Raw genomic sequence first — 118,005 nt, forward strand, 5'->3', positions numbered from 1 at the left:
TCTTAAGATGTGTTAGCAATTAGGCCCTGCTGAGAAAATATATACTTGTCCTCCATGAATTTATCTGTCGTCTCCTGTTGTAAGAGCAATGGTTTATAAGGCTGAGGTCAGGCAAGGGTCCTGAAATAGCTATTTTGTCAGACCTTGTGGCACCACTGAGGCAAAGCCATTGATGAACTGATTTGCTCTGTACTAAGTATTTTCTTTTTTTAGTCTTAGATGAACACAATACCTTTTATTATTTTTTTTAATTTGTTGTTTTTATGTGGTACTGAGGATAGAACCCAGTGCCTTACATGTGCTAGGCAAGTGCTCTATCACTGAACCATAATCCTAGCCCTAAGTATTTCCTGACTGCTCATGTCTAACTGGTACTTAACAAGTATCCCTGAAGACAAATCTTAGGTCACTAGACCTCTCTGTGCTTCCCACTGTGGCCACACTGAATAAATCTCTTTTCCTGTCTTCACCCCTGAATATTTCTTTGTTTGGCTTTTCAGAATAGGTGGCCCAAGCTGGTACTTGGGTCTTTAGAGGCTGGGCCCTAACTCCTCCTGTATCATTAATGCTCAGTATATAATCACATGAGAGGAAGGAAACTCAAAGCTTAGAGTCTGCCTTAAACAGTATTTTAACAAAGAACAAGAACATTTTAGAATCCCCAAACTTGCTTTCTGAGGTAGCACGCTGATCAGTGTAGACTTTGTGAGATTCTACTATGATGTAGCCAGAAAGTGTGCAAGGTAATGGAACAGCCCATCAGCTCATCTTCTTGCAAAATAGATCCTGATTCAGGTGTGGCTGCATGAGCAGGTGAATATGCACATAGAGGGTTGTCTTTTGGGTTTTGATGAGTATATGAACCTCTAGTAGAAGATGCAGAAAAGATTCATGCTAAACAAAGTCAAGAAAACAGTGGGGTTGGATCATGCCAAAAGGAGATAATATTACTCTGCTACAAAGTGCTTCCTCCCAGAAATGATCAATGAAGTGAGAAATTGTTGAGCAGCCAACACATTTTTTAGGTGTCTTTTTCTGGGAGTATAGTTCTAAAACATTTGTTCATATTGTTTTGATTACCCTTATGTTTTTACCAGCTGACAATAAGTGCTTGTGGGATTGTTTTTGTGGAAAAAAATCTTTTTAAAAAGAACAATTACAAAGTGGGTATGATAGAGCAGGCCTGTAATCTCAGCAGCCAGGAGGCTGAGGCAGAAGGATCACAAATTCAAGGCCAGCCTCAGCAATTTAGCAAGACCCTGTCTCAAAACAAAAACTAGTAAGAGGTAGAGATGTGGCTCAGTGATGGAGTGCCCCTGGGTTCAGTCCCCAGTGTAGAAGGGCAACGGGAAGAACAATACATTTTATTTTATTTTTTAATATTTATTTTTTTTAGCTTTCGGCGGACACAACGTCTTTGTTTGTATGTGGTGCTGAGGATGGAACCCGGGCCGCATGCATGCCAGGCGAGCGCGCTACCGCTTGAGCCACATCCCCAGCCCAGAACAATACATTTTAGAAAAGTGACAAAGCAAAGGAAAAACTGTCCAAGGTTCAGGGTGGGGAAAGTGTGAGAAGATAAATTTACAGGAAGAAAGTCTGCTTGCAGATTCCTCTGGTGTTGCCATCCCTGAGCTGATAAGCAAGTCTTGTGAAGAATTCATTGCTAATCTTCCTGCTGGAAGAAGGAGGTGGGGAAGAATGTAGAGCAACCTTTAGTTTTTGTGAATCTCTGTCCTGCTTTTAGGCAGAGGGCAGGGAGTCCCCCTGCCTTTAGATTTTCTTTTGTTCAGTCATCCTTCATATTTGGGGGAGAAGTATTTCGGTTCTTTGAGTGTCCACAGAAAAAGTTGCTTGGTGCAAGGAAAGAAACCATGCATCTGGTATCAGAAGTGAAGTGTTTTGCAAGTACTTAGTGGTATAGTGAGGGTAAAGAAGAAAACAGTTTGTTTCTCCTAGCTGGAAGCCTTTGGGAGGAGCTGGAACAATACTCTGAAGTGCTAAGGAAGGCTAGGTCTCCTTGCATATATGCTTACTATTTATTTATTTTTGAAACAGGGTCTTGTTGAGGCTGACCTTGAACTCCTGGGCTCCAGCGATCTTCCTGCCTCAGCCTCCTGTGTAGGGGGTAGTATAGGCACATATGTGCATATCTCTGCTCCTGGCTTATGTCTTTTTTTTTTGGCACTGCAGATTGAACCCAGGGGCATTCTACCAATGAGCTACATCCCCAGCCTTTAAAAAAATTTTTTTGGGGGAGCCAGGCATTGGTAGTGCACACCTATAATCCCAGCCACTCAGGAGGCTGAGACAGGAGGGTTGCAAGTTCAAGACCAGCCTCAGCAACTTAATGAGACCCTGGGCTAAGAGGGCTAAGGCTGGTTTGGGTCCCTTATCCTCCCTTTTCTACCTTCAGTGATGTAAACAGAATTTCATTGTTTGCCATCCTCATCTGATCATCGGCCGCAACAAGGGGTGCCAGATCTGTAGGCCGCTGAGGACAGAAGTCTTCACATGCGCTGGTGAGCAAAGGGGAGGGTAGGAGCAGCCCATCCTACTGCAACTCCTTCCACATAAAATGAGGAGTTCGAGGCAAAAGACAGGTTTAAATGGCCCTTGTTTCTCTCTTGGCCTCTAAGCTACCAGCTAGAAATTTTAAACCTCTAAAGGGGGTAGATTCCCCTCCTCTGAGGTAGCCATCTGCTCAGATGAGGCCAGTGGCCTGCACTGGTGGCCTCCACCTGGTCTGTCTGCCTGTGGTGGAACAGCTGGGGACCTCAGCACCCACAGCTCTTCCTTTAACTCTTTTTGGTTGCCTTGCCCCTTTGCTTCTGGGGTTTGTCCTTGTTCCCTCCCACTCACTCTCCTTCTCGTGTTAGCAGCACACTCAGTCTGATAGCCCTTGGCAGTGGCCATTCCTGGTGCCACCCCTACTCTACTGTTAAGGTGCCACACAGCACTGTCCGCTTGTTTTTCTTGATTATTTTGTTCTTTTTTTTATTTATATATAATAGCAAAATGCATTACAATTCTTATTACACACATAGAGCACCGTTTTTCATCTCTCTGGTTGTATACACAGTATATTCACACCAATTCTGTCTTCATACCTGTACTTTGGATAATAATGATCATCACATTCCACCATCATTAATTACCCCATGCCCCCTCCCTTTCCCTCTCACCCCTCTGCCCTATCTAGAGTTCATTTATTCCTCCCAAGCACCCCCTCCCTACCCCATTATGAATCAGCCTCCTTATATCAAATAAAACATTCGGCATTTGGTTTTCCTTTTCAAGTTGGTCTTGGCTGTGACTGGGGATCAGGTCCTGTGGCGTTTTATCTGCCAGATGGCAAGAGCAGAACTGAAATGGTGCTGAAGCAGGGCCTGGCTGCCCACACCAGGGGCTGTGGAAAAGCACAGGAGACCTCCAGACACCCAATCTGTTAACCTTTTGTGGACAAACACTAATCACTGCCTAGGAAAGCTTGTGGTGAGATAAGGACTCTATAAAGAGTGTGATAATGAAGGAAATGGTTGGGGCGGGGGAGCTGGCCATATCCCTCACCTCCAATCTTTAGGTGGGAATCAAAGCAGAGTAAAAATAAAAAGAAAGTACATACAGAACATCTGAAGAAATCCATCGGCCCAATGTAGGAACCGCAAGCTCTCCATTGTGTCCCAGCCTGTGGCTGCTGAGGACTTGTAAATAATAAAATGTCCAGAACTCTCCATGAGTCCTCCAGGTTTCTTTGGAGTTGGCAAACAGTCCACCAGCGCATTTGCAGACATGGGACTGAACACTCCCGAATCTCAAGAAACCAAAGAGGTCTGAGAAGAAAGGGATTCCTCATTCCTCAAGCACAGTGAGTGCAGGAGGATCCACTAGGAAGGCACCCTCACTGCTCTGAGAAAGTCCACACTGGAGAGAGGGGTTCCTGCTCACTCTCCCCTGCAGCCTGGGGAACTTGCACTGGGGAGGAGTCTTGCGGGTATCAGGGTGTGAGAAAGCGCTGAGAAAGACAGTTCCTGCACATGGGGGTGTCACGCCAGGAAGAAGCCCCACCCCTGTAGTGAGCATGGGAGGGGCCATCACAGCAGAGAAGGCCCCAGAGCGTGAGCAAGGTGGCACAGCCTCCAGCTCTGCCTCCCGGCTGGCAGCACTAGGAATTAGCACCCCTCTGCATTCAGGAGCACCGCTGGTGTGGAAGAACCTTCAGAACTGAGAGCACACAGGAGTGCAGGGAGGTCTTCTCTCTGAAGGCTACTTCCATTGGTGATCAGTGGTCCATGCTGAAGAAGAGTCACGTAGGATGTAAAGAATGCATGAACAGGGCTGGGGATACGGCTCAGTTGGTAGAATACTTGCCTCTCACGCACAAGGCCCTGGGTTCAATCTCCAGCACCACAAGAAAAAGAACAGTTGGGCACAGTGGCACATACTCATAATCTCAGTGGTTCGGGAGGCTAAAGCAGAAGGACAGCAAGTTCAAGGCCAGCCTCAGCAACTTAGTGAGACTCTGTCTTAAATAAAATGGGCTGGGAATGTGGCTCAGTCTTTAAGTGCCCCCTGGGTTCAATCCCTGGTACCTTCCTCCTTAAACAAAACAAAACAAAAAAAAAAACAAAAAAAAAACACATGAACAAGGGACTGGGACTGGAAGGTAGCTCAGTGATAGAGCACTTGCCAAGCATGCAAAGCCCTGGGTTCAATCCCAGCACACACAGAAAAAGAATGCAGAAAGGGTTTCAGACAAATCATACCCCATGACACAAGGTGCACAGCTCTCATTCCACAACATCCAGACCTCAATAAGCTGCATATGCCTGGCAAGTGTTGAAGAGGGTTTTTTTTGTTTTGTTTTGTTTTTTTACTATACTACCTCGTTCTCATCCACTGCAGACACACTGGAGAGAAGCCACGAGAGTACTGAACGTGGCAGTCTTTGGGGCAAGCTCCCAACTCTTGCTTTACCACCACACTCGACTGGGGGAAAGCCTTCTTAGGTGGTAAGTGTGGGAAGCCAGGGGTCAGTGTCTTTTCATGCCCATCAATATTCATCCTGGGAAGAGGTCTTCAGGAGACCAGAGGAGTGGAAACCTTCAGCCACATCTGGAATCTCAGGACCCATCAAAGAATTGGCTCAGCAGAGAAACCCCAGAGCATCACCCAGATAGGAAAGTTGCTAGGAAAAATAGCACCCTTAGTAATCATCAATGCTGCGCTCTGGGGAGAAGCCCTGGGAGGAGGGAAGACAGGTTAAGGACATAAAGATCTTCCTTAACATGGTAGAATTCACACAATTTCAAACCCCATGAGGGTAATGAATGGGAAAGCAGAAAAAGTTCAGCCTTCCTCAGAACTCATGTAGAAAAGAGATTGTACAAGCACATCAAGGAGCCAGGCAGATGGCACATGCCTGTAATTCCAGTAACTCTGGAGGCCAAGGCAGGAGGATCCCAAATTCAAGGCCAGCCTGGGAAACTGAGGGAGACCCTGTCTCGAGATTCTTAGTGACAAATAAAAAATGAAAAAGGCCGGGAATAGTGGCACAGACCTATAATCCCAGCGACTCGGAAGGCTGAGGTAGGATGATACCAAATTCAAGATCAGCCTTGGCAATTTAGTGAGGCCTCAAGCAATTTAGTGAGACCCTGCCTCAAAAATAAAGAATAAAAATAAAAAGGGCTGGGATTTAGCTCAGAGTGCCTGAGTTCAACCCAATACCCCCCAAAAAGTAAATAATAAATCCAACCAAGGTGAGAAAAGCATCCCTTGTATTCCGTTTACTCCAAGCAGTGACTGCAAACTCTTTAGGCACAAGGCCAGGGAAGAAATACGTTAGGCTGTGTAGGCCATACAGCTGGTTGCAGCTGCTCAACTCTGCCTATGAGATACAAAAGCAGCCACAGGCAACGTGGACAGGAAGGAGCATGCCTGGGTTCCAGTAGTGCCTTCCTTACTAAAGCAGGTGGCTGGCCAGATTTGGCCCATGGGTCCTCCTTTGCCAACCCCTGTGCTAGTGGTTTGAGGTGGGGAGTCAGACTAGGTTGGACTTGCATGCAGAAGTCAGGGTCAGCATAGCAGCACCTTCCAGGCACCCCAGCCTCAAGAGGGGGTCTAGTAGAAGATGTGGGGAAGGTCCAGAGGCCTAAGTTCTGCCTTCGAGTAGCCTGAGGACTAATTCAGTTACTCAAAGGCCATAAGCTTCTATGAAAAGAGCAAGCAAATGCACTGGCTTGCGCTTGGTAAGCATATTTCAAATGGTGATTTATGTGAAAAGATTCACTTTCTTCCAATAGCTGCTGCTGAGCTCTGGGCCCGCCTCCTGCCAGAGGTGAGCTCATGAATGTCAGCCTGTGACTTCTGGGTAGAGTCATGAGACTACATGGTTTCACAAAAGGGATTCATGAAAGTTGAATGAGGTCTCCCTTTATTTATTTATTTCAAATCCTTGAAATATTTAATTTTATTAACAAAATATTTACATTTGTGAAGACATTATTTAACCATAGTGAATATTCCAAGTTTAAAAAGCATTAGGCAAGGCCAGGTGTGGTGGTGTGCACCTGTAATCCCAGCAGCTGGGGCTGAAGCAGGAGGATCATAAATTCAAAGCCAGCCTCAGCAGTTTAGCAAGGCCCTAAGCAAATTATCAAGACCCTGTCTCAAAAATAAAAAATAAAATGGGCTGGGGATGTGGCTCACTGGTTAAGTACCCCTGGGTTCAATCTTTGGTACCAAAAAAAAAAAAAAATGAGCTTTTAAAGCTGGACACGGTGTCACAGACCTGTAATCCCAGTAGCTCTGGAGGCTGAGACAGGAGGATGGAGAGTTCAAAGCCAGCTTCAGTAATGGCAAGGTGCTTAGCAACTCAGTAAGACCCTGCCTCTGAATAAAATACAAAATAGGGCTGGGGATGGTGGCTCAGTGGTTGAATGTCCCTGCGTTCAATCCCCAGGTACAAAAAAAAAAAAAAAAAAGAATTAGCTTTTAAAATTTGCTAATATTTTAGAAGTAGGGAGAAGTGAGGATTCTAGCATGCAAGATTGTGAAGATGCCTGTGAGACAGGAAAACAATAGCTCTGGAGTCCAGAAGTTCAAAATCAGGGTGCCGGCAGGCCACGCTGTAAGGGCTCAAGGAGAGCCCTTAGAGCTTTTTCCAGCTTCAGCAGCTCCGGTGTTCCTGGTCTGTGGCTGTGGAAGTCTGTGCTCTGCTTCCATCTTCACGTGGCCTTCTGGGTTTTTCTTCCGTGTGTCTGACACTGTTGGATTTGGGGCTCATTCAGATAATCCAGAATGATCTCATCTTGAGATTCTTAGTGACATCTGCAAACACCCTTTCTCCAGGTCAGTTCATGTTCATAGGTTGCAGAGGTTAGGATGTGGACACGCCTTGGCAGGGCACTAGTCATCCCACTCCAGTTGGTCACTCATGGAGGCAGCATGTGGAGGGGGTTCTGGAGAGAATGGGGAAGAGGACGTGCAGACAGCACACATGTCTAGAGCTAGAGGGAAAGACTGAGCATGTGAGGAAAGCCAGGATCCTGTCTGCCCACCTCAGCACCCCTCACACCTGCATACTCAGGGGCAGAGGTGGAGGAAGTGGGGACTTGTATTACAAGACTCCTCTTATATAGCTTTTGTAACGATCTTTCTGGAATCCACAATTGCCGTTGCTCCAGGGTCTTTAGGTATTTAAAGGCTACAGGAACTTGGTTGTCAGTAGCATGGGGATGGCATGGCCAAGGCCAGTGGGCGGGAGGTAGAAGGGAACAAACTTGCCATGCCAAGCTGCTCTCTGTTTGGCCCCCTCCCATGCCTAGGAGGCCTCTGGCTGCTCTGCACTGCCGGCTTCCTGTTCCTGAGGCCTTAACAGAAGCAGGGCTACTTCCCCTGCTGAGGCAGCCCTCCATAAAACATTAGTTACAGCCCTCCCTCTAGCACCTGTTTTCCACATGAAGCTTGTCCAAAGGCAGCTGAACCCATACCATCCCCAGGCTTCCAGGAGAAAGCAGAGGCTCTTCCTTTTGAATGCAGGGCAACCACATTAGGCTTGGCACAAGCCCAGATCCCTGATGGCAAAAGCCCACTCCAGCTCTTGTCTGCATAGAATTTCTTAAACAGAGACACAAATAGGTGGTGCTTTGGGGAACAGTGTTGAGTTCATCTCATCCCTTGAACAAAAAGTAATGGAAAGAAGATCTTAGGAAGGAGGCCTTGGCCAGAGTAGGCCGGGTTTCTGTATGCCGTTTCTGTATGTAGCCCAAGCCTGGATGCCAGAAGAGGGGCAGCACCCGAGGGGAGATGTTCGAGGGAATGTCTTTTAAGGCTTAATTTAGGCCTGGTGCCGTGGCGCATGCTTGGAATCCCAGCAACTCAGGAGGCTGAAGCAGGAGGATCGCAAGTGCAAAGCCAGCCTCAGCCAATTAGTGAGGCGCTAAGCAACTCAGTGAGACCTTGTCTTTAAAAAGGCTGGGGATGTAGCTCAGTGGTTAAGTGTTCCTGGCTTCAATCCCCCGCACCAAAAAAAAAAAAAAAAATTAATTTACACCTGGCTTTTTCAAAAAGGCTCTCCTTGATATACACACCCCCAAATGACTTGGGCCCCCTACTTTTCCATCACATTGTGACTATCACCACCCTCAGAGGGCAGCTCCATGACAGGGTCACAGGAAGCAGACAGCTGAAACTCCAGACCTTATTTCTTGTGTTCTGACCAAAGATTCAAAGTCAGACACCAAAAGTCATGCAGAGGACTTTATTATAAGTGAAAGTGAGGTGACACTAAAATAAAAGTGAGGCTTAAACAAATAGCACTCTCAAGGGAGAAAGTGGGCCATCTCCAGGCAGAGAATGACAAAAGGAGACAGTGCTGTCCCCAGTTGATGTTTACCAGGAGAATTGGGGACCACCTTCAGTACTCTTTGCCAGTCAGGCGTTCAACCCCTCCTTCACGTCGGACTGTTGAGGTTTTGACCTTAGTTGGTCTTCTCTGGAACTGTCATGGTAGCCGTCCTGTTTAGGGGGGCTTCATCTACAAGTCAATCCCATGTTTGTGTGGGCCCTGGAGTCAGTAGCTGGTCAGAAGTTACCTTAGTGTGCCTGTGCCACTAAAGGAACCTTCCTCCCATAGTTCCTAGCTTCACACCAACGTCAAAGGACCCTATCAAAAGTTAGTGCCCACCTCAAGTCCCCAGAGGAGGCAGTGAGTGCCACATTTCCTCCCTATTAATATTTCTCCATTGGTTTGTCTCCTGGGCCTCTTTTGTCACACAGCAGTCACTGGCCACTTCCCAGTTCCTCCCCTTCCCTTTTCCTTCCCTCTTTTGGCTAAACCCTAGCTGAAAAGCTACCGGGGCTGGCAGGGTGCCCAACACCAGCAGAAGCCCTTCCCTCCCACTCTGTCCTCCCACCAGTAGGAGAACTTGAAACCATCTGATGGAAGCAGACATTTCCACTCACCCTGTAACCAGCTGTTCCTTGGGAAGTGCTTGTGCAATGCATTGTTCTGTGGATAAGATGGACCAGGCTGTTTCTCAGGTTTTGTTGGAGATAGGATTACTATCCATCTCCAAATAGGAGATGGGCCCCTTTCTATGTTATTACCTCTCCAGTTTGACATTTCTTTTTCTTTCTTTCTTTTTTTATTTTTTTGGTGGGTGTACCAGGGATTGAACTCAGGGGCACTTGACCACAGAGCCACATCCCCAGCCCTATTTTGTATTTTATTAGAGACAGGGTCTCACTGAGTTGCTTAGCACCTCGCGGTTGCTGAGGTTGGCTTTGAACTCGCGATCCTCCTGCCTCAGTTTCTTATGCCTCTGGGATTACAGGTGTGCGCCTCAGTGCCCAGTGACCCTTCTAAATAAACATTTTGTAATTGGAAAAAATATTGAAAACATGAGGTGCTGGGGTTGTGGCTCAGTGGTAGAGTGCTTGCCTAGCATGTGTGAGCACTGGGTTCAATTCTCAGTACTGCATATAAATAAATAAAATAAAGGTCGGCTGACAACTAAAAAAAAAAAAAATCATGAGTGTTGCTTGCTAATCATTAGTTAGCAGTGTTTTTTTGTAAATAGAGTTTTCAGGATTAGGGCTTTGCTCAGCTGATCTTTCCATGGTCTATTTCCTTTGAAATTTGAGTTTGACACATTAAAAACAAAAGTCCACATGGGCCAGACATGGTAGCACATGTCTGTAATCCTAGCCACTCTGGAGGTTGAGGTAGGAGGATCACAAATTCAAGGCTAGCTTGGGCAATTCAGTGAAACCCTGTCTCAAAAAGGACTGGGGATGTTACTGAAGACTTGGTCCTTACCCCTGATGCTAATCCAATTACAAGGACACAGTTTTGAGAAAAAGGAAAAACAAGTTTTATTGCTTTGCTAGCAAAGGAGAAATACAGGGGATTTCTGTCCCAGAGGCTGTGATTCTGCCCATCAAGGGGAGCAGGGCTTTTTATTTTATTTATTTATTTATGGTTCCAGGGATTGAACCCAGGGGTGCTTAACCACGGAGCCACATCCCCAGCCCTATTTTATATTTTATTTAGAGACAAGGTCTCACTGAATTGCTTAGGGCCTTGCTAAATTGCGGAGGATGATTTTCAACTGGTGATCTGCCTGTCTCAGCCAGTTTAGCAGTGTTTTTTTAAAAGAGGTGATTCAAATGCTGAATTCCACATGTTGTTTGGAGTTGCAATTCACTCGTTAATTTGGGAGGTAGTCATTTCTGAGATTTTCTGGTGCCACCTCCAAAGTCTGAATTACTTTGTTCCAGTGGTAGGTGTGTGCTCAAGGACAGATAATTCTGCTCAGGATGAGGAAGAAAGTTAATCCTGCTTCCCCAGAGATTAGGGAACAGAAGAGATTAGGGAGAAGGAGGGAGAGAGGAAGAGAAAGAAACATGTCTTTTTAAAAATAAGTTGTAGTGGCAGAGCAGCAAGGGCTATATTCAAGGCCTAATGTGGACCACTGTTATAGGGATGCAGTTCAATGGTAAACACTTCTGGGTTCAATCCCCAGTACAGGGGTGGGGGTGGGAGTGGAGGGTAGAGGGATGTCCATATTGTTTTGTAAAGCACAGATTTAAAACATTTCTTTCTTCCTTCCTTCCTTCCTTCCTTCCTTCCTTCCTTCCTTTCTTTCTTTCTTTCTTTCTTTCTTTTCCTTGCCAGGCACAAAGTGCACATCTCTAATCCTGGGGACTGGGGAGGCTGAGGCAGGAGGATGGCAAATTTGAAGCCAGCCTCAGCAATTTTTTTTTAAATATTTATTTTTTAGTTGTAGTTGCACACAATACCTTTATTTTATTTATTTATTTTTATGTGGTGCTGAGGATCGAAACCAGGGCCTCGCACATGCTAGGTGAGTGCTCTAGCTGGACCACAACCCCAGCCTCAGCCTCAGCAATTTAGCAAGGCCTAAATAACTTAATGAGATCCTGTCTCAAAATAAAAAATAAGAAGTGCTGGGAATGTGTCTCAGTGGTTAAGCTCCCTGGGTTCAATTCCTAGTACCAAGAAAAAAGAAAAGTAATTTCTTTCTAATCAGCTTTTTTTTTTTTTCCTTTTATATTATACTAGGGATTGAACCCAGGGCCTCACTCATGCTAAACAATCACTGAGCTACATACACACCAGCTCTCAGGTAGGCTTTTAAAAATTAAAGCCTAGTTGGGATGGAAATGCTGAAAGGGTATGTATCCTTAGAGTATTTGAGAAGTATCCACCTTCTTTTCTTTTCTTCTTCTTTTTTTAAAAAAAATATTTTGTTTTAGTTGGACACAATACCTTTGTTTTATTTTTATGCGGTGCTGAGGATCGATCCCAGTGCCCCGTGCATGCTAGGCAAGCACTCTACCGCTGAGCCCCAGCCCCAGCCCCTCTGCCTTATTTTCAAGGGTGTAGCAATTGCAAATGTTGCTGAAAACTTGGTCCTTGTGTCTGATGCCAATCCATAAGCAAGGACAAGGTTTTGAGGAAAAAGACAGTTTATTGCTTTGTTAGCAAAGGAGAAACACGGGGGACTCCCGTCCTAAAAGCTGTGATTCTGTTCATCCGCAGGAAGGGGCGGGGGAGGGGGGCTTTTAAAGAGGTGATTCAGAGAAAATGAGATTAGGGAACAGAGTTGCAGAAGAAGCTTAGGGAAAAGAAGATCAGGGGGAAGTTTAGAAAGAAAAAGATCAGGAAGGAGAAGTTTAGGGAAAAGAAGATTTGGGGAAAAGAAAAAGTGTAAGTTTCAGCGCCACCAGGGACGTACTCAAAGCCATCAAGTGACCCCTGTTACACAAAGGTTTTTCCCCTCAGGGATGTGTATTTGCTATTTCCGAAGGGAGGGTGTGTCCCACAGCCAGTCACTTGGGGACTTGTTTCCAGAAGTGGAGTTTGGAGATGACCGGGTCTGTGAAGAGACCAACCTCTTCGATGTGATGCGACCTTTTGGGGACCTGGCAGTTTAATGCTTCAGTACCCTGTCACCCTCCACACAGGACACTAAGTAAGTACCAGAAAATAAAAAGGAACGGTACCCTATAGGCATTTTAAAAGAAGGGAAATTCTTGAAATGAGAACAGACTTTCTGTAAGAAAACTTTGTTTCAGCTTTTTTTTTTTTTTTTTTTTGGTGGAGCTGGAGGTTGAACCCAGGGCCTTGTGCGGGCAAAGCAAGCACTCTACCAACTGAGCTCTATCCCCACCCCTCCTTCAAATTCTTTGATCCTGTTTTTATCCCCCACTTTTTAAACTCTTTTACATATTTGAATTTCAATTGTATTGTTAAGGTAGGTAACTTCCACTGTTTGTTGCCTGCGGCTTGATAGGGACATTTTGGGATTCAGGACTTCAATGGACATGGAGTAGTTTGGTGGAGACTGCACTGGCTGTGAATGAATGATTGGCTGAGGACGGACTGACCGACGTCTGCTGTCTGCACGTGGCCATAATGCAGCCCCTTCGGGTCGGCCCTGGTACAGGGAGTGATCCCGAGGGCGCACTCAGCCCGGGGACCCCAAACACCGGAGAACTCACGGTCTGAGCGCCCCCTGCTGGACATCGTGGGGGCGACAAGCCCCCGGGGGTGCGGGCACCCCAGTACCCCTCCGCCGATGAGCTACCGTCAAGGAGCAGGGAGGAAGGGAAGGAGAGGCCGGGCTGGGGCGAGGGAAAGCAAGTAAGAAGTTTGTCACGTTGGAGAACAGGCGGGAAGGTCTTAAGAAATAGGAGGGAAGCCTCCGATTTGTACTGGAAATCGAACCCAGGGGCGCTTTACCACCGAGCCACATCCCCAGTCCTTTTTATGTTCTGAGACAGGGTCTCACTAAATTGCTCAGGGCTTCGCTAATTTTGCTGAGGCTGGCTTTGAACTTTCAACCCTCCTGTCAGCCTCCCGAATCGCTGGGATTACAGGTGCGTGTTACCGCGCCTGGCTGGGAAGCCTGATTTAAAAAACAAAACTCTCCCGGCATCCTCCAATAACCAGAGGACCCGGGGACTAGGAGTTGGGGTTCGGGGAGCGATCCCTGACGGCGGAGGGCGGGCTGGGCGGCGCAGAGCGGTTCCTCCGCCCGCAAACTGCAGGCAACAGAGGCTTCAAGACTCCGGAGAAGCAGGTTGATGTGCTTTGAAACCCGCTGGGGTGTGAGAGATAATATCCATAAAATCCAGAATTGCTAGAAAGCCATAGACGTGCTTCTCCAAATTGCTGAAAATAGAAAATAGGGAGTGAAATTAATAGTGCTGGGAATGAGAGAAATAGGGCCCTGTGAGCATGTCTTCAAAACTAGAAAATAAGAACCACATCTGAACACCTCACACTGCAGGTGCTGAACTAAGCGATTTGTACTTATTATTTCATTTCATGCTCATAAAAACCTACAGAGGTGGGCATTATAGTATTACACAGTATTTCAATCTTGCCTTATTAGTGAGGAATCGTTTTTTCTCGTGCTGGAAATTGAACAGAGGGGCTGGCATGTGCTCTGTCTACCACTGAGACACATCCTCAGCCCTTTTTCTTTAATTTTGAGACAGGGGCTCACTAAATTGCTGAGACTGGCCTGGAACTTGTGATCCTCATGCTTCAGAGCTGGTGGGATTCGGGATAGGCACCACTGCCCGCTGTTAGCTGAGGAAATCCCCTTAATGGCTTTGTAACAGTGTCCACTTTATGCTTTGAATATAACCCTTGCTGCTCTGCCACTCCAATTTATTTTTTTTAATCTTTTTTTTTTTTTTTGGTGGGGTTCTTTTTTTTTTTTTTTTGTCTTTTTTGGAATTGGGGGTCGAACCCAGGGCTTTGCGAATGCAAGGCAGACACTTTGCCACTGAGCTACATCCCAGCCCATCCAATTTATTTTTAAAAGGATGTGTTTCTTTCTCTTCCTCTCTCCTTCCTTCTCCCTAATCTCTCCCCCTCCCTAATCTCAGGGGAAACAGAATTACCTTTCTTTCTCATCCAGGGCAGAGTTATCTGTCCTTGAACACACACCCACCACAAAAAAAGAAGCAATTCAGACTTTGGTGCTGGTACTAAATATCTAAGATCTAAGAAGGATATAAGAAATGACTATTTCCCAAATTAAATGAATTACAATTCTGACAGAGAACATGTAGAATGTAGCCTTTGAATCACCTCTTTTAAAGCTCCCTGTTCAGCTGGGTGAAGGGAAAGCGAGGAACACGGAGATACACTTGAGAGTTGATTCCTCAGAGCTGACAAACAAAGACCATGTCTCTATAGGAGAGAGGCAAAACAGGCTTGGGTTCCAGGCCTTTTATGGAGCAGGCTCAGGAATCAGAGGGGTCTGGTCCTAAAGCAGGCATTGGGGGTCGGGTTGCCGTGAGGGAGTGGTGAGTCTTTCTCAGAAACAGACTTTTCCTTAAAATGGTGGTTATCACTTAAGATGGCCGTCCAGATGCTAAGCAAAGACCTTATACTGGGCACGGTGGCACACGCCTACAATCACTTGGGTGGCTGAGGCAGGAGGATGGGGGGTTCAAAGCCAGCCTCAGCAAAAAGCGGGACCCTAAACAAAATAGGGCTGGGGATGTGGCTCAGAGGTTGAGTGCCCCTGAGTAACCAAAAAAAAAAAATCCCTCTCTCCCTGATGGGCAGTATCACAACCTCTGGAACAGGCGTCCCCTGTGCTTCTCCTTTGCTAGCGAAGCAATAAACCTTCTTCCTTTTTCTCAAAACCTAGTCCTCTTTATTGGATTGGCACTGGGGACAAGGACTGAGTTTTCGGTAACAGCTTGTCCAGTCACCTGGCTGAACCCAGCTCAGCTGTTAAGGAATGAACCACTAGGCCAGTGCCCATCAAACTTGGGGGGTGGGGAGACTGGGAATTTAACACAGAGACATTCTACCATTGAGCTACATCCCCAGCCCTTTTTATTTTTTATTTTGAGACAAGGTCTCCCTAAGTTGCTTAGGACCTTGTTGAGTTGCTGAGACTGGCCTGAAACTTGTGATCCTCTAGCCTTTGCATCCCAAGTCACTGGGATTATACCACACTTGACAACATCAAACTTTTTTGACTAAGATCCACAGTAAGATATACATTTAGATAATCCATTTCGTGTGTGTGTATGCGCGCGCGTGTGCGCGTGTGTATAAAATTTGCAACTGAAAGGAAAATTTCATGAGACAACATTTACCCTTACTACCTCACTGATGTGCCCTGGGGATTAAGCCCAGGGCCTGGCATAACTAGGCATGAGGTTTATCACTTCACTCAGCCATACCCAGCCTTCTTTTATTTAAAAAGAAGTGCTGGTCACGACCCACTGAGTTCTTTTCAGAGTGCAGTTCTGGGACAGGACCTCACAGGTACAGAAACACACTATACTCTGCTTACCACCTCTGGCTGTGGAGACCAAGGGTGTGGACTCATGGAGCTTTACCCAACTCCTCTGAATTGCTGAGCTTGAAGGGCAAACAGTCACTTCCTATAATAGTAAGGGCTCTCAGAGCACTCTGAATCTCCTGGTCCTGATGAACAGTATTCAGCATGATGAGAATTTGTCTTGGAGATCTTCGGGGAAGTGCCACAAGTGAAACTAGCAATGACTTGTGAACAAACTGTTAATAAGCACCCATAAAAGGGAACTGCATGCATTCACAAGGAACAATTAGCACCAGACTGACTTCTTTCCTGTTTGAAATACTTCTACTAGCACATGACATGCACCTCTGAAATTCAACAAAGTGCTGAACTAATTTCCTGATTACAAGCCCTAAGGACAACTTGGGAATGTGGGAGGCTTGTGGTTAAGGGCTCTCATCCCTGGTTGGCTGCCTATCCCAAACAGGTCTCAAGAGAGCAATCCATGAGGGTGTGCTTTGTAAACAAATGCCCTCACAAGTGGGATTTATAATTTATATCGTGCAGTTCCTATATCTGTCTCCTCCGTTAGACTGTGACTCCTCTGAGGATAGAGAACTTATTTTGTTTGCCACCTTTGTATTCCCAGCACTTATCCCAGAGTTGGTCATTTAGATGCTCCAAAAGAAATGTTGGAGGAATGTTATCATTAATTGATGAACATTTGCCTGGTAGAGGACTTCCAGAACAATCTACAGCTCTGCCTTCATGCTCTCATGTTTAGCATTCTTACCAGTTACTTGGACATGGAAATGGATGACATATTTATCAAAGTTTCAGGTGGCAGAAAACTGGGACAGCCAAAGTACTGGATGACAGAATCAGGGTCCAAAAATAACTTTGCAGCCTGGAATGGTGGGCTGAACCAAGATGAAAAATGTTAGAGATCCCTTCTGCCTTTCAATCTAAAACAAATCCCTGTGCACAGGGTGAGGGGTATGTGACTTAATGGCAATACGTGTGAGGGCCTTGTGGTTTTCATTGGAAACCAGTGACTGAGGCAGAAGTGTGGTAGGCTCAGCGGCACTGCAGACAGACTGAAAATACATACTCAGTGAACAAAAGACGGAAGTTAGAGTCCCTCTACTTTAGTGCAGGTCAAAGGATCCTGGAAGAACCAACTGGCTTTGAACCACCATGTCAACAACTTGCAAACTTTCTAGAGGACAGAGGTGTGTAGAATTTGCCTGCATCAATATTAAGGATTGCTTGAACTGGGGTTATGGCTCAGCAGTAGAGCGCTTGCCTAGCATGTGTGAGGCCCTGGATTCAATCCTCAGCATCACATAAAAATAAATTTTAAAAAATAAAGATATTGTGCCCATCTACAACTAAATTATTTTTAAATTACGGATTTCTGTTCAGTAAAGGACACTCTAAAAGTATTCTTAGACAATAAACTAGGAAGAGATATTACATAAAACCGATGCAATTTATATCTGGAGTATTTAAGGAACACTGGAAAAATGAACAAGAGAAAGGCAGGAAACCAGGAAAGGAAGGGCAAGGAGGATGAGCAGGCATTACACAGAAAATGAGCTTGAATGGCTACCAACAGAGGAGAAGATGCTGGGACTCACAACTAATCAAAGAAATGCAAATTAAAACAACAGGACTTCCTTTCTCCGGTAATAACTGTCGCAAGCAACACTCCTGCTGAATACAGCTAAATAAGCTGAATAGAATGTTAAGACATCCTCTGTACAGAATTGACAAGGTAGAAGAGCAACTGGAATCAAGGGAGGGAGGAGCCCAGCGCTGCTCACAAACAAGGCCCTTTGCCCACTAAGGGAGAACTGTACCTCCTTTTGATGGTCTCTGGAGGTGAATGGTCTGCATGGCACACAGCTGGGAAGTCTGATAGGACATCCCCTTTCCCCCTGTAAAAACAAGTGGACCACCTGCCTGATTTATGGCCAGGTTCTAGGCCTGGGTAACCCAGGGAACCCCAAGCCTTGACTTTGGATAGTGCTCCCCAGCTCCTGGTCAATGTAAATACAAATTCTCTCTGAAGGAAATTATTCATCCTGGCCCTCAAATTATTCCAACAGATATATATATATATATATATATATTTTTTTTTTTTTTTTCCCCCCCAAACATAATGACCAGCATACAATCAAAGATGACTAGAGGCACAAGGGAATTAGGCCCTGGCCACTGTCCTGTAATTCCAGTTTCTGTAACTGCTAGACTTCCAATCTGACACCTGGGGCAGGGATGGGCAGAAGACTGTGTGGCCACTAGGAGCTTTGTGCCCCAGAATCCAGGGATTGCATGAGTGGGTGAGAATGTGGGTACACCTGTGTGCTCCAAGAGTGCTTGAAAGTCCTCCCTGCCAGAGCTAATGGGAATTTGGAATAAGATTTTAAGTTTCAAAAGATATTTTTAAAGTGGGGCCAAGTTTTCTTTCTTTCTTTTCTTTTTTTTAAAGAGAAAGAATTTTTTTTAATATTTATTTTTCAGTGGACACAACATCTTTATTTTATTTTATGTGGTGCCAAGGATTGAACCCAGCGCTTGAGCCACATCCCCAGCCCCCAAGTTTTCTTTCGGCACTGGGGATTGAACTCAGGGCCTTGTGCATGCAAGGCAAGCACTCTACCAACTGAGCTATATCTCCAGACCTCTTTTCTTTTTTTAAAGTTGCCTAAACTGGCCTCAAACTTGTGACACCTTTCTTCAGTCTTCTGTGTCTCTGGGATTATAAGTGTGCACCATGCACGGCAAAAGGGCCACTTTTTCTAATTTGCACAAAGGCATCCTATGGCTTAGTGACAGTCCTATAAATATTTTATGTATTTGGAACTATCTGATATGGACTATAAAATAACTAGGTCCATTGTTTTAAAGAAATAAGTTGAGAGCTGGGCACAGTGCCACAGCACAGGGCACATGCCACATGCTTATGATCCCAGTAACTCGGGAGGCTAAGCAGCAGAATCACAAGTTCAAGGCCAGTCTCAGTAATTTAGTAAGACACTCTCTCAAAATAAAACATAAAAAGCTCAGTGTTGCAGTGCTTCTGGCTTCAATCCCACCCCCCTAAAAAAAAAAAAAGTATTTTACTTATATTTTTTAGTAGCATCAAAATAATTTAATATATTTGTTAAAGTCCATATATATTTGTTATAGAAGAAATGATTCATATTATATGACATGGCTGTTTTAGAAAAATAAAAAGCTTTTATAATTTCTTTCTTTCTTTTTTTTTTGGCAATGGTGTAGGTCTCCTCAGAGTCTGGTAAAAGTAAATGCACAGCCAAAATATAAAACTGACCAATTAGTTGGAGTGAATTCATTTCCCAGTGACTCTGATTATTTGTATCATCTATTTTTTTTTTAATATTTATTTTTTAGTTATTGGCAGACACAACATCATTGTTTGTACGTGGTGCTGAGGATCAAACCTGGGCCGCACGCATGCCAGGCGAGCGCGCTACCGCTTGAGCCACATCCCCAGCCCCTGTATCATCTATTTTTGCTAAATACATTAACAATAATTTTTCCATGTTTGGATACGTTTGCAAAGCTGATGTTTATCTTTAATTATTTAGTTACTTACTTAATGGCATTAAAATGTTTGTAAGGGCCACCCCAATGTAATCCCAGATTACTAAGTAGAGGCAGGAGGGCGGCAAGTTCCAGGCCAGCTGTAGCAATGTATTTTTTTTCCCCTGAGACACACAGTCTGGCTAAATTGCCAAGACTAGGCTTGAATTTGCCATCCTCCTGCCCCAGCCTCCTGAGTCACTGGGATTACAGGTGTGAGCCACAACAGCAAGGCCAGTCTTGGCAATTTCGTGAAACCCTGAGTCAAAATTTAAAAAACAAAAAAGGGTTAGGGATGTAATTCATTATGAACATCCCCCTGGGTTCAATCATCAGTTTAAAAAAAATTTTATGAGGCCTTACAATAAAATGAACTTATTGCCAAATCTGAGATGCAAAGATCACATGTTAAATTTATATCAAATAACAAGCACTCCCTTTTTAATTTATTTTATTTTTTTGTGGTACTGGGGATTGAATCCAGGGCCTTTTGCATGCAAGCAAAGCTATATCCCCAGCCCCAATGAGCACTCACTTTTTAATGCAAAATTGATTAAATCAATAGATCCATACCACTACTATACTTTACATTCATACCTACACTTTATGTAGTGAATTGAATCTATCTTATTAAAATCGGATCCCTTTGCTCCAAATATTAGATGCAATTTATACCGATAATATGTAAAATAGTTTGCAATTCCTGAACATCTCTGCCTTGTCTCTGGAAAATGATCATTGGAAGAAGATCTCCATAGGTGAGTAGGGCCCGCCCAGAACCTCACACCCCAAGTGGGCCCATCCGGAAGTCTGTCTGGAACTGCGAAACAAAAGAGATTGCCTGCTGAAGTGCATTGTCACAAATCAGTTGGCTTTAATGTTTTCCGATTTGTTGGTGTAAAACTGTTTATATTGAGGGCAAATTAACAAACTCCTTACTTATTAAGGGATTAAAATTACACTGGCTTGCCTTGCTGCATTTGGAATACTCAGCTCAGATACATTTTTATTAAATTCTGGAAGCTCTAGGGGTTTCTCCTAAGTATACTGCTTGCTAATTGCCTTTTTTGTACATAAACAAAATCCCAAATTGGAAAAATGAAGGAAAATAGAGAACTAAAATTTCTCTACTTAAAATGAAATTCTTCTCTAGTTTTATGTATCCTTTTTTCCCTTTCCATTAACTATTTAACACATTTTTATGATGCATGGGGGTAATTGGATGATTTAAAATTAAAACTGGGGAAAAATATGTATGTGGTCCAAACAATGGTTTCCTCCTCGCCACCCAATAGTTCTGAGGGCTAGTGGGATGCGTTTGAAAGAGTATGGACTTTACAATCATTCAGGCCTGGGTTTTAAATGGGGTATCCCAATTATAAATTAATGAACTTCTTGCAGTTTCTGCTATGGAAAAAGGGAATATCACTTCCTTGTGGTTGTCAGGATGGTTAAAGATAACATGAGCAGCTGGGTGTGGTGGCACACACCTGTGTAATCCCAGTGATTTGGGAGGCCGAGGCAGGACAATTATAAGTTCAAAGCCAGCCTCGGCAATTTGGCAAGACCTTGTCTTAAAATTAAAAAAATTTGGACTTGGGAGCTCAGTATTAGAGCACCCCTGAGAAAGGAAAGAAAATGAATTCAGCCTGGACTATTTGGTGAGACCTTCCCCCCTTCATTAAAATAAAAACATAAAAAGTGCTGGGTATGAATGTAGCTCAGTGACAGAGTGCCTCTGGGTTCAATTCCCAGTACCCAAGGGGAAAAAAGAAGATGACATGAGTAAAGAACGTGGCATTAATATTATGCTATATATATATATATATATATATATATATATATATATATATATATATATATATATATGGTTGTTTTTGTTGTTGTTGTTGTTTTGTGTGTGGTGGTACTGGGAATTGAACCCAGGGGTGCTCTACCACTGAGCCACATCCCCAGCTCTATTTTGTATTTTATTTAGAAACAGGGTCTCACTGAGTTTCTTAGCACCTGAATTCAATCGCCAGTAAGAAGAGAAGAGGGAGAAGGAGATAGGGAAGGAGAAGGAGGAGAAGGAAGGGAGGGGAGGGGAGGGGAACTTTTCCTTTGCCAATGCCAAATTAACACTAATGCCCCTGACAAAATGACCATTTTTTCTTTTTGATACCAGAGATTGAATCCAGGGGTACTTAACCACTGAACCACATCCTCAGTCCTTTTTATATTTTGTTTTGAGACAGGGTCTTGCCAAGTTGCTGAGGACTTTGCTAAATTGCTGAGGCTTTCTTTCTTTCTTTCTTTCTTTTTAAAGAGAGAGAGAATTTTTTAATATTTATTTTTCAGTGGACACAACATCTTTATTTATTTTTATATGGTGCTGAGGATCGAACCAGCGCCCCGCGCATGCCAGGTGAGCACGTTACCTCTTGAGCCACATCCCCAGCCCTGAGGCTGGCTTTGAACTTGAGATCCTCCTGCCTCAGCCTTCTGAGCCTCTGGGATTACAGGCTTGCACCACTGCACCAGGCATTTATGTTTGAGAGAATGTCCCACTAGGTCGGCCTGGAATTTGCAATCCTCCTACCTTAGACTCCGAAGTAGCTAAAATAAGAGTCGTTTGCCACCACATCCTACTTCCCTGGGTGGTTCTTGCCAGAGTTTAACAGATTAAACGTGACACTCAAAAAAAAAAAAAAAAAAGTGACACTCGTGTGGGCATTTATGTTTCTTTTTACACATGGAATAACCTGTTGGGCTGTTCTTGCCCTTCTGTAAATTCTTTTCAATGTGATTTCATTTCCCCGTCGACTCCAGATATAAATTCATAGGAATTAATTTATTGGGTCCTCACAACAATCCATGAAAGTCTATCTCAAGGTCATTTACATGAGCTCACAATCCAAAATTAGAAAGTATGCCTGGGTTCAGTGAAACACTCTGGCAATTCCATCGACTCAGGAGGCTGAGGTAGGAGGGTAATAAGTTCAAGGCCAGTCTCAGCAACTTAGTGAGACCTGTCTCAAAAAGAAAAAAAAAAAAGTCAAAGGGCTGGCAAGCCCTACAGGGTGGTGCACGCCTGTAATCCTTGTGGCTGGGGAGGCTGAGACAGTAGGATTGCGAATTCAAAGTCAGCCTCAGCCAAAAGCAAGGCGCTAAGCAACTCAGTGAGACCCTGTCTCTAAGTAAAATACAAAAAAATAGGGCTGGGGATGTGGTTCAGTGGTCGAGTGCCCCTGAGTTCAACACCCCCCGTACTGACCACCTCCCCCCCACAAAAAAAGGGGGGGGCTGGTGATTTATGTAGCTCAGTGGCAGGGGCCGGGGTTGTGGCTCAGTGGTAGAGCGCTTGTCTAGCATGTGTGAGGCAGAGTTCAATTCTCAGCATCACATACAAATAAATAAAAATAAAGGTCCATTGACAACTTAAAATATGTATATATAGAGATTTTATAAATAATCATATATGTAAATATATATAATTTTTTTTCAGAGGGAAATGATCCACCATTTTGCAACCAACAGCAAAATAAGACCCTAAAGTCCTTCAGGCAATGGAATAAGATTCAGACTATAGGTATGGCAAAAATTACTGAGGTCCTAAAACAAGGAATCTTCATGAGAAATAAGCAGATTGCTATGAGAAAATTAAACAGGTATCATTTTATAAATGATTATTGTAAACTCAGTGGATGGGTTGAAGATCAGAGAAGTGGGTGAGGGCAAAATTTGGAAGAGGAAGATAAATCTGACAAAATTATCTGAAATGTAGCACAGAAAGATACAGGGTGGAAAAATGTGTAAAAGAGATGAAGAAGGATGATGGATAGAATGAGATGTTCCAACAAATGTCTGAAAAAAACAGTCTGAGCAGGAGATTATAGAGAGAATGAGGAGTGGAAAAAATGCTCATTTACAAATTCATTCAACAACTATTTATAAGCACCTAATGTGTGCCAGGCACTATTCTAGGCTCTTAAAACAGATAATGAGATAATAAGAAGAGATTATGGCTGATCATCCTCCAGAACTGATTTGGGACAAGAATTTTCAGTCTCAGGAAATGAGTCCCAAGATAGACTAAATCCTCACCCTGACACATCAGAGAGAAACTGGAGAACTCAAAGATGGGAGAGGGGGGTTAGAAAAAACCAGAAAGAAAACACATGTTTCCTACAGAGCAACAATGCTTGGACAGATGGCAAATTTCTCAACAGTAACTATAGAAACTAGAAGACAAGGGTTTGTTTGTTTTTGCAGTGGGGATCCAGGGCTTGGAATGTGCTAGTCAAGTGCTCTACCACTGAGCTACACCCCCAGCCCTTCCCAGTTCTTAGAGGAAGTATCTGGCAACCTAGACTATTACACCCAGCTAATTCATCATTCAGGATTGGAGATGATAAACACATCATCAGAATGCAGTTAACTCCCATTTAGATTTACCTGAATCCCTATTAGTTGGGGAAATATGAATATAACCTGTGTATTACATGATATAAGGAGTTATTGTTATTTTTTAGTAACATAATATTGTGGTTAAGTAGATGTCCTTAATTTTATAAAAGGAAGACTCAAGAATAGTGGGGAAGAGCCAGGTGTGATGGCACACAACTAAAGTCCCAGTTACTTGGGAGGCAAAGGCTTGAACTGAACAGTTTGAGGACAACCTGAACAATTGAACAAGAATCCAGCTTTAAAAAGAAAAAAAAGAAAGAAAGAAGGAAGGAAGGAAGGGAGGAAGAAAGGAAGGAAGGAAGGAAAAGAAATATTGGTAAAATGCCGTAATGTTGAAATAATTGTTTTAAAAGCCACAGTAAAGGGGCTGGGGCTGTAGCTCAGTGGCAGAGCACTTGCCTAGCATGCATGAAACCCTCCTGCAATCCCGCACTGGGTTTGATCCTCAGCACCACATAAAAGATAAACAAATAAAATAAAGGCACTTAGTCCATCTACAACTACAAAAATTTTTTTTAAAAAATCCCCAGCACCCAACAAAAAACAATTACAATTAAAAAAAAGGGGGGGGGTTGGGGTTGTGGCTTAGTGGTAGAACACTTGCCTACCATGTGCAAGGTGCTGGGTTCGATCCTCGGCACCCCATAAAAATACATAAATAAAAATAAAGATATCATGTCCAACTACAACTAAAAAAAAAAGAACTGGGGGGCTGGGATTGTGGCTCAGTGATAGAGTACTTGCCTAGCACATGTGAGGCACTGGATTTCATCTTCAGCACTACATAAAAAAAAAAAAACTAACTAAATAAAGGTATCGTGCCCATCTATAACTAAAAATCAATCAATCAATCAATAAAATAAAGATCTGGGGGCTAAGAATATGCCTCAGTAGTAGAGTCCTTGCCTAGCATATATAAAACCCCAGGTTCAATCCCCAGTACCTCCAAAAAACAAAAAAGAAAAAATATATGTATATTTATATGTATTCAAGAATATATATATGGGCTGGAGTTGTAGCTCAGTGGTAGAGTGCTTGCCTTGCATGCGTGAGGCCCTGGGTTCGGTCCTGAGCACCAAATAAAAAAAATAAACAAATAAAAATAAAGAAGTTGTGTCCATCTACAACTAAAAAATATTTAAAAGAAAAAGAATATATATATTTGTGTGTATATATATATGCATATACATATACACAAAAATATTCTATTTATATTAGCAAAACTAGAATATACGTAAAAATTAGCTGTAATCCCAGCAGTTCAGGAGGCTGAGGCAGGAGAATCACAAGTACAAGGCCAGCCTCAGCAATTTAGTGAGACTCTGTCTCAATATAAAAAATTTAAAGGATTGGGATATACCTCAGTGGTAGAGTGCTTGTCTATCATGTGTGAGGTCCTGAGTTCAATCTCTAAATACTGAAAAAAAAATCATGATGAGATATTATTTGGCTAAAGTAAAGAAGTCTGAAAATAACAAATGCTGGGGCAAAGAAACGCCTCAATGCTGCTGGTGGAGGTGCAAATTGACTAACTGCACCTGGCAGTAAGTAGTAAAGGTGAAAATGCACTATCTTCCTACTCAGCAATTCTGCTTTTTAAATGTATAGCCAAGAAAAACTCTCCCACATGTGCAGGTTCCAATTGGTCCCAATGCCTGCTAATTAGAGGTCGGGTCTCTCTGACCCACTATCCCCAGAGGCCTTTCCCACCACTTTTTCATCTTTTGTTTATTGTACACACGGAAGCCCGACCTAGGAAAAACCTGGAATAAACCATTTACAAAAGATACCATCTTACCATAGAACTTTGTGTAAGAAAGCTTATGTAACAAGTGGATCAATAAGACATTACAGTATTGTCTTATTTATTTAATTAATTTAATTTTTTTTGTTTTAAACCAGGGATTGAACCCAGGGGCACTCAACTACTGCACCACATCCCCAGTCCTATTTTGTATTTTATTAGAGACAGGGTCTCATTGAGTTGCTTAGGGTCTCACTGAACTGCTTAGTGCCTCACTAAATTGCTGAGGCTGGCTGTGAACTTGCAATCCTCCTGTCTCAGCCTCCCAAACCACTGGGATTACAGGTGTGTGCCACCGCGCCCGGCTATTTGTTTATTTTTGCTGTTGGGAATTGGTACAGTATTGTCTTCTGATGTGAATATTGCATCGACCATGATGTGATCTAACCAATAGTGTTTGATTTGACTGCAATTAAACTTTGAATCTAATTTACATTTTATAGGAAATGCACAGGGAGCAAAGAGACCTAGATGGTGGAATTTTTTTTTTTTTTTTTTTTGTGTGTGTGTGTGGTGCTGGGGATTGAATCCAGGGCAAGGCATGCACTCTACCAACTGAGCTATATGCCCAGCCCCACGATGGTGGAATTTTTTTACAGGACATCAGGTCTTCTCTTTAGTTGTTCTTCACTGCAATGAAAAAAGGGACTGTTCCAGGTTAAAAGTGATATAAGGGCCCTGCATGGTGGTGCACAACGGTAATCCCAGCAGCTCAGGAGGCTGAGGCAGGAGAATCTCAAGTTCAAAGCCAGCCTCAGCAACTTATCAAGGTCCTGAGCAACTTGACAAGACCCTGTCTCAAAATAAAATATAAAAAGGTCTGGGGATGTACCTCAGTGGTACAGCGCTTGCCTTGCATGTGTGAGGTCCTGGGTTTGGTCCCCACCACCACATAAAGATGAACAAATAACAATAAAGATATTGTGTCCATCTACAACTTAAAAAAATATTTTAAAGGAGGGGGGGCTGGGGATGTGGTTCAGTGGTTAAGTACCCCTAGAATTCAATCCCTGGTATCAAAAATTTAAAAAAAAAATGTTCATTTTGCAGGGGTGTTAGTGTTAATTTGGCAAAGGAAAAGTTTCTCTCTACTCCCTCTAAGTATTGGGCTTGAATCCAGGGGCATTTCACCATGAGCTATATCCCCAGTCCACTTTATTTTTTATTTTGAGACAGGGTCTTGCTAATTTGCTGAGAATCTCACTAAATCGAAGAGGCTTGAACTCATGATCTTCCTGCCTCAGTCTCCTAAATTGTTGAGATTACAGGTGTTGAACAATCATGCCCTGTATAAAAAAATCTCTTTTAATGTAAATACAAAATTTATATTTAAAGTTGGAGTATCAAGACACCTAAAATTCTGAGGCTGGAATGTGGTGGCATATGACCATAATCCCAGCTACTCAGGAGACTGAGGCAGGAGTATCACAAGTACAAGGCAAATAGGGAGAATTTAGCAAGGCACTGTCTCAAAATACATCAAAATTTTTTAAAAAATGGGCTAGGAATATACTTCAGTGGTAGAGTTCTTGCCTAGCATTCATGAGGCCCTAAGTTCAATCCCCAATACCACTGGGAGAGGGGAAAAAAAAAAAAAAGGAAACAGGAGGATTGCAAGTTCAAGGCCAGCCTCAGTAATTTAGTGAGGCCCTAAGCAACTTAGTGAGATCTTGTCTCATAACAAAAAAACCACAAAGGGCTGGGGAGGGCTGGGGTTGTGCTCAATGGTAGAATGCTTGCCTAGCACGTGTGAGGCCCTGGGTTCAGTCCCCAGCACCACATACACGATGTGTCCATCTAACATCATGGGGCTGTATTGTGTCCATCTACAACTAAAAAGAAAAATTTTTTAAAAAGGGCTGGGGATGTAGCTCAGCAGCAAGTGCCCCTGGGTTAAAAAAAAGTAGACATCTAAATTCTGGATTTTTATGGGACTGAGGATGTAGTTCAATTGTAGAGCACTTGCCTAACACACATGAGACCCTGGGTTCAATCCCTAGCACTATAAAAAGAAAAAAAAAATTCTGGCTTTTTTAAAGTATAAAGTAAATCATAAAATATGTTAAATAAGGGGAAAATAAAGTCTTTTCTTCTTCTTCTTTTTTTTTAACCCAAAGAAAAACTTGGAGTTTATCACCTACCCACCCTCAGTGAAGATTCCTAAGGGCTATATTTCAGGGTGAAGGAAACTTAAAACACTGCTATTCAAGAGAGAAAAGTAATCAGATAAATTGGTAAGGACTTGAGGTCATTTAAAAACTGTTGACTATATAAAGTAATAATAACAACATCAATTTGAGGCATATAAAATAAGATAAGATGGAATGCCAGACATAGTAACACACCAGATGGGAGGGGGTGGTCAGTCTGGTAGCAATCAGAGGCTCCTTGCTCTGAAAGAAGGTAAAAAGTCAGCTAACTTTAGCTCAGCCTGGTGGCGCCCCAAGCCTATAATCACATTAGCCCAGGAGGCCGAGGCAGGAGGATCACGAGTTCAAAGCCAGCCTAAGCAACTCAGCGAGACTTGTCTCTAACTAAAATATATAAAAGGACTGGGAATTTTCTCAGGGGCTTCAATCCCTAAACAACAAGAAAAAAAGTCAACCAACTTTAGACTTAGTCAAGTGTGTGTGTTAAAATATTAAAGACACTTAAAATATTAAAGACACTTAAAAAAGAATAATAGAAATACAAATTATATTCAAACCACAAAAACTGAATAAGAGGAAAAAGAAAACAAAATCATTCCAATTAATTTGTGCGTGTGCGCACATCACTAGAAACTGAACCCAGGGGTGTTCTACCACAGAGCTACATCCTCATCTGGCTCCACTCCCACCATTTAAAAAATTCTGAGGCAGGGTTTTACTAAGTTGCCCAGGTTAGTCCTGGACTTCTGGGCTCAAGTGATCCTCCTGCCTCAGCCTCCTGAGCAGAAGAGGTTACAGACTTGGGTTGCTATGCCTGCCTGGATGATGATGATGATGATGGTGATGATGATGATTTTTAATATTTATTTAGTTGTAGATGAACACACAGTATCTTTATTTATTTTTATGTGGTGCTGAGGATCAAACCCAGTGTCTCACACATGTGAGGCAAGTGCTTTACCGCTGAGCTACTGGATTATTTTTAAATAGCAAGCTATAGGCTATTTAGTTGACTACATTGAAAACAAAGAGGTTATTTTCAGGAAAGTTGAAAATAAATGTTTGGAAAAAGATACACCAGACAAATGCTAACCAAAAGAAAGCATTAATAGAATGAAGAGGAATTTTACATAATCATAGGAGATATAATTTACAAAGAGGATTTAACTAAAACGTCTGTTTCTTTTTAAATTTTTTATTCTAATTAGTTATAGAAAGTCTAAGTTTTTATGCACAAAGTAACATACCCTATTAATATAAGAGGCAAAGCTGACCAAAGTATAAGAATTTATGTAATTCCCAATGATAGTGGGATATTTTAACATATATCTCAAAAAATTTCTTTCTTTTTTCTTTTCTTTCTTTCTTTTTTTTTTGTACTGAGGACAAACCCAGGGACACTTTACCACTGCGCCACATCCCCAGCCCTTTTCATTTTTTATTTTGAGACCAGGTCTTGCTAAATTGCTCAGGCTGGCCTCAAACTTGCTCTCCTCCTGTCTTAGCCTTCCAAGTCACTGGGATTACAGGTGTGCACCCCTGCACCCAGTCTCTGAAAAGGTATATCTTGTCCCCAGCCCCTTCCTAGCCTTCACTCTTTCTCAGCTGCCATGAGATTAGCAGCTCTGCTCTACCCCACCCTCTCTGCCTTGCTACTGGTCACTGACCTAAAAGCAATGAATTCAGTTAACTGTGGACTGAAACCTCTGAAACTGTGAGCCAGAATAAACCTTTCCTCCTTTAAATTGCTTTTCTGGGTTATTTGTCACTGTAATGGAAAGCTGACTAGCACACTTGAATCACAGTGCAATTGTTAGAAATCAATTTTAAAATAAAAAAGCTTCATATATCTGTAAACTTAAAAAACACACAGATCTGGGCATAATGCACACTACCTATAATTCCAGCTACTCAGAAAACTGAGGTAGGAGGATTGCAAGTTCAAGACCAGCCTGGGTAACTGAGCATGATCCTGTATTCCTAAAATATGAAAAGGGCTGGGGTTGTAGTTTAATGGTAGAGCACTTAGAATGTTTGAGCTCCTGGATGTTCAGATCCTAGTAATGAAGAAGCATGCACAGGGCTGAGGGTATGGCTCAGTGGTAGAACGCTGGCCTAGAATGTGCAAGACCTTGGGTTTGATCCCCAGCACTGCAATAAAACAAACAAACAAAACCACATGCAGTTTTTAGATGATTCATAAGTCTAGTAAAATACTGTAGTAAAAAGAGACTACATCTGGAACAGCAGCAGCAATCTGAGTCACCACCAGATTAAGTTTATGATAACCACAGTCATGTCCTAAAATCCACATGGCTTTCACACAAACCAAACTGGTGAATTAGATGGAAGGGAGAAACATCACCACCTTGGGTTCTTTCAAGTCTTTGATGGAAGCATTGATCCCTGTATTTTCCCCAGGATGCAGTACTGTTCTGTTTTATTATCTTGGTGGGGGTGAAGGTGACACAGGCTTCTACTTACCCTGCCCACCACCATGACCCTATAATAATGCGGTGGATCAGAGCCAATATGTGAATTCTTCCAGTTGTCAAATATATCTGTTCAGTCATACTTTCTGGAACCAGAGAAATGTGAATCTACTGGACCCTCTGTGAGTCAAGCTTTAGTTAAACTTCATCTATCACCTGACTTCCATATATGCTTACTTTGGATGGCAAAACACAGTGGCATTGGAATCCTGAGGAATTGGCATCAACCCAATGAGGGAGTTCTGTGTTTGGGATTGGGGTCTCTGACAAACTTCGTGACTGTGACATACTTGGTAACTAAGAAGTTTCTGTGCAAAGACACAGAATGTCCGGCTGTTAGGATATACCTGGCTACTGGGAAATTCCTGTGCAAAATCACGGGATGCCCAGCTGCCATAGCAATGTTCTCCACAAGTTTACCCTGTTTCCCAGGCTTGGAATGCCCAGCAATCTCCCCTCCTTGAAGCTACTAGGATAACTATGCAGGTGCACTATCTGGTTTCCTTAGCAATGTCCTTGGTGAGAAGGGGCTCGTGTTTGTACTAACCTGGACCTTATCTCCATTAGCTAGAACTTGGGGTTAAAGAAATACTAATTAGAATGTAGTCATGGTAACGGTGGTAGGTAAATTTTTTTGAGTTAATAAACTCAGCAGGAGGGAGGAGTGGACACTTCTCACTTCACTTCTCTGCCTGCTGCTGCCCAGTCTGTGTCTGTCCTTTTGTTCATCTCTTCACAGGTTTCTCCACAGGTATTCCTTACAATCCAGAGCCAGTGTCTAATAATCCCTGAAAAGACCTGGGCATTTCCTTTTCCTTTGCAAACTCTAGTAACTTGCTGCAGGTTCCTTTAGGGAACACCTGGAAGAAGATGGGTGTGTTTTCTTGCTGCGGTGGTTCAACATTCTTTCTCGGGGGATCTGACCTTCTTCTCTATCAAAGGGCTCTGGGTCTGTGAACTGACTTATACTTGGAACTGGTGGGAGGCCATCATTCTCTACTGGGGTGACTTAAGTCAAGATTTTGGTATGTTTGTTGTAGGAGTGCTGGGGATCAAACCCCAGGCAAGCACTCTACCATTAGCTACATCCCCAGCCCAACTCAAGTTTCTGACAACCAGACCTATAATGTATGTAAATTAAGCAATATTCTAGTAGGCTGATTATCTATTTAGTTCCTAGAAACACCACCATCAATTAGTTCCCACTAAAGATCTCTGCTCTAATTCTTGCAGTAAAAATAAATAAATAAATAAATAAATAAATAAATAAATAAATAAATAAATAAAATAATAAATAAATAAATAAATAAATGAAATAATGAATGGGAAAAAAAAAAGATCTCTGCAGGTCAAGGTATTCTGATTAAAGAAACATCTCTGATGCCCTTTATGGTTGCTGTGTCCCCTTATCTTCGATGATTAAGTGCTTCACTTGGCCTCTTTACAATGAAATGCCATCCTTCCCATTGAAGTCAAGGCTCCCTCTTAAAGGTTGGATTCCCTACCTGGCTTCCAAAAGAGAACAGTCCAGAACTTCTCAAGGATGCAGGCTTTCCCTCCCTTCACAAGTGCTTTTTTTCCCCCCTTTTTGGTGATGCTGGAGATTAAACTCGAGCACAACATGTGCATGCTCTTTGAGTGACACTCCTAGCCTAAATGCATTTTCCAATGCCTGAGTAAAGGGAGTATGGTCTTGGGCCTGCACATAGAATCTGATTAGGAAATAAGTTGAACATCATCAGAATCCAATCCAGCCTTGCTCTCTCTCTCTGCACTTTGAATTTCCTCCTCTACATGCCAGGGAAGCTCTGGTGTTCTAATCTTATTAAGTTAGACCTCATTAAATTCTAATTTTGAGCTCGAGTTTCATTCAACAAATCAAATTAGTAGTTAGACCCACCTTCAGGTAAAAAGCAAACACATTACATTCAGAATTTAGTGAGCACACTTGTATAAAAGAATGTCGGGCCAGATGTGATGGTGCACACTGGTATTCGCAGCTATGCAGGAGGCTGAGATAGGAGGATCATGAGTTTGAAGACAGTCTGGGCAACTGAGCAAGACCCTGTCTCAAAATTTAAAAGGAAAGAGGGCTAGTGATGTAGCTCAGTGGTGGAGTATATATACACAAGGCCCTGAGGTTCATTCCTCAAACAGCAAGAAAAAAAAAATAAGAATTTCACCTCACAAAGTATTATATTTTGACCTCCTTGATTTATCAACCTGCTTTATGGTTTAGATAGTGTCCCACAGATCCATGTGTTAAATAGAGACTTGGTCCCTAGCCCACAGCACTATCAGGAGGTGGTAAAATCTTTAAGAAGTGGGTCCTATTGGGAGGAAGTTAAGTCATTGGGCATATGACCTGGAAGGGAACTGTGGGATACCAGTGTATTGCTCTTTCTCTCTTTTCTTTCCAGCAGCCATGAGGTGAGAAGCAGGCTCCCCACTAAGATGTGCTGCCTGACCCCAGCCCCAAAAGCAACAGGGCCAGGTGTCAAGGGACTGAAACCTCCAAAATTATGAACCAAATTGAACCTTTTCTCTTCATATGTTGATTATCCTAAGCATTTGTTACAGTGACAGTCGGCTAACATAGAACTTCAGAGTCCATTCCCACATGTATTCCCCTTATTGCTACTGGTAAATATTAGCTAAATCCTGCATTTCTTTTGGTGTCCAAGCTATGTCCTCCTGAATCATGGTGTACCCCTCTTCCTGTGTAGCATTTTAGGATTTGACAGTACTATTGGGCCTAAAGGCAATGGGGTACGGCTATGGGTGGGTCTTGAAGAGAATGAACATCCCTTTTCAAATCATCTGCCTCAGGTGAGGTTGTCACAAATTCTAAAGCAGAGGAATGCTAGTATCCTTAGACACCATAGGACAAGCTACTTCTGCTGAATGACCTAGGAGTTCAAGATTGTTTCATTCAAATGTTGGGGGTTTTGTTTGTTTGTTTTTTGTTTTTGGTATCAGGGATTTTACCCAAGGGTGCTTAACCACTAAGCAACATCCCAAGCCATGTTTTATATTTTATTTAGAGACAGGGTCTCACCGAGTTGCTAAGTGCCTCACTAATCTGGTGAGGCTGGCTTTGAATTCACAATCCTCCTGCCTCAGCCTCCAGAGTTGCTGGGATTACAGGCATGTGCCACTACACACTGCTCAAATGTCTCAATTTCAAAGTTCAGCGTCCCCTTTCTTTCTTGATCAATGTCTTACCTCTCATACGAGACACTTGACAAGACTATGAATTCACTGTCACTATAATTCAGCAACCTGCATAATTAAAATTTATTTTTTATTTTCAGCAATATCATCACTGGAGCAACAAGAAACAGGAGATTATTTCAGGGTTATCATGGAAGCTCTCTGGTTCATTCCATGACTTGAACTGAGAGTTAACAGACCTGAGCTTGTTATTTTTTCTTTATAAGCCCTCAAGTGTATTCAAATGAACCTTCCCACACCCAGTCCTTAGAGTCATTATTACTTCCATAACCGTGAAGTGCAGCAGCCATAGGGGCTCCCAAGGCACATGCTTCAGTTGGCACTTCACCAAAATCAACCACAGACCTTAGCCTGATTATATAATGCCACTATGTGCTATGGGGTACTAGTAGCCCATGTCTCATTGACACAGAGGTCAACACAGTGCTTAGCTGAAGAACAACCAAACCAATGCCCCACTGTGATAAACAACTTTATCAGTTTGCTTTCTAGGACCACTCTTGGCGCCATTTTTTTTAACAGTCTGTGTACAATTAAGAAAGACAGAGAAAAAGAAAGAGAAGAGAGAGAGACTGACCCTGTAGTAATTTAATCAGGGTAATTTAAGGAATTATTAAATATTGAGAGGGTAGTAAGGATAGTTTTTTTTTAATTATTTTTTAGTTGTAGATGGACACAAAGCTTTATTTTATTTATTTTTTTATGTGGTACTGAGAATCGAACCCTGTACCTCACACGTGCTCTACAACAGAGCCACTACCCTAGCCCCATAGAGTTTTTTATTTTTATTATTTTTATTATTTTTTTTTTTGTGGTACTGAGGAATTGAACCCAGGGGTGCTAAACCACTGAACCCTATTTTCAGTTTTTTTAATTTCTTATTTTGATTCAGTGTCTAAGTTTCCATGGCTGGCCTCAAACTCCAAACCTCCTGTCTCAGCCTCTCCAGTCACTAGGACGACAGGTGTGTGCCACCATAACCAGCTGATGGGATAGTAAATGTAGAGATTTGAGGAAACTCTAGAGGGCATCCTAGAGCAGAGGGAGAATACTCCCAGGACCACGATTCAGATTTTATTGGAGAAGGTGTGATTTCAGGCCGCTGGAAAGCAGAAGTTTGCTGGGTTGTCTGTAAGCCAAGGAGAGAGACTTCAGAAGACACCAAACCTGCTGGGACTTTTGTCTTGGGCTTCCAGCCTCTTGAATTGTGAGAAAATAAATATCTGCTGTTTAAGGCATTCAGTCTGTGGTATTTTGTTATGGGTAGCCCTAGCCACTAATACTTGACAATAAGTCCTAAGGAGAATTTCAGATCATAGAGACTGAAAGATCACTGTTTGCTTGCAAGAGATCACATTCATGATGTAAGCAGAAAAGTCATGTTAAAAAATGCATTCTTAGCAGGGCTGGATGGCACACATCTGTGACCTCAGCAACTCGGGAGGCTGAGGCAGGAGGATTGCAAGTTCAAGACTAGCCTCAGCAACTTAGTGAGACCCTGTTTCAAAATAAAAAATAAAAAAAGGTCTAGAGATGTGGCTCAGTGGTAGAGTGCCCCTGGCTTCAATCCCTAGTACAAAAAAAAAAAAAAAAATTCTCCTCCTTGGTCCTGCCATCTTGTCTTCTTTCTCCCTGTTTCTGTTTCCCGTCCTCTGCCTTCCCACCTCATTCCCCAAGGTTTACCCCTCCCCCACTATATTCCAATTTATTTTAATTTTTCTCAGTACTGGGGATTGCACTCAGAGGTGCTCCTCCTCCTTTTATTTTATTTTATTTATTTATTTTTATTTTTTTTATTTTTTGGTACCGGGGGATTGAATTCAGGGGCTCTGGACCACTGAGCCACATCCCCAGCCCTATTTTGTATATATATATATATATATATATATATATATATATATATATTTTTTAGCGACAGGGTCTCACCGAGTTGCTTAGGCCCTCGCTTTTACTGAGGCTGGCTTTGAACTCACGATCCTCCTGTCTCAGCCTCCTGAGCCGCTGGGATTACAAGCGTGCGCCATCTCCCCCGGCTCCACCTTCTTTTTTTTATTTTGAGACAGGGCTCACGAAATTGCTGAGGCTGGCCTTAAACTTTTGATCCTTCTGCCTCAGCCTCCCGAGTAGCTGGGATTACAGGCGTCCACCACTGCATACAGCTATATCATTATTCTTTCCATTTAAAATAATGACACATGCTGGCGCAGTAGCCCACGCCTGTAATCCCAGCGGCTCAGGAGGCTGAGACCCGAGGATACGAGTTTGAAGCCAGCCTCAGCAACCACTAGGTGCTAAGCAACTCAGGGGGACACTGTCTCTAAATAAAATACAAAATAGGGCTGGGGATGCGGCTCAGTGGTCGAGTGCCCCTGAGTTCAATCCCCAGTACCAAATAATAATAACAACAACAACCCATAAACTCACATTATCTAAAAATTCACTGTTCAACATGTTTTTAGGAGTGGATTGAACTCTCTGAAGGATTTCTGAACTAGGGTACAAAGCACTGAGAAGGATGGAGTCATGTGGTATCCAATGGAAGGGCAATTAATGTGGCCCTCCCTTAGATCACACAGGATCAACCATTAGTGTGCTAAGATTGTCACCTAGACTTGGATGGTGATAGCCTGATTACTTCACTTCTAGTTAATGCCTTCCTTCTTGAGACTAGAAAGTACTCTATGTACTGTTGCTTTGGCCAAGTATGATCATTACAACAACCAATCAACTATTGATTTTTGCTGATTATTTGGTGCTAGGGATTGAGCCCAGGGACTTTTGAATTCTAAGCATATGCTCTACCAATGAGATATACAGTCATCTATTGGTTAGCACCAAATAATAATCCTTTCCTAAATCAATATTTTCATTGAAGTTTCTGAAATTGTTTTCCTAATTCTATTTCATTCACATTTATGAACTAGAATTCTGTGAAGGTTTTGCTCATCCACTAGGACTATTTGCTTATCCAAAAATAACATTTTTCTTTTTAAAAATATTATTATTATTGTTATTTTTAGTTGTAGGTGGACACAATGCCTTTATTTTTATTTATTTATTTTTATGTGGTGCTGAGGATCAAACCCAGTGCCTCACCCATGGGTGCAGCCTCTTCAAATATTATTATTATTATTACCAGGATTGACCCACAGGCACTTATGCACTGAGCCACATCCCCAACTCTTTTCCATTTTTTATTTTGAGGATAAGTTGCTTAGGGCCTCACTAAGTTTCTGAGGCTGGCTTTGAACTTCCGGTCCACCTGCCTCAGCCTCTCAAGCTGCTGGGATGACAGGAGTGCGCCACCACAACCAGCTAACTTTTTTCTTGAAAGGGCAAAGTAAATACTTATTAATTTCTCTTTATAATTTTCTTTTTTCTCTTCCTTCTTTTCTTCCTTTTCTTTGAACTACCTCCCTCCCTTCCTTGCTCTTTCATGCTAGAGATTGAATTCAGATCCAGGATCGAGCTAAGCACATGCTCCATCACTGAGCTACTTAATTATTAATTTTCAAAGTAAGGAGTTATTTTAGAAGTTGTCTCAAGTGGTAATAAATGAGACTTCTTGACACTCTCATTTTGAGTATCACTATGAGCTAATGAATTTCCTTCAATTCTATGTGTTAATTCAATATAATCATTATTTATTTATCTATTTATTTTGGGATTGAAGTCAGAGGCACTTAACCACTGAGCCACATCCCCAGCCCTTTTTATTTTTTAATTTGATACTAGGTTGCTTACAGCCTCACTACATTGCTGAGGCTGTGATCCTCCTGCCTCAGCCTTCCAAACCACAGGGAATACAGACGTGCACCACCATGCCCAGCTTATTCTTCTTTTAATTGCTTAGATTGTCACAACTTTTGCTAAGTATGGACATCTTTGTATGGGCTCCTGGGTCCTGCTGACATGACATTATCTTCTAAAGCTTTCAATCTTAACATGAAAGGAAGTCCTAGATTTACCTGGAAAAGGGCCTGCTCTGGATCTCGAGCTAGCACTCTCTCCAAGCAGCCACACTTCGCTGTAACGCCAATGGCAGTGGAGGTCACAACATGCACACCAGGGGTTCACATAGCTGCTGGTCCACTTCAGTGGCAGGACAGAAAATACATATGTGAAGGCAACGAGCTGATGTTTATTGTCAATTTAATTTAATTCAGTTTTACTTTCTTGCAGTGCTGGGGATGAAACCCAGGGCCTCAGGCATGATAGGCAAGGTCCCTCCACTGGGCTGCATCCCACTCTTTCAATTCCATTTCTAACATATCATGTTTTTACTTAGTGTCTTTTGAAATAATTATTGCATATTGTTTTTCTTATGCTAAACATATCAATTCTTTATAGTAATATAATTACTTTAAAAGAAATTCTTTATTTATGAGGAAGTAGTATATTTCAAAATTTGATAATATGTTTTTTGTATACCTTTATTTATTTTTTAATTTTTTTATTGTATTTTGTTTTTTTATGTGGTGGCAGGAATTGAACCCAGTGCCTCATTCATGCTAGGCAAGCGCTCCACTACTGAGCCACAACCCAGCCTCAAAATTTGATAATACTAAAAACAATATTACTTCTGAGAAAAGCTTAAGATTCAAGAGTTTAATATGAGTTTAAAGTATGATCTTTTTTTTTTTTTAATTTTTTGTGGTTCTAAGGATTGAACTCATTGGGTGCTCCTACCACTGGGCTACCTTTCCAGACCTTTTAATTTTATTTATTTTATTTAAACTTTATTTTATTTAAATTTTTATTTTATTTAAATTTTGAGACAGAGTCTCGCTAAACTGCTGACACTCGCCTCTAACTTGGGATCCTCCTGTCTCAGCCTCCTGAGCTGCTGAGATTAAAGGCATATGCTACAGAATCCAGCTAGGAATTTTAATATTTTACTTTTGGATTAGGTAATGAAATTTACATGACTCAAATTATACACGATAATTTATACACAGAGGAATTTTTTTTTTGTATTGAGGATTGAATCCAGGGGCTCTTTACCACTCTGCCACATCCCTAGTACTTTTTTTTCTTTTTAACATCAATTTTTTTTATTTGTTTTAATTAGTTACACATGACAGTACGTGATCTTGACATATCATATATTTGAATCAGATGGGGTATAATTTCTCATTTTTCTGAGTGTACAGGTTGCAGAATCACATTGAAGTACTTTGTTTTTAAATAGTTTTTTAGCTGCAGATGGACACAGTATCTTTATATTTATTTATTTATTTGGTGCTGAGGATTGATCCCAGGGCCTCCCTGTGCGAGGCAAGTGCTCTACCACTGAGCCACAACCCCAGCCCCCCAGTACTTTTTTATTTTATTTTATTTTTTGTTTAAATATCTATTTTTTTAGGTGTAGATGGACACAACACAATGCCTTTATTTTTATATGGTGCTGAGGATCCAACCCGGGTTCCGCCCATGCTAGGCGAGCGCTCTACCACTGATCCAAACTCCCAGCGCTCCCCACCCCCCAGTACTTTTTTATGTTTTATTTAGAGACAGGGCCTTGCTAAGTTGCTGAGCCCGACTTTGAACTCTGGAACTTCCTGCCTCAGCCTTCTGAGCTGCTGGGATTACGGGTGCATGTCACTGTGCCCTGCTTTATAACCAAAAATGTTAACAATAATTTCTTTTTTTTTTTTTTAATTTTTTATTGTTGGTTGTTCAAAACATTACAAATTTCTTGACATATCATATTCCACACTTTGATTCAAGTGGGTTATGAACTCCCACCTTCACCCCATACACAGATTGCAGAATCACATCAGTTACACATCCATTGATTTACATATTGCCATACTAGTGTCTGTTGTGCTCTGCTGCCTTTCCCATCCTCCACCCTCCCCCCTCCCCACCTCTCCCCTCCCCTCCCCTGGTGCTGGGAAAACTGGAAATCCATATGCAACAAAATGAAACTGAATCCCTTTCTCTCGCCATGCACAAAAGTGAATTCAAAATGGATCAAGGAGCTTGATATCAAATCAGAGACACGCCGTTTGATAGAAGAAAAAGTTGGCTATGATCTACATTCGGTGGGGTCGGGCTCCAAATTCCTCAATAGGACACCCATAGCACAAAAGTTAATAACTAGAATCAACAAATGGGACTTACTCAAACTAAAAAGTTTTTTCTCAGCAAAAGAAACAATAAGAGAGGTAAATAGGGAGCCTACACCCTGGGAACAAATCTTTACTCCTCACACTTCAGATAGAGCCCTAATATCCAGAGTATACAAAGAACTCAAAAAATTAGACAATAAGAGAACAAACAACCCAATCAACAAATGGGCCAAGGACCTGAACAGACACTTCTCAGAGGAGGACATACAGTCAATCAACAAGTACATGAAAAAATGCTCACCATCTCTAGCTGTCAGAGAAATGCAAATCAAAACCACCCTAAGATACCATCTCACTCCAGTAAGATTGGCAGCCATTATGAAGTCAAACAACAACAAGTGCTGGCGAGGATGTGGGGAAAAGGGTACACTTGTACATTGCTGGTGGGACTGCAGATTGGTGCAGCCAATTTGGAAAGCAGTATGGAGATTTCTTGGAAAGCTGGGAATGGAGCCACCATTTGACCCAGCTATTCCCCTTCTTGGTCTATTCCCTAAAGACCTAAAAAGAGCATGCTACAGGGACACTGCTACATCGATGTTCATAGCAGCACAACTCACAATAGCAAGACTGTGGAACCAACCTAGATGCCCTTCAATAGACGAATGGATAAAAAAAAATGTGGCATTTATACACAATGGAGTATTACTCTGCATTAAAAAATGACAAAATCATAGAATTTGCAGGGAAATGGATGGCATTAGAGCAGATGATGCTAAGTGAAGCTAGCCAATCCCTAAAAAACAAATGCCAAATGTCTTCTTTGATATAAGGAGAGTAACTAAGATCAGAGTAGGGACGAAGAGCAGGAGAAGAAGATTAACATTTAACAGGGATGAGAGGTGGGAGGGAAAGGGAGAGAGAAGGGAAATTGCATGGAAATGGAAGGAGACCCTCAGGGTTAAACAATAATTTCTTAATATCATCAAACGTTTAGTCAGTGGTTGAGCTTCCAGTTGACTCATAAATGCTATGCCTTTAAAAACTTTTTTAAATAAAAACTATGATCTAAATAAGTCTAGACGTTATGATTGGTTATTATATGTTTTAAATTCTTTAAATCCACTTTTCTTCCCCTTGCAATATTTTTTTTTTTTTTTTGGTGAAGATGAGTTGTTTGTCCTTTAGAGTTCCTGACATTCCCAATTTTGCTGATTGCATCACTGTGTGGTTTAATATGTTTCCCTGCCCTCTGCATTTTCTGTAAATTGGTAGTTAAATCTTGAGACTTCATCAAATTCAAGTTAGATATTTTTGGTAAGACTAATTTACGGGTGGTGGCGGTATTTTCCATAAGAGGAAAATAACCTCTGGTTATCTTTTTCTGTGATGTGAGCAGCCACTGATGTTCAAGGCCTAGACCCATTTCTTCATTAATGGTTGATTTTTTAATTGTAGTTAAATGTACTTTGCCATTTTAACTATTTTAAGTGTGCCGTTCTCTGGTGTTAAGAACATCCACATTGTTGAACAACCATCATCACATTCCTTCTCCAGAACTTTTTTCCTCTTCCCAAACTGAAGCTCCACACATTAAACAGTAACTCCCCACTCTCCCCCCTCCCAATTCCTGACACCCACCATTCTACACTGTCTTTATGAATGTGACTACGGTGACTCCCTCACACAAATGGAATCATACACACGTAATCAAACACATTTGTGATTAAACCAATCACAAGAGTGGACTCATTCATCCTTGTGTAATTATTTCACTCGCGTAACATATTCAAAGTTCATATGATTTCCATGAGATCACAGCACGTGTCAAGATCTCCTTCTCATCGAAATCTGCATAACATTCCATTGTGTTTATGTCACAGTCACTGCCACATAATGTTTCAGCCCACAACAGACTGCAGATACAAGGGCATATACCATCTAGCTGAGGTGTGTAGTGGTTTGCACTTGTGTCAATGTGGCAAAATTGCCAGAGGACCTGTTTCCCAGAACATGTCCCCAGTGCTAAGTGATGCATGATGGTACACAGAGTGTAGATAAAACACATCTTGCTACTGTGAATAATGATGCTATGAGCATAGGTATATTAATATCTGCTGGAGCCCTGGTTTCAATTCTCTGGAGTACACACCCAAACGTGGAATTCCTGGATATTGGGTAATCTGTGTTCAGCTGGGGGGACCCTCTGTAGCAGCATCATTTTACATTCCCGCCTACCAAGTGTAGGGTCCTGGGTTCAGTCCCCAGGACTGCAAAAACAAAACAAAACAAAACAAAGCACAAAAAGAAATAATCCTCTTTAGGGGTCTCTCTCTCTCTCTCTCTCTCTCTCTCTCTCTCTCTCCCCTTTTTGGTGCTAGCAATGGAATCTAGAGCCTTGAACATGGTAGGCAAGCACTCTATCCCTGAGCTATATCCCAGCCCTCAAGTAAAATATTCATACATGTATTCAACATGATTTTAATGCATGGATTAAAAATAATGCAATTAAAGCTATCATTTGAGAACTTGATATCACTCTTAAAAAAAGTACCTGTTTTTAATTTTTATTATTATTTTCTTCTTTCTCTGCAACTTTTAATTAGATAAATTTTAAATATATATATATATATATATTTAGTTGTTGTTGGACACAATACCTTTATTTTTGTTTTTATTTGTTTTTATGTGGTGCTAAGGATCGAACCCAGGGCCTTGCATGTGCTAGAAGAATGATCTACCGCTGAGCTATAACCCTAGCCCTAATTAGATAAAAATTTAACACATATATTCTTAAAGTTTTTTTGTGTTTTGGTATGAGGTCTCACTCTGTTCCCCAGGCTGGTCCCGACCTCTGAGCTCAAGCTGTCCTCCTACCTCCATTTTCCAGATAGCTGGGAAGGTTCACTGTACTGGCTCTCAATTTTTTCTTTCTTTTCTCTTCTCTTCTCTTCTCTTCTCTTCTCTTCTCTTTCTTTCTTTCTTTCTTTCTTTCCTTTTCTAAAGAAGTAGGGTTTATTTAAGTGGGAAGAAAAGAGACAGAGCTCTCACAGGGCAAGAGAAGACTCCAGAGGGGTTGACCTCTAAATGTGTATATTGACACCTAATCCCCAGTGTGGTGGTATTTGGAGGTGGGGTCTTTGGCAGATAATTAGGTCATGAGGTTGGAACTCTCAGGAATGAGATTAGTATTCTGGGTGTGGCAGGGCACACTTGTAATTTCAGCTACTCAGGAGGCTGAGTTAGGAGGATGACAAGCTCTAAACCAGCCTCAGCAATTTATCAAGACCCTGTGTCAAAATAAGAAGTAAAAAGGGCTGGGGGTGCTGGGGTTGTGGCTCAGTGGTAGAGCGCTTGCCTAGCATGTATGAGGCACTGGGTTCGATTCTCAGCACCACATATAAATAAATGAATAAAGGTCCATCAACAACTAAAAAAATATACAAAAAAGAGGGGGTGCTGGAGATGTAGCTTGAGGATAGAGTGTCACTGGGTTCAATCCCCAGTACTGGTGGGTGGGGAGAATGAGATTATTATCCTTAGAAGAGACATGAGAAATCTTGCTTCTCTCTGCTCTCCACCATGTGAAGTGAGAGAGCAAATCTGCCTGCACCTTGATCTTGGACTTCCTGGCCTCTGGAACTGTGAGAAATAAATATTTGTTGTTTAAACCACTCTGACTATGGCAACTTGTTATAGCAACCTGAAGGAAAACAATTAGTTTTTGACAGAAATAGAAGCAGAACATCCTGACTTGTCCTACCAATGTTCGATGGCTCAGTGGTAGTAAGTTTATTGAGATTTTCTTGAGCTCAGAATGGAAACTAAGATTTTTCTGAACATGCCCTCATTCCCTTGAGAACTTGTTTGGAGATTCTAGTAGGAGAGTGCAGCTACCTGTGTAACCTTGACCCAAGAATGGTCTTCCTCTATCAGGGAAGGTTGACCTCTTCAACCACGTGGACAGCTTCAGGAGGGACACACTTGGAGTGGTCAAAGAGGAAGGGGACACCCATTCAGTCAGCCAGCAGCTGAATAAACCCCGACAATCAATGGGCCCTCACCGCCTCCAATCCACTTGTAATGGTTGAACTTCTCGTGTCGACTTGAATGGGCTATCAAACCCAGTTGTTTGGTCAAACACCAGTCTAGAAATTTCTTTAAAGGAATCTCGTAGATGTGGTTAATATCTACAGTCAGTTGACTTTAAGATTACTCTCAGTGATGTGGGTTAACCTCATCCAATAAGTTAAAGTTCTTTTTTTAATATTTAATTTTTTAGTTGTAGATGGACACAATATCTTTATTTTATTTTTATGTGGTGCTGAGGATGGAACCCAGGGCCTTGCACGTGCTAGGTAAGCAATCTACTGTAAGCCACAATCCCAGCCCAAGTCAAAGTTCTTAAGAGCAGAGACTGAGATTTCCTGGAAATGAAGGAATTCTGCCTCAAAACAGAGAACTCTTGCTTGGGTTTCCAGCCTGCTGGCCCTACCCTATAAATTTTAGACTTGCCAACCTTCGAGAGTCAGTTCCTCAAAATAAATCTCTTAATATTTGTGCACATATATATAGCCTATGGGTTCTGTTTCTCTGGAGAACCTTGATACAACCGCTATTATCAAACACTAAATGACTTTAAAATTAGCTTTTGCTGCAGATGTGGTAATATTTCTTGATGAATTTAACCTAAAATTACAAGGCAAGAGAGTGCTTATATGGGAAACAAACTGTGATAAAGTTGTTTAAGTTATTTATATACTTCCTGGTCTATCAAAAGCTAAAACAAGGCTGGGCACACCAGCAAATGCTTATAATCTCAGCTACTCCGGAGGCTAAGGCAGGAGGATACCAAGTTGGAGGCCAGTCTCATCACTTAATGAGACCCTGTCCCAAAAAGGTGGGGGTGTGGCTGGAGATGTAGCTTAGTGGTAGACCACCTTTGGGTTCCATCTTCAGTAATGGAGGCGGGGAGGTAAAAGAGACAAGAACGCCATTTCCTTACAAATTTGGAGCAGATACATTTTTGAAGCTTGAAGTACAGTTTCAGCAAGCTTTTGTGACCTCCTTGCAAGTGCAAAGAAAATTTCCATATTTCTCTGGGCATGGTGGTGTTTAACTGTAATCACTGAGATTTGAGAGGCTGAGGCAGGAGGATCAGAAGTTCAAGGCCAGCCTTAGCAATTTAGTGAAAATTTAGTCTCAAAATAAAAAATAAAAAGGACTGGGGGCTGGGGCTATAGCTTGGAGGCAGAGCATTTGCCTAGCATGCGTGAGGCACTGGCTATGATCCTCATCACCACATAAAAATAAACCAGTAAAATAAAGGCACTCTGTCCATCTACAGCTACAAAAAAATTTAAAAAATAAATAAATAAAGGACTGGGAATGTGCTCAGTGGTAAAATACCCCTAAATTCAATCCCCAGAACAAGAAAAAAAGAAGAAAGAAAGAAAGAAAATTTCCATATTTCATTTAACAGTGCAATTGAGGAGCTTCCTTCTACCATCTAACCTTCAAATGGAGGTGATTAATCTACAATGTAATGACATACTAAAAGGTAAGTTTGGGGAAGAACATAATAAGATTATGTAAGTACTTTACAAGCAATAAATCTGCTCAATTAAAATGCTACATTCTTGGGTCCAGCACCACACTACAGTCATGAATGCTGGGAAGACACATTGGACAGGAAGTGTGGTATCAGTGTTTCTTCAATCACTGGTTTTCCAAGAAATTCTTCAAAGAACACAGTTCTGGGAACATAGGCACTGAGCTCTTCAAGCAATATCAGCAGTGTGTTCAGAAATCAATCAAGGAGTGTGAGGTCCTGAGTTCAACCCCCAGTACAGGGCGGGAGTGGGGGGTGAGGGAAGAAAGTGACAAAGGAAAAAGAGATTTTTTTTTTTAATAAATTTTTTTTTAGTTGTCAATGAACCTTTATTTTATTTATTTATATGTGGTGCTGAGAATTGAACCCACACATGCTAGGGAAGTGCTCTACCACTGAGCCACAACCCCAGCCCCAGAAAAGGAGATTCTTATTAGTGAGTTCATGGACTATGGTAAAGAAAACCCTGAAAGCTCTTCTAAATCTTGACTGTCATCTTGAAAATTGATTCCTCAAATCAGGAAATTGAGGACTTTTAGATTTTGTCAGCTAAGGTTATAAGTAGCCATTGGGTATGATGAGAATTTTAGGAGAGAAGAATTCTAGATATTTTCCTCTCACTTGTAAATGATGAGGCAACGCTGTTTGGAGATGATTACTCACTTGCTCTGGTATCTTGCAGGAACTAAAGGTGTTAAAAGTGAACATTTCTTGGGATATGGTTGCAATAGTTGTTCTGAGATCAGTTTTAAGTATATCTTGTATGTTAATAATGATAAACTAGTCAGGATAATCAGGGTTGTCTGACCTTTTGATTTTTCCTGCAAAGGACCTTAGGTACACTGTCAGGGGTCACTGTTCGTGAGAGCAGTTGGTTAGGACTTATTTTTTCCCTAAGGGAGCTAATGCTCTGAAAAGAGCTCTGGGCACAACAGTTTCAATCCATACTTAGAAGCACAGTTTTATTTTTATATAATAACTAACAATTAAGATTGCTGGTGGTCTGGTCTGGGTAGCTAAGAGCAAGACAGCTGTTCCTGAACTAAACAAGAAGTGTCAGATTAAGACATGAATGTTGCAGTGCACTTTTTCAGGGTTCACAGTGTTGGGGTTTTTTTTGTTGTTGTTGTTGTTGTGTGGTGCTGAGGTTTGAACCCAGGGCCTTGGGCATGCAAGGCAAGCACACTACCAACTGAGCTACATACTCAGCCCTCTTAGTGTAGTTTAGGAACTGAGAAACTTGGAGTAGCTATGGAGGAAGAACTAAATTACAAAAATTTGTTGTTGCCAGCTTTCAACTCAAGTAAATGAATTCAACCTGCATACCATAAAATGTCAAAATGGGAGGGGTGTGATATGTGCTTTACTTGCCTTGTTTATACACCATGCCTGTAATGAAGATTGAATAAGTTGTAATATTAAAAAAAAATAGCTGGGCATGGTGTCACATGCTTCTATTTCCAGTGGTGCAAGAGGATTGAAATTTTGAGGCCAGCCTCACCAATATAGCAAGGCCCTATGCAGCTTATTGAGACCATCTCAAAAAAACAAAAAACAAAAACCAAAAAACAAACAAACAAACAAACAAAACAGGCGGGGGATGCTGTGGCTAGGGATGTGGCTCAGTGGCAAAGGACTTCTGGGTTTAATCCCCAGTACCAATAAATAAATAAATAAATATACTCTTGGATTGGTATTAGCATTTGGTAGTACCTATCTGTGCAGACATTTTCAAAAATGAAAGATGTAAAATCTCATTATACATGAGCATTAACAAATGAACATTTGCGATTGATTTTGATGACACACCACACTAAGTTTGAATCCCTGATAAGGAGCAGAATTATAAAAAATTGTACTCAATGATTGTATTTTTTATTTTTATTTTTTGGAACTAGGGATTGAACTCAGGGGCATTCAGCCACTGAGCCACATCCACAGCCTTATTTTTGTATTTTATTTAGAGACAGGGTCTCACTGAGTTGCTCAGGCCCTCACTAAATTGCTGAGGCTGGCTTTAAACTCACTATCCTCCTGCCTCAGCCTCCCGAACTGCTAATATTACAAGCGTGTGCCACCATGTCTGCTTCAATTATTGAATTTTAAAATATTAATGGAAATTTTGTTATTTAAGTGCATGTATAATATCTTTGTTTTTTTTAAATTAGGGATTAACCCAGGGGCATTTTCCCACTGAGCCACATCCCCAGTTTTTCTTATTTTTTATTTTGAGACAGGGTCTCACTAAATTGCTCAGGCACTAAGTTGCTGAGGCTGACTTTGAATATGCAGTCTTCCTGTCTCAGCCTCCTGAGCTGCTGGATTATAGGTATGGGCCATCATGCCCAGCTTGGTTTTGCTTCTTGGCAGGCAAAACCCCAAGTTTGTACTTTCTAGAAAAAATTTGTCAATTCTGCTCTAAAACAACCCTGGACAACTTGGAATAGTCTAAGGTGAGTGAAACAAAGCTACTTATTTATTTATTTAACATATGAGGGATTGAACTGTGGGCATGCTAGGCGAGTGCTGTACTACTGAGCTACATCCCCAGCTCTTTGTTTTCAGTCTTGCTAAACCGTTGAGGTTGGCCTCAAACTTGGAATTCCCCTGACTTGGCCTCTGTAATCACTGGGCCTATAGGCATGTGCCACCGGACCTAGCTAAGGAAAGCTTATGATCCAAATCCAAGTCCTTGTTTTCCAATCTTCCCCTCATCAAATGACCTCTTATCCAGGGCTCAAGCCAGAACTCTAGAGATCTTCCTTGTTTTTTTGACTTTCCCACCATCTATTAATTCATTAGAAGGTCCTGTCAGAATTTCCTCCATATGTAATAACTTTAATTCATCTACTTTTCTGCATATCTGCTACCTCTACCCAACTCATCTGCACTAATGAAATAGTCTACTTGGTCTCCCTGCTTCTTTCTACTGTAGCTCCCTATTCACTCTGTAGAAGAATATTTTTAAATGGTTAAGATCATTTCCGGGGTTGGACCTGTAGCTCAGTGATGGAGCACTTACCTAGCACCTTTGAGGCACTGGGTTCGATCCTCAGCACCACATAAAAATAAATTTAAAAAAAAAGTGTTCACCTACAGCTAAAAAACATTGAGAGAGAGAGAGAGAGAGAGAGATCGTTACCCCCTAGTTAAAACTCTTTACAGCATTCCCATTATACTTCCAAATCCAAATTTTGTGGGAGGCCGTCACGTTATGTGACCACCATTTTCCCCCTCCTGATCGGTTGAGGTACTGTTGGTCATCCCCCCATGATCTGGCTTTTCTGAAGTTGCTGAAGACAATAGCCCCAATCTTGAGGGTAGAAATAATGCAACCAATGTGTCTTCATGCTGGGCGTGCCTTCCTGCAGCCCCATGGGTGGAGCTATGCTCACCTGTTCCTTTGTGATATTACCCCTTGGCCCTGTTTGGGCTAGAATGGTCCATGGAAATGCCCTTTGTGTGTCCCCTTCTCTTACTCTGCCCTTGGGTATGGCCTTCCTAGATGTCAGTCAACCTGCTGACAGCAGATATCATGAAGCTAGACTCAGCCCCCTGAAACCTGACCCCTGGCCTAATTTGAATGGCTTCTCCTCAATAAAAGAGGTCAGCACACGCAGGCGCACTCGGCGCTCTCTCTCTCTCTCTCTCTCTCTCTCTCTCTCTCTCTCTCTCTCTCTCTCTCTCTCTTTCTTTCTCTCCTTCTTTCTCTTTCTCCAACACTTAAGGTCAGAGGAGCCGTCACAGCACCCCCAACGAAAAAGGTATTTCTGTCTCTTGTGTGATTATTTCGCGCAGCCCAGTTCCCCTGGAGTGACCCTGAGTGTTTTAGTCGCATGTGCAAAAATTTCTTTTCATGATCTGAAAGGTTCTGTATGACCCAGCCCCAGCCTACCTGTCCCATCATATCTCATTCCTTTCCCCCTGTAGCTCCAGTTCCACTGGTCTCCTTGTTGAATAAGCCAACACATTCTTTCCAGGCCTTTGCATCTGCTAACATTTTGCCAGAACCATCTTCCCCCTCCTTTGTCTATTAGGTCAATGCTTATGGAATGGCCTCCTTTTCCTTAGGTTACTCTCCACCTAACCTGTTTTATTTCCTTTATTGCACTGAAAGATAAGCTTGTGAGATAAGCTGTCCACTGCACCAGACCCTGGGAAACTGGCAAATAATTATTGAATAAAGGAAATTGCAAGATATAGGTTTGTAAGAGCTACGAGAGCCACACAGCAGAGGCCCTACCCTGGTCAGGGAGATTTCCAGATGAAATAATGTTTAAACTGATATCCAATAAGTTGGGATTATTTTCGTGAGAGATGTGCACAAGAAGCAGAAGCAGAGGCCTAGGAAAGACATAATGAGCAATGAGATGGCAGTAATGGGACCAGATCCCTTGGGCTTCATGAAAGGGTTAACCTGGAGAGTGGTGCAATTCCACCTGGGTCCTGCAGGCAGTGGAATGGGGTTCCCCTTGGTGGAATGGGCTGGTGGAGAAATAAAAGCTAAGAAAAATAGAACAGTGAAAAACATCACAGGAAGCAAACAGTAGTTTCAAAAGTGGGGGAAGGACTGGCAAGCCGATCAGAGGGATTGAGCTTTAGACTCTGGCAAAATGAAGCCCGTGCCTGCTTTATTTCTATCAGGAAACATCAAAGGCCTTCCATAGAATGTTCTTCTCCAAAAAAAGGTCAAACTTGTGCTGTCCACTTTCCAAAAGGTTACGCCCATCTCTGGAGCCACTATGAGGGATCTTCCTAGCAGAGTGGAGATAAAGGTCACATGCATTGGGCAATCCATTGCTGTGGGAGAGACACGGATAGTCGGTGGCAGTGACTTAGGACAAAGCAGCCCATATGGGGGAAAGAAACATCAATCAGGCATCACAGAAATGCCTGTCAATCAGCGGGATCTCCTGACTCATGCCTGTCAATCATCAGGACCCCTTGGCCAATCCTGGAGTTCAGCCAGCTCCTCCGACGAACTCCAATGGGTCAAGGGACTCTAAAAACACCTTTTCCTGTCGCAAGCCCTTCCCTTCCTGCCTAAGCCCCATAAAAGTCCAGTCCGGTCAGTTTCCATGCGGTTTCTCCTCAGACCCTTCTCTAGTCCACTCTGTCAGTCTGATCAAGTTCCGACCGGGAGTGATATCTCAAATAAAGCCTCATTGGGTGGCCTTTTTAAATCTGCCTCCTTTGGTCGCTGCTGGCCTCACCTGATCTTACAGAGAAGACCCTCATGTAATTCACAGATGGCTTCGCACAGAGCAACAGTGTCTTTTGCTTTAGAAAGTTCACTCTGGCCTGGTGCAACAGTATCCTTTGCTTTATAAAGTTCACTCTGGGTGGGAGCAGTGGACCATGCCTGTAATCCCAACAGCTCTGGAGGCTGAGACAGGAGGATGGGGAGTTGTTCAAAGCCAGCCTTAGCAACGGCAAGGTGCTAAGCAACTCAGTGAGATCTTGTCTCTAAATAAAAAAAAATAAATAAAAATACAAAATAGGGCTGGGGATGTGGCTCAGTGTGAAAGGAAAGTGACCACAACACTTGGAGTGACCAAGAGATCTTTATTGTGGTGGTGTCTGATTAACAGGGAAGGAAGAGAAAAAGCGAGAGAGGGAGACAGCAGGGAAAGAGATCGCGCAGGAGTGGAAGAGAAGGTGGGGGAGCGAGCCTGCAGGAGACGGTTTTTATAGCCAAATCTAATGAGGGTCTCTGGGTCTGCAGGCTACCTTGATGGTGTACAGTGATTGGATCATATAGTAGTTGCTAAGGGTGTCATCTTCTGCCCTGAGGCAGATTGGGCACGGGCCAGGTGTGGGGCTGAGTGTTCAGCCTTGAGTGGGGTTGAGTGCTCAGACTTGAGGCAAACAAGTGATAAGGAAGCAGACAGAGGGGGTCGAGTATTCAGCCCACCCTACAGCTAACATTTGTTCAGCCTGCTCCACAACTAACATAGTGGCCGAGTGCCCCTGAGTACAATTCCCAGTACCAAAAAAAAAAAAAGAAAGTTAACACTCTGACCATATTGCATACAGTGAAATATGAAGGGAAGCAAGACAAAAGACAACCAGCAGAGGCTACAGTGGTAGTAGTGAAGATGAAGAAATGCATCCAGGAATTGGAATATTTAGAAGAAGGAATTAGTAGGACAAATATGGAAGTAAAAGAGAGGGGTTAAGGTAGCTTCCCAGGTGTTAATCTCGGGCATTTGTGTGGATGGTGGAACCATTGCCAAAGCTGGACACAGTGGAGGAGCAGTTGATTATGGGTAGCAGAACATTCTAGACACATTCAACTTGAGATGTCTATAAAGTAGCTACGTAGCTGGTTTAAACATCCAGGGTCCGAGTCCCCATAGTACCTTCTGCTCTTCACAGCAGTACCTGGTACACAGCTTGCACTTATTGTTAAGGAAAGAAGGAAAAAATCCAAGTAGGTTTGGAGGTCAGGTAAACTGGAGACATACAGATATCACTATTTAAAAAGAGTGGATAAAACCACTCAGGAGTATTAAGTTAGAAGAGAGCATAAAAAGTCCTGGAATCCAGCATTGATGAGCCAGGTAATAACAACCACAACAAATCCTTACTGAGTACTGCATGCCAATTTCCAACTTAGTTGAAAATATACTTCCTTCCATATATATAATCCCTCCCTAGGAGAACTGATTTAAGTTGTGGGGAACTGATGACTACTGCTCTTATTCATATTAGTAACAGATACTGAGTGGTTAGTGTGTAAGCACTGTTCTAAGTATTTTCATCAATTCTCACAAACCCATGAGCATGGTTAAATACTCATAAGCAACTACAGAGACAGAGAGGGTGCAGACACAGAAGAGTGGATAATTAAAAGAATGGGGGAAGGGGAATGATGCTAGCCTTGGACAGAGGGGATCTCTTTCACTATCAGGAGAAAAGAACAGAGGCAGAGAGAACACGGATATATTAAAGCAAAATTACGGAATTTGTTTTCTGAATATCTAAAAACTTAAAATATGCTAGCAAGGTATTTTAATTGGTTTGATGAAAGTTAATAACAGGGCTGGGGTTGTGGCTCAGTGGCAGAGCACTTGCCTGGCATGTGTGAGGTCCTGGGGTAAATGCTCAGCACCAATTATAAATAAATAAATGGATGAATGGATGAATAAATGAATAAATAAAAAATAATCCATTGACAACTAAAAATGATTTTTTAAAAAGTTAATAACAAAGTATTATAGGAATTAAAGAGAGGAAGGGAGTGGTTCTGTCTTAAGTTCAGCAGGCAGAGGTAGGAGGAAGTTGGGTAGGTTTAACATATTTTTTTCTTTTGGTACCAGGAGGTGCTTAGCCATGGAGCACATCCCCAGCCCCTCTCCCTTTTAAATGTTTATTTCCTTACCTTTATTTTATTTATTTTTATATGGTACAAGGATCGAACCCAGGGCCCCGCGCATACTAGGTGAGCACTCCACCACTGAGCCACAACCCCAGCCCCACATCCCCAGCTCTTTTCAAACTTTTTTTTTTTTAAAGTTCTCCCTAAATTGCTTGAGGCCTCAATAAATTGCTGAGGCTGGCTTTGAACATGGGAGCCTCTTGCCTTAGCCTGAACCCCCAGCTGCTGGGATTACAGGAATGTGCCTCTGTGCCTTCTTCAGCTTAACATTTTTTTTTCCAACTTTTTAAATTTGTTTAAATTAGTTACACATAAAAGTAGAATGTACTTTGATACATCATATATAATGGAGTATAATTTCTCATTGTTCTGGTTATACATGATGTAGAATCCCACCGGTGGTATAGTTACATAAGTACATAGGGTAAGCTTAACATTTCTTGAACACACACAAAGTACCAGGTTTATCTGAGGCTTTCAGGATCTCCATATGGGAAATAAATGGAGATTGCTGTACCCATTCTTCATTCTTCTGTCCCAGGAATTTCATTTCCCTTTGAAGATTCCATGCCTACTTGTTGTCATATTGATGAGACATATGATCAGGGTGCTCTGGCCAGAGAGAGAACATGAGGCTTAAAGTTCTCTACTAGGAAGTTATATCTTTAGATGAGTGACACAAGAAACAAGAACCCGGGTTGTGGGTATAACTCAGTGGTGGAGCACATGCTTAATATGTACAAGGCCTTGGCTTCAATCTTCAGCACCAAAAACAAACCAAAAAAAGGAAAGAATAGAGTTGGGCGCAGAGGCACATACCACTGAGGATAGTGAGTTCAAAGCCAGCCTCAGCAAAAATGAGATGCTAAGCAACTCAGTGAGACCCTGTTTCTAAATAAAATACAAAATAGGGCTGGGGGTGTATGTAGCTCAGTGGTTGAGTGCCACTGAGTTCAATCCCCAGTCCAAAACAAAACAAAACAAAAAACAGGAATGGGTCACCACCTTAAAATATATGCCCAGGAATTCCTGCTCCATGGATCTCTGGGACTGACCCAGTTCTTTTTAAAATATATTTTTATTGTTTTCTTTTTTTTTTTTTTAGTTGTAGTTGGACACAATATCTTTATTTTTATTTATTTATTTTTATGTGGTGCTGAGGATCGAACCCAGGGCTTTGCACATGCTAGGCAAGCGCTCTACCTCTGAGCCACAACCCCAGCGCCTGACCCAGTTCTTGTCCTTATTTTAAAATTTTTTTCAGGTCTTGTCCTTCTGAAAGCTGATGCTTAGGTCCTTCCTTCCATTCCAGGAGCCACCCCACGTTTTCCACAAATTCCCAATTTGATAAGGTTAGTCAGAGCCTGTGTCCATGCCTACAACCAAAGGACCCTGATGCCACATATAGCCACTTAGAGAATATGTGCCAAGAATGGCAGGCAGGTGGGACTGTAGTTGACCCAAATCTTTCCCTGCCCCCTTTCCCTGTTTGTTCACAGTCCTTACCATAGGAATGGGACAATGGCCTGGCTCTTTTCAGTCTGACAAATTTGGGAAAATTCACTGTCTCCATCACCAAGTCTCATTTTTCCTTCCTTCCTTTCTTTCTTGTGAGACTGGGAATTGAACCCAGCTCTGGTCTCCTGACTCAACCTGCCAACTTGTTGGGATTACAGGTGTGTGCTACCTTGCTCATCGAGCCTTGCATTTCCTTCAGTGCCATACCTCATACCTAATAATTTTATTTATTTATGTTTTTTGGTACTGGAGATAAAATCAGGGGTTCTTTACCACTGAGCTACCTCTCCAGCCCTTTTTTATTATTTATTTTGAGGCAGGGTCTCACAAAGTTGCTTAGGGCCTTGCTAAATTGCTGAGGCTAGTCTTGAACTTGTGATCCTCCTGTCTCAGCCCCCTGAGCTGCTGGGATTATAGGCATGTACCACCACACTCAGCCCACTATCATGGACTTACACTACACAGTAATTGCCACGACACATGTCTAAACCAGTCGGGGTCACTCCGGGTGAATTGGGCTAGAACTAAATAACCATGCAGACAGAGAAAGTACCTTTTTCTTGTGGTTCTGTGTCAGCTCCTCTGCCCCAGCTCCAACAAGTGTGGCAAGAGAGGCAGGCAAAAGAGAGAGCCTAAAGCCCTATTTATTGGGAGGAAGACACTCAAGCAGGTTCCACCCAAATGAGGCTGTAATTGCTTGCTGAGCGAAGCTGAGGTCCACTTGCTTCTGTGCTGCTAACAAGCCAGTTCCACACCTTCATTGTTCAAGGCTAAGGGTACTTGCTCAGCTCCTACATGTTCAGCTCCTGTTCATGGCGGCCGGCAACAAGCAATTACTTATCTAGCTTAGTAGTTGTAAACTCTTTGAGGGCACAGTATTAATCACAGTCTAGCACAGTGCTTTGCACTGTTTGTAGAATAAACCAAATGTTATACATAATACAGAAAGTTGAGGGAGCTCATGGGTAAAAATCACATTAAGTCAGGCTTAGTGGCAGACACTTGTAATCCCAGTGACTAGGGAGGCTGAGGCATGAGGACCACAAGTTAAAGCAAAAAATACAAAGGGCTGGGGATGGAGCACTGATAAAATGCCCCTGGATTCAATTCCCAGTATTGTAATAAATAAATAAATAAATAATGAAAGTGGGTCCACCCCTTCAAAAAAAAAGAAGACAATACTAAGTAACACCTGGGGTATAAAGTCTGAAAGGTAAGGTTACTCAAGGTTAAGTCCAGGACAGTATTCTCTATGAATAACCCTGAAAACATCCCGTTCTTCCACCACTGCCGAGCTGCAAAAGAAACACTTGTCTCTGCAGCTCTGTTCTCAGATGTTCTCATCTCTTCCACACAAATGAATCAATCCAGTCCACTGTCACTTTAGATTTCAGGGCAAAGTTTATTAGAAGAAATTAAGTAACTGTAAAATTTCCCTCCACCCCAATTCCAATATTTATGCCTCCACCTCTCAACAGAGGGGCTGTCTCAAATGTGGGTGGAATGAAAAGGTGGCGTGCTCCCCTTGCACAGTTACTCCTTAGCCTTCAGCATGTGCAGTCTTAGCCCTGAGTCCCTCTGACCATGGCAATTGTTCAGAGCAGTGCTACTCTGACAGCATTTTAGGTCAGTTGCTATCTCCTGAGTTCACTGATCACCTGTGATCAATATACAAATCATCAGTGGTCAAAGGTAAACGAGAGGCACAGGCTGCTGGGGGATTATCCTCTAATAAAGAAGGTTCTAGAAATGACACCTAGAATGCTCAACTTGATAAAGTGCTCACCTACATTAAAAACAAGATGTTGGGAAGGTGTCCACTGGTGAGAAAGAAACGTTCACTCTGAAGGGATTCTGGAAGGGTTCAATAAAAAAGTACATAGGAGCTGGGGGAGTAGCTCAGTGGTAGAGCACTGCTCTAGTGTGAAAGGACCTAGGTTTCATCCCCTGTACTGGGAGATAGGGGGTGGGGGAGGGGAGAACTTTTTTTTTTAAACATAAAAAGAACTCTGCTCACATCATTCCAGCAATGACAAGGGAAAGGAAAACTTAGAGCTTAGTCACTGAATTACTAGCATTCCAAATTAAACATATCCTAGTTGGAGACCAGCTCCTTTAACTTCTTGTGGAAACTAAAAAAAAAAAAAAACATTTATCATTGTTTCATTTTGCTCTAACTCTTCTTTCACTAAATAACCTTCTAATCTGAAATCTAGTTTCCTCAATGGTATCAACACTACAAAAAGAAAGTCCAAGATGGGCAAGTAATCAATTTAAGTATGGCCTATAAAACACTTTTCTATAGAGTGATTAGTAAAAATCTGAGGTGAGAAATCTGAGCTTCCAATCTGCCAGTTTGAGGTCTATACTCCAAGAATAAGGGGTCCATAATATATCTAATCTCTTGACATGATTACAAGATCCAAGACTAGGGTAGGGAAGGGTAAGTAAGCATCAGCAGCAGTGGCTATCTTGTTCTACAATTTAGTGTATGGCCCCAGCAATCACTTGTAAGTCCAGTGGGCAGTGGCCCAGCCCTGACCCTTGCACAAGTCTCGGTGGCGAAGGAAACAGGCATGGACACGGAACCGACGGCCACAATGAGGACAGGCATGCAAGGCTCCAGCATGGGTCTTCATGTGCTCGGTCAGATGGTGCTTCAACTTGAAGCGCTTGTTGCAGATGCCACAGCCAAAAGGCCGAAGGCTGAAGGTCAGCATGATGTGCCTGTCACGCTTTGGCTTTACTGCAAAGCGCTTCCCACACAAGCAACCAAAGCGTTTTCCATCTGCAGGGGGTGCTCCCCCTAGCTTCACAGGCCCATGTACAGCCTGCCCTGCTCCCCCAGGTCCTCCACCCCCTGACAAGATTTCATTTCCATGAAGATCCACTGGCTTCCAGGATGGACTCCCTCCCCCAGATGTTGCCCCTGCTCCTGAGGGCAATAAGAATCTCAGCTCCCCATTCCCTTCAGTGTCTCCCCCAGGAAACACTTTGGTTTCCTCCTTTGCTCCTCCAGACTGAGTTCCACTTCCTGATATCTCCTCCTTAGGCTCAAAGGGTTCCTGCTTGATATAGAAAATTTTGGGGGGTAGTGCGGTAGGTGGGGCAGGAGGTTCAAGTGACGCACTCTCACTCTCTGGAAGCCTGCGGGGAGTAGCAGATATGGGTACTGGGTGGGATCCACGAGCCCGAGGAAAACCTCCTGACACTCTCTGTGGTTGAGGAGTTTGAGATAGTGTAGCTGCTGATCCCTGGTCTTCCTCTTCCTCCTCCTCCTCTTCTTCCTCCTCCTCCTCCTCCTCCTCCTCCACCTGAATTTGTAACACCTCTCCTAGTTCACTCTCCTCCCCTCCCACCGGGCTTTCAGTGGATGCAGGACTCTCAGTAGAAGCAGAGGACTGCACTGGGGTCTGAAAAGGGGAAGAGCGAATACACCAGCCTCCAGATGAAGACGTGGTGGAAAGAAGTGCATGGTAGGAGGTTGCTCCACGAGCTGAAATTCCACCACCTGAACTTTCTAGTTCTCTAAGAATCTCTGAACACTGATCTACTACTTGCCACATCTGAAGGCCACTGGCTACAAGGAGATGGGCAGGGAGAGCATCCAGGGGAAGGCGAAGGCGCCCTGAATAAATGAGCTGAAGTAGCCCTTCAAAGGCATCAGCTTCAATGACACTTGGCAAGGTGAGACGAGGTGCATCCCCAAGAAGCAGCTTGTCATGGAAGTAGGGAGAAGCAGCAGCCAACACTGCTTTATGAGCTCTAAGTTCCCGGCCCTGCACCAGAAGCGACACATCACAGAACTTTCCCTCTAGCCTATGGCGGTTCAGGGATTCCAGCAAAGACGAGCTATGTTGAGGGAACTCGATCTGGATTGTCCGAGGGGCTGGATTGCAGATCGGGGAGGTGGGTGCAGGAGGTAAAGGTGTCGAGGTATCCATGGGCTCCTCGGAAAAATCCCAGAGGATCGGGAAGAAATGGGAATTTGGGGGTAGACAAAAGCTGTGGAAAAAAGAAACAGGAGTCACAGAAACCCTGGACAAAGTTCCCCTTGTCTTCTCAAACAACTGCCCCCAACTAACAATTGGATGTTTCAGTAAGTGACACTTTCTGCAGATCAGTCCCGCTCACCCTGGGAAAAAAAAAAAAAAAAACAACAAAACACCAACCGGGGTTTAACTTCCAGGCCCCGAGGGAGATGAGGAGGTAATCCTTCAGCAAAGCCTGACCTCGCCAGCCGCGGGCGGCTCCTGCCCCGCCGCTCCGATCCGTTTCAGGGTGCACACAGAAGCAGGCTCGCGGCAAGCCTCCGACACCACGAATCTGGATCCGGTAGCCTTCTCCTCCGACACGCCCCCACCGTTACACAACCGGATCAGACTTCTCCAGACCCTTTCAGCTACTGCGTCGTTCCGGGCCGGAAGCCACGGCCTCTCCGTCGGTCACCGCCTCCGCGTGCGCAGGGCGGAGCTAGGACCGAAGCCAATAGGAGAGCGGCGTCCTACAAGCCCCGTGATGATTGGTTATGCTGGCGAGAAAGGCGGGGCTGGTAGGAGGCCGCTGATCCCCAGACGTCAGCGGTTGGCCTTGTCAGGTGCTGCAGAGTCCCGGCAGCGGCGGAGGCTCCGGAGCTGGTTCTCAGTAGAGCGCAGCCCTTCAAAGCTACGTTTCTTGGTAATTAAGAGTAGCGCCCGCCCCCCAGCAGGTGCGGAGAGGGGCAAAATTAATTGGGTACCTATTGTGTGGGATGGGCACTTACCCCCATTATTTCGTGTTCTACCACCAGCCATGAGAGGTAGGTGTTCCCGTCCTGTTTCCATGCGGGGAATCGGAGGCTGGCAAGAATCATTGGGCTGGCAAGTAGAGGGCGTGGATCCCGGATTTACTAAGGAACCAGTTTGGTTTTATTTTTCACTACTCGCATGTAAGAATTTTAACCAACAATTTAAGCCTTATTTATAGGTAATTTCTTTTAAAGAATAAACGTAGATTTATACTGGAACTCTCATCAAATACCATCCCTGCTCCTTAGAGCTATGTGAAGCAGTGGGTGAGAGGAGAGCTGAACCCCTGTTCTAAAACAGAATAAATCTCGCTGAATGGGAGGGTGATCGTAGACAATGAGATCATAGCATCAAGGCAGAGATATACGGCTTGGTTCCGGGGCATGTGGAAGGTTCCAGGTTTAATACACAGCATTGCAATTAAAAAGTAGTTCTCATCACCTGTTGGTCAATCTGGAGATCCCAGGCTAATAAAGTCAGTGCAGCGATAAAAGAACAATCTCCGTTTATTAAACATGATTTTTCTGTTTCACCACACACTCCAGAAAAAAAGGAAATGGGGCTGGGAGTGGAGAAAAGGGGACAGTGGTGGGGGATAGAGAAGGCTGGGACTGGGGCAGGGAGAACGAGAAAACAAAATAAAACTAAAACGGGTAGGAAGAGCATCTCCCTACCCTGAAGGGGGTGGGGGGGAAGGGGAGGGTCGGGGGGGAGGGGGCCAGGAAGCTCTGTACAGAGGGGGGTCGCCCCCAGCCCACACACACACACCCCGATATGTACAGTACAAACCCCAGATAATTACAACAGCCAAAGAAGAGAGGAAAGGGTCCAGGGGTAGGGCCTGAAGTGGGGAAAGCAGAGGAAAGGGCACAGGGATAAAATTTCACATATTTACAACTTTTATATAAGTATAAATTTGGCCCCGGCTGGGTGTATGTGTGTAGAGGGATGGGACTGAAGGGGAACTGTCCATACAAAAGAAAGAAGGGTGGAATCTGGGAAGAATCTCAATACCAAACGCAAGAAGGGATGAGGGGGCAAGGCTGAGTAGGGGACAGCAGTCAGGGAGGAGGGGGTGCCAGGGAGGGACATCTCCCCTCCCAGGGCCTACCCACCCCAAACCCCATCCATCCTTCCTCCCCTATCCCGCCAGAGAGCTATGTACAGAGAAACACCGAAAAATTGTGGAGCTGGCGGGAGGGAGGGAGGTGAAAAGAGATTGGGGGGGGGAGGATGAGAGGGAAGCCCAGCCCTGTCCTACCTCCCCAGGGGGACAGAGTCATGGAAGGGGGCCCCCAACACCCCTCCTCCAACACAGGTCCCCCCACCCTGGGGGAGAGAGACATGGCTTTTCCTAGAGTAAGTTCCCCCCTCCCCCTGGGAGTAGAGACCAAGAGAGAGGGGAGGGGCAGGGGACTGTGTGTGTCAGGGTAGGGCAGATAATCAGTCTGTCCTCCCTGACACACACACTCTCCTAACCCTAACCCCTCACCCTAACCTCAATTCCACCCCACCCCAACACACTGGGGGAGGGGGGGGCATAAGCCCCCTCACCCCGCTCTGGGACCAGCCGAGAGCAGATCAGGTGTGGGAAGAAGGGGAGACAGCTCCCATTCCCCCCTTGCCGCCCCCTCCCTGCCCCGGCGGCCCCCTCCACCCCATCTGGGTTCTGGGTGGGGAGGGAATAAATTTAAGAGTGGTAGGAGGAGTAGGAGTTTGTGCGTGCTGAGCCCCCCCAGACGCTCCTGAGAAATCAAGGGGTAATAGGGCCCCCTCACCCGGGGTCCCCTCCCCATTACAAGGGGGGCAGGGGAGGCCAAAAATGGGGCGGTGGAGAGGAGTTAGATTGTCAGCTCTGGTTACTGCTAAAAAATCACCCTGAAGTTGAAAGTTTGGAGGTGCCACACCCCCAGGGTGGGGGGTGAGGGTCTGTCCCCCAGTGCTCAGGGGAACGATGAGGCAGAGGATGGGGGTAGCACCCCGGAGTGAAGGGGGTCTGTGTGGGTTAGGAGGTGTCCTGGGGCAAGGGTCCCTGGGGGTCAGAGGGGGCAGCACCCCGACAGGAAGGAAGAGAGGGCGGCTGAGGGTTCCCGCTCTCCCTCCTAGAAATGGTGCAATGGGGGTGGAGGATTGGTGACCCCCAAGGAGGCATTCAGGGAGGCAATCCCACTGTCCCTCGGTGACGTCCAGTCCTGGTGGTTGGTGCTGTTCCGGGGTGGAGTGCACGGGGAAGGAGAAGAAGGTCTGTGATGCTGGGTGGGCTAGTGGTCTGCGGTGTTTCGGAACTCGCCGTTCTCCGTGATCTGCAGCCGGGGTGGGGGGGGCGGGGCTGGGGGGGCCAGGCCGTTCCAAGGTGGGGCCAGCGTCACACGCGGGTTTGTTGGACCCAAGGGGGGAAGCTGCCTCTCCTGCAAGATACCAAAGAGGAGAGCGCGGACTTATTGAGACGCTTCGCAGGGGCCTGGATGCCAGACCCCTATCAGTGACCTCCCCACTAGCCAACCCACTCCATAAGCCATGTCCACCCGCTCCTCCCAGGACAATCCCCACCAGCCTCCTGTTTTTTCTCACCTGTAGGATCCTCTGGGATCAGGTAGAGACTCATTTCCCAGACTCCTAACAGGGGCCTTCAAACCTTCAACCCAGAGTGTAACACCAGGAAACCAGCTCAAAAGCAGCAAGCTCCCACCTCACCCCCAACCTAACCCCACTAGCTTCACCTATATTTCCCCTCCTAGCCCACCCTCTGCCTCTTGGAACACCCTCCCAGCCCACCCCCCAATCTCAGGTAGGAACTTTGTATTGAGGAACCAAGGGAGGCAGTACAGCAAAACCTCATTACTCCAAACCCCTGTGGATTTGGAATTTTTTTCATAATTTGAACAAAAACTGGGCTTGAGTTTTCCTTTATCTGTGCAGAAAGGGTGGGCTAAGCAAATTAGTGGTGGAAAGTGTCTGTGGGAGGGGGTATTTAACCTATACCAGCAAACAGACTTTTCATTCCTATCTATTCATTAAGGCATGCTCCCTGAGGGCCTTATTCACCGAGTTCTACTTACTGTATATATTTTGAAGACATGCATTTCATTAAATAGACACTGTCATTCAGATTTGTCATTTATTCAGAGTGGCCATCTTCTCAAATATAACATCCCAAATTAGAGAGGTTTAACTGTACTGGGGGGAAAGGAAGGGGATTCAGGGAAGTGATGTGGGAAGGGAAAATCTTGTGGGAGGGCTGCCTCTCTCACACACTTGGTGGAAATGACTAGGAGCTTCTGCTGAGACACAGTGTGCCCCAATCTCTGCATCCCCAGGAAGCAGTAACTGGCTCCATTCCTTTCCACCCCCACTTTCCTTACAGTTCTTCTCCCTGGGATCCCAGTTAGAGGGTGAGGGGTGCCTGACCCTACTCCCACCCAGGACCTGTTCTCATCACCTCCTATTGCTCCTGGACCAACTCCTGGTTCCTGCCCTCAGCCCGACCTTCTGTTCCTCTGCTGGGAGAGAAGAGAAAAGCCACCTGAATTCCCCCATACCTCTGGGTCATTCACTTGGCTTTTAAAAATCTGTGCTCAAAACTGGCTTTTAAATTAATGGCTGATTTGCAAAGGGACCAATACCTAAAATGGTTTAGAAAAATTATCCATATTACTTTCTGGGCCATAGGGCATTTAGGCCTGGCAACATAGCTATGTCTGACCAAATCTCCAAAGGATACAAGTACAGTTCCAGATCAGCTTTCCTTTCCATCCCAGGATCCAGGACTCACCTCTCAGGTCACCCAAACCCCAATCTTAGGCAAAGCTTCCCTCTTAGTTCACTGGTATCTCACATTGCCAGTCAGAGGGGGAGGAAAATGCATGTGGTAGGGTAGCCTGAGTGTGGCGGGAGAGCAGGGAAAGGAATCCTCAAATTTCCTTCCCTCCACTTGTCTGCTGGTGACAGCACACGGGCAAGCCCCCTACACCCCCATGGACCCAAATTTAGAAAGAAGATAAATTAGGGTGCCATTATTCATTTTACAAAAGAATTCACTGCAGGAGTCTTTTAAATGGCAAGGTCCCCTGGTGCCTTTTAGCATCTGTTTACAGATCACTAACTACTTTGACAGAGAGGCTGGGCAGGCAGAGAGTTAAAATTACAGTGTGAGGAGCCACTGCACACTGCAGATCAATCCCACATAAATAAAGCATCTCAGAAATGATGTCTGTGGCTGACAGGTTCCCATTTACTGGCTTTTTAGGTAGGATTGTGTCCAGTAAGACCACTGGGTGGCAGGAGGGGTGGGGGTAATGAGTGGCATTAGCAACCCAAGATGTGAGCTCTTACAGGAATAGAGGTTATTTGATATGCTTTTCCTATCAGTTCTGCCTGGGAAAGAACATGGCCACTGAGCCCATGATGTAACTCCCAGGCCACAAGGGCAGTTCATGTCCTAACACTGTCCAAGGTTCCTTGCTCCTTCTTGTTCCACCCACCCTGCCTACTATCAGGATACCTCAACAGACTTTTCCAGGGCCCCTCAAAGTCCCCTTGAATTAACTGCCCACTCCCAATTCCCACCCAGTTGGGGACTAACATGAACCCCAAATGCCTTCTATCTCACAGGTATAAGGGAGAAAGAGTGAGAGAAGAGGAATGGGAAGAAGGAGAGGGTAGAGAACCAGGATTAGGGAAGGAGGAGGAAACCCCAACCTACCTGCTGCAATCGGCACAGCCCCTATAGCCAAGGTCCCCCAACCCAGCATCACCTCCACCCCATTAATAAAGCCCAACCCCCAAGGACGCTCTGGTGAAATGGGGGGTGACAGACATACACTGGAGAGGTAGAGGAAGAGGAGGGTGCAGAGTTAGGAGGAGGATGGGAGAGGTGTGCCTGGAGGGAAGGGGTGTGACTTGTGAATGTGCTGGGTCTATTTAGGGTCAAATTATTGCTAAGGCCTCCAGGGGCAGTTGCAGGGAGGGATCAGCATGTGGTCTCTGAGTAGTATACCTTGGGAGATGGGTCTGTGCTGGAGGTGTCAGGAGGTGGAGACTGTGGAGGTTCTCTGGGGGCAGAGGGCAGCAGTGATGGGGGAGAGGCACTGGAGAGTGGAGGGGGTAGGCTTCACGACCAACCTGTAGTGGTCCGGAGTCACCTCCCCCTGTGTCCTCCGCCAGTGGTCAAAGCGGAACCAGGAGAATTACCTGATGAGGAGCTGCAGGGGGAGAGAGTGGGGTGATGGGGTCAGGAGCCTTGGTGGTGGGGGTGGAGAGGCCTGGTGGTCAGAGAGAGGAAGGAGGAATATGGGTAGGAAAGACCAAAATTTGGGGAAAGCAAAGGGTAAGATGTGGAACCTCAGGCTCACCATGACTGAGGTGAGCAGAGGGTGGTGGCAGGGAGCTGGAGGGTCAGTCAGGTGTGAGGCCTGAGTGGGAGGAAGGCCAAAGGGAAGCTAGACTTGAAACACTGAGGGATTGGGATGGGGTGGGAAGTTCCAGGGAGGCCTTCAAGGTCTGAAGAGCCAGGAAGAGGGGGCTCTACAGAAGCTGCCAAGGAGTCAGAATGGGGAGCCAGGAGAACAAAGGTATAGGGATCCCAGATCCCAAGTCTCCATGGCCTGGGGAAACTACCACTCAGACTGCTCTGGGCTCCATTCCAGCAAAGAGCAACTTCTAGCCCTCCTCACACAAGAAGAGCTCAGAGGAAAGTGAACTCCTGCCTTCGACAGGGCAAACAGGCAGGGCTTCTAGGAACTGGGAGGGGTCTAGGGACAGAAAGGGTGAGGATCTGGGAGAAGGTCCTGAGCCGCAGAAAGGAGTGGGAGGATGGGGCAGGAAGTCACGGGGTGGGGTTGACACTGCCAGGAGTGACAAAGGCACAGACGATGGAATGAAGATGGGTCACTGGGGGGCTGAGTGGAGTGGCAAGTAGACAAACAGAGGACAATAAGAGACAGATGGCGATGGGGCTGGGGTGGCTGGTGCAGTGAGAGCACAAAGGACAGTGGGATGGATGGGGATGGGACACGGAGAAGATAAATGACATTGTAATTTCCACCTGAGCGTCGAGCAGCCTCTTCTTGGGTTCAGGCAGCGGCTCAGCCATGGCGGGGTGGTCCCGGCGCAGCTCCTCCTCCACCAGCATCAGCCTGAAGGGACGGGCTTCAGTGGGGTTAGTGGCGGGCACAGGCTTGGAGCCTGTTCATGGAACTCCTGATCCTGGAAACCCCTGCAGCTTTCTGGAAAAGCCTCAGGAATCCTTCTCCCCTTTTTAAAATCCCTCCACTGTCATGACTCAAAAGACTCCCTGTCACTCAGGGTGCTACTCTCTGCCTTCCTCTCAGGGTCCAGACCCTCAGGTATCTCTCTGGTTAGGGTAGCTTTCTATGCCTCAAAGACTACTACCACCCAGACACCCTCAGCCCCCTTCCCAACAGAGACAGCAGTACCCCTCCTTTAGAACTTTTGAGGCTAAAGATCAGGCTTTTATGCCACCTCAGTGAACTTAGGCCACCTCCAGTGGCAGAACTTGGGGTACCTCCCAGCCCAGGAGGAGTCCCTGTTGCAAGCCTTATCATTCCCAGCATCTCCCTGACTTTGGTGAAGACTCTCAAGGTTCTCTCTCATAAATGGTATCAATTACAACAGTGGTTTCAAAAAAAAGTTTCAGGTCAAGAAGCCCTTTTATTCCAATGTATTCTAAGTCTTATGCAGAAATACATTTTTAATGGATCAAAATGGAACTGGTTCTGGTTGGAACAGGGTTGGGTGTTCTCACCCCCTGTTTTTAAGATAACTGATCCCCTTGCTAAGATACCTCCTTTGGAATCCAGGGCTTGGTGAAACATGTGCAGGGTAAATGGCCCATTCTGATGGCATCCCTTACCAAGGCTAGAAAGGGAGGCTGTGCCCAAGATGGGGATGCTCAGGGGCTCCTCTGGCTAGGGATCCCTCCTCAGCTTTGGGGTGAACTTCACAGACTGCATTGAGAATAATCAACCAAAGTTTTCTGACCCAGGCTCTGTGCAGATACAGTGATGGTTGGACAGTACCTGCCATATTTTCCAAGGGCTTCAAAAGTTACTCTACCAGAAGAAACGTCAGGGTTTAGCAAAGAAACATTTAATGCCCTAAGCAGGAGATGAGTGGGTTGTCTCCCTGGGAGAGAGTGGCAGGCTCTCCTGGTGGTCTCCTGAGATGGGCACAGGGGTCTGAGGAGTAGCTCACTCTCTCACTCCCTTCAGCTTCAGGCTCTCCCTTGCTACCCCTCCCCAGGCCGCCCCTCACCTGCCAATGATGCTCTTGATCTGAGAATCCTTCTCCACCTGCTGCTGCCTCAGCCTCTTCTCACTCTGTTCTAGTCGGGCCTGATACTGCATCAAGATTTTGCTGGTCTGTTCTTCCTGGGACAGCAGCCTCCGCTCATACTCTTCCAGCTTCCGGTTGGACATGTGCAGCCGCTCCTTCAGTGAATGGATCTCTTCCTCGTACTCCTTTACCTGCCCGCCGGGCACAAGACCCCGCACTGTGAGAGGTGCCCTGCCCCATTCAGCCACCCAGCCCCCATCCCTGTCTGCCCAGCACAGCCATCGCATGGGGAAGGACATCAACCCTTTCTCTGCCTGTGGATTACACTCACTCAGGCCTGCTTTTGAGAATGCCCTGCCATGATGCTAAGGCTCCTTCAAGATGGAGCAAGGTCATAGACCTATGCCTTGAGAAGTGTGTCCACTGGAACACATGAGGACCCACAGAGCAACCTACCCATAGGCACACCTTAAATAAACAAACCCAGAAATTAAAAAGTGACTTTCCAGCCCCAAGCTAGGAATGAGCACATGAGAGAAAGAGGGCAAGACATTGGATGCAGGAGGGGTGAGTACTATCTTACACTCCTTCCTTAGCTATCCTGGGGATAGGTGATCTTAAGGGAATCTCAGGCTGAGAATTTAGGAATGCCTTTCTGCTAATCTGACCCTGGAATTCTGGGAACAAGAGAGCTCAGAAGAATCATTTTATCTGCCCTACTAGCTCTAGAGCTTAGAGCTATGCTAATATGATAGACCTAAGCCACATGTAGCTATTTATTTTACTTTTATTTTTGTAGTTCTGGGGATCAAACCTAGGGCCTCACACAGACTAAGCACAAACTATCACTCAGTTACCTCATTAGCCCATATGTAGCTATTTAAAACTAACACTAAAAATTTAGTTCTGAATCACAAAAAACCAATGTCTAATAGAGTAGCCACTAGCCACATGTAGCTACCATACCAAATAGTGCATATTACAGAACATTTTCATCACTTCAGAATGTTCTAGAAAGTGCTAGTCTGGAGCCTTTCTCAAGGATTCTGCATCTGAAGCCCAGAACAGGAGCAATTTGAAAGACCCCTGCCCATCAAGCCTTTGCCACCTATTCCTAAGGGACAGTAAGTGGATAACCCAGACATCACCTGTAGTACAACCATAATCCCTTCTGCCTCAGCCCTACTAAGTAGCTCCCACTGCTAGGGAAGTCACTTCCTTTCCTGAGCAGTAACAGGAGTAGAGCTTTGGCTTCCCTAGGGAAGAACATCGTGGCAAGCCTAGAATAGAACATGTTTCTCCCTAGATAGTCTACAGTGTAGCTGAGTTGGCTTTTAAGCAGACTGATTATGTCGGGTTCTCCTTATGGACTGAAAGCTTCTCAAGAGGGGATCAGTTTTTGTCTTTTCTTTCTATTATAACTGCCTAAGCCTAGATGATTCCCTTGGAATGACCTACAGGTCTCCCCTATGGGTGAAAGGAAAAACTGAGACTTTGGATGGCAGGTACCAGCATACCCTATCTAGCCGGCTCTCATCCATCGATTTTGAGTACTCCTTGAGCTTGTACTCTTCCCGCTCAATGTGGGCACTCTCGATGTCAGCCGACAGGTGAGGCATATTGGAGACCCAGGCCACAGTCCGCTCAGAGGCTGGCATTGTGGGGTTCAGCGTGGATGGTGTTTGAGAATGCTGGGACAAGGCAAGGTGGGAAAAGGCAGGGCACATTCAGAGGGAGAGAACACAGCCAAAAGACAGGACAGTCCCAGGCCTGTTCCCCTGCTTTAGGGGGTATCCCGGGTCCCCACCCTAACCCCAGGGGCTAGAGAAGCGATTGATCACGTCTCCTCTCTGGAATGAGTGCTATCAGAGCAAGCATTTATGTCTGTTCACCATCATCTCCATGGTGCCCCAACAGCACATGTCACACTGCGGCCCCTGAACACACATTGTTTTAATTTATGAAAGGTGATGAGAAAATCAAAACCTTAGGGCACAGATTGCTCCACCTCCACTGTTGCCTTCACCCACCCTGCTTCCTCTTCCCTTCACCTACCTGCTTGGTGATGGAGGGCTTCAGCCCCCCACCCCCTCCGCCACCACTGCCACCGCTGCCCCCAATGCTGCCCTCCTTGCTGAGGCTCTGTTGTCGTGGACGGGCAGGGCCATAACTCGGCTCTGGAGACTGTAAAAGGTTCCCGCTGGATGGCCGGGGTTTCTGGGCAGCACTGACTGTCAACTGCTGAGACTTTCCCCTCTGCAACGGAGGTGGCTGCCCCCCACCACCCCCACCACTGCCCCCACCACTCCCACCTCCGGGCCCTGAGGGGGCTGGCCTCTGGGGACCAATGGTGATCTGGGGAGGGGACAGCATGTGCTGAAGGTTGTCCTGGAGTGAGAGCTGCCGTCGGGTGAAGTCAGTGCCAGAGGGTCCAAACTCATCACTGTAGCTGTGGCTATGAAGGATGGAGGCTGCAGGGGGCTTCGGGACCCCTGAGGAGAGGTCCTCGCTCTTGCTATAGCCATGGAATGGGGCAAAGGTGTCCCCTGGGGGCTCTCCACCTCGGTGGTGGTGATGGTGGTGGTGGTGGTGATGGGAAGAGGGTGGGCCATGGCCACCACTCCCTCCATGGCCCGCTGGGGGCCCTGGCCCATCAGCAGCCATGTGGAAGAGAGGGTTCTGGAAGGAGAGGGGGATGCGCAGTTGCTGGGCAGGGACACCGTCCGTGGTGACACCCATCTGGCTGAGGCGCATGCCCGCCGCTGTGATGGACGACCCACTCCCCTGGGAGAGGCGTCCAGCAGGAGCAGGCCGCAGCCCTAAGGCCGCTGTGAGTGAGGCCTGGCTTGAATGCAGCAGGTCCCCGACAGCTGCCAGGTTGGAAACACTACTGCTGTTGAGGCGACCACCGGGCCCATCGCCCTGCAGGTCCAGCATGGACACACTCTTGTTGACACTCAGCATCTTCTGCTCTGGCTCTGTGATGTCCGAGCTGCTTGTGCAGTATGCTGGGGAGGACCGGGCCAGTGGTGGTCGGCTCACGTAGAACAGATCTTTACCCCCACCAGGGGGTGGTGGGGGTGGCTTTTCCTTGGTTGGGGAGGGGAGACGAGCCATGTCCATAGAGCTGTCAAAGGAAAGGGGACAGACACACAAGCAGGGTAAAGCTAGGCTACAGGCAACTGAGCCTCCTGGAGCTGGTATGGACCTTAGGTGAAAATTGGGACCCACAGGGAAGGGCTGAGAGCCAGTGGTGACAGCCCTAAAGAGGTAGGCAGGGAGGATGGGACGGAAAAGGTGGGAAAAGGGAAAGGACAAGGCCCCTCTGGGAAAGGGTGAGGCCTAGAGGAAGGGAAATGGGGGCAGCAAGAGGAGGGAAATGGGGGCAGCAAGAGGAGGGATGAGGGCAGTCTGGGAAAATATGAAGGAGATGAGGTGCACTGAGGAGAGGAGAGGAGGAGGGTGAAGGTCAGGAGGGGGAGAGGGAGCTGACAGGAGAGGAGAGGAGGGCTGGGGAGGGGAGAGCCCCTCACCTGTTGAGGCCTCGAGCCATGAAGGACTGAAGGTCGATGGAGCTGGAGAGAGATGGAAAGAGGGGCGAGCACAGACAGAGAGAAGGAGCAAGGCATGGATGGATGGCAGGAGCAGTGGGAATGGTGAATGGGTATGGCATCACGGAGGGAAAGACACGGGCAGAGAACAGCAGGGTGATCATCAAATAAGGCCGGGGGCCTGCCCCATCAGAACAAATGCTGAAGTTTTCAGAACAAATGCTGAGGTTTCAGAACAGGATCTGGGGGCTGCTAGACTTCCAGCTGCTGCTTCTCTAAGTGCTGGATCTTGGGGAGGTCTGCGGGGTTCTGGTGGTAGGCCGGAGGGGGGGGATCCTTATTTTCTGAGTCATACAGAGATGTTTGATTATTTTGACACCCCATGGCTGAGCCAATGTACACTGGCTCAACCTCAGCCTGGAGACAAGCACGGGTGGGCAGAGGAACAAAGCAAATAAGAGCCTGTAATGGGGATCCCCTTGGCTTACAACTAAGCTGGGAGCTGGAGGAGCCTTGGCACTTCTGGGGCTGTGTTCCTTGTTCCCTCTGGCTTTGAAGGGCTCCCACTGCCTGTACCTATCTCCTTAACATTTTCCCCTGAGAACTTGCTGCTTTATCCCTTCCTTTCAAGCCCTAGAGATGCACAAGGGGCCCAGTGAGAATATCCAGAATAGAAGAGATGGGGTTCCTAGGACATAAGGGCAGGGACCCCCAGAGGGCTCACCTGTTGAGGTCCCGCATCATGTAGCCCTGCATCTCAGCTGACGGCCCCCGCAGCACCATGGGCTGCGGCCGGGGCCGCTCACTCTGGCGGCTTGGCTGCCTTTGGATGTTGGGGTTTCTTAGGGCTGTGCTGATGTCGTTGAGGAGCCGGGGTAGTGGGCCCAGCTTCAGAAGGGCTTCCTGGAAGGGCAAGGCTATTACTGGTGGGCTCTAAGAGGGCCTTGGAAGGTGCAGGTGGAGGATGTCTGGGTAGGAGTAGTGGTATGACATCTCAGGGAACAGGCAGGGGAGAAAAATCTGTGCAGGGGAGTAGTTTCTCAGGCCCCAAGTGCCTCTGGCAACATCTAGCAATGGGGCACAGGGAGCACTTGCTGACCTTGCTGAGCTGGGGCAGCACCTCCCAGAGTAGGGCATGCAATGTGGAGAGCTCTCGGCCCAAGTCGATGTAGCCCTCAAAGCTACTGCTGTTGGTCAGCGTGTCCAGGTTGGAGATCTCGTACAGGAACTGCTGCATGGAACCCCACTCCAGCTCCAAAAACTCATTCATGAAACCCAGAAAGTCCTCCTTTGAGGTAAACCTGGCCAAGGGGTCCAGAAGGGAGAGGTCACACTTGTACAGAAGGCCTTACATCTACCCATCTCAGGGTCTCTGGGGACTCAGGAGACCCTTCCTGCCCACCCTCCACCCATGCCTGAAGCTTCCCTCACTTGGAAAAGTTGGCCAGGTTCTGGATGACCTTGGCAATGAGGGTGAGGGTTCGTGAGGTCTGCTCATCTGGGTACTCCTGCATGAGCCCAAAAAGACTGGGCGACATAATGGCTGGGCAGAGGAAGCGCAGGAAGAGCGAGGCGCTGATCAGCCTGTCGGCGATGTCCTCCCTGCCCCGCTCTGCGCAGCGCAGCCGCCAAGATGCAAACACCTCCTTCAGCTCCCTCGGGAACACGCTGGGGGGAAGGGGTGGGGAGACAGAGAGAGAGAGAAAGAAAGAGAGAGACCGGGACTGAGCCCCAGAGACCCTCAGCTTCCAGGGAACATGCTGAGGGGGGTGGTAGGAGGTGAGGGTGTGGAAACAGAGGTAAGAGAGACAGGGAAGGAGGGACTGCAGGAGGAAGACAGGAGGCTGCTGGAAGAAGAGGGCCACGGTAGAGGGAACAGACAGATTTGGGAGAGAGAAATGGAAGGGGAGAGAAGGTGAGGGGAGAGAGACACATGGGAGAGAGATGGAGGGATGTGTGAGAGAGACAAGGAGAGGAGGAGAAGAAAAACAGACACCAGGGAGAGACAGAGATGGGAGAGAGATGGAGGGTCACTTGAGGTACAGGGAGCTCGGACCCCCCAACTCTTCTGGATTCCAGGGAAATGGGGATGGACGTGCCCCAGGCATGATCCCCAGTCCCTGGAATGGCTCAGAGCTCACTCTCCCCACCTCCCAGTTCCATTTCAATGTCCTACTGACACCTTAAACTTGACTAGTGTAAAACGGAGCTCACCATCGCCCCCACACCTCAACTGACTCCTCCTCCTGACTTTCCTGGTTCTGTCAATGAGGCCACCAGTCTCCCAGCTACAGCCTCATGGCCTCTTGAGTCATCCTTGACTCCCCACAGACAGGCCCCCTCCTTTGCAATCAGTTAACAACTCTTGCTGATCTTTCCCTCAGAGGGCCCTTAACAGTGGCCTCTTGCTAAATTTCCTATCACTGTCCTGATTTAAGATCTGATTTTCATTCCTAACCCATTAACATCAGTCCCCAATAGCCTGAACTTCATTTTCCATACTCTGGTCAACCCCCACACTCCACTCTACTTATGGATTCATCTTCTCAATCATGAAAATTCCTGATGCCTACACCTTTAATGGCATCCTATGATCTACTGATGAACTCAAACTCCTTAACTTGAGGCCTTCTAGATTCTAACTCTAATCCCACATCCACATATTTTTCCTACTATTTCCATTATTAAACCTGTTCTAGTTACTGTCCCTCGAAAGCTCCTGGGCCTTCTCACCTTCCCACACATGCCTGTCCCACAGCCTTCTGAAATGTCTCTTTCCCACCATGTGCAAACATCAGCACCTAACCCAATCTTCAAAGCCCAGCACCAGGCAGTTCTTTTTGCTTATCTCAATCAAAGCTCTACCTTCTCAGTCCTGATGTTACATGGGGGTGGGGGTGGGGCTCTTACTCAGCACTTCACACGTACTACAATGGTTCTGTGGTTTTCTGTGCATCTCATTTGATTTCTACTCATTCTGGTAGAGGCCCTCTGAGGGCAGGGACCAGGCACATTCACTTCTGTTCTACAGCACCCAGAATGCTTTGCCCATAACTGGTGCTCAGTCCTCTTTGAGGATGGACAGATGGATGAACAGATGAACACACAACTGCCCCAACCCTGGCCCCCCAGCCCAGCGTTCCCAGTCTCACCAATGGGAGTTGACCACCTTGCACAGGGCCAACTCACAGCACATCCGCAGGTTGGCCTGGTGCTCTGCCAGACTGGATGCCGTGCACTTGATGGGGTCTACCTCACAGTTCTCCTCAGATTCATACAGAGCACGAATGAACTCCCCTGAGGAATAGGGGCACAAGAGAAAGTTGTCATTCTTTCCAAGGGCAGGGGTAGGGGGCTGCCTGGGTTGGAGGAATCTCAGAACCAAGTGGTTGGAGGCTGGGGTCCTGGGCTCTGGACTTGAGATCTGGGGTAACCAAGTTTAGGGCTGGGGTAGGCATCTGGCAGATTTGGGAAGAGGGCCTGAAGGTGAACCATACCAATGGCATCCTTGAGGTATTTCTGACCAATCAATCTCATATACTCTTCTATGGCTTTAGTGGCGAGCGTGTTCTCGCGGAATATGAGGTGCTCCCGTTCCATGAACCGGTCTACCTCTGACATGGCCATGTCTGAAAGGAAGTCCTGGGACCCAAGAAAATTCAAGGATCAGCCTCTGCACAACCCAATTTTGCAAGTGTGCCCTGTCCTCTCTGCCCTCCACGTCAGTGCCCATTCCCAAGCCACTTTTCCCTGAGGGCACGGCACTTACCTTGGCCTTTCCTGTACTCTGCAAGATGTGAACCAGTGCGCTGGCAACCTCTTCCTTGCCCTTGACATTCAAGGCAGGTTCCAATACTGCACACAGCATCCGATAATGGTTGGTGACATATTCTGCAAACTCTTTGTACAGCTCCATGGGCAAGATACTCATTGTCTGATAACGTGCCTTCAGCCGCACAGCCGGGCAACCTCCTTTGCCCTTGCCCCCTGAGCCACCCCCCGAGCCTCCTCCCCCTCCCGAACCCATGCCCCCAGACCCTCCACTGCCTGTTGGCAGGGTCACAGGGTACCACTGCTCTGTGAAGTGGCGCCCAGCCAGGGTGGCCACGGGCACAGTCACCAGGCCTACATAGCCTGCCTTGTCCTTCTTGCGCTTTTTGTCTGAGTCACGGTACAGATGCAGCCGCAGGGCGCGGACAGCCGGCAGGTTATTAAACTCGAAGTGCTCGCCCCAGAAGACGGTGTCCCCAGAGGCTGAGCGGGGCTTGGACGTGGTGCGTGCATACAGCATGTCATCTAGGCAGAGCTCGCAGTAGTACCGCTTCTTAGGGGGCAGTTCCCGTGCCTCTATGATCCACAGCTTCAGCACATTATCCACCCGGCGGCTGTTGTCCTGGTGTGGGGGTGGTGGGTAGGGTAGATAAAAGGGAGGGGACAGTGAGATGGAGACACCAAAAGAGGAGACAATGAGAAAGTGGGATCCAGACAACAATTGTACAGCTGAGAAGCTGTACTGGATTGAAGAGAGTCTCTCCCACATTCATCGTCTATCTAAATCTTGTGAATATGATCCTATTTGGAAATATGGTCCTTACAGATATAGTCAAATTAAGGACATACTGGATAGGGTGGACCCTTAAAACAATAATTGGTGTTTCTATTATAAGGAGAGATTTGGAGACATGAGACATGCAGAAGGAGCTCGCCATATGAAGGTGAAGGCAAAAGCTAGATGGATGCAGCTAGAAACCGTGGCCTGCCAGCAACCTCCAAGGAGCTATGAGGAAGCAAGAAAGGACTGTTCTTTGTGCTTCAGAGGAAATGTGGCCCTGCTAATTTTTATTTTGGACTTCTGACCTCCAGAATTGTCAAAGAATACATTTCTGTTGCTCTAAGTGACCCAGTTTGTGGTAATCCCCCTCTGTCCCCGTACATCCTACCACTGAACTATATCCCCAGTTCTTCCATATTTTTTATTTTGAGATAAGTTCTCACTAAGTTCCCCAGACTGGCCTTGAACTTGCAGTCCTCCTGCTTCAGCCTCCAGAGTTACTAGGATTACAGGCATATGCTACCACACCAGGCTTAGTTTGTGGTAATTTTTTACAGCAGCTTAAGAAACTAACATAGAAGGGTAGTTCCTCAGACGCTAATCAGTACTGGGGAAAAAAGTTAGAATAATAAAACAAAAATATTAAGACAGATTCTGAAGAGGAAAATGGAAAAGTTCTATAGAGATCATCAGAAACTGAAAAAAATAAGTTAATTGCATAAATACAGGATGAGTGAGCCTTGATAGCTGGTGTGAGAATGTCCTGGGGATATAACTGAGCACAAGCTCACAGTGAGGTTTAGGTGACGTTTTTCAACACCAATCAACACTAATGTGCTGAAAAAAAGCAAAGTGTTTGGACTCTGCATGGGTCAGAATTTTTTTTAAATATTTTTTAGTTTTTGATGGACCTTTATTTTATTTATTTGTATATGGTGCTGAGAATTGAACCCAGTGTGTCATACATGCGCTACCACTGAGCCACAACCTCAGCTCCGGGTCAGAATTCTTAAGAAGGACACTGAGAAACAAGTTTCCCCAGATGAGAGTGACCAGAACTGTGATCTTGCTAGAAAGTGGGATACACAGCCTAGATGACAGAACTGGGAGCACTTCTCCTGGGAAGTAGAAGTTTTGGGAAAAACACAGACTTGAGGAACCTCTGCTCCAGAAGGACCCTAGAGATTATCTAGTCCACTCCATTCTCACTAATTTCATAGAGGCACAGAGATCCGGCTAATTGAATTTTGTGTGTTCTGCAAAAATGCTGTAAGTAGGGGCTGAGTGGCCACCTGTTGGGATGTCAGTGAGGCATTCCTGCCTGACAGGAAGCTGCACTAGAGGACTTCTAGAGTCCCATCAACTCTCTTTTAAGTCTATGATTTCTATAGTAGGGATATAGATCACAAAGTAGGGTAACAGTATGAAAAAAAGGAAAAAGAAACAGGGGGCTAGGAATAATGGGGGTGGACACCCCCACTCATTCAGGGCCCCTACAAAGCTGTCTCCTTCTCCCCCAAGCCTCCCCCTCCTTTACTCACTAGGCCCCCTGTGGCTCATTCTTTGCCCCAGACATGCCATGCACGTCCCCTTTACTCCCCAATACCTTGTTGGGTTTTACTGCCCGCTGGAGATTCTCGATCCATTTGTCCCGTTCAGCTGCAGACCGACAGGCAAAACATTTTGTTCCTGATGACGTTGTTACCTAGAAAGGGTGTGGAGTTGAGAATGGGACTCCAGAGGGAGCTTACTCCTAAGAACTGAAGATTCCCCACCACTTCTGCCTCCCTGGCCTATCCTAGCCCCAAGAGGTTTCTGACATCCTCTTGACATCAACCCCTGTGCCAATTCCTCTAGGACTTTCTGTCCCTACCCTCCAGCATCCCTGTCCTTTGGTCCTAAGCCCACTAGACCCAATACCTCAAAACAGAACTCCTGGCCCAGGATGGAGCTGTGCACTGGCTTGATAATGGAATCTTCATCCAAGTTGAGCTCCAAGGCCTCAGCTGCACTGCTAGGACTCAGCAAGGACTCATGGGAGTGAGACTCCTTAAAGCTTTGCATCAGCCGGGCCCTGGCAGGCAGAAGGTTCAGGAGAGAGGATCAGGACACCAAACTCTTCTTACAGACTCAGGGGTCCTGACTCATCAATGTGATTTTAGAATGGAGACTTGGTGAAAAGGTCTCCTGAACCACTTTGCACATAGACACAAATTCACAGAATGAAACCCAGCCTCCCCTCAGGAAGGACATGAGGGATGTGAGAGAAACCAGCCATTCTATTCACATCTAAGGGGCTGTGAGGAATGGGAACACCTAGAAATACCTAAATGCAGGAATGGACCTGGCAAAAGAAAGAGAAAAAAACCAAGGTGGGCCCAGGGCCCCTTGGAGAAAGGACCTCTAGGTGACCCTAGAAACCAAAGTCTCAACATAAGGGCAAAGCGAGGAGTCACACAGAAGATCACAACATAAGAACTGGAGAATCACACAGAAGATCCTTGTCTGGCCTGGACCTGGCACACAGTTAGTTAGTGCCCAATAACATTTCATGATTCAAAGTAGGAATGAATGAATAAGAGACAAAGTTACAGTAGAATCAGGGGAAAGAGTGAGGAAGAGTGTAAGAAACAAGAGAAAGGAGCAGAATGAAGGTTAGACACTGGAGATGGGAGTAAGGGGAAGGAGGCAAGACAAGAAGTAGAAAGCAGGAGGAAAAGCATGTGCAGAAAGAGGATGCGAGAGGCTGAGAAGGGGCAGCTAGACAGATGGACGCAGGAAAAGCGATGGGGCTGAAAGGCAAAAATCACTGTGGGGAAGAAAAAGAAAAAGGGGGCTAGGGGCACAGAATGAAGAGGGACAGGATGGCGAGCAGCATGGAGATGGGTAGGGGATAAAGAGTAGAGAGCAGTAGGGAAGCGGGAGGGGGAGCTCGGGTGTGGGAGCCTCCATGAAGTTATTTATAGCAGCCCCGTCATCACAGGCTCTGGCTGCCTTCAGCGCGCCACGCTCCCCCGGCCCCCCGCCCCCGCGGCCAGGAATACCATGCCCTCACCCCCTGCCGGCCCCAAATCCAGCTCTGGTGACATGGGAAGGGGGCAGGGAAAGGTTTGACTCACCTTATCCCAACCTCCCTACCTGCCCAATTCCGGGGGTGGCCAGACAGAGGGGAAAGGGAGGACAGGGTTCTGCAGGGATGACTGGGTAAAAGGGATACCCAGAGAAGGACCCCAAGAAGCAAACAACAGAGACAACCACCAAAAGGTCTCCTTCAGTCCTGCCTCAGGACAGTGCCCTCTGGACTTCTCTGAGGGCTTCTTCTTCATGGTTCAGTCTATGAATTAACCCTGCAGCCCCTGATCCCCATTATGTCACCCTGCACACTGGTGCCGGTCTTGCCTATTTCTGTAATACTCTACACTGTTCCTTCCCTCACGATGAGCTCCACCTTGTACCTGTTAACATCAGTCACCCCAAGCACTACTCCAACCTGCTGCTCCTGCCCCTCCTGCCCTTCCCTCAGGCAGTTCCACCTAGCTCTCACTGCTGCCCCTCCACCAACCAGTGAGCCCACTTCCTAGGATTCAGAGTTCCTTATGGGCAGGCTGTGTGGCTCTTCTCTGTCCTTCTGTACAGCTCCTCTGATCCTGGACTGAGCCCACCCTCTGTCAGGCTGAAGATGCCCTCCTTGGCATTACCTTCGCCTCCTTGCCTGCCTGTCCTCTCCGTATGTCCCACCCTTCTCCTGCCGCCTGCAGCCATGTCCTAGCTCTTCTCTGTTTTCTCCTTGCACCATAACACCCCTCAATCAACATGAGCCCTTCAACCTTTGCCCTCGGATAACCCCCTCCCTTCCCATACCGCTAGAGGTCCCCTATATTGCACATATCTCAACCCGCATGCTCCCTCCCCTGTACCGGTCATGGTCAGCACTTCGGAAGCGAGGCAGGATCTGGCGAAAGCTGCTGGTCCGGTCAAGTTTGGGCTGTGACTTCGTACGCTTGATGGAGCTTTTAAGCCTCCGGCTCAGGAAGCCTTGCTGGGGGGAGGAAATGGGGATAGGGGTGGGTTGGGGCAGGGTCAGTCCTACCTACTTACCCCTCAGCTGGTATAGAGTCCCTAAAATAAGGTGGGATGGGAGAAAAGTCCCTAGAGGTGGGAAAGGGAACAGGAGCCCTGATACCAGCTTGTCTTCCTTGTTCCCTTGGGCACAGTGAAGGAAATACACACACACATACACACACACACACACTAGCTTGGAATAGGTGGGAGGGCTAGTCCAAGAAGCAGGGGGCAGAGCCAAGAAGAGGGAGACCAAAGAGGTGGGGACCCACATACACACAAAATCTTTCTCCCTCCAGTCCCCTTTCTCAGAATCCTAGGGCTCCAGCTGGGGCTGGAGGGGAGGGACCCAGCTGAGCCACATCTGGCAAGCGCTGGCTTCCATTCACTCACCGAGGGCCGGAAGGGCGCAGCGGGGGCGGCCTCCATGCTGTACTGCTTCCCCCCTGGGACACTCTTCCTCCTCGAGCGACCCAAGTGGTATTCTGGAGGAGAGGAAAGGGCCCCAAGGGAAGTTGGGGAAGGGGCTTGTTAACCCAGGTTTCCACCCCTGACCCCACTGCATTCTCCCACCTCCCTCTGCCCCTCAGCTCCGGCCTCACCTACCCCCCGGAAAACAGCAGGAAGAGCAGCGGCGGCGGAGAGGCTGGCGGTGGGAAGGAGGGGGCAAGGAACCCGAGCCAGAGCCCCCAGAGGGGGACGGAGTGGGAGGCCTCAAGCCCATGACTAGTGTTGGCAGTCAGCAGGGGCGCATGGTCAAGGGGGTCAGTAAAACCCCAGTAATGAAGGACATAGAAGATCCAGGGAGGCTAAGTCCCGGTGCCCACCCACCCCCCCAGAAGGGGCTAGCTGGGGGGGAAAGATGGGTTAAAGGTCATTGCCCATAGGCTGGCTTTCCCCTTCTCTCTGGGGACATCTTCTACCTGCCCTGCACCTCCCAGACCCCTGTTGGTCTGGAGGGCCAGGGCTGCCTCCCATGACCCCCTCCCTGGACGGAGGGGGAAGTCTTAGAAGGGACCTGTGAGGAGTGGCTGGGGGAGAAGCTGGAGAGAGAAAATCTAAGAGGCAGATGGGGGGGTGGGGAGAAAGGAGCCGGTTCCACGTGCACTGCAGTGGCAGGGACTTAGAAGGGAAGGGGGAAGAAGAAAAGAAAAGAATGCAGGGGAGTGGGCAGGGAGTGGGGAGGATTAGGGGGTGCTGGGGACTCCCAACTAAGGTTTAGGAGAGGAGGAGGAGGGGAGGTGAATGCGGATGAAGCTCAGCCTGCCAAGAGCCTAGAGGGATGGCAGATCCAAAGAGGGAAGCTGAGGCTCTGCTGCCAGGGAATTTAGAGGGGCCAAGGGGCTGGAGGAGAATGAAAGTGGGGGGGGATGCCAAGCTCCGGCTTCAGCTCCAGAATGGCTGCCCAGGCCTGGGCTCCCCCCTCAGCCCCACAGTCACCACTGCAGCCAATGGGGGGGCAGGTGCTGCATCAGGGGCGGGGCCACCATCTCCACGGCAACAAGAAGCTACAGGCTGGAGGGGAGGTGGACCGGAAGAGCTGCCTGTTAACCCTCAAGGTTCCAGAACAAAACAAAAGAGGGCCATACTACATTTCCACTGTCTGCTTCCAGAAGTGCAAATTGCCCCCAAGTTGCCCTAGAATCAGTCCCTAGCTTCCCTTTACCTGTAAAACCCAAGCATTAGAGGTTTGCACACAAAATCTGGATCCCATCATACAAGGTCCCTATCAGTCCCTCAGGAACACGTGTAGAACACAGAAACATACACTGAGCTGTGGGGGTATGTGTATATCAGAACCACAATACAAAAATAAATAAGGATCTATGTGCTTATGAGACATACAGACAGCTGTGAGCACAGGTCCATATTCTCAGACTTTGAGGCCCACACACCCTACATGCTTACACATGTGTGAACACTGCAACAGTGGTGTACATACTTGAACCAAAACACCCACATGTGAGCCACTAATGTGGGTTTTGTGGCCTGAGTCTTCTGGGCAATCATGCAAGCGCACATTACAGAAATGGACATGAACCTGAAGACATACACATGTCCCCCACATAGGAGAATACCAGTTTAACCCCTGGGACACATACTTGAATACACCATATTCCATCCCTGTACAATACATACACTATGATCCCAACCACATAAAGGTTTCCCCCATATTCCCAAAGGACAAAATCCTTCATTCACATGAAAAGCGCAATCACATCCACTCTGTCTCAGGACAACCTCCTTCTCCTTCCCCAGTTCTTCCCTGCCTCCAACACCGGCATCCATGATTGCTACCAAGGAGCAAATGCATTATCTTTCTGTTATACACTACACAGTGCATCCCAGGGCCAAATATCTTCCTCCTAGTCACATTTCTCAGCTTTTCAAGGTAGAGCTGCCCCATTTTCATTTCAGGGAACCTAGCTCAGCCATTATTTTTACATACGAGCTCCTCTAATAAAGGCATAAAGTCTAACTTTGAATCCACTAAAATTCTGCTTTGGAACCAAAGCATTACCAGAAGAAAAAAGAATTTGGTACCTGGTTTGCTTGATTCTTGGAGATAATATAACCTTATACATATCACCAGGAGCTAAAACCTATGAACTCACACTTAAGTCACAGGTACATGAAGGCCACATAGACACATGCTTACAAACACTCTCATTACTGCAAAGAAAAGAATAAGAGAAACACAGAGGAAAGGCAGGCAGAGTGACAGAAACACAGGACATCCTGTTATTAGTGCTATATGCAGCAACATGTACAGAGAACACAGAACACAGTCTTACACATTCACAGAGCAAACCTGAAAAGCATACACTGAGTTGCTGGGTCTCCACGTCCCATCCCCTGCACGATGTATACACGCATGCACACACATCACAGCCACCTACACAGACCCGTAACATAGGCATTGTGCACACACCCACACATGTACACACCCTGTATACACACAATTGCACACACACAGAACAAGGGCTTAGGTTCCTGCTTCTCCAATGTCTCTAATCTTGCCACCACCCACAGAATTTGTCCCTGCCCTCCAATCCCCCAAAACCCTAACTTTCCCTTTGGCCTTTTTCTCCACACTCAGCTGGCAGCTTTCAAGGGGAGCCTGGGCAGAAACATTGCCACAGCAGGATGAGGAATAGCGTTGGATAGAGAGCAGAGAAATAGAGGACAGTGCTCTGCACTGGGAACATGAACCTCTAAAAACAGTCCCTGCCATGACAGGCCTCTCTGTGAGCCACCCTCTATACTTATGTGCCCTCACCTGATCCAACCAAATCTGATCCTACAGGGCCTGCCTGAATCCAGTGCCCTTTCCAATCTCCCCTCCCTTCTTTCACAGATTACTTTATCAAAAGGCCTCTCTCCTGTCCCTGCTCCCTATCTCTGAGGTCCCTTCTCCCACCATCTCCATCCAGTTCCCCATCTTAAGCCTACCACTCTTCCCTTTTTGAAGTCTGGCGAGTTCTCTTCCATGTTCCCATTCTCCAGCTCTCCTCCCTGGCATACTCTCCCCTCTCTTGAAACCTTTCTCATTGCTCCTCTCCCTTTTTCTCACCACTTTTCCTCTTTATCTCACTCCTTCCCTTTTGAGCCTTTCTATTCCCACTCCGGACCAGGCAGGGGCTCACACCTGCCTAGTCCAAAGGTGTTTCATACACAGTAGGATTCCAAGGAGCACACACACACTTTCTCCCCTCACCACTCACACATCACCCACATCCAGACACGCCCTGGACACCAGTCCTGGGATTGACACAGATACTCAGGCCAAAGCTAGAACACACATGCAAAGACATACACCTGCCACCAGGGACACAGAAAATTCTGTTCATGCATCCAGTCACACATTCCTACACACAGGAGACTGATGAGAAGTGAGCCCCAACCATAGACATGCAAGCTCAGGGTCAGGGGTGACATGAATCAGTATGGCCATGGATTGCCCCACTAAGATAGTGGCTGGCCCAACAGACCCCTAGGCAGGAAGAGGCAGCATAAGACAGGGCACGCTTTGCACACGGCTGGCTGCACATGTGTGCACGAGGAACTGGGCCCCTTGTGCACATGGCACCGACACACAGGGGACATGAGCAAGACATGAACACACACGCAAACCCACAGGCTGCCCTCTAGCAGGGGCTTCAAGACCCCCCTGACCAGCCGCCCCCGCGAGCTTGTAACCGTGTCCCCAAGAGGCCGTCCCGACCACCCGACCTCCACTGCACCCCCCCCCTCCAGTTACCATAACTCCCCCCACTCGGAAGATGCAGCGAGAACATGCGGAGGGAGCAGCTGCCGCCGCCGCCGCCGCCGCGGCTTCCCCACCCCCCTCCCTGCGCCCACGCACACGCGCGCCCCCGCCCCACGCGCGCGCGCGGCCCCCCCACGCGCGTTCCTCGTCCGCCCGGCCCCGCCCTTACCTCGCACCTCCCCCCGGGGGGGCTCGGGGGTGTCCCCGGTGGGGGAAGGGCCCCGCCCCTGCGCGGGGGAGGGGTGGGGTGCGGAGGGGGGAGAGGGGGCGGTGCGGCCCGGCTTGCGCCGCCCGGCGCGGTGGGGGCGGCGGCGGGGCCCGGGACGGCCCGGGCGGCCGCGCGGTGACGGCCGCGGGAACGGCTCCCTCCGCCGCCGCTCCCGCCGCTGCCGCCGTTGCCCGGGCCCCGCCGCCGTTGCTAGGCGACCGCTGCTGCCGTGGCCGCCTCTGTCACGAGCCCCGTCGCCCGGAGACAGCGCGAGAGAGACGGGGGAGGGGGGTAAGGGGACCCCCCAAACCAACCGGGTCTTCCACCATCCCCTCTTGAGCAGGACCCCCTCCCCCCAAAAAAAATCGCGGAGGAAAGGAGGGCTCGCGGCTCCACCCAGCAGAGGAGGAGCCCTAGATTCCAATGCCCCTCAAAGGTCCGGCGACCTCTCTCGGGCTGAAGAGTCCACAGCCTCAGCAAACACCTTCGCAGATCTAAGCCCCAAGACTTCAACGACCCTGATGTCTCCTACACATTCTCCATGTTCTCTACACATTCCATGTCCCTCTGAAGACCCAGTCACCAGCTATCAAACTTTGACTAAACCCTCTCCCCAAATATATTTATAGCCCTGGAGCCCCTCCCAGTCCCATACAGCAACCTCCACATACTACCCCAACTTCAAACACACATGGTGCCTCCACCCAAGACCCATGCCAGAGACCCCCAGATTCTGAGGACTCAGGGTAAGGAGAAAGATGGAGAATATGTGGGCAGAGCAGCCAACCACAGGACATTTGATAAACATGCTCTGTGAGCATGTGACCATTCTGGCCTGGGCACAAAGGTATACACACACACATGCAGAGAAACACATGCACCAGATATGGACATTACATACACATAGACACAAATATGAAAGACATCACACATATTCTCTGTACACATTTCACAACCACCACCTGGATTTGCCTCAGAGATGAGCTACCTACACAGACCCCTGGTCGGAGGTTTCCATAACAATGACACACATCCCTGACCATCCACTCAGGGTCCCAGAACAGGCCCCCAAGGGTAGAGAGGTCTGGACCTATCACAAGGTGGCTGGAGGAAGCCAAAGGATGTGGAAAGGCCACTGGCTCTCTAAAGAAGAAACTGAAACCCTGGATGTCTGAGGGGTGGGGGATTTGGTAGGAGAAATAGATCATCTGAAGGTTGGAGGGATGGGGGATCTGGATCCCAAGTCCTGGGAGGGAAATACAGAGGAAGGGGGCAGTGGCGAGGGGGTTTCCGGGGACTGAGGGCGTCTCTCTGCACCTTGGCTGCAGATCTCTGTTCTCTGCCTTCATATCCCCTCACTGTTCCCATGGAAACCTTTTAAGCGAACTTCTCAGGAAGACAAAAATCTTTTTTTAAATGACTAAAGGGGGGGTGGGGGGGCAGAAAGGGGGAGGGAGGGGAAGAGACAGATGGAGAGAGGGAGAGAATTGGAGAGACAGACTGAGCAGATATCTCTACAGACAGAAAGAGATGAGAAAGGAGGGTCTAATGGATTTCCACTGGGAGCAGAGGGGAGAGACTGGGGAGTCAAGAGGGGTACAGAAAATAAAGAGAAATGGGGAGGAAAAGGGGGGCGATACAGTTGCAGAAAATAGAGCAGTTGGTGAAAAGAGAAAAAAGGGGGCAAGAAAGAGGAATGGGCCACAGACCTGCAGATCTAGAAGAAGAATCCGGAGCAGGGGGTGGGACAGAGGTCTGGGGGGAGGGCGGGAACTAGGTCAATCTCTCCAAGATCCCAGACCAAGGGCTGGGAGGGGCAGGGACAGGAACACTCGGACAGGAAGCTAAAGATCTAAAGAGACTATTTTTAAAAGCACCGGGAAAACAGTCAAACTTCGCTGCTGGAGAGGAAAAAGGGAGCGAAGCAGAGCAAGGACGCGCTGGGGTTTCTCACCCACAGCCTCTGTCCCGCTCCACAGCCCAGACGAGGGCGCCGTCTCCTCTAGAGTTGCGAGACTCGGTCTCCGCCTCCTCCCGCCCCTTGCCAGCGCCCCCTGTGCCCGACGCCCCCGCGCCGCCAGCCCGACCACCTCCAGCCCTGTCCCCGCGACTGTCCGGGGCACGCGAGCCTGCTCGGCCGCCGTACCATGCTCGCCGTGGGGCCGCCCCTCCACCGGCACGGAGACTGTGCGTCTCAGCAGTTTGTTGCGGCTGGACTCGCTCCTCCGGTCCCGGATCAGGAGGGGGTGTATCTAGGGGATGCGGGGGTGTGTCAGACCTCACTGGCCCGCGCCGTCCCTCCTCTCCCGCCTCCTCCACGGAAGGCTGGGCCCCTTTCCATTCCGCCTGCCGCCTTCCGCCCCTGCCCCTGCCCACTCTCGCCAGGTGGCTTGGGGTGAGGGGATTTCTTTCCCATCTCCCCGGTCCCTTTCTCTCCCTCTTATATCTTCCCGTTTTCACCCTTTTCTTTGCTCCCTGCATTTATCTCGCAGCACCCCTCAGAGAATTCTCCCAAGCCCTTCTCAGATCTTCCTTCAACTCCTCAGGAGTTAGCTACCTCCTGAACCCAGTTTCCCCTTGACCTTCAGTTCGTCCATTCTCCCTTCTTTTTTCCCAACCTCCCACCTCCCTTACCCCTTCTCTCCCTCCGAGCCTGTCACGGGGGTAGCAGAAGCTGCATTTATAATCAGGATCCACAGCTTGTCTCCCTCCCACGGCCAGGCTTGCGGCCAGACTGGGACCCAACCTCCCCTCCCCCCAGAGGGCCTGGTCACCTCCCCCCACCTTTCATCTACTTCCACCCCCAACCCCCCCACCCCCATCTCTTAGTTCCCTTGTTCCCTTAGTCATTACCTTTCCCTAAGCCTCACCTCCAGATCCCCTGGGCAAATATGTCCAACCCTCCAGTCCTACCAGGACTCACAAGATCCAGAGCCCACCCCCACCAACCCCAGCGTCAATCTCACAACCCATCCAGTTCCAAGTCGAACTGTTCATTATCCTAGTTCTATCTACTTCTTCCCAGCTTCTCCTCCTATCACCTTCCTACCCCAAACTCTAGCCATTCCTGTTGCCCCTCAGCTGCCTGGTCACTGGTCCTCTCAGTCAGTCCCCATTTCTGTCCTTCCCTCACTGCTCCACCCACTGTCCTCCCTCTTTATCCTTTCACCAGTCCCTATTCCTATTGGTTCTAGTTTTCCTAGTCTCCAAATCCCTGGTCAAGGCTGATGACCACTAGTGAATCACTCAAATGCCTTGCAATGTCTAAAACCTAAGACTGCTCCAGAGAGTCACCATGTCCTCTCCTAGACACCTATTCTTTACTCTGTGGTCTGGAAAATCTCTACACAGCTATCTCCACACACTCATCTGCCTCCCAGGACCCTTCACACCCTGATTAGCCCTAACTGCAATTCTAGCCTTGCCTCACAACACCATCCCCAGTAGCTTTCAGGTACATCTCTCACCACTTCTTAGCCTTCCAGGCTACCTACCCTATCACTCTAAAGCTTGTCCCCCAAACACCCTCAACTGCTGAAATCACACCAATGGGGCATCCACCCTTCATATTTGTATCCTGCTTCCTCTGAGGGACCCTCTGCTGCTAATGCTGCTTCTCCCAAATCGGAATCCACATGACCCTGGCTCTCAAATCTTATATGGCCACCACCTCCCATAAGATACATCTGTCTATTTCATCTCCTTCACTCTGGCCAGTCCTTGCCTCTACACCTTTAGGCAACTCCTATGCTCTCAGTTCCCCTCCTCCACAGACATCTCCTCCACTATATTCCTTCTTGATATTCAATCAGTCCCAACAAACCTCAGTGTTTCTCTAAACTCCAATCTCAGGCACCTGCAGTCCTCACCCCATTCAAGCCAAGAACTAGTAACATCTGTATCTTTCCCAGTACCCTCCTGTTCCTTCCACTGTCCTCTGCCTTTTTTCTGAATCCCTCATTTCCCCTTCCTACACTATGCTCAGGAGAAAGGACTGGTGAGTGATGAGTCTTGATCATTGGAGAAGAGGAAAGGGGTCCTCAGGATTACTTTGAAGGGGAGACTTCCCATTTCTTCACCCTTTCTCCAAGCCCTTCAGTTTTTCCTCCCTATTCAAACCTATCCCACAATATGAACAAGATAAAAACAGAAGGCACCCCCATATCTTTAGAGCTATATTTCCTCTCCAAAACTGCCTATGACTTTCAAAAGACCCCCAGGCCAAGATGAGAGAATGTCCTTTTTATCACACCCCAACCCAAATCTCAATGTTACCCTCTTGCTACTGCCTGCAAATGTTTCTCATTACCTTCTTTTTGTCTACCCTTCACTAAAAGGACTCTTCCCATTGTTCTGTCCACATTCTCCCAAGTTACCCAGTGTGGTCTCTTCCCAACCTCCTCACCCTGCTCACCTCGTCCTCATCCAGCATGAGCAGCTGGTTCCCCGAGATGATGCAGAACCGAGGGTTCCAACCAGGACGATCATACGGGGAATGAACGTATTGGGTTCGGTGCATAGGGGGTCCCCGTACATCTGGGGGATGGAGACACACAGAAACAGTAAGGGATGTTCTATGCATTTGGGAGCACAGGCCTAAATGGCAAGAAGCAATTCCACAAAGTGGAAGAAAGGAACCCCACCCGCCTTGAGGAGATCATAGTTGAGGGTAGTACTTAGCAACTTTAAAGGAACAAAAAATAAGCTTTTACATCTAGAGGAAAAAAAGAGGAATCACATCACAGGAGGCTATGAAGACTTGCAGAAAGATTTCAGGGAGGGAAATATATTACGACAGAGAGGAACACAATTGCGGGCAGGGAAAGGTAAAGGAACTATTCATCCACTTGGGAAAAATATAAAGGTGGAGGTGCAGTGCAACTGGTAGAAGAAAAACAGGTTGGTGACAGGAGTCTGAGAAAAGGGAGGGCACTCATCAGATGGACTTAGAAGGTGGAATGAATGTATTGGGAAGCAAGTTTGACTTCAGGGGGTATCTTTCTCCTGGAAGCAGGGAAGAACATAGGGAATTTAGGAGCAACTCTGGGAACAGAAGCACTTGTATGTAAGAGAGTAAGGAGAAAACTATACACAGCTGCGGGGAAGAAGGATGAAGTATGTGAATAAGAACATTTGGGTCATGAGCTTTTGAGAGCTAAACATTTGGAAAAGAGGAAGTGGAGGGCTTTCCTATTGATGGAGAGACCTGAGAGGACCTCCTCCCCCATCACTTCTTCCCCTTCGCCTAGTCCTACCCTGATCATCCTTTGGGAAGGTTCTGGTTCTTCTGGTGGAAGAGAGAACATGGCTTTTGTCATCATCTGGCTATGGAAGAGCCAGGGTGGGAGAAGGTGGGAAATATGTCCTTTGGATGAATAGACCAAATTGATGTCTTTCCCCAGTCCATGTCCAGGCATTAAAGATTCAATACCAATCTCCTCCTCCCCATCTACTGCCCATGGATGGAATGAAAGCCAACTCCACAAGTTAGGAGCCTTCCTGAGGCAAAATGAGGAGTTTAAAGAACAAAAAGAGTATGGGGGGGGGGGGGAACGGAATATCCAGTGACATAGAAATCTCCAAGTTAAGAGCTGGAGATGAGAACAAACCTACCAGAAGAGAGTAACAGCAAATCAGGGGTGGCCCATGCTCAGACATGCCCCAGGGTCTCTCTTCCCCATTTTTGCTATCCTTGCCATTCCCCCCCCCTTCAAAATTCCTCTTCAAATTCCATTGCCACACACCATCACAGGGGGACAGGGGGACAGGACCTATAGGAACGTAAGAAGTCAAATTGGTGTCAGCAAAGTAACAGAAATTAGGCTTAAGGTATCAAGAGTTAGAAAGGGTTTAGAAGCAGAAAAAATAAAATTCGGTCCCATTTATGGGATAATTAACATGGGCATATTGCAGCAGAACTGATCTTTTAGTTTCATTCCAACAGAATGCCCTGAGTAGGAGTTTTGAAAAAGTCCAGCCCCTGTCTGTCTACAAATATACCAGTCAAATTTACTCAACCTGCAGATCAGATGAACCCCCCAGAACATAAATGTCTATAAACCGCAATGCTCTGAAACTTTTACTGTCTCAAGGCCGTCTCAAAGACTCAACAGTCTCTAGATACAATGATCACTGATACCCAATCTGAGACCACAGACATTGCAGGTAACATGCCCACTGCACTCAGGCACTTGGTTCACCCAGAGGAAAAATCTGTTGATACATGTAACTAATGGGAAGAGGAGGTTTGAGCTGCAGTTTAGGGAAGCAAGTTTGACTTCAGGGGGTATCTTTGTCCTGGAAGCAGGGAAAAACATAGGGAATTTATCTTCTGGAAACAGACAAACATGCATACAGACTCTGGAACTTAAGCAAGAATGAAAATGATCTGGGAGGCAAAGGAACATGGCTGAGAAAGAGGGAAATTTTACCAGAATGAGAAATCCTGTAAGAATTCAGATAAGGATCCTTTATAGTCCCTGTTATAAGCATCAAAACCCTCTCTATCTTTGCACCTCAAATATCCAATACCCAAGAAAGTAGAGAAGACAAGAAAAGAGGAATGCTGATAAAAACTTGGGGTACAAAGGAAAGTCAGTAGGCACAGACTGTGGTGACAAGATGGGGAGTGGGACTGGAAATAAGAAGATGGGCCAGGGACAAATAACAGGAAGTATCTAAAAGATAAGGAGGAAAAGATGATGATAAATGCCTAGGGACAGGGGAATACACCAAAAAGGCTCAAACACACATGGGGCAGAAGAAACAAGGAAGACCTAATAGGGAGATTAAGACATGGAGGTCAAGAAGGAGTTCAAGAGACATGGTATAGATATAAGGCGGCTATCAGATACAAATGCAAGAGAGAATGGACATCAGAGTGGGAACTGATATGGGGGAAGGACAGAAGGGGGACTCATATAAGGAACGGACATCATATGGGGGGAAAGATATAAGTGATGGACAGCATAAGAAGGGAGGAGGAATGGAAATAAGGATATGGGGTGGGGGAGGGGGTTAAAAGTGGTGAGATGAAGAGCACAGATAAGACCCCTAGGGTTGCATTTTACTTGTTAAGGAACTTAATGAGGGTCAAAGTGGGAGCAGGATCCTAACCTAGTCCCTAACTTGCATCACTCAATCTTCCTTGTATCTGCCCCCCAAAAATATACACATAATTTGGCCCTTCCCCTACCCTGGCCTCCCCTCCCCCAATCCTTTCCCTCTCTCCTCTCTTCCCTCCATCTGGACCCTCCATCCCCCCCCACTGCCTCCCTCTCTCTCCATCTGGCCTCTTCTTTCCTTTCATCCTCTTCATTTTATAACCCCTACCATTCTAAGCCCCCCACGGTATTCTCCCCTCATAATCTTGGCTTCTCTTTTCACCCCTATGTTTTCATTTCTCCTTCTCATTTTCTCTCCTAAGACTCTGTGCCTCTATTTCCTTGATGTTTTCCCCATCCCTCAGCTCCCACCGCCAAATTATTTCTGTAGCTCTTCCCCCAACCCTATCCTCCTACCTTTCCACCCCTTTCTGGCGCTCTCTTTCCCCTTCGTTTTTCTCTAAGCACCCTTCAAGGCCTGTTTCCTAGCCCCTCCGTTCCTTACCTACCCCTATCCCTCTAGCTACCAGTCTCTCCTTCCCCATGGCTCCCACCCCAGCCTTCCCGGTCCTCCTCTCCCTCCATTTCAGCCGCTCCCTCCCTTCCCTAGCCCTGGCTCTCCCCCGCCCCCTGCCCCTCCCCCTCTTGCCCCCCCATCTGGCCCTCCCCCTCCCCCACCACCGTACCTCTGAAGGGGGCATAGGACATCGCGGGGATGCTCCCCCGATGGATGGAGGCGCGAGACCTGCTCATCAGGCCTGGGGGGAGGGGGCGGGGGACGGGGGAGAAAGAGAAGAGAGAAAGAGGGGGAGAGAGAGGGGGAGAAGGAGGAGGAGGTGGAGGAGGAGGAGGAGGAGAGAGGAGGAGAGAGGAGCAGAGAGGAGCAGAGAGGAGGAGAGAGGAGGAGGAGGAGGAGAATAAGAGCCAACGGCAGCAGCGGCAGCAGAGAGAGAGAGAGGGAGAGAGAGAGAGGGGGGCGGGGGAAGCGAGCGAGAGAAGAGAGCAGGAGGAGGAGGAGGAGGAGGAGGAGGGAGAGACTGCAGCCCCCATCCCTACCCAGGGAGACCCAGGGAGCGAAAGAGAGTGAAAAAGACCCCTGCCTCAAACACACATGAGAGCAAACAGTCATGAAGATCCAGACCCCAGACCCTGAGATTGACAGACCCCAGACTCAGAGAGAGATAATTCATTCTCAACCACAGGCAGGTTAATTTGAGACACAGACCCCAAATCTAAAGGGAAGGAGATCCCTGATATAGGAGGGGGGGAAAAAAAGACCCCAGACCCGTCAGAGGGGAGTCAAAGATCAAGATCTTAAGGATCCACTCTCAAAAGGTTCTTCACAGCCACAGAAATCTTAGATTTCGGGCCCTGTGATAGTGATTTTAGAGACTAAAACCTGAGACCTAGACTCAAGAAAAAGATGAAACCCAGATTAGAAAGACCCAGACCTAGAATTAGGTCTCAGAACTCAGGCCCAGCGAGAGATCTGAGACCCCAAACTCAGATTCCAAGGGAGGATGGGGGAACCAGACTCAGAGACTGTTTAACTCTGAGAGAAATTCCAGTTTTAGTGGGAGACAGAGAAAGAGACACTTAGCTAGCCCAGACCAGGAATTTAGAGACTGAAAACTCATAATAATTTGAAAAACCTCAGGGAGAGTGACCACTGGATCCTGAAACACAGAAGCTCCCTAAACAACATAAAAGAAACTCAGCCCTGAGAAATATTCCAACACAAATATTGGAAAACCCCTCAGAGATCTGAGAAAAGCCCCAAATCCAGAGATCACAGGAGACCCCCAACTCCAGGGAGGTAAATATGAGAGAACTCTGACCTCAGCTTGGGAAACTCCCAGTCACAGTCACGCCCACCATATCAGTGACCCCAGAGGGAGGGGGACTATTGGGTAGCAGAGTCTTTTTGTCTGTTGTCTCCTCCCACTTCTCTGGCCTCTTATTGGCCCCTCTATTTTTGGGTCACTGAATGTGCTTGGGCCCCAGGGAGGTTATGTAGGGCAGGTCCTGGCTCCTTGGGGGATGGGTTAAGGAAAGGAGACCCAAGGCTCAGAGGTGGACCAATCCTGCAGAGGAGAGGGGACAGAAGGACCATCGCTACTCTCCCTAACCTGCAACCCTCAACTCTGATTCAGTCTACCTCAAGCTTTGGGTTTTCAGTTAAGAGTGCCCTTAAGCTCTTCCCATTATCCTATATCCCACTGACAGGGTCTCACCTCTGTCCGATTAAAATGCATCTCTCCTCACCTAGCCACTGTCATGCCATGCCTTCGCCTGCCTAATCACTGCCCCCTACCCAGGGACAGCTGGCATCTCCTCAGATCATAGTTGTTCATTCATCAACCCAGGCACAGCTCAATCCTAATTGAACAGGGGGCGCTCTCTTCACCCCTGAGATTCAGTCTTCTCAGACCCTCCCACTCCTTAAGGCCTCTGAAATAGTGCTGGGGCTGTTACTAGGCACATTCTGGGGTATAAGGACTTCACCGCCTGACGCATAGAGTCTGCGGGGTCTCCGACCCCCCTAGTTCTAGCTTTCTCATCACGTGGCCTGTGGGACTGGCTCGCGATTGGCATCTTCTCATCATTCCGGGAGGTAGAACCGCTCGAGCGGACCCGCCCCCTCACGTGACAGTGGAACGCCGCAGAGGCTCTCCTCCGCCAGCCACTGGCGGGTTTGGGTTTCACGGAAACGAGCGTGCCATTTACGCGCACTTCTGCGGATCCAGCTGTCCATTGGCCAAATCCCCTTCGCTCCTCCCTAATCAGGAGGCGGGGCAATCCGCGCCACGTGAGGGCCAGGATTGGCTGATTCTAGAGACTCCCGGCCCCCTAGCTTCTACTGTCACGTGGGGTGCGCTGTTTTCTTATCACGTGGCTGCCACCCAGGTAAGAAGAGGCCCCTCTTCCTGGGTTTGGGGTCCTTTCTCCGTGTAATGTGTGGCCTTTGATATCAGTCCTCCTTTATCAGTATAGGCTGCATGCGGGGCGGTCGAGCGTCCGCAGCTGTACTCGGCGGAGGGGTGAGTGCCTGGCCCCGCCTCTCCCCTTCCGGTCTTCGAAGTTTAGACCACCCCCCGCACCCCAAATCCCAGGGGTTGGCCCGCTGAGGTGTGAGTGAAAACTGAGTCTTGGGCTTAATTTTCAGGGACATTTTCCTTCAGTGTGCAGAACAAGAAGGGCAGAGCCTGAGGCTCTATCCCAGCCAAAGCATTCTGGGGTGCCATTTCCGGGGGTATTTGTGGGGAAGAGACCGAATTCGCCCCCTGTTCTCAGGCCGCTCTGTTCCTGTCTTGTCTTTGGATGCCTGCGTTGCTGCCTGTGGCCTCCCGCCTTCTGTTGCTACCCCGAGCACTGCTGACCATGGCTTCTGGAAGCCCCCCGTCCCAGCCCACTAGGGCATCTGGCTCTAGCTATGTTCCAGGATCGGTTTCTGCAGCCTTTGTCACTTGCCCCAACGAAAAGGTCGCCAAGGAAATTGCCAGGTGGGGACCTTGGTACAGAGCTAGAAAGTATTGTCATGAAGGGAGAATTGGGGGCGGAGGAGAAGGTTGGTTCTTCCTGCTCTCCATCTTTGGAAGCCATCTCTGGGCTGCCAGAACAAAAGTCCTTTTCCCGGGGCACTCTGAATGGGGCTTTCTCTTCACCTTCAGAGCTTTGGTGGAGAAGCGCCTAGCAGCCTGCGTCAACCTCATCCCTCAGATTACATCCATGTGAGTCATAAGAATTGGAAGGTTAATCTAACTTTAGAGGCTGACAGGGAGCCTTTTCCTAGGGGAAAGTCTTTCATTCCCAAGACTTTCTCTCCCTCTCTTTCTCTGACTTCTTCAGCTATGAGTGGAAGGGAGAGATGGAAGAAGACAGTGAAGTGCTGATGGTGAGAAACATCCCCCACCCCAAATTGCTCCAGTTCCCTTGACCTCTGATTTCTTTCACCTGAGATCACTCTGATGTCTTGATTCAACAGTGTTTTACTTTGCCCCTTAGATGATTAAAACCCAAAGTTCCTTGGTCCCAGCCTTGACAGATTTTGTTCGGTAAGAACTTTTAGATAGGGGAGAGGATGTGGTATTGTGGATTGGGAATTGCTGAGCAGTCTGCAGTTGTCTGAGGGGTGGTCTTCTTAGGGTAAATATTTGAGTAATCATCCTCCTTCCCTATTTTTGCAGTTCTGTGCATCCTTATGAAGTGGCTGAGGTGATTGCCTTGCCTGTGGAACAGGGGAACTCCCCCTACCTTCACTGGGTGCGCCAGGTCACAGAGTCAGTTTCTGACTCCAGCACAGTCCAACCATGATGAGCCCTGTTCCTGCCATGATTCTTTTTTTTTTTTTTAAATTATCTACACATGACATTACAATGATCTTGGCAATTCATACATTTGTATCATTGGGGTCTGCCATGATTCTTTAATTAAAAAAAAAATAACACTCTTGACTTCCACGTGATGATGATGACTGGGCCCCTAATAAATCCTGTCTGGTTCTTATTGCCTTTTGCCTTAATTTCTTGTCACATATGCACATTTGGTTAGGGAAAGTCAGAAGTGTAGGTCTCTGTATTCTGTCCATCTTTCAGACATGACTCATAACCACTAGGTTTGTTTATTTCTCTTTATTTCAATCATACAGAGTCCGGAATCCCTTATCCCTCCCTCTTCAGTCTCTGCACCCAGGGGTTAAATAATTTTAAAAAATATTTAAAAAGCTGTAACAAAATAACATCAAAGGAAATGGGAAGAGGATGAGGGGTCAGGAATCTTGAAGGGGGTAGAGAAGAGAGAGCCTCTTCCCCACCCATCTCCTGGATTCCAGCCTGGCCAATAGGGAGAACTACCCCCTATCTCTCCAGGTACATCCCAGCTGTAGGTGAGGTCAGGGTACGAAAGTGCCGTGTGTGTGAATGGGGAGATGGGCAGAGGCAGTCTGTTCAGAAGATGCCCCCTCCTCCCCACTCAACCAGGTACTGCACAGAGCCATCAGGCCGTACTCTCCGAGCAAGGACCCGGACAGGGTCCCCTCGAGACAGGTAGCCAACCCCACCTCGGACTCCTCCCCCAGTCCCAGGAGACAAACTACGGCACAGGGGAGAAGGGGGTGCTGAGCGTCTAGGAAGACCTGGGGAGGGGGCTGAGACTGAGGAAGATGAGGCAGTCATTGAGTGGGGAGCACTTTTAGGGATGTCTGTGGGGAAGCCAATATGAAGTTCCAGGGGTGACCTAGGGAGAGAATGTAATTCTAAGTTGAAACAGACAGGTGTAGACAAAGACTCACCAGAAATGGGGGCCACTTGTGGATCAGAGGAGCAAAGAAATGGTTTGAGAATAAAAGACCTGTGACCACAGAGGGGAAGGGGTATCGCTGGTAATAAGGGATAGAATCTTACCTGTCTGGGGGTTCACTGTCCCCAGAGGTCCCTGCGGTGCTGGCAGAAGGGTGAAAGGAAGCGAACATCCGGATGGGGCTGCTGGGGTTGGAGAGGAAGAAAGTCAAGACCTGAAGCAAGGAAACAAGATCTTTTCCCCCCAGGGAAATAGACTTTAAACACTACTCCCAGAATACCCTGATCCCCAGAATAATATCGGGTACCAGACATTGGTTCTAGACATCTCACTAGGACAAGTAGTGAGTAACCAAGGGAGAAGGGAAAGAATTCTAAGTGACAAGTCTGGAGGATGTAAAGAACTGGGAGCATATCTGGTTGGGGGGCAGAGGAGCACTAACCTGGGCAAGCAGCGGGCATCGGTGGGCCGGAAGTTGTAGCCGCTGCTGCCCTGGTAACTCTGGTTAGGGCTGGGGGGTGGTGGAGACACTGAGGCCTACAAGAAGGGGCAGAGGACTGAGAGAGAATCTTTGATTCCTTCCCACACCCCATCTTTTGACCCATGGGGTTCCCCATGCCCCTGTACCTGCAGTGCCCTCTGCAGACGAGCCCGCTCCCTCTGCTCCTGGGACTCGGGCTGATTGTGCACTGCTGAGGGTGGCCCCAGCTCCTCCACTTTTCCCTTCTGCCTCCTCCTCAGGGGCTCCGGCTCCGGCCTCCGGCGCTTCCCCAGGGGACGTGAGACCCCTCCCCCAGGGCCCTGCCCTGAAGGGAAGCTGTAAGAGGCCTCCTTATCCCCCCAGCCCCCTCCCGGACACCCCAAAGACCTCCCCAACTTTATACATGTACCCCCCTAGACTAATTCCTGAGAATTTCCCCCATCCTCCCTGGACCAGTGACCTGGTGGGGGCTCCATCTCCAGCAGGGGGATCCACAGGAGGAGGAGTCCGAGCATGGAGACCAAACAAACATTTCCTCTTCTTAATCTCCCTTCCTGAAATGAAACTGGGGCGAGGAGAGAAATGGTATGAGGTTGTGCTGCAAGATTCCCCCATACTATTCTTTAGTCCCTTTCAGAGATGGTCCCCAGGTGCTTGCAGCCTTTCCCCTCCCAGACATCCAGATCTTCATCTCTCTGGGCCTCCCTGCTCCTTCTAACTCACCGGTCCTTGTGGCTGTTAAGAGCAGAGAGAAGCTTGGAAGAACGTTCTCCTTTGGGGGTATCTGAAAGCTGGGGGAAGAGAAAGAAAAAGGTTAGGAGAGCAGTGATTTCCCCTTTCTCTTTATTCTCTGTCCCACCCCAATCCCCCAAATTCCACTATTTCCTACCTCCCCCAGGAGCAGACTGTCCCAGTTCTCAGAGGTGAAAGGGAGGATCTCACGGTCAAAATCAAAGTATTTCTTCTTACAGCAAACACTGAGGTGATAGAGAACAAGATGGGCCACATCCACCCTAGAGAAACATCCAGTTGTTAAGGCCATGAAATAATTACACAAGTTAGGGGAGTTCTGAGGTAAGTGGTTGAGGGCATGTAGGGTGAAGAACTGGGGGTGTTGAGGAAGGAGTTATGCTGAGGACATGCCCAGTCCAGCTTACCAGCGAAGCTGTAGCCTCCGGACCTTCTCAGGGCCCCCCCTGCACACACAGCATTCAAACTCATAGAACCTGGATGTCAGCAAGAGGGAGAACACACACCTTATTTAGGTAAATTTCATACAGACAATGCAAAACTCCCAAGCAAGAGAGAGGTAAGCAGGTGAGGAAAGGTTGCAATAGAAAAAAGCCTGGAATGCAGAGGGTGTGGGGGAACAGGGTGGAGCAGAGCCAGAGGGGGTCCTAGGCTCTTGGAGAGTCTGTGCTGGCCTCACCTGTCCCCATAGAGGAGGGGTTTGCTCAGACACTGGGTGCAGGCCTCATGGAACCATTGCAGGCAGCTCCGGCACTGCAGCATTTTCAGATTCCACCTGTTGGGGAACAGAACTGTGGCCTCCAAATATTTCCTGTACCTGTTTAACTGCCCCAAACTCTCCTTGTCACTTACTTCCCCTCCCCTGCAGTGTTTCCTTCACCCTGTTCTTTCATTTCTCACAATCTACCAACCATATCAATCATTCCATAACCTGTCACCCCTCATTACTCACTCCCCAGGGCCACCACAGTAACAGTAGCTTTGCTGTCGGTTGCTCAGATGTCCAGCGTCCCAGTCCAGTCCCTTTAGTCCATATGGCAGAGACAGCTTCATACCCAGCATGGCCCGGGCATAGGGACCCTTCTTCAGTGCACCCCCCCGCTGCAGAGAAAGAACAGGTAGGAGGCCTCAGAAGGGTAGGAGATGAAAGGCTTAGGAGAGGCTGTAGGTGGGAAGCTCCCACAGTAAAGGGCAACAAAGAGATGCCATTACCTTGGTGGCAATTGCAAAGACACACTGGCGGCAGACCCAGGAAGCGCCCTCTCCTTCTCCAGGGGCTGGGGCCCTGGGAATGTGGCAGTCCTGGTGATAAGCTGAAAAACGACAACGTTTATTGTTGTTATTGTATTGAATGCCTGTGTGTGGCTGGTATGGAGACAGAATAATCTGGGGTGGGTATATTATTCTCATTTTATAAATGAGACAACTAATGCTCCTAGATGTTTGGGGTCTTGCCCAAGGTCATATGACCAAAAAAAAGGATGTGAGCTACCCTCTGCCTACAGAACTTCATAGAATCCTCTCTCTGGCTACCTCTCCCAGTGCTGGAAGGGGATGAGGTTACAGGGTTGAGACTGGCCAGAGTGGTGGCCTGGGAACTTAAACCAGGACAGGGGACATAAGCACCAGTGCTAGAGGAAAGGGCTGGTGGCAATCTAGAAGGTGCAGGGCAAATTGGACCATTAAGGTGGTCTGTCCTCTCACCGTGGCGACACTTCTCACAGCTGACCAGCCGGTTCCCAGGGACCACAGTCTCAGAGCGGCAGACACAACAGAGGAGTTCCTCCCCAGGGAGAGCAGCTGTGAGGGAACATAATGTCAGGAGGCCAGTCCTCAAGTCCTGTTGTGCCCACCAAGCCAAGTTTCTATTTTCCATTGGATGCACAATCTTAGGTTTTTAGGGTCTCACCAGGGCTAATGTCTTTCCAAAGAACCAGAAACTGGGAATCATCCTCAAACTGGACCAGACACACCTCTCGAGCACTGTCCACCTGGAATGGGTGAGCACAAAAGATGAAATAGGAAACACATAACGGGAATAGAGAAAAGGTGAGAGGTCAGAGATTAAAGGTCTTACCTTCTTGATGGTGCCCAAATATAGCAGCCCATCAGTCCATCTAGCCAGCACATCTTGACCCTCCCAAAGTCGAGGCCTGGGGCCTGAGGTGGGAGCAGGGGAAGCTGGGTCCCAGAGAGAGGGGGCACCAGAGCGGCTCAGCCGGGGGGGCTGCGCCATTGCATCCTGGGGTGACCTAAACCGAAACAAGAGATGGAAGAAAGGTTATAAATGCTGAGAAAGCTTCCCCATTTTCCTTGCCTTTTTCTCCTACCACGGACCAAGCAAGCATCTTCAAGCCAGTCTCCGGATCCCTCACATACTTGAATAGGACACAACTGGGCACCACTCCCTAGCTCTTCCAACTCTAGTTGCTGGCTCTCCTCTTCCTAACCCCAACCTCCCAACCCAGTTCTCTAGTTTCCCAGCCTCCAGAGCTCTCCTGGGATATTTAGCTCCTAGCCTTGAGCTCCTAGGAGAAATGACGGCTGCAGAACCAGAGGTTACCACTCAGTTTCACCTTCCCCAGCTGTTTAGAGGTATCATAATTGGGCTACTCGGTTGCTCAGAGACGCTTTTCAGAGTAGAAACACCACTTTCCCCCTAGGCCTGCAGGTCTCACTCAGAACAATCATCCTTGTGCTAGGTTATGTCAGGTCACCCTCAAATTCGGGGCTCCCCGCCCCTGGGTTAGATAACTTCCCCGAATGCCCCGGGAGGGGGGCGTGTCCCAGTCCCGGTCTCTACTCCCCACGACCGCAAGTCCAAGAAGGGACTTGAGCCGGCCCAGCCCGGACCCGAGGCCAGGGTGGCGGGGCTCTCCCGCCCGCGCCCTGCGCGCCGACCCCCGGTTCCCTGCCCCCCCACTGGCGCCTCATGCCGCCTTCTTACCAGTGACAGCTGGGGCCGCCGAGAGCTGGGCAGGGGCCGACGCAGAAAACCTGGGCGAGCCCCCCGCGCGGGGAGGGCAAGTCCTGGCGTCAGGGGGCGTGCAGGTAGAGGCCGGGGGGTCCCCAGGCCCAGCCCCTTCGTCCCGGCAGCTCTGGGGCGTATGACGCAGCAGCCAAAGCAGCGGCAGCGGCAGGAGGAGGCGGCGGGGGGAGAGAGGGGAGGGACGGACCGACTGGGGGGGAGGGTGATGGGAGGGGAGGACGAGGTGGGGGAAGGAGGAGCCGAAGTGGGGGGCGGGCACCACCTCACCCCACCTCCCTCACCTCCAACAGGCCTGGAGGGCGCCGAGCAAGAGGCTGCCCCTCCGCGGAGGGGGGCGCGGATAGCTGGATCCAGAGGGAGAGGGAATCCCCGCAGCCCCTTCCTCCAATGGGAGACGAGCCCTTGGGGCAAGAGGGAATCCCCCTCCTCGGCCGCCTGCCTCCAGATTGGCCCCCCGCCCCATGCCACATCCGTTAACTGCCCCACCCCCATGGTCATTCCAAGTCCCGCCCCCAGCCCCAGTTCACAATCCCGCCCTCCATTCACCCTTCCCATTGCCCCTGCCACGCCCTCCTCCCTAGCGCCCCGCCCTCCTCCCGCCTTTGCCCCGGCCCCGCCCTCTCCATGACAAGTTGTCCCCCCTCCGCCGCGCTCGTGCGCACGCGTGGCTCCTCCCGCGTACGGCACCTGGGAAGACTGAGCCCCTCCTTTATGGGGCGGCGGCCCATTGCGGTTGGCGCGAGGCAGTAGGCGGGTGTGTGCGCCCTCTTCGCATGCTTGGCCCAACCCGCGGTTTCAGGGCGGTGCAAGGACAGATATAGTACCCAAGGTGGCGACGCCCACTAGAGCCAGCCAATGGGCAGCGGGCGGGCAGGGCCCGGGACGTTCGAACTCGAAGGAAAAGGGCGGGAGGAAAAAGCCAGCAGTTTGTGGTAGCACACTCCGGCCACGCCTCTAGCCTCAGATCCCCACCTTTCCACACCCACCCACAGAGCGTTCCTGCTTGGGGGTGGGATGACCTGCGAGAAGGGGAAACTTCAAGGGGAAACTTAGAAGGTGAGGGTGGTAGCTATGGGCACAGCCTCCAGTTGCGAACGACACGGAGGGGGCATTACAGAGTGGAGAATGTTCCAGACCAGGTAAGAAATGGGAGAAAAGCCAGTCATGGCTCTGCAAAACACAATCACGCTGGGAGTAAGAGCACAAGAGCATATTTGAAAAGCTGAGGCAGGAGATTGCAAGTTTGAGGCTAGCCTGGGCAATTTAGTGAGACACTGTCAAAATAAAAAGGGATGAGGATATAGCTCAGTGGTAGAGCTTGCCTACCATGAAGGAGCCCTATGTACAGTCTCTAGTACTGCACAACAAAACCAAACACACAAACAGCAGAGTGGACAATTCACAGCTCTTATCTTTACAGATGTGAAAAATTGCTTCCTCTGCCAACCGCTAATAAAACGTTTATTTAAAAAGCAAGAACTGGGGACTGGGGTTATGGCACGGCGGTAGAGGGCTTGCTTCGCACGTGCAAGGCCCTGGGTTCGATCCTCAGCACCACATATAAATAAATAATTTAATTAAATTTTAAAAAAAATAAAAATCAAGAACTGTTCTTTATTTGATAAGCTGGGGTACACAGTGCCCTCCACCCAATAAGGCATTCCCCACTCCCCAACACATACACACAAAAACATACACAAGTGCGCATACACACACAAATAAGATCTGGATCCATCTTCATTTCTTGTTGGCCTGAGCAGTACCAATCACACACTGGTTCACCTGGAGATGAAAGATTAGACAGGATAAAAACAAATTACAGAGCAACCAGAAGAACAATTTCTTCTACTACCCCTCACCCCATGCTAGGGCTGCCCTTAGGGAATACTGAAATAAAGGGCTCTGAAGACAGGTTCATGCTGGTCCCACTTAAGGTTCCTTCTATTCCCACTGAGGTTTGAAGGTGAAAAGGCCCAAGAAGTGATGGAAGTTTCACATGAAGATATAGGAGCAGAGAGAATATTTTCATTTCCAGCAACACCCTGGACTAGAGACATCCAAACCCTTCTACTTTAAAACAACCTAGACAAAATATTAAAAACACTTAAGAACTAGGGTTCCTTAGAAAATGGATCATCCTAACACGGGAGGAGGAAATATACAAGATGAATCTGAAATAAAGATAACTGGGCTGGGGTTGTAGCTCAGTGATAGAGCGCTTGCCTAGCACATGTGAGGCACTGGGTTCAATCCTCAGCACCACATAAAATAAAGGCATTTGTCCATCTACAGCTAAAAAAATAAAATAAAAAGATTGCTGCAATTCCTTTTAAAGGACAGGAGGACTAAGGGATATAACTCAGCGGTAGAGCATTTGCCCCACATATGCAAGGCTCTGGGTTCCATCCCCAGCACTGCCCCTAAAATGAAGGACACAGGAGCCAACTTGCAGGGGCTCATATTGCCAAAGATGGGGTATCAGAAAGAATAATAACTACAAAGAACAGACTTCAAATACATAAGTACATAGAAAATTACTGTCTGCCTCCCACCTCAATAAAAACCTTAACAACCATCTTTGGAGTTGCTAGATATCAATTAAATACTGAGAAATCAATCAGAATTCAGCATCTTTCTTTTCTATTAAGAACTGATTTCCTGAGCAGCCAAATACAGGAATATCTCATTTGATTGCACTTCCGTTTATTGCACTTTTGCAGATAACAGGTTTGTTTGTTTTCTCAAACAAAATTGAAGTTTTGTGGCAACTCTGCATTGAGCAATTCTATTGGTGCCATTTTTCCTAACAGTTCAGATGATCATTAGTACTGTTTACCATTTTTCAGTTAAGGTACGTACACTTTAATATATATATATTTTAGCTGTAGATGGACACAATACCTTTATTTATTTTATGTGGTGTTAAGGATCAAACCCAGTGCCTTACACATGCCAAGCAAGCGCTCTACCACTGAGCCACAACCCCAGCCCCAAGGTATGTACTTTTAAGACCTAATGCTATTACACACTTAATAAACTACAGTATAATGTAAACATACCTTTTATATACACTAGGAAACAAAAAGTTCACGTTACTTACATTATTGCAACATTTGATTTATTTTACTATTTTGTATTTTTAGTATTTTGGAGCCAAACCTACAATATCTGAAGTAATGCCTTTAGATGGCAGGGGAAGCAACCAGTCCAAATCCAGAATATGGCACATTAAGTAGAACAAATTGTTCTACTTCTTTAACAAATGGCATAAAAGGGAGTAGAGGGCTTGATGCAGACTACAATAATATTCCACCAAATGAAATGAACAACCCTTGCTTGGATCCTGATTTAACAAACTTAATTTAATTAATTAAGTGAAACTTAACTAAGGCAACTAGATGAAACTTAACTGGTTATTAGGGGATATTAAGAAATTCAGGGGCTGGGAATGTGGCTCAAGCAGTAGTGTGCTTGCCTGGCCTGCACGGGGCGCTGGGTTCGATCCTCAGCACCACATAAAAATAAAAAAAAGATGATGTGTCCACCGAAAACTAAAAAATAAATACCAAAAAAATTCTCTCTCAAAAAAAAAAAAAAAAAGAAAGAAAAAAGAAATTCAGGTTGGCCAGGCATAATGGTGTATGCCTATAATCCCAGAGACTCAGGAGGCGGAGGCAGGAAGATGGCAAGTTCAAAGCCAGCCTCGGGAACTTAGCTAGGTCCTCAGCAACTTGGCAAGACACTATATCTCAAAATAGAAAACAAAAAGGTCTGGGGTTGTAGCTTGATGGTTAAGTGCCCATGGGTTCAATCTCTTATCCAAAAAAAAAAAAAAAGGTTCACATCGCTGCATGTTGATATAATTAAAAGACTGGGCATATAACTCAGTGGTAGAGCATGTGTTTAGTATGCAGGAGGCCCTAGCTTCAATCTCCAATGCCAAAATAAAAATACATACACAAGGGCTGGGGGTTGTGGCTCAGCAGTAGAGCGCTTGCCTAGTACATTTGAGGCCCTAGGTTCGATCCTTAGCACCACATAAAAATAAATAAATGTATTGTGTCCATCTACAACTGAAAAATAAATATTTAAAAAAATACATATATAAATAGTTGGAAACAAACGCCAATGCCCTTTTAATTGAACTTGCCAAATATCAGGGGTAAACCTGAGCACAGCCAATGCAGGTGCTGAGACAGCTTCCATGGTAGCAAGCCAGTACTGCATGGGGGAAGCCTAAGCACACCAGAAGGGCAGACACAATCAGACCACAAATAATGCCAGAAACTCACTGAAAGGCTCTAGGTTCAGGGGGGGAAAAAAAATATATATATATATATATATATATATATATATATATATATATATATATATATTCCCTGAAACAGAAACTCCCTTGACTTGTGTAACTCTAACAGGAACACTAAGTGTCCTTGAGAGTTCATGGCCACTGGGCTGATTGACCCTTGTGGGATTTGGAGGCTGACTTCATACTATTTGGAATGCTCTGAAAAACCAGCCTATCTCTTTTGTTCTAGCAATTCCATTTCAAACAGTATTTCCCTAGTTAGATGTAACTAAAAGAATACAAACTGACATGTTTTTAAGGTTAGTCAATGTGGCTTTGTTCATAATAGAAAGTGAGTGGAAACAATCCAAGTGTCCAGTAGAGGGAACTGGTGGATAAATTTTGGTGTTATCCTCACAGTGGAATGCTAGGCAGACCTAAAAATAATTCTATGATCCCTGAGTGCTGATGAGGAATAATATTACAAACAAGGCACAAAACTATATACACACATAAGGCAATAAGAAATGCATATAGCTTCTTTTTGTAACATATAGTTTTGACCATTTAGTCACCTATTTGGTTTTTGTTTTCTGCAGTGACAAGGATTGAACCCAGGCTTCACACATACCAAGCAAGCACTCTACCACTAAGCCACACCCCCAGCCCCTAATCACCTATTTTTAAAAACTTAATGCAAGCAGGGCATGGTGGCACATGCCTGTAATCCCAGCGACTCAGGAGGCTGAGGCAGGAGATCTGCAAGTTCAGACAGCCTCAGCAACTTAGGGAGGCCCTAAACAACTAGTGAGACCCTGTCTCAAAATAAATAAAAAGGGCTGGGATGTGGCTCAATGATTAAGCACCCCTGGGTTCAATCCACAGTACCAAAAAAAAGTAAATTCTTTTTTTGATAAATGCCTCTACCTCTCAAGCAGAGAGAAGAGGAGGTTGGGATGGAGATGCCTTACATCTAGCCAGGGGTTCTGATAAGGACTGGGCTTGGTAGTAATCGCACCTTGGAGGCAAAGCGTAGAGAGTTGAGGGACTCCGAGACATTCTCTTCTAGAGGGGAAATATTCACAAACATGAGCCTGTGGAAAGATAAAAGGTCCAACCAGCATTAGTGGTAAGTAGAGGCTGACAGGCCACCACTGTTCCCCCTTCCTACCCGTCACCTCAATATCATCATAGTTCCTACCAGACCCCTTCCAGCTGCCCTTTTCACTCACATCTTAGCGCTGCCACCCAGAGAATTCTGTAGCAGATAGGTGAGCTTGCTATTCCGGTAAGGCACATAAGACTCCTAGAGGGTTGGTAGTGGAAAGAAGGGACTGGCTGTTAGGATAGAGCAGTATTCTGCATGCGCCATCCCAGTGGCTCCCCAAGTCTCACTTGCCCTTGTTCCCATTCCCACCTTATTGCTCAGGGCCATGATGACCAGCCCCAGTGTGGACAGGCTACTGTTAATGGCCTGTGTTTCCCGAAGACGATCCCGTTCCCCTGGGCCAAGGGCTAAGCCAGGGTCTAGCCGCTCACTTCCAGCCAAGTCCACAAGATTAAGGGGGGCTATACACTGTAAACCTCGGGCAGCATGCTCTCCAGAGATCTGCAGCTGGAACACACTATGGCTGCGTGATGATCGCTCATTCTGGGCTGTTCGGGCCACAGCCCGATTCTGGCGGGCCAGATGAAGCAGTGTCTCCACCTGGGAATGGGGAACAGCCAAGAGGCAAAGGCATTCATGAAGTCAGAGATGATACTGTCAGGTGTGGCAATGAATGCCAGTCCCTGATACCCTGAAGCTTTCTTTTTAAATCAATGAAAGGACAAAATAAATAAAATATACCGTATGTCTGAGAATGCTAAGGAGCAAAACCAGAAAACAAGTTTTGTGAAGGTGGGTAGAGTGTACAGTTTAGAGAGGAGAGTGCAGATGGCCTACTGCCTTGAGATCTCCAGGGGAGGAGTGTTCAAGAAAAGATTCTGAACCAGGATTATGACGTGGTTTGAAGAACAGCCAAAAGGCCAGCATGGCTACAGTGAACTGAGCAAGACACACAGCAGGAAGAGACCTGTGATGCAACCAGCAGGAGCTGAGTGACTCTTGTCCCTTCCTCTCTACTCCCTGATTGCTAAGGCAGGTCTGTCACCTTACAGCTGACTAGTCAGAACTGATGTGATAACCCATTCCCATAACTCATCTTTTATCTTTCAATTTTTTCCTGCTCCATCTGTAACTCCCTGCCCTCTCTTCCCCATTCTCCTGTTCCAGTCCCCATAGGTACACACCTCTTTCTCACAGGAGACAGGGACATATCTGGCATTGGTGATAGTAAGCTCTTCACTTCCTGGTCCTGCACGACGAATCTCACATTCACCCCCTGGGCCCTTCCGGGTCCCAGTGGCTAGCAAGTCTCGAACAGTCTCATTATAGATCTCTACGTAGCTTGCCACAAAGCTGTAAGTCCAGCCCTGGCCATTCAGCTCCTGGGCCACAGAGAAGAGGTGCCGCAGGGCCCGAGGGATCAGTCCCTCCAACTGGGGATCACCCCCAGGCCCACCCTCCATTGTGAAGGTCTTGCCACTGCCTGTCTGACCATAGGCAAAGATGCATACTGGGTAGCCATCCAGGGCAGACTGGACAAGCATGGAGATCTCCTCAAACACTTCATCCTGCCTACTTCCTGGTGGGAATACCCGGTCGAAGGAGAAATCATGGCGGGTAGTGGGGGCTGGTGCCCCACTCAGGGTTGCACGCCGATCATCAGATCGGGCGAGGCTAAGGCGAGTTGGAGGATCAGTGGGCCCACCGGGGCCAGGAGGAAACAAGAGGAAGCCAGGGGATGGGGTGGACTCCCCTTCAAGGACAGGACGAACCCGGCAGAATACCCGGATATTGCCCTTCAATTCCTGCAGCTGGTTATGCAGTCGCCGGCGCTCCATCTCTAGCCCATGGAGACGGTCTCCTCGCTCAGCCAGTAAGGCTGCCTGGGTTGTAGCCTCCTGCTGCAGAGATGCCACCTTTGCTTGGCTGCTTGACAGAGCTGCTTCTGATGCCTGTAGCCTCCTCTGCCCAAAACAGAACACACACACAGGGTGATATGCAACCAAAAATTTAAAAAAGTCATGTAACAAAAATGAAATGGTGGGGAGAGGGTGTGGAGGTGGGCTCCTTGGCCCCTGAGGTGTAAGTCTGGTAGAGAAAGAGATTAAGAAATAAGGAATCAGGGGTTGGGGATGTAGCTCTGTGATAGAATGATTTTTCTACCATGTGAGAAGGATGAAAAGAAAGAAGGATGAAAAGAGAATGGGAAAAAAAAAGGGAATTATAGTACAAGGAAAGAAGAGAAAAAGAAGGAATCATAGTACTAGGATAGTAAGTGCTATGGGATTATCCAGGAGGGGCATGAGGAAGATATCTAGGCTGACACCCAAAACTATAGGAGTGAACCAAGGGAAAGATGGAGTACAGAAAGAATTTTCCAGAAAGAGCAAAGTGAAAGTCTTAGGCTGGGGATGTGGCCCAGAAATTAAGTGCCCCTGGGTTCAATCCCCCATATCAAATAAATAAATAAATAAAAGAGAGAAAAATGTACATGCAAAGTGCCAGAAGTGAGAATTGAGTCATTTGGGAAACTGCGAGTAATTCAGTCTAGTTGGAGCTCACCAAGGAGTTCAAAGCACATGGGGAAAGATTTGTACAGAAATTTGTATTCAAGCTGGAGAACTGAAGAAAAATAGGAAAGTAGATGACTAGGGCAAGACACATATCCATGTGAGAGATACACAGGAGGCATAGGGAGAAGTTGGGGCAGAAAGCAATAGTCAGAAGTGAACTGAGAGGCTGGGGCTGTAGCTCAGTGATAGAGCACCTGCCTAGCATTTGGATTTGATCCTTAGCACCACATTAAAAATAAATAAAGGCATGCTGTCCATCTACATCTAAAAAATAAATAAAATTAAAAAAATAAAGGACTGGGGTAGAGGACAGAGGCATAGTGCTAAAGATAGGTGGGTTCAGGAGTTCTAGGCCCAAAGAGACTTCAAGGGAGGCTGGAAAGGAAAGAGGGCATGACCTCTGCAAGGAAAGGGGGCTTGCACTTGGAGAATCCTGCCTTTACCTCTTGTTCCTCCAATCGGGTTGTCAGCCCCCTCCGTTCCTCCTGTAATTCCAACTGTTCTTTCTGGAGGACTTGCACTAAACCTTCCTGTGTGCCCAGCCTTTCTTCCAGCTCTAGGACATGGGCACTCAGATTCCCAAGCTGCTGTTGGCCCTGCTCAGCCTGGGTGCGTACCCTGGCCAACTCCCCTTCTAGGGTACTGCGTTCTGTCCCCAAGTCCTTGGCCTGTTGTTGGGCCTCTTTAAGTTGTTCCCGCAGCTGCTGGTTCTCTTGGTCCAATGTTTGAGACTTTTCACGGCAGCGTTTCAACTCTGCGTTTAGGTCACATAGCTGACCCTTTAAATCCCAGGCAGGACGTTTGCTGGGTTTCTTTACTCCCGCTATGGGAGGAACAGCTGTTGCTAACATGGACACAAAAAAGACAAAAGTCAATGGAATCTTGGCTCTCTATCCTTCCTCCCTTCTGGCCTTCAGGGCCTCCACACTCGATGCCATACCTATCTCTTTCCCCTCTAAATAGTCTAAATAGGGAAGAGACCAATGGATTTTTCTGGGCACTCACCACCTTCTCTTCCCTATCCCAGCCTTTCACCCAATGATTATGTTTGTCACCTACGGCCAGGTTTCTGGGCAGGAACAGCAGGGACTGGCTTCTGGTTCTTCAACACTAGAGAATTGGAAATTGACAAAAGAATTGTAGAACCAACATCCTTCTACCTCCACCATTTTCCCTTAACACATACCCCAATTCCCTCTCAGCCCCAGCTCTTAAGCACAATTACCTGCGGTAATAGCTGTGGAACAACGGGGTGCTGTCTTCTTGGGAACTTTTTGAACTATCCAGAGAAGGGAGAGAGGAAATGCGTAACAATCATGTACTGTCTGAGCCGAAAGCACAGAGCACACTTTTCTAAAGATCAGAGATAATTTCTCTCATCCCTTACATATGACCAGCTCCTGATGACAACCCTCCTAGGACAGAAATTACTCACCATGCCAAGAAGCAAGGTGGAGTGAGACAAGTGAAAAAGAATAGAGTGATAAAACCATATGTAAAGTATGCTATTATTCATGTGAAAAAAGTGGGAGATGATGTCCATATTTGCTTATATACCCACAGAATATCCCTAGGACATGGAGTTGCCCCAGGGAAAGTAAACTTGGTACCTAGAGGACAAAGGTGTGAAAGAAGCTTTACTGTATAACCTCTTCCTGCCTTTGGAATTCTGAACCAAGTAAAATGTTATTACCTATTCAAAACAGATTGAAATTGAAAAAGAAAAGCATGAGTAGACAAGCACTGCACACCCATGCCCGTGGTTCCTGTCCACCCCTAGAACCCACCTGCAGTATGGCCTTGTGTCTGTGGTACTGTGGTGAGGGGTGGTACTCTGGAGCGGGACGTGTTGATTTTGGTTGCTGCGCCCACACCTCGTGTCCGTTTCTGGAGAAAGGTAAAGACAGGGTCCATAGTCACTTCCCTTATTGGTTCTCTCTCTCACACACACACACATACCCTCACTCACACATATATACATGCACAGCTCTCCACACCCAGCTCACCTTTGCAGGCTCCAACGCATCTTCCATCTGGTTAGGCCCCCTCTTGAGCCTACTTCTTGAGAGAGGCAGTTGGGAAGGACCCTTGACCAGCGGTGTCTTCAACTCTATATTCTTTTTCACTTCCAATAAGGGGCACCTCTGCTGGGAAAAGTGACCTTTAAGATAATATCCAGGCCAGGCATGATGGCACACGCCTGTAATCCCATCAGGTCAGAAGGCTGAGGCAGGAGGATTGTGAGTTCAAAGCCAGCCTCAGCAAAAGCAGGACACTAAGTAACTCAGTAAGACCCAAAATAGGGCTGGGGGTATGGCTCAGTGGTTGCCCCTGAGTTCAATCCCTGGTACTTCCCCCCAAAAGATAATATCCAGGAGCACAAATTCCCTGTGAACTCCCCATTTTAACCCCCCAACCTTAATTCCCAGTGTCACCATTAGTAAGCACTAACTGAGTACCACCTGTCCCAAATGCTAGACTCAGATTTTGTGCCAGCAAAATAGCAATGGACAGAAGAGGGGCATGACATAAAAGTGGGAGCAACCTAAGAGAAAAGCTGGACAGATGTTGGACAGAAAACGGAAGACAGAGAAGACTGAAGACTGGTTGAAAGAAGCAGGCAGAATTTATTGAGCACTGTTTTAAATGCTTTATCTGCATCAACTCACTTTATCTTCATAGCAGCCCACTGAGGGGATATTATTAGTTAATAACACTAATTAGTTATTAGTGCCAATTATTAGTTTTACAGATGATGGAAGGAAGGCACTGAGAGGTAAAACAGATTTAGAAACCAGCCTGGTTGGACCATGCTGCCCTATAAGACTGTGATACCAGTCTAAGAAGTTTAAACTTTATCTCTGCATACTGTGAAGAGCCAGCTAGTTTTTAAAAGCCAACCTCAGCAACTTAGTGAGACTCTGCCTAAAAATAAAAATAAAAATAAAAAGTGTTGGGGGTATGGCTCAGTGGATAAGCACTGCTGGGTTCAATTCCTGGTACCAAATAAATAATTAAATGTTTCAGTTGTAAATATACTGACTTGCATGGGGAAGTCAAGTAAGTAGAAAGACCAATCTAGAGACCATAACGTTGGCAGTGGGAAAAGAGAGATCCTCTCCTTGAAGTAGCTTAATTCAGTACCTGGGGGTTATGCTCACTCCATGGCTGCTCACATCCAGAGTAACCAATCATTTTGGTTTCCTGGGAACTAAGGGGTTCTTGGGACAGAGAAATTTCAGTACTAAAACCAGACCAGAGAAAGGGGTGGGCATCCCATTTGGATAGAGAAGAGTATCTTTAGGTAGTCTTAAGGATAAGGAAGAGTTGGCCTAATGAGTTTAAGTCAAGGACAAACATTCCAGGTAGAGAGTGAGGAGGGTGTATGTAATAAATGACAATCTCTTCTACTCAGTTGAACGCATAGGCCGTACATAGAGAGTGAGCAGATAACAACAGAAGGGAATTGTGCTGGTCAATCTGGCATGTAAAGGATCTGGACCCTGAAGGCAGGAGGGAGCCTGATGATTTTTAGTTAGAAGAGAATGACTACATTGGTATTAAAAAAGTGAACTGTGGGGCTGGGGTTGTGGCTCAGTGGTGGAGCGCTTGCCTAGCATGTATGAGCTACTGAGTTCAATCCTCAGCACCACATAAAAATAAATAAAGGTATTCTGTCCCATCTGCAACAATAACAACAAAAGTGAACTGTGAGCAATGTGAAGAAGGGTATAATCATTCATCCGCAGATCTGCTGGACATCTGCATTGCTGATGTCCAGATGTTGCTCTAGGTGCTGGGTTGAGTAATGAACAGCAAGTCTCTGCCTTCCCAGAGCTTACTCTCTCAGGCAGACTTTCCCAACTGGGGCTCAACAAGAATTAAAACTACAGAATACTATTTTCTCAATTCTCCCAAGGACATAGATGATTCTTACCATTCTGGACACATGAGAGAATTTAACATACCAGATGTAAAGTTGGGCAGTGGGGATGAAGAAGAGGGGCCGAAACACGAGAAATGAATTACTGATCTAACTCGGAACTGACTTGGAAAAGAACACAGGCAGGGAGGAAGATGAGGAGTTCAAGCTGACTCCCAGGGGTCTACTACAGTTCCATTATCCATATCACAGGAGAAAGGGCTGGTTATGTTGTTTTTAAATTCTAAAGTCATTGTAGGGTTGGGATATAACTCAGTGGCAAAGTACTTGTCTAGCATGTGTTATATTCCCAACGCTGGAAAAAAAAGATCATTGTAGATTCATATACTATTGTAATGTACAATTACATTTGGATACAGAGAAATCCAAGAGTACCCGAAGGGCTGGGTTTACTTATTTATTTTTTCCCCTTTCCATTTTTGTGGTACTGGAGATTAAGCCCAAGGGAACTCTACCACTGAGCTACATCCCCAGTCCTTTTCATTTTTTATTTTGAGACAGGGTCTCACTAAGTTGCCAAGGCTGACCTTGAACTTCCGATTCTCTTTCCTTTTGTCTTCTGTATCACTAGGACCACAGGCATGCACACCACCACGTCTGGTGATAGGGTTGTGTTTTAAAAGATGCTACATTCAGTTTTGGGAAAGGGAGCTTGAGCTACATGTGATACAGCGAGGTATATTCAAGAATGTTCAAGCTGGTCATGGTGGTAGCATACCTGTAATTCCAGCTGAGGCAGAGGTAGGAGGATTCCAAGCTCAAGGTCAACCTCAGCAACTTTAGTGAGACCCTGTCTAAAACATAAAACTTAAAAAGGGCTGGAGATGTAGCTGAGTGGTAGAGCACCCTGGGTTCAGTTCCCAGTATCATAAGAGAAAGAGGAAAAAAAGTCATTAAGTATCACTATAAAATTTGAAACAACCTGATATCTTGGTTTTGTTTTAGTTGTAGTTTATTTATTGTCTTTCCCTACATTAGATTATGAGCACCATAAGAACTTGTCTATTTTGTTCATAACTAACCACAGGCTCTACTACAATGTCTACTACATGGTTAAGACTATGATTTTTAAAAAATATTTATTTTTTAGTTATAGTTGGACACAATACCTTTATTTTATTCATTTATTTTTATTTGGTGCTGAGGATTTAACCCAGGGTCTCGCATGTGCAAGACAAGTGCTCTGCGGCTGAGCCACAACCCCAGCCAACACTCCATGATTTTTGAAGGAACTAAATGTCTACCAGTGAAGGAATATTTAAACGGTGAAACAGCCAAACCATACAAATAAAAAGGAGGTGGATTTTTTTCCCATTCATGCACAAAAAAAATGCTTATTTTAAAAAAGTTTTTTTAGTTATAGATGGACACAATATCTTTATTTTGTTTATTTTTATGTGATACTGAGGATCAAACCCAGTGCTTCACATGTGCAAGGCAAGTGCTCTGCCACTGAGCCACAACCCCAGCCCACAAATGCTTATTTTAATTTAGTGTAATCAAATATAGTATGAAAACCAATTTTTCTTTTTAAATATTCCAACATCAAGCACTATGTGTGCCCTTTTTCCTCTATATACTACTATTTTAGATCTCCTGCAGAACTACGCCCTTGGATGCAGAAAACGTATTCTGGGGCTGAAGAGTGGTAGAGCACTAGTCTAGCAGGTGTGAGGTGCTGGGTTTGATCCCCAGAACCAAAAGGAAGAAAGAAGGGAAGGTGGATGAAGAAAGGAAAGATGTTTAAAGACTTATTTATTCATAATTCAGTTTTTTATTTTTCTCCCATCTATAAAGCTATGATCCTCTGGGCTGGGATTGTGGCTCAGTGGCAGAGTGCTTGCCTCGCATATGTGAGGCACAGGGTTTAATCCTCAGCACTACATAAAAATAAACAAAAGTATTAAAAAAAAAAAAAGCTACGATCCTCAACTTTCCAGAATGAGAAGGATAAGAACAGATATTCATCCAACCCCTCTTAAATCCACTTCACCACAAGATCACAGATGGATGACTGCTCCTAAGGCAACCCCTTTTCCCCATGCAGATCCCACCCTCCTTGCCAGCTCAGGAACTTGGCTCCAGCAACCCTCCCTTCTCCCCTCTACATCATCAGCTTCTCACACTCTAATAGAGCAATCCAGTCAGAATAAAACACAAACATGCTTTCCAACCTAAAAAAGTCTCTTGACTGTACTTTCCTAGCCAGCTGCTACCCTTTTCCTTGCTGCTCTTTGCTGCAAAATTCCTCAAAAGTATTGTCTAGGGCTAAGGCTGTAGCTCAGTGGTAGAGCACTTGTCTAGCACATATGTGGCACTGGGTTTGAATCCTAGCACCACATAAAAATAAACAAATAAAGGCATGCTGTCCATCTACAACTACAAAAACTAAAAAGTACTGTTTAAAGTATTCACTGTTGGGGCTGAGGTTATAGCTTAGTGGTAGAGCGCTTGCCTGGCATGTGTGAGGCACTGGGTTTGATCCTCAGCACCACATAAAAATAAATAAATAAAATAAAGGTATTATGTCCATCTACAACTAAAAAAGAAAAAAAAAATAGTCACTGTGTCCAAGTTCTGTTCTAAATCCATTTCAATCAGGCTCTCATTCCTACCATTCCACCAAAACTGTTGTCCTCAAATACACCAGTAACTTTCTAGGCATTAATAATTATCTATGCTCTGTCTCTAATTATAATCCACTCCCATAGCTTCAAATACCACTGATATGCTGAGAGTTCCCAAATTTATATCTCTAACCCAGACCTCACTTCTGAATTTAACATCAAATTGACTCTTCAACTTCACTTAGATGTCTAATAACTAGCCAGGTGTGGAGGCACACACCTATAATTTCAATGACTCAGGAGGCTACGGCAGTTTGAGGCCAGCCTTGGCAACTTAGGGAGACCCTGACTCAAAAAACAAAAAGGGCTGGGGATGTAGCTCAGTGGTAAAGTGCCCCCTGATTCAATCCCAAGTACCAAAAAGGAAAAAAAAAGTTAATACCTAACCTTTAGCTATACATCACCCATTCAAACTTGTTCCTCTTGCAATTCTCCATATCAGTTGATATAACTCCATCATTAAGTTGATCAAGCCAAAAAGCCCAGAGTCCTTTCATTGTCTTATGTCCTCAAAATATACCTAGGGGCTGGGATTATAGCTCAGGGGTTGTAGCTCAGTGGTGGAACACTTTCCCCACATATGTGAGGCACTGAGTTCAATCCTCAGTATCACATAAAAATAAATAAATAAAGGTATCGTGTCCATCTACAATTAAAAAAATGTTTTTTAAATACATACATACACACATATATTTTATAAGCCAGGTGTGATGGTGCATGCCTGTAACCCCAGTGGCTCAGGAGTCTGAAGGATTGCAAGTTTAATGCCAGCATCAACAACTTAGCTAGGCCCTAAGCAACTTAGCGAGACCCTGTCTCAAAATAAAAAATAAGAACTGCTGGGGATATGGCTCAGTGGTTAAGTGCCCCTAGATTCAATCCCTGGTACCCTGCCACACACCCAGAACCCAACCACTTGTTATTACTTTTTCCACGGCTAACACTCTGGATTATCATACTCCAATGGTTCTCAACTGGGGGTAGTTTTACCTCCCAAATGACATCTAACAATATCTGAAGACATTTAGACTGTTATGACTAGGCAGGAGTTGCTATTAGCAGCTAGTGGGTAGAGTCCAGGGGTCTAAGCATCAAAAATGTACAGGACAGCCCACACACACACACACACACAGTAAACTTACAATAAATCAAGGCTGAGAGACTCTGTTACAAGGCAATGTCCTAACAGATCTCCTTGTTTCCTTCCTTGTCCCCTTTACAGTATAATCTCCATGCAGCAATGGGATCCTCTTAAATCTAATACCTTATCTCTCTTTGCCTAAAACTTACATCCAATGAATCTCCATCTTACTAAGAGCAAAACCCAAAGTCCTTACATTAGTTCCTGCAGAAACAAACTTGATCAGCAACTCTAATCCTCATTACCTCACAGCCCCACAACTTTCCCACTTGCTCACTTACTGTGCAACTCTTTAGAGACTCTGCTCTGATGGATTCTCTCAATATCAACTTGTTTAACTCCTTTATTTTCTTCAGGCCTTCAATCAACTCTAAACTTTCAGTGGGACTTACTGAGACCACTCTATTTAATACTCTATTACAGTTTCTGTATGTCTTCTCACAGAATGGCAGCTCCATGATGCTGGAATCTCTTTTCTGTTGCTGCTGCAGACTGAACTCAAGGCCTCTTGCATGGCAACAAGACTGATGTGTCCTATTCACTGCTACATCCTAAGTCCCAACAACTGTGTCCAGCATATAGTAGGTGCTCAGTAAATATTTGGAGAACAGAACTGAGGAGTTTTTACTATTTTTCAATCACATTACACTGTACTACCCTTTGGTTGTCAGAGTACAAAGAACCTCCTTCAGGGTGAATCCTGACTTTGGGTAAATACAAACGTGAAAGTATAGTAAACAAAGGATTCAGGCAGGAGACATTTCCTGGCACCAGAGGTCTGTACACACTGTCATACATATACACATATTGCCACTGAGAAGTTGTAGCAAAGATAAGAGAAAGAGTTAAAGTTAACCAGCCCCACTGGGCTGAAATCTCGACAAAATTTAGGTAAAGAGTGAGGATGGAATCCTTCAGTCCATATTACCCCATTCCTTCTCTCTCCTTTCTAAACACCTCGAAGCAGAAAGACAACACAAAAGTTCAACGACAGGGATGTGGACTTCAGACACCATTTCCCCAGAGGCAGAGGTCATCTCAGAACTCTCCCTTCTCACACACTACAATCCTAAGAATCGAGAGGCGGAAACGCGCCAGACCAGACTGAGAATTCGAAATGGGAAATCCTGGAGGTATGAATGGGAGTCCCGGCCGCCAAGACTTGAAGCTGGAGACCGCTAGACAGCCGTCGCCTCCGATCTCGTGGAACTGCTCCCTGTGGTTTCCACAGCCCCCTTCGCCCGTCCCACGGTCGCAGGGCCACACGGACCTCCGCCCTCCAGGCAGGCATGACCCAGGCCGGCCGGGTGCCGCGGACTCGGCAGCATCTGGTGGCCGGCAGTTGTTTTTCATCCCAGCCGGAGAAGCGCGCCACTCTACTAACCTGCGACTCCATGTCCACCTCGGCCTCACGCACTCCACTGAGTACAATGGAAGAGGACAGGGCGCCGGGATTCCCGGGACCCGCGTTCTCGCGCCAGCTCGACACACAGAGCACGCGCGCTACGGAGCTCGGCGGCTAGCAGCCCCGCGCCACGCCCGCCACTTTTGAATTTTAACGGCAACCATCCATTCTCACCTAGCTCCACACTCAGAGGCCAATCGTCGCCGTCGCCACAGCCCAGGACCAATCACAGGGCCCTCCGCCTCCAGAGGCCACACCCGCCAGACCCGCGCCTTCTCCTTTGCGTATCGCGGGCGCCCAGGAGTTAAGCGAAATGATTCCACTTCCGGCCCCGGTTTTTCCTCTCACCCCTCCCTCCTCCAACAGTAAGCTTGCTAGACTTCCTCTCCGCTCCCCACCGCCGCTCCCTACGTCAGAAAATGCGTGGAGAACGCCGCACAAACGTAACTGGTCAAACGTAACTGGCTGGGAGGGAGCGGGAGGGACTAAAGAAAAGGAATCGCGCGTGCGCGAAAGTGGACTCGTGCAGGGCAAGAAGTGGAACAAGCGCCTCCTCGCGACTGCAGCGGGGAACGCACACGTTACCCCCAACCGGGTCGATGAGACTGGAGCTCCAGCACCGATTCTCCCGGTCGGGTTCGGGAGCTGGAGCCCTCAAGAGAACGTTAATGGCCAGGTCTGCCCATTCCCAGTCATTTTGCCATTTCTTACCAACTTTAAGGATGTTGGGTGCACCTTGGCGCTCCATGGAAGCCTGACGGTGGGAATTCAAGGATTGTTTCTATGCAGCCCCCTTTCTTACCCACCGTGTGCGAACTTGGGTAGTATGCTGCTTTGGGAACCTCGAAGTCTCGAACCCAAGGGAGATTTACTGCTTCCTTTTGCGGAGTAATTAATGCTTTTCAGACCACATCTCTTTTAGTAATGGCAAAATTTTTCTGAGCTCTTAGTATATGCCAGGTACTTTGCCTGTCTTACGTGAAGATTAAAGTAACAAGTACAAGGTGTTGCCGATGGCTGGGAGTGGATCTAAATTCCATTATCTTCAAATTACAAACAATTTCCGTTATCCCACATTGCCTCTACCAATCTTAGTAGCAATAAACAACAACCCCCTTATGTGTGAATAATGCACTACTTTGCCAAGTGGTTCTACCAAATTTGTTCGTTTGAGTTTTCATCCAATCCTGAGGGTAGGCAGGACAGGGGTTCTATTTATGAAACTGAAAGCCAGGGGACTTGGGCTGGGAGTATAGCTGAGTGATGCAGTCTTGCATAGGGTCAGTCATGGTGGCCCAGGCTTGTAATCCTAGCGACTCACAAGGCTGAGGCAGAAGGATTGCAAGTTCAAAGCCAGCCTCAACAATTTAGCAAGGCCCTAAGCAACTTAGCAAGACCCAATCTCAAAATTTAAAAAATAAAAA

The 118,005-nt window shown here is 46.6% G+C and overlaps 5 protein-coding genes and 1 long non-coding RNA gene across 28 annotated transcripts; 2 read left to right on the forward strand and 4 right to left on the reverse strand.

Annotated features, from left to right (window-relative positions):
* Positions 1 to 55,534: 55,534 nt before the first annotated feature.
* Positions 55,535 to 58,593, reverse strand: Zbtb9 (zinc finger and BTB domain containing 9). 2 transcript variants are annotated; one of them, XM_046464463.2, is made up of 2 exons: positions 58,385 to 58,593; positions 55,535 to 58,157 (listed from the first exon to the last, which is right to left on the reverse strand). In XM_046464463.2, the coding sequence occupies exon 2, from the start codon at positions 58,094 to 58,096 to the stop codon at positions 56,657 to 56,659; it is 1,440 nt and encodes a 479-aa protein (XP_046320419.1). In that variant the 5' UTR covers positions 58,097 to 58,157; positions 58,385 to 58,593; the 3' UTR covers positions 55,535 to 56,656. The 2 variants fall into 2 exon arrangements, with proteins under 2 accessions (XP_046320419.1, XP_046320418.1); XM_046464462.2 differs by having other exon boundaries at positions 58,325 to 58,593.
* Positions 58,594 to 58,723: 130 nt separating this feature from the next.
* Positions 58,724 to 74,682, forward strand: LOC124106754 (uncharacterized). The gene is made up of 2 exons (XR_006856150.1): positions 58,724 to 58,829; positions 74,451 to 74,682. It is a non-coding gene; the product is annotated as an uncharacterized LOC124106754 (long non-coding RNA).
* Positions 59,428 to 90,801, reverse strand: Syngap1 (synaptic Ras GTPase activating protein 1). Of its 14 annotated transcripts, none has more exons than XR_009228639.1 (20): positions 90,665 to 90,800; positions 87,290 to 87,411; positions 85,022 to 85,127; positions 78,791 to 78,882; positions 78,253 to 78,374; positions 76,256 to 76,409; positions 75,942 to 76,040; positions 73,553 to 74,176; positions 73,281 to 73,425; positions 72,936 to 73,080; positions 71,215 to 71,451; positions 70,883 to 71,084; positions 70,508 to 70,686; positions 69,766 to 69,807; positions 68,288 to 69,359; positions 67,750 to 67,923; positions 66,212 to 66,423; positions 64,983 to 65,073; positions 64,061 to 64,140; positions 61,297 to 61,347 (listed from the first exon to the last, which is right to left on the reverse strand). XR_009228639.1 is itself a non-coding variant. In XM_058585593.1 (19 exons), the coding sequence occupies exons 1-19, from the start codon at positions 90,729 to 90,731 to the stop codon at positions 61,201 to 61,203; spliced, it is 4,026 nt and encodes a 1,341-aa protein (XP_058441576.1). In that variant the 5' UTR covers positions 90,732 to 90,801; the 3' UTR covers positions 59,428 to 61,200. The 14 variants fall into 14 exon arrangements, 10 of the variants coding, with proteins under 10 accessions (XP_058441576.1, XP_058441575.1, XP_046320480.1 ...); XR_009228638.1 differs by lacking the exon at positions 61,297 to 61,347 and adding an exon at positions 61,726 to 62,439; XM_058585593.1 differs by lacking the exon at positions 64,061 to 64,140 and having other exon boundaries at positions 59,428 to 61,347; positions 66,212 to 66,417; positions 90,665 to 90,801.
* Positions 90,802 to 92,778: 1,977 nt separating this feature from the next.
* On the forward strand, positions 92,779 to 94,484 carry Cuta (cutA divalent cation tolerance homolog). Of its 4 annotated transcripts, none has more exons than XM_046464498.2 (7): positions 92,792 to 92,885; positions 92,968 to 93,019; positions 93,273 to 93,481; positions 93,650 to 93,709; positions 93,828 to 93,873; positions 93,984 to 94,033; positions 94,166 to 94,484. In XM_046464498.2, the coding sequence occupies exons 2-7, from the start codon at positions 92,978 to 92,980 to the stop codon at positions 94,290 to 94,292; spliced, it is 534 nt and encodes a 177-aa protein (XP_046320454.1). In that variant the 5' UTR covers positions 92,792 to 92,885; positions 92,968 to 92,977; the 3' UTR covers positions 94,293 to 94,484. The 4 variants fall into 4 exon arrangements, with proteins under 4 accessions (XP_046320457.1, XP_046320454.1, XP_046320455.1 ...); XM_046464499.2 differs by having other exon boundaries at positions 92,816 to 92,885; positions 92,973 to 93,019; XM_046464501.2 differs by lacking the exon at positions 92,968 to 93,019 and having other exon boundaries at positions 92,779 to 92,885.
* A 110-nt stretch (positions 94,485 to 94,594) lies between these two features.
* Phf1 (PHD finger protein 1) lies at positions 94,595 to 99,947 on the reverse strand. 5 transcript variants are annotated; one of them, XM_046464504.2, is made up of 15 exons: positions 99,455 to 99,944; positions 98,585 to 98,759; positions 98,417 to 98,498; positions 98,212 to 98,307; positions 97,720 to 97,820; positions 97,460 to 97,608; positions 97,187 to 97,282; positions 96,915 to 96,983; positions 96,647 to 96,770; positions 96,481 to 96,548; positions 96,218 to 96,322; positions 95,904 to 96,093; positions 95,719 to 95,813; positions 95,381 to 95,458; positions 94,595 to 95,213 (listed from the first exon to the last, which is right to left on the reverse strand). In XM_046464504.2, the coding sequence occupies exons 2-15, from the start codon at positions 98,741 to 98,743 to the stop codon at positions 94,925 to 94,927; spliced, it is 1,701 nt and encodes a 566-aa protein (XP_046320460.1). In that variant the 5' UTR covers positions 98,744 to 98,759; positions 99,455 to 99,944; the 3' UTR covers positions 94,595 to 94,924. The 5 variants fall into 5 exon arrangements, with proteins under 5 accessions (XP_046320460.1, XP_046320458.1, XP_046320462.1 ...); XM_046464502.2 differs by having other exon boundaries at positions 95,381 to 95,461; positions 99,455 to 99,942; XM_046464506.2 differs by having other exon boundaries at positions 95,013 to 95,213; positions 95,719 to 95,833; positions 99,455 to 99,947.
* A 1,143-nt stretch (positions 99,948 to 101,090) lies between these two features.
* On the reverse strand, positions 101,091 to 116,906 carry Kifc1 (kinesin family member C1). Of its 2 annotated transcripts, none has more exons than XM_046464509.2 (11): positions 116,756 to 116,906; positions 109,472 to 109,609; positions 109,253 to 109,352; positions 108,691 to 108,744; positions 108,525 to 108,575; positions 107,909 to 108,309; positions 106,077 to 106,856; positions 105,202 to 105,492; positions 105,017 to 105,090; positions 104,803 to 104,878; positions 101,091 to 101,278 (listed from the first exon to the last, which is right to left on the reverse strand). In XM_046464509.2, exons 2-11 carry the CDS (start codon positions 109,496 to 109,498, stop codon positions 101,234 to 101,236), a joined length of 1,899 nt encoding a protein of 632 aa, XP_046320465.1. In that variant the 5' UTR covers positions 109,499 to 109,609; positions 116,756 to 116,906; the 3' UTR covers positions 101,091 to 101,233. The 2 variants fall into 2 exon arrangements, with proteins under 2 accessions (XP_046320465.1, XP_046320464.1); XM_046464508.2 differs by lacking the exon at positions 116,756 to 116,906 and adding an exon at positions 116,561 to 116,731.
* Between the last annotated feature and the right edge of the window lie 1,099 nt (positions 116,907 to 118,005).

The sequence above is a fragment of the Marmota monax genome, unplaced genomic scaffold (assembly GCF_021218885.2).
Source record: "Marmota monax isolate L192 unplaced genomic scaffold, Marmota_monax_Labrador192_F-V1.1 WCK01_AAM20220418_F8-fsc00211, whole genome shotgun sequence".
Taxonomy (NCBI): domain Eukaryota; kingdom Metazoa; phylum Chordata; class Mammalia; order Rodentia; family Sciuridae; genus Marmota; species Marmota monax.

Excerpts from the sequence above, each read along its gene's own strand:
- Kifc1 (XM_046464508.2), bottom strand. Across the intron at positions 108,576-108,690 it reads TTCCACAGCTATTACCGCAG|TGTTGAAGAACCAGAAGCCA; the intron begins GTAATTGTGCTT and ends CCAATTCTCTAG. Across the intron at positions 101,279-104,802 it reads CTCTACGCTTTGCCTCCAAG|GTGAACCAGTGTGTGATTGG; the intron begins GTGCGATTACTA and ends TTTCATCTCCAG.
- Syngap1 (XM_058585592.1), bottom strand. The coding sequence starts at position 90,731 with ATGAGCAGGTCTCGCGCCTCCATCCATCGGGGGAGCATCCCCGCGATG. Across the intron at positions 85,128-87,289 it reads TCATGCTGGATGAGGACGAG|ATACACCCCCTCCTGATCCG; the intron begins GTGAGCAGGGTG and ends CGCATCCCCTAG. Across the intron at positions 78,883-85,021 it reads GCGGCCCCACGGCGAGCATG|AATACCACTTGGGTCGCTCG; the intron begins GTACGGCGGCCG and ends CCTCTCCTCCAG.
- Zbtb9 (XM_046464463.2), bottom strand. The coding sequence starts at position 58,096 with ATGGATACCTCGACACCTTTACCTCCTGCACCCACCTCCCCGATCTGC.
- Cuta (XM_046464498.2), top strand. The coding sequence starts at position 92,978 with ATGCGGGGCGGTCGAGCGTCCGCAGCTGTACTCGGCGGAGGG. Across the intron at positions 93,482-93,649 it reads GTCGCCAAGGAAATTGCCAG|AGCTTTGGTGGAGAAGCGCC; the intron begins GTGGGGACCTTG and ends CTTCACCTTCAG. Across the intron at positions 93,874-93,983 it reads AAGACAGTGAAGTGCTGATG|ATGATTAAAACCCAAAGTTC; the intron begins GTGAGAAACATC and ends TTTGCCCCTTAG.
- Phf1 (XM_046464502.2), bottom strand. The coding sequence starts at position 98,743 with ATGGCGCAGCCCCCCCGGCTGAGCCGCTCTGGTGCCCCCTCTCTCTGG. Across the intron at positions 97,609-97,719 it reads TCTTTGCAATTGCCACCAAG|CGGGGGGGTGCACTGAAGAA; the intron begins GTAATGGCATCT and ends CTTTCTCTGCAG. Across the intron at positions 95,214-95,380 it reads GACAGTGAACCCCCAGACAG|GTCACCCCTGGAACTTCATA; the intron begins GTAAGATTCTAT and ends TTCTCTCCCTAG.